This window comes from Rhinolophus sinicus, linkage group LG13, assembly GCF_036562045.2.
Source record: "Rhinolophus sinicus isolate RSC01 linkage group LG13, ASM3656204v1, whole genome shotgun sequence".
NCBI classification, from domain to species: Eukaryota; Metazoa; Chordata; class Mammalia; order Chiroptera; family Rhinolophidae; genus Rhinolophus; species Rhinolophus sinicus.
In genome coordinates this window covers 19756669-19899507 of record NC_133762.1, presented here as the reverse complement: position 1 = coordinate 19899507, position 142839 = coordinate 19756669, and the positions used below count along the sequence as shown (strand labels likewise).

At 48.6% G+C, this 142839-nt stretch overlaps 3 protein-coding genes and 1 pseudogene across 11 annotated transcripts; 3 read left to right on the top strand and 1 right to left on the bottom strand.

Moving 5' to 3' along the window:
- Positions 1–1791: 1791 nt before the first annotated feature.
- On the bottom strand, positions 1792–2255 carry LOC141568318 (large ribosomal subunit protein uL23 pseudogene; annotated as a pseudogene).
- Positions 2256–52975: 50720 nt separating this feature from the next.
- On the top strand, positions 52976–53692 carry LOC109456316 (neuroendocrine secretory protein 55). Its single transcript, XM_019748557.2, has one exon. The coding sequence runs from the start codon at positions 52976–52978 to the stop codon at positions 53690–53692; it is 717 nt and encodes a 238-aa protein (XP_019604116.1).
- Positions 53605–119074, top strand: GNAS (GNAS complex locus). 9 transcript variants are annotated; one of them, XM_074317867.1, is made up of 13 exons: positions 53605–53734; positions 104764–104836; positions 107877–107921; positions 112003–112057; positions 112144–112263; positions 113870–113967; positions 117025–117079; positions 117215–117288; positions 117405–117463; positions 117568–117688; positions 117842–117972; positions 118237–118304; positions 118584–119074. In XM_074317867.1, the coding sequence occupies exons 1-13, from the start codon at positions 53692–53694 to the stop codon at positions 118728–118730; spliced, it is 1089 nt and encodes a 362-aa protein (XP_074173968.1). In that variant the 5' UTR covers positions 53605–53691; the 3' UTR covers positions 118731–119074. The 9 variants fall into 9 exon arrangements, with proteins under 9 accessions (XP_074173968.1, XP_074173960.1, XP_074173961.1 ...); XM_074317859.1 differs by lacking the exon at positions 53605–53734 and adding an exon at positions 100631–101139 and having other exon boundaries at positions 112000–112057; XM_074317860.1 differs by lacking the exon at positions 53605–53734 and adding an exon at positions 100632–101139.
- On the top strand, positions 65781–99229 carry LOC109456320 (guanine nucleotide-binding protein G(s) subunit alpha isoforms XLas). The gene is given in 9 exon segments (XM_074318038.1): positions 65781–67774; positions 67994–68136; positions 68138–68190; positions 68192–68327; positions 68330–68514; positions 68516–68558; positions 68560–68730; positions 98229–98712; positions 99039–99229. Coding segments are annotated over 9 exon segments (3249 nt in total). The 5' UTR covers positions 65781–65931.
- Positions 119075–142839: the final 23765 nt, after the last annotated feature.

The following is a 142839-nucleotide window of genomic DNA, read 5'->3' as shown; positions in this document are numbered from 1 at the left end:
GCAGCCGTACGCCTTTCCTTTCCAGCCTCAGTTTCCTTGTTTGTACAGTGGGGATGCTGGGACAGACTGACGAAGCTACTAGGTTGTTGTGAGGAGAGCTGGGGAGTGATTGAGAAGCTCAGACTATACACAGCGGAAGGGGCCGCCATTCTTCCTGTTCCCTGCTCTTTTGTTACAACTGCTCTTCTCAAGGCAAGCCTGGGTTAGCCCTGGGGGGTCTGACTGTTCTCATCGGTGGTGGTTGGCTGTCCCCTAGAACCTGGTGCCCCAGGGTGAGGCCCTGCGGTCCTCAATGCAGAACTTCTCCACTAAAGGAGCGGAGGCATAGGGACCCCAGCTGCCCTTCCTGAGGACACCCAACACATCAGAGCAAAACTGGCATTTGCCAAAACTCCACAGAGTCCAGGGGTGTGCAGGTGGTTTGGCTCACCTTTGCAGAAAGCAGGAGGCAGCCCGAGACATAGAAAATATTGAAAGGCCATAATACTGACGAGAAAACCACAGTATCTGGGCCAGACCTCAGCAATTGCTTTTCGCCGCTGAAGATGCAGCAAATAAATCAGCCAGATGACATGGACGAAGGAATAGAAATCCAGGTGCCTCCCTGTGACATTGACAGTGGCCACAAAATACCACTGAAAAGCAGGGCAAAAGATGCAAGATGGGTTATCCATGAACATCCACAAGTGGAAGTCTCGGGGGGGCAGGATTGACCACCCCCATCCCTGGGACCAGAAGGCTCCTGGGGTTCGCAGAAAGTGGGGAGTTGGGTTCATTAATTTGTTTTTGCTTTAGTGCTCTTACAGAGCACCCCATAGCCCAGAAACTCATTACAACCATTTGATGTGTTAGCAAATTGGATAAATCACATGATCCAATTCGTTAGAGACTGTCCAGAGAGAAAACGAAGCAGAATCCGTCAACTTTGTTACAAAGAAGGGAAGGCAAAGGGCAGAGGCTATTGAGATATCAGGCAGTAAAAGCAAGGGGTCCCCACTGCCAGATGAAGCAGTCTGAGCACCGATAGGACTGCATTGAAACACTGAAAACTCACCGGGCACCTTGGGAGGGTCCTACAAATCAACTCCCCATTTTGAAAACTCAAGCATTTTTCTTGCTTTTTTTTTTTTCTTTTCTTTTTAATAAGGGCTACATCTCAGGGAAATTGAAAAGTTTTGAGAGGATGTTTCTCTTCATAGAAATCTTTCAGTTACTAAATAAAGAACTAGGATATCACCATTTGAAATAAAACTGGGGGGGGATGTAATCTGTGAAGTCTAGACTATGAAAAATTCCACAGCTTTTGGTCAGGTTCTTCAACCCAGAAATTGCAGGGACAGAACAAGAACCTATAGATTAAGAGCTTGGAAGATACATCAACCAAGTGGCCACTTATAATGTGTGGACTTATATGGACCCCAAATTAAACAGATTTTCTTTTAAAGTTATGAGCCAGTCAGGAACATTTAGACACAGATTGGATATTGGATTTTGAGGAATTGTGCCCTTTTTTAAGGTGTGAAAATGGTGCTGTTTTTGTGGTTTCTGAAGAGTCTGTATCTTTCAGAGAATATTTTGGAAACATTCATGATGTTGGGCATTTCCTTCAAAATAATCGCTGGGCAGGGGAGTCAGTGAGGGGACAGATGAAAACAAGATGGGCCGTGAGTTGATAATGCTGAAAGCGGTGAAGGATCCCTGGGGCTTTGTGATACTATTCTCTCTACGTTCTTTATGTATTTTTTACAGTGAAAAAATGTTTATATTTAGAATTAGGCAGCTGGACTCAGTTCAGATGATCCCAGTTTTGTTGGCAACTTCCAAAGCATCATCGTCAGGAGCCAGTGGAACCTGTGCCTTCTCCCCATCAGGCCGACCAGGGTGCTGACCTTGGCCCGTCAATGTCAGGGAGCTTCTTCACAGCCTGTTGGATCTGGCGCTTGTTGGCCTTGACACCCACAGTGAACACACGTGTATTGTTGGCGTCTGTCTTCCTCATGCTGACTCGGTAGTTAGGGGAACTTGCTGATGGCATAGTGGTCAAACTTGTTTCTCCTGGGGCGCCCTTCCTGGGATACCTGGGCTGCTTTCAGAGCCGTAGTGTCTCAGGCCTTCGGAAGGTGGGTGATGTGCAGATCTTCTTTTCCTGTGTGGCTGGGCGCACCTTTCAGCTCTGCTTTCTTTGCTTTTAGAGTCTTTGCTTTGGCTTCGCCTTTGGGAAAGACAGGGTCTCCCTTCTTCGCTTTCAGTGCCATCTTTGTGAAAAGAGCTATTCTCTCTACTTTTGTATATGTTCGATATTTTCCTTGTTTTTTTAAAAAAAAAAGAGGAACAGTCTAGGAGGTGGGAGCATATGCAGGGACGTCAGCTCAAGCCCAAACTTGTAAAATCCATAGTTGATGAAATCCTGCAGAGCACCCGTAGCCCGTTGTCAAGATGTGCTCGGCTGATGGTGTCGGCAGTAGTGCAGGGGAGGGCTCTGGCAGTGGGGTCCCTGATGCTGGCTCACTGTCACCTCCAAAGTCACGAGGGCCAAGATGGCCCACCGGCTCTGCCAAGCAAAGTGAACCTCAAGTCAGTGCCGCCTGGGACAGAAGCCTTGTTTCTCAGGCCTGCCTATTAACAGCAACCGAAATTTTCACCCGTACTCTCCATCCTCAATTCTCCAATAAAATTGTGGTTTGGATGATCAAAAACATTTACCACCCCAGCCACCTGTGCACTCCCAAGAGAAAGTGCTTGTTTTGGCACCTGCTCCTACAAAGGAGAGTGACTGCTTCTAGAGCTGGACTGAACGATATCCCCTGTGTGTTCCAAACATTTTGTTTGATTTCTTCCTGCCAGAGATGCCGTCCACAAACGTCAAGGCAGTTGATCAAGGTGGAGAACGCTTCCCACAGTTAAGACCCTTGACAAGCGGGGAAATGACGAGCCAATCGGAATGAGTTCATTTACTTTGCCTGGTTATGTCACTGTAGCACAACATCTATACCCATATACCCTTTCAAGGACGTCTCCCCTTCTAGGCTGCCAGCTCGCAATAAGGCTGACGATGATCGCTAAAATCCATCTTGCTGCGTGATGCGTGAATTTTAAACTCATTGTTAGTGGGCTGCTGCTTTTTTTTTTTTTTTTTTTAATACTATGGGATCTTTCCTGCAACCAGGAAGACTTGATGGATGGAGTGAGAACCACTCAGATTCGGAAATGGGGATTATAGACGGTGCTTGGTGATAAGCGATGGGGGAAAAATGCAGTGAAAGCCTAATTGTTGGTTATGAATATGCTTTATTGTCCCTATTGATTATCTGACACTGAAATGAAAAGGATTACCTTATTAGCTCATATTTAGCCATAAGTATACCCCGTGTGCTTCCATGTGGGCCACTTGCAAGAGACTGACTAATTCTGTGAGAAGAGCGAGGTCTGTTCGGAGCCCCTCTCCCTATGCAAATGCTGTTGGACTGGTCCCCACCTTTCAGGGACCTCAGAGAGATTCTCTGTTCTGACCAGCCTTCCTCCTGTGGCTGTGCAGACACCTCCTGCGCGCCCCTCCACAAATTAGGAGGTGGAGACTAATAGGACTTCTGTTTGAGGATTTGGATGGCTGGCTCGTCCTTTTCCATAAGCTTCTGGGGGCAGGGTCTGCCGTTGAGTGGTAATCCACCGAAGTTGACACCTGTTAAAATCCAGTGTCTTATAGTGAAACCCCAGCTCTCCAGAACCCCCAGGAAATGAATCCCGGGGTGGGGCTGCCCATGCTGACACAGTAGAGAGCAGAGCGTTAGCCCTGTGGAGCACCACTGAGCCTTGTGGTTAATCTTCTTAGGTAACTTGTTTTTAAAAAGAAAAAAAAGGGGGATTCCGCCCTTCCCTGCTTTCTTAACAGTGTGTATAGATCACCATTGGTTCTTCCGTGGTGAGTGAGGTCACCCTTCCCTCGCCTTCCAGGGCGCAGCCTAACCAGCCACGGGGCACATTATCCACAGGTCCGCTTGTGTACCACTATGACAGCAAGCTCTAGAGCTAGGTGGGCCGACCTGGTCTGTCTCTTTCTGTGTGACTGGATGTGCGGCCCAAGCCCTGGATCTCACAGTCCCGGGAGAAGTGCCTTTCTTCTGGGGCCAGAGTGAGAACTCTAAGCAGATGCAGTGGTCGTCTTGGGGGGGATGCTAAGGAATAGGGTTCCAGGCACCCAGGTATTGGCAGCTCTGTGTTATCACCATCCCATTGTCCTGCACCAGACATGTTGGGCTGGCCACTTTGCTTTGTACGTGCTTAGATAATGGTGGCCAGGACCACTTTTCATTTGCTACATAATTTCTCTTTGTTCTAGACTGAGGCCAGGGAGCACTTAACCAACTGGAGTGAGGGCAGCGTGTGTGCCACACTCTCCCCTGCCGCTGGGGGTGGGACCTTCTCTACTTGCTTCGTGCTCCGCAGGTGTGACCTGGCAAGATGAGATGTCCCAGGAGCCCAGTGTGACCCTGCGACGGGACCTCATTCCAGCCTTGCCATTTCTTCTCTGAGTGACCTGGGACGAGTACTTCCACCTCTCTGAGCCTCAGTACGCTCCTCTGGAAAGTGGGGCTACAGCCCTTATGACACAAGGTTGAGCCAAAAGAGTTAGGATCACGAGACAATGGCTTGCAAACTCCCAGCACTTGGAAGAGGCTCCGGGAGGGGAGCCATTAATCTCCCCATTCGTGCAGGCGCCACCAGCCTTCGATTTTGGCTGAGTTGTTTAATTTTCACTTCTGCTAACAGCCACCTTTAATGTCACCTCTGTCCTTATTCATTCCTGGCTTTCTGAGCTGCCATGGAAACATCTCTAGGCAAAACAGTAAAAGTGAATGATAAGTCGGAGGCAGGTTCCTTCTCAGTAACACCTAACTTGGCCACTAAAGCAATTACTTAATGGAATGTTCCCTGGGAAGGGAAGAGGATGCCAGGCTATTGCGTGGGTGCCTCCTGTGTGCCAGGCTTCCTTGGCACGTGGGTCCTCGAGGTTGGCACCTCCCTGGCATCTCCGTCTGTCTGTGCCTACTCATCAGGGACCATGATTTCTCCCCTACCTTCAGACAGGCCACACTCTGCCATCACATTCCCTAACGTTCCGTGTACTCCGCCTGCAGGGCCCATGGTCTGCAGGGAGAGGATCGAGTTTTCAGCGAGCTTGGCTACTGGGCACATTTCCTTGCCACACCTGGGGGAGATAGAAATGACACCGGGGTACCTGGCGGTGTGTCTGCCCCCATCAGTGGACCCCAGAAGTGACTCAAGCTACAGGGTTGTCTAGGAAGGGTCTCTGGCTGAAAAACCCACGGCAGGCCCCTGTGCCTCAGTTTCCCCATCTGTAAAAGACCAGGATGGACCAGAATGCTTTGCTACTACTTTGTAAGTCCTTGAGGTCTGCTGCCTGTCTTCCTCCCCCAGCTGGAACTGGAGGGCCCAGGGGTAGCGGGAGGTCCCTGTTAAGAACAGGGTCAACTTTTCACCCCTGTGGGGCTCAGCTGGCCTCAGACCAGCCTGGGCAGCTGGGGCCGCAGAGGCGTGACAGGGCAGAGGCATGACAGGGTAGAGGTGTGACAGGGCACCATCTCTCTTGGGTCTTCGTAGTCCTGGCCTCCAGGAAGCTGCACTTCTCACGATCCCCCCACTTCTGTGCCTTCTTGGGCCCCAGCACAGGTCCTTCCAGAGCCCCGGTGATGCGAGCCAGCAGCCATCCATTTCTCCATCCCATCCCCAACCCACACCCGAAGAGAGTGGGCGAGCCTCCGTTCCTTCCCTGGCCTCTTGCGTGAACTGTCAATAGGCCGGTGGACAGGGGGGCACAGGAGGAAGGCTGGATGGGGGCCCGAGGTCCTGGGCTTTCCTCCCTGCCCTGTCCCCTCCCTATGCCGACCCTGCCTGGCTCTTCCCATTCTCTCACTCAGCAGCCTTCTTCACAGCTTTTCTCACCACCTCCAAGTACAGGGTGTCTGTTTACTTGCACCTGTCTGCTTGTCCCTTTGGAATCTCCTTTGTGGGGTCTCCCCATGTGCCTGCACCCGGCACAGTGCCCGGTACATGCTGTTCCTCCATCAGTATTTGTTGCTGATGGAACAAATCAATGGATGAATCAATGGATGAAGTGGATCTTGGACGAGTCCTTCACGCCCCTTCCTCCCAGGTTTCCATTTTCTCGTCTTTGAAATGGCACATTGCGCTACATGGCTTTTTCCTCATCGCTGTGTTTTAATGGTTCCTTCAACGACTCTCCTTAGAGAAGACGCCATGAAGGCAGATGCTGGGAAGTCAAGAAACAGCCCCTGCCTTTGCCCCGGTTGCTCCCGTCCGGCCGGGAGGCCCTCTCGCTCGGAAAGGAGAGTGTTGAGATCGTGGGTGTCTTGGCCTGGTTTTGTTCCCTGCCTGTGATCGGAACATTTCAAATTAGGGCGTAATGGGGGGTTAAAAATACACCAACTGGACATTTGATAAGGGTTCAGCTCTGCAGAAGAAAGAGAAAAAGGTCTCAAAACCTGACTCTGAGTCTCCAAACATGGCAGCACACGGGCCCCCTGAGGGGCCACCGGCCTCCTGCAGCCAGAACCAAATGGCCAGGGGAGATGCAAGCGGAATGATGGGTATTTCCAGACTGCGCCACAGAAACACTTGAGTTCCATTAACCGTTTCTAGAAGCTTCAGAAAACCAGCGGTCAGCTTGTCAACTGCCAAGCCCCAATCACTCGTTTCCTTCTCTGAGGAGAAGAGAAAGGCTTTAACTGGCTGCCCCTGGTGATTCCATGGGGTCTAGTTTCTTGTTGAAAACAACATGAAGACCTGTGCATTTTAGAGGAAGCCAGAACAAAGCAGAGAAAACGAGGAAGTGGTTGATTTTTTGTTTTAAAGAATGCTGTTTTCCAATAATACTAAAAACTTTCAGCAAGGCCTCTCCATACTGACCTTCCCCTCCTACCTCTGCCCCAAGCGTTGCCTGTCTCGTCCATCGTAACAGAGTTCTCCCGTATCCCAAATATCTGTTAACATTCCCGTTTCCCCCCAGACCAGGGGTTGGCAGACTGCTCTGTAGAGGACCATATCGTAAATATTTTAGACTTTGCAGGCCATAAGGTCTCTGGTCACACAGTTCAACTCTAGTGTCACAAAAGCCCCCACATGGCTTGGGCTGGGCGCAGGGGCCGTGGTTTGCTGACCTGGCTGTAGACTGAGTTCCTCGAGGTGGGGACACCAGCTGTCTCTCTCTCTCTCTTTCTCTTCAATGCTTAGCACAGCGCCTGGCACATAAAAGTTACTCATTAACTGTTCAGTGATGGGTGCGTGAATGGATAAAAACTAATGGCCCAGAAGTCTTTCTACATGGGGGTCTGACTATTTGAGAAAGACTCTAATTTGGTAAAATAAAAAATGAAAGAAACTAGCATGTACTGAGCCCTCAGAATGTGAGGCACTGTACCAAGTGCCCGGCATTTCTTATTTCCATCCCAACAACCTGAATCGAGTCACCTGTAAGCAGCTGCCCCCTACCCCACAAGTAAGCAAAACAGACCCCAGGAAACTCTGGTACTTTAATTTGCAAGCTATGCTTTAATTGCAAGTGCGATGACAACCGTCAGCCCAGCCATTACCAGAATTGTGGAATTCTGAATGTGAGGGTCCAGCTAATGCAGACTGGCTCCCCATCTGGTGAGGGGACGAAGACATGGCTGTGAAGGCCACAGCAAGCAGGCAGGTGGCCGGGGAATGACATCCTGGCCACACTACTCCTGGGGCAATCTGCGTGTCCCCCCAAACACAATGTGAGGAGAGCATTCTGAGTTGTGTTGAATCAGGAAATCAAGTCAACAACCTTGGTGGATTTTTTTTTTTCAATGGATGTCCTGGATTCTTGGCAACAGCAGAGAGCAAAACTGCACAGCATCACACAGGCCTTGGGGACACATGGCGTCTCTAACCTGCTGCTGCTTCCCACCCCGGCTTTGCATCCCCCTCCGATCTCCATTCATCCTGCACAACACCGCTCACTAGCTTTGTCCACCACGTTCTGAGTTGCCCCCTTTCCCACGCTGGGTCCTAGGCTAAAAACCAAAGGTAAAATATGCTTAGGCATTTAAACATAGGGAACTGAGTACCAGCTTCCTAGCCTGTTTTATCACAGCCCGTAAGAAATGGGCCCAAGCCATAGGGAAGTATGCGTAAGGGACGGCCAAGGACGTGGTCATTAGGAAAACATCTGTCTGACCTGCTTTGTTTTACACCTTTGGGAATCACCTTTATGCTTTTCACACATTCTCAGGGCCCAATTGACCCCAGAAATCAAGCTGGAAGAATGCGTTTTCCTTCACTATTTCGTTCTTAGCTCTTCTGAAGTTTCCGAACTGTAACTTCACGCCGCGGGGTTGGGGGAGCATGCGAGCGACAACCAGCCTCCTTTGTCTATAAAAATACTCCTTTCCATTGGATTTACTTAAACAGCAAGCTCTCTGATAGACTTTTAATAGTGTATTCATTTATTGTATTGACTGGACAGTCCATGAGCAGAATTAAAAAAATTATTCAGAAGATATGCACTGAAAAGTGACTCTCCTTCCCCACTCTGTGCCCCCACCCGCAAGGCAAGCAGCGTTACAGGGCTGCTCCGTAGCATTCCAAAGCTACGCTTTGTGTGTCTAAGCGTGTGTGTATCTTCTCCTTAACAGATGGTGGTAGCACGTTCCACACTCAGGGCCTTGTACCCTGCTGTCTCCACTTGGCAGTCAGTCGTGCAGCTTATTGCGTATCAGACCCTACCCAGAGCTGCCTCAGTGTCTGTAAGGGCCGTAGGGCATTAAGCCTCTGAGAACCTTCGTCATCCAGCGTCATTTGTTTAGCCAGTCCCCTAGTGATGGGCATTCATTCTCTGCTGGAATGTTTTAAAGAATGCGGTGAACACACAGGAATGGGGTGATTGAGCAAGGTGTGACGGCCCTGGTGTTCCAAATGCAGGGCTAAGGCCCTCGGGGGACACTCCCCACCCCCCCGGCAGGCGGAATTTCAAAGAGAAGAGACAGGTCTGACAGAAGATGTGCGTTGGCTTCCTTCGTGTTGCTGGGGGTACAGATCACAGGGTGCTTACGTGGGAAATACAGTGGGGGCTGGTGCTCCTGCTGTTGCCATGGCAACCCAGTCCCCAAACCTGGTCAGCGCCTCTGCAAACCTTCACCCTTCACACAATTCCATGAGTTGACTCTGTGGGGCCCAGGAGGCCTCGAAAGAGAACATTTCTCCCTAGTTTTGTCCTCACTCTACAGCGGGCATCCATTCGGTATCAGACAAAATTTCTGTGCATCTCTGAGGACATAATTTTGGGGAGAAGCACGCCCTGCTCACGGGTGTGGCTTCCCAACACCCCTGGGACCCGGGTGAGCTCACCAGCACCCTTCCCCCTGCCTTCAGAGCTTCCAAATCCCAGCAGGGAGAGGAACAAAGCTGAGTAGAAACCAAAGTCAAAACGTATGGTGTTGACAAAAAAGAGTATTTTGCAACCCCTTGGGAAAAAAAGAATCAAGCTGTGGTATTTTGTGTAATTTTTCCTGAAACGTGTTCGGAGTGTTGCAGAGTGTGATCTGGAAAACAGATTCGGGCCTTCAGAAGATGGCAGCCTCCTGCTTCATTTTTCTTAGTAAGAAAAATGAATTGCTTTGGCCGCATACCACCTCTTAAAATAAGAATTCTGCGAAATAGTCTAACATATTAGTGACTCAGTCTGAAAATTAGGAAACTTTTAAAAGCCAAGTTTCACAGCCAGCGTCTTAATGTAGTGAGAGTACAGAATGGTAAAAACTAAAACCAAGCAAACCCTAAGGCACATGGAACATCGAATAATCAGCTCTGCACGTGGACAGCTCTTGACTCTCGTTAAAGGAGAGTCCCAACAGCCACAGAGTGCCAGCTCGACCGAGAGATGGCATGTTTCTGCAGCCGGAGGCGCCTGTTCTGCCCGCTGACCCTGCCAAGACACGGGGTCTAACTCTCTCCACCAGCTTCAAAAGAACACCTACGATGGATGACTCAGCAAATGGAAAGGAAATGTAATTCCCATCCCCTGAACTGGGCTGTGTCGGAGTCTGTTAGCAGGACCGCCGCGTGCTCCCCCTGGGGACAACAATACCTGTCAGACGTGCCCTTCCCCTGAAGGCGAATATTGTGCAGGCTGGTGGTCTTCAGAAAGTCTTCATTAGTGTAATGAAGTTCAAGGATCCATGCAGCAGGATCTTAGCGAACAGCTGCCACGTGTCACCTGGATCAGGGCAGAGAGCCGTGAAGGTCACACTGCAGGCTCCAACCTGGGTCCCATGTGACAAAGGTCCCGGCCTCGAGAGGCCGTGCAGTCCCGCATGGAGGACAAGTGGTGTTTGAGTGTGAGGGACCCAGGCTTAGGCCTCAGGTGGGGTGGCTTTGCGCCCACACAGGTTCTTTGGCAGGTGGGCTCCTGTGACCTGAGGGAGCCCAGCATTTTCAGGGAACCCTCTGGGACACGTGTGCTCTTGGTATAAACTCAGGCTCACAGCTGAAATCGAGGGTTCGAGCTGTGGACAGGGTTCGTGAGAGTCTGGTGAAATCCCGAGGGGTGGGTGCGAACGCCCTGGGGTTTCACATCCATGGACTTGGAGTCCCAGCAGAGCAGGAGTGTCTGGCACAACATCTTGATGGGTTCCCCCTCCCTGGACTCGGGGCTCTGAGCTTGACGACTTGGAGCTGCCAGAGGCATCTCTGCAGACCTGGAGGAGCTGGGAGCTTTGCAGAGGTGCCCACATAGCACAGAACCAACTAGAAGAGCCCCCCACCCACCCCATTCACCGAGGCCCAGGACATCACTCTTCTCAGGCGCCCGAAGGGTCCTCATGAGTCACTGCTCTATCTCATCTGCAGGTTTCCACGAAGGCAGCTTTGGGTCTGCTCCCTTCTAATAGCGCACGTGCTCCTGGTACCGGAAGCATGACTTCTGGCAGAGCTGGGGCCTTTTAGCAAGTCGACTGCAGGAGCTATTACCCACCAGCTTCAGAAACTAAATTCTTACCCCTCTTGACAACAGCCCCAGACTTTGGTTGAAAAATCCAGCAATGATTTGAAACTGCTAAGTGTAGATAGCGATAAGGACCACCATTGAATAAGAGACTATGGCTGTCCAAAATCACTTCATGGTCCTTCTCTGTGAATGATAGTGTATCTGCAATTCAGACACATTCCCTGATGAATTGCACTGTGGGTGATTAGAGAAATGGGACAGGCATTAGAGCCAGCCAGGGCGGGACCGGCTGCAACCAGAAGGGCCAAGGGGGAGCTTGGAAGTAAGAGCTCCTCGTGCAGAATCATTTTTTCCAACAGAAATATTTGGTGGCTGGAGCCCAAGCCAATCTTATATGAGAGTCTAAACAAGTTTTTATGAGACACTAAAGTGAAGTTGGATATGTACCATTAGCTAAGTTGCCTGCAGAGAAGCAAAGCTCAGAGCTTGGGACGTGCACCCAGAGGGACTAGAAGCCGTTGGATTGGGGGTCCTTTCTGTCTGGTGGTGTTGGAAATCCAGCTCTCCCTCTCTCTGTGTCTTGTACACGCTCCATCTCTCCCCACCTGTGTGTCAGAACTGCTGGCTGATCAGGAGCAATGCGTTGATGTGTCTCGCGTGGATCCGGCTGTGTGACCTTCTCGCTAAGTGCCAGTGGGCCCTGGCGGTGGCTGTCCAAGCCTCCACCATCCTGTCTCGCTGTGAGAGCCCCTGGGCTTGCCACTGAACGGCACAGACAGGGTGGAGGAGGCGTGGGGTCAGCTCCGCAAGTTGGGTCCCCTGGGCCTGCTGAGTCCCGTGTTTTTCCAGGCCCTGCCCACTGGGAACCCTGGAATGCAGATGCAGATGCAGAGAGAGTGCTCGGGCAGCCAGAATGTCAGGGTGGGGAGGACTTGAAGTCACTGGGCCTTGCCTCTGTCTGGTCCCCAGGGCTGCTGTGTGAAACTGAACCAAGACCCTGGGCTCGGCTCCGTATTACCTAACGCTCCCACCGCGGGGCTTGGCCCCACCCTCTGCAGACTTCATTCTCTCCCCGTCCCGGCCTCTGCGAAGCTGCTGTCAGGAAACATCAGCCACGCCTGCCTGACGTGTGCTGTGACTCGCTTGATTTGGGGTCAGACACATAGCTGGGTGACTTTGGGTGTGAAGTGTGTGGGCAGCATGACCTCCCCCTCCATGGGCAAAGCACCAGCAACCCCACATCGCATAGCCGCTGCGGGGGGCAGAAGTCAGAATGCGGGTGGCGGGGCCCAGGGCCTCGAAAGCAGGGCTTGGACCTGGTCCAGGGCCACATGGGACAGGAAGAGAGAGGTGAGGTGATCTGGTACTCCGCCACCTTGCCTTCAGAGCTGACAACGGCACACATGCCCCTGTGCCAGAGGGAGGGACGCGCAGTCAGGGCAGGGCCCCCAGTTCCGGCCGTCTGGCCCTCTCCCTAACTCCTCCCCAGCACCTACAGACGGTGCTGACCAGCCATAGTGTATGCTTCTTTGGGGTTTCTACCATGTTCCCTTCCGATGGAGCTGGCCCGGCCTACAGGTCAAACTTCTCTTGCAGGCAGGAACAAGAGGGCTACGGGGGGAGGGGGTTCAGACACTGAGAGAATGGGGCCCCCGCACCTGAGGCCAGCTGGGCACCTCCATGCCGCCTTCCGGCCCTGCCCAACAGCGGGGGAAGTAATGCTCCCAGGGGTGGGACACTGGACTCTTAGAACCACGAGGGGGTCAGAGGGCCTCCTCCAAAGACGCCTGCTCATCCCCATCCCCAGGGAATGGCACTTTCCAGGAGGCGGGCTGTGGCTCGGGTCCCACCCATGCCCAGAAAGTTCTACATCCAAAGCCTAGTCCAGGAGAGGCCTTTCCCGACCCAGACACCTCCCAGATGATGGGCCCTGCACTTCTGGGAGGGACCTAGGCCACCTGGGACCACTACCTGTGTGTCCACCGAGAGCTATCGGCCAGCTGGAGGGAGGCCAGCAGCGTGGCTCCAGGGGTTCCCTTCCCCCGCAGACCCTGGGCTGCTCTGCCCGGGAGGAACGGGTAACCAGAACGTGCACAGAAATGTCCTTGGAAACTCCTGGGGCAGGATGCAGGCTGTCCAGCGTCCTCACCACGTGTGTCCCCACGTTCCTCCCTCCGAGGCTCTTCCTTCGCCTCTGCCAGCATTGGCCTCTCCAGGGCCTGCTGCAGCAGCCAAGATAAAAATGCATAGAGTCTCTGCAGTGGGAAACAAATGGTAACTTGATTGCTTACCCGCAGCCTCCCCAGGACGTGAATCATGAGTTTCCATCCTGGCACTGGGGCCAGCGGCAGAAACAGCTTCTGTTTCTTTCCGAGGCCCTGTCGTCTCAGGTGCGTGAGCCGCAGTGCACAGCCAGACGTGTCCATCAGTGTCCTCGGGTTCTCATGCCCTGTGCCATGCCCCTTGGAGCGCACGCGTGTCAGAATGGAGCGGTCTGACCACCCACCCCATCTTGCAGAGGATTTGAAGCCCAAAGGAAAGATGAAAGCACACACGGTCCCCCCAGAGCCTGAGCTCCACTGAGGCTGAGTTCCTGGCCACGCTCCCCAGCCACCAGGCCTCCCCCACCGCCCACACCCTGCCGTACCTGGCTGCAGCCGTGGCCTTTTCTGAAGTGGGAAATCCCCAGGCCTCACCCCCGACACAGGAAGAGACACAGCCCCACCTTGGCACCCAGGTGGAGACATGGCTGTGTCAGGCCCAAGGTCCAGGTTGGTGAGGAGCCAGTCGGGGACACCTGGGACATGCAGAGCCCCACAGGGAAGTCGATGGGGACCAGGAGGTGAGCAAAGCTCACCCAGCAGGGCAGGGTGACGGGGCAGGCAGTGGCGGTCCCCAGGCAGCCAGGTGACACAGGCCCAGAGCAACAGGACGAAGCCCCACCAGCTGCATGGGGGATGCTCCACCCTGGGTCCAAGGCAGCCGGAGGCCCATGTTCCTCTCACAGGTGTGTCTCAGGGACCAGGGCTTCCAGAACCTTCCAGGGACTCCATTTCCAAACCAGCCTTCCCCGCCAGGAGCCATCCCCTGTAATCAGGGCAGCCAAGCTGGCTTTCCCGCACGCGACACACACTCACTTGATTCTCTCTCTAATCCACTTTGGAATTAAAGGCTGGATAAACTGCATTTTGTCACCAGCCAAAGCTCCATTTGAGCAGGGCAGCTGGGGACTTGAGGTTCGGCCCCTCCCCCAATCCCAAAGCTGCCATTGGGAGTCACATCCCAGCACAAGATGATGAGCAACCCCTCCTCTGAGACCCTCACAGCCAGCAAGATGTTTCCCCGCAGGAGGGCTTTCCTCCTGCTTGAGATGGACACTTGGCCTTCCCCGCTAAGGGCACAGGCAGTAAGACGCATTTTACCCCAAAAGGCCTCTGTGAAGATGGCACGTGGGCCTCCAGCCCAACCCCTCCTGCCCCTGGGCCTCACTAAGGGCTCCCTGAGCTTAACAGTTTTCGTGCTTTGAGTCTAGGGGTTCAGACAGTTTGGGGTTTAGAGGCCCTCACTGCGGTGTGTGGATCTCGTGCCTGAGACCGTCTTACTCTTTTCCAGAAGAAAGCAAGCTGGCAGTCTCAGGCCTGAGTGTTGTCCCAGGTGTTCCTTGCCAAGGGGAAGGGGGGTTCTGCCAGCACCCCCCCCCCCCGGGAGGGGCATCACCTGGCAAAGGAGGGAGGGCTACCTGGATGGGAGTCTTACGTCTGGGCCCTCATGGTATTCCCGGGATGTCTGAGGAAGGCGGCCGGGGGCGGGGGCGGCGGGGGAGTTGCTGTTTGGAGCTAACTTTCTGGTGACAACTTGTACAAAAGCCATGTGAAACTCCAAGGGACATGAGTGTCTTTCTCCGGTCAAAGCTGTGGTTTCTAGAAAGACTGTTTCAGATCCTGAATGTTTTCTACGTGTCTTTTCCTTTCCTTCCTCCCAGCCCCCTGGACTTGATCTTTCCAGAAGTTTGGCCTCTTTGCTGCGCTTACTGGCTCCAGCCTGGTCTCCTGTCTCACCTGTTTTCCTCTGTGCTTCTGAAGAATCACCCTAGGGTGTCTGCATCCTATTACCGGTCCCCACCACCAACAGCCCCCACATCACCACTGCAGCACAGGGGTCCTCCGTGGTCTGCACACAGGTGTTTAGATTCCCCAGCCACTTCAAGGTCTCATGCGTCCATCCATACAAGAGCCTGTCACGTGCCGCGCAGACAGTGATGAACAAAAACAGCCCCTGTTCTTGCAGCCACACTGCATCCGGTTTGGTAGCAGAGACCTTGGAGAACCCCCTACACACAAATGTAAAACTTACAGCTGTGATCAGAAGTTTGACAAGAGGTGCACAGCGGTCAGAGAGGCAGGAGCGGCTTCCGGGAGAAGGTGAGGACTAAGCTGAAGGAAGGAAGAATAGTGAGGGCTAACTGAGTCAGGGAGGAGCCCTCTGTGAGGGACGTTTGAGGAAGGAAGCCGGGGGGCTGGAGCCCAGAACGCCAGGAGAGGCGTGGTGTGCTGTGACAGGTCTGTGGGGTCCTGGAGGCCAAGTGCAGCTTATTGGTCTTTATACTAAGAGCCACTGAAGGCTTTGCGCGAGGGGGAGGGGGCCAGGTTAGGGTCATTGAGAAGAAGGCCTGTAGCTGCTGGGCAGAGAATAGCCTAGACGGGACAAGACCGGCAGACCAGTGGGGCGGCACAGAGGTGCAGGGAGAGCTGGGGAAAGTGTGCCCTGGAGTGAGCAGCTGAGATGATTGCAAAGAAATTTAGGACAATGAAAAGCAGTGTCATGGTGCATTATATGCCCACATCTAATGGGTGAGGGACAGAGCTTGCGTGCAAAATTTAGCTGGATAGAGATGCCGTCCACTGAAGCAAGACATTCAGGAAGGAGACCTGATGGGAGGGGACATTCTGAGTCCGGTGTGGAGCCCATGAGGTCGGAGCGCCTTAAGGACATCCAGCTTCCTTCCCCACTTTAAACAGGGCTCCTTCTAAGCTGAGAGCTACTGATCTCACACCAAAACATGCATACTTCGCCTGTGAGATTTCCGCACCAGCTCCACTCTGTAGAGACCCCAACCCATCCTTCAAGCCAAGCATCCTGCAAGAGGTCTTGCCAGATGAACCAGCTTTCACCCAGCACCCCTCCTTGAAGCGGTGACATGGGACCCACAGGCACCCAGCTACCATCTTCCAAGACCAAAGCCGGCACGAAGCACCTCCCCTCACCAGAAGGGGTCCAGCTCTGCTTCTCCTCACCCTACATTCACACACACGCCTTAGAGAGGACAGAAACCCAGGCTGGAAGCTTGGTTGCCTCCACAACCCCCTGTCACTCAGCCCAAGTGTTAAGGACAGTGTCCCTTCGCAACCCTGGCGGCAAAGAGCCACAGATGCATCTCAGTATATGCATCTAAGTAGGCCATGGGAGGTGCTCTCTAAAACACCATTCCACCTCATGCTCAAGAGCCGAGGCCGGGCAATGGATCTGTGCAGAAATGCTCTTTAAAACGCATTATGTGCATGAGTTTAGACACGCCCGCTGCTTGGTGAATTTCAAAAAGGAGCAAGCGGGTGATGAACGACCCGGTTGTTACCAGGCTGAGAACAAGGGGCTGTGTGTGTCTGTCTGCCGGTAACTGTGTGGCCATGTGTCACCTGCAGGGCTCTGCGGGGCAGAGTTCCGTGAATTCCCTGCAATTGTTTGCAAAGTAGCCTGGGTACTTTATCAGAAGACTGCCCAGTTTTCATCAAACTCACAAAGGCCCCAGGTCCCCAAAACACAGGGCTGCCAGAGTTAGAGAATGCAAACATAGGACTCCCAGTTATGTTAAACTTCAGATAAACGAAAAGTACTTTTTTAGTATAAGTCTGTCTCAAATATTTCACGGGACAGACTTGTACTAAAAAATCCTGCATTGTTTATCTGAAACCCCAGTTCCATTGGGGGTGCTGTATAATATTTTATCTGTGACCCGACCAGGAGGGTAAGACGGACCAGCTCCTAAGTAGCCCCTCTCATGGCCCCACCCTCACTCCTGAGCTGACCCCCTGGGGTGCTGATGGGCACTCCCCTGCCCCAGACCCCACTCAGGCCCTCTCTCCAACGATTCCTGAGCGAGGTGGTCTAGTAAACACGTAGTTACATTTAGCTCCTCCAAATTGATTTTTATGTATTTTTATGGCATAAGCCTTTTTTCTGGTCACAATAGAAATCCATGCTTATTATAAAAAATTAAATTCTGGATGAAATGCATACTAAATGAAGGGAAGTATCCATGATCTGGCTGCCGGATACCTCCCACCTGCCTCCCATAAGCCGTTTGGGGCGGGGTCGCCTGTGTTTCCTCCATGCCTGTACCAACTCATGAGATTGTGTAAGTACATCTGCAGTTACCTCGTCTGTGCAGTGACATATGGTGGACATCTTTCCATGTCAGCACATTAGACTGGCCTCATTCTCCTTAGATGCTGCATACTACTCAACTGATGGCTGCATCGTCACTGAAGTCATGACCTACAGATGAACCTGACGTCATCCACTCCCACATTACTGCATCTCGGAACCTTTTACTCTGATTATATGAATTAAGGAATCTGGTATTGCTCTAACTTTTTCTTTTTAAAGAAGTAATGCATGCACATTATCTACAAGCCAAAGTCCATCCCTGGGTTTAGACCAGGGCGCACCAAACTCCTGCTGCAAAGTGCCAGATAGCAAATATCTTCAGCAAAAACAGCCATAGACGATGACATACACAAATGGGCGTGGCTGTGTGCCAATAAAATATTACGGGAAATTCAAATTCAGTTCCCATGAATAACTTCCGTGTGTCAAGAAGAATCTTTTTCTTTTGATGTTTTTATCCAACCATTTCAACATGTGCAAACTGTTCTTAGCTGGGAGGCTGGACCTGGTCGTACTTTGCCAACCCTGGTCTAGAGCTGCCGCCAGCAGGACCCCTGCTGGTCCCCCTTCTAAGCTGCAGGCACTGCCCCTCCTGCTGTGGCCACAGCTCAGGTGCCTCCTTTAGAATGGGGAGGCCAAGGTGTGCTGTCCAAATGAAGTGTGAACTCTTCAGAAGGTGCTGGTGGGTGTTTTTGAGAAGACGGTTGTCATGGAAGGAATAAACCAGCACCAGCCTGGTGCTTCTCTAATGATTAAACTACAGTGGGCCCTCACTTTCGGGGCTCCCTGCATCAAAGCTGCCAGAGATAGCTGGCAGATGATGTTAAAGTGGTGATTAACCGTTGGGTGGCCCGGAGAGAAACACATCTGCAGGGCCCCTTGCAGCAGGAAGAAGACACTGGTGCCCGCACAGCTCGCAGGAAGTACTTGGTGCTTCCTGGAAGAGGGGCAGGGGACATGGACCGTCAGGGGCCCATGAAGCGTGGGAGGGCACAGGCAACTCTTTTTCTGATGCTAGGCCCTGCCCTCGGCACTAGTGGGTGACTAGGGGTGCATCCCCAAGTGGGGGCTGGCTTTCGTGAGCTTGTTTTGGAGGAGAAACGACGTCTGTGCGGTCTTTTGCCTGTTTCCTGTCACTCGCCTCTCCTTGAACCGGCTGCCATTTGCTGCCGCCTGCTTTCTGGTGGAACTCACCAGCCATTCTCTGTTGAGCCTGGCCATGTCAGGCCCAGGCGGGACCACGTTGGGCCTGTGGCACGCGGGCCTCACAATCTGGAGGACACATGTGACTTCCCAGGAGAGGGAGCCACGCGTGGCTAGCAGAGTGCCAGCAGGCCCAGCACGGCCTCTCTGGAGGCTGGTCCCGCTCCACGCGGAAACAGGGAAGTGGGCCGGCGGCGGGGAGCGAGCTTTGCACAGGCTGGAGGGAGGGGGTCAGTTCAGAGGGCCTCCTTGCAGGCAGCCGAGCTGCACGGCCTTTGCCCTATGGCCCCCGCGCCTAGAACGCCACCCGCCCCGCAGCGGCAGCGGCCAAGGGTGGTGGACCGACCCATTATTAGTCACGCCTGAGACTCGCTCCGTCTGGCTCTTAATGCCCTTCGGACGCCTTTTATGAAAAGTGGCCTTAGAAGGTGGTTGCTTTTTAATGCCCTTTCTTAATTAAATGAAAAATGCCAATCTTCCCTCTAATCATTTATTTACTTTTTTTAATGGTCTGTAAAATCCCCAGTCTGGGGTCGGGTCCTTGAATGAGTAGTAAGAACAACCTTCCGGTGTATTAACCGACTGGAGAGAAGTGCCCCTCTGCATCTGAAAATAGTGCCTATGAGCCACCTCCCCTGCTCACACACAGGATGTTTGTGGTCCCCCATAGCTTTGCCAAACAAGGTGGTACGAAGTATTTCCTATCGATCCCTAGCAAGATACTGAGGACGCCAACGGACATAAAAAGGCTGTTTTTCAAAAGGCTGGACAGTGGAGTCCACAGGTTCCGCATGTGATGTTGTCCACTTCCCACTCCACCTGTCAGAGGCTTTCGGTTTGGGGCCGCCTACCTCTCGTGGAGCCTGGAGGAAGGTGTGGGGCAGAGTGGAACCCGGAGCAGACGCCCACATAGTCCAGGGAGAATCCATTGTACCTGAATAAAACAGCTGAAGGAGAAAAAAAAGCGAGCTGGATCCAAAGTACCGTAGGTCACCCCGAGATCGAATGGAAGACAGGAGAATGAGGGAACAGACGTGCCGAAATTTCATTACAAAGGGTCTGGGAAAATCAACTCGTCAGAATTAGATGGTTGTTGTTTCCAAGTGGTTTTTGAATTTTCAGGGTTTTTTTTTTCCCCCAAGGAAATAAATAATTCTATAGATTCTTCTCCCCAGTCAGTGGCCTGCCTTTGGAATTAACCATTTCTCTGGCTTTCCCTCTGATTGGGATCATGTCCCAATTTGTGCCGGTTGTTACTCACTTAGCCACACACAATGTAACTCTGAAATGTGATGGAAAAAAATTAGCATTTCCAGTGAACTGGAAAGAATGCATCTGATTTCAAAATGTGTACTTAAAAAAGAAAACGCACGCCCAAATTGATTCTACCAAGCCAAATCTGAAACGCATTTTTTGCAAAGGGACAACTTTACGATTTTTTTAGGAGAAGGAAATATGAAGATCCAGGCACAGGGAAAGAAAAAGCCTCTTGAGGATTTCCTAGAGCTTGGATTAATCAAAGCGCCTGCTTTTAAGCCATGTGCCCCCACAGAGGAGTGAATTAATGAGCAATTTATGCAATGAATATATTTTTTTCTTTAATTATCTAGGTATTTCAGACGAACGTGCTTCTTCTGACTTGAATTCTCCAGATAGTTCTCTGAAATTTTAGCTTCACTTTGCATGTATAATTACAGCCTCAAGTTGTTTGGAGAGCAAGTCTCAAGGTGGAGGAAAACTTCTCTCGCCCTCCCACCCTCATGCCAATCAGGTCGTGGCTCTCCACGCAACCTCAGGTCCCGCCTGAATCCTTTTGAATGGAGAATCCATTTTGGCATTATCCTTAGGCCAGCATCTCCAAGACTGGTTTCAGGGAGGGAAACCCAGACCCTGGAGCCCACTCCTGGAGACTCAGAATCCGTAGGTCTGGGCAGAACCTGGGAGCCGGTATTTGTTAAGGTCCATGTAGCAGAGTGGCCAGGCCCTCCCCATCCCCCACTCACACACAGTGAGAAGAAAATGCTCCATTAAGCAGTGTGGCTTATGTGCTGCTTGACATGGGCAGTGTGTGGCCCAGAGGTGAGCCTGCCAGGTGGCTGGTGCAAGCAGTGAGTGAGAAGGTGGACTTTCCTCTCACAGCACAAATTCATTGCAACTTAGATCCCCAAGAATGTGCAGAGGTTGTAAACAGCCTGAGTTTGCAGTCTGTGTGGCTCTGTGGGTCCCTAACCACACTGGGCCTAGTGCTCAGGCTCGGTAATTGTCCTGGCCTCCAGGAAATGGGGAGGGGCTGGGGCACTCATGGTGGAATTCCCAGGCTAGGGCTAGAGTATGTCAAGGTCAGTCTTATCTCCCCCTGCAGCTTTATCAGAATAGACAGCCAGGTTGCAAGAAACAATAAGTGGAGACCGCCAAGAAGGCCAGAGCTATTGAAAGCTCTGGGCAGCAGGTGTCGGTGGTGGAATGTCCCTTCCTCTCTCAAAAACAAGCAGGCCATCTTACCTGACATCAGGGAGCACTCAGCAGGAATCGGAAGAGGAGCCTGGACATCACCTCTGTGGCCATGGCCACCAGGCCACCCAACCAGGACATCGGGCTGGTTCAGGGATGGCTCTGGAGCCTTTGCAACCTTCTCCTGCCTGTCTTCTCCTGGGCACATGCTGCCCCCACCGCTGACCAAGTCTTTTGAAAAGCCAGAGGGGAGCAGCTGGGGGGTGCTCTTCAACCTGATCCGAAAGTACTTGATCAATGGGAAAAATCAATCCCTTCCAGGCCCCTCAAATCCAGCCCCTCCTGATCTGCAGAGTCAGGAGGCTCCAGCATCGATCCCCACGTTCACTTCTTTCCACTCTGCCCCCACTTAGGAGTAGAGGACGGGGGCCTGGCTCTGAGACAGGCTATGATGGACTTTCCTGTTTGGCCCCTCAACTCCCCCACCTGAGAACTTTCGGGAACCCGAAACTTCAAGTTCAGGAAAGTGTAAGAGTGGCCGCGTCTTCCAGCCAACCCTCCCCTTGGCCACATTTCCATCAGCACCAAAATCACTGCCTCCAGAGCCTTGGCACTTCCCGGCTAAGATAATTATTTTCTCATTAGTTCCTTTCACATTTACCTGCAACCTTCATTAGACACTGGTGTATAAAATGGTCATCTGTCGGTACCCACAGCCAACTGGGTCCACAGCCCTGGCAGAGCCAGCCTCCCAGCCCTCCACCCGCGTCTACTCCCTCCAACGTGGAGGGTGAGCAGCCGGCTCCGGTCTCTCGTGTGTGCTATCAGGGTAAAGCTGTCCCCGTGGGCCCTGGGGAGGGTGGCCTTACACCGTCCTTGAACTCCTCAGCTGCCTGAAAAGCTCCCATTAGCGGGCATGGATCTGGGTTAGGAATTGCCTCTTCCTATGCCTGGGGACATGCGTGGGAGGGACCACGCAGGAACTGGGGGGAGCGGGGGGAGGTGCAGAGTGCCTGTTGAGTTTGCACGGTTCTGCCCAGAATATGCCTGTCCCCCGGCCAGGGGGTCAGCATTCCAAGCCCCAAGATGGCCCCTTGTGTTCACTCATTCCTGATGCCTGTTTTGTGCCAGGCTTGGTCTCCTTACTGGACTTCGCTCAACAGGGAGCCAAGGAAAACCCCATCCCCACAGGACTTATTAGATGACAGTGTGAACTGGCCAACAACATTTGGCTGTCTGACCTACAGGACCAGCACCGAGCCCCATGGCTGCCTGGCCAGGCCCATCGTGGGTGCCCGTTCAGGAAGAACCCACTACAGTCTGGCCCCTCTCCCTCAGCATGCCTCAAAGTCAGACCTGGATTTGAGTCCGTCTCCAACTTTCTCCATCTGTGTCACCGTGGGCAAGTGGCCCAGCTTCTCCAAGCCCCTGTTTGCCCATCTGTGAATGGGGATGGCCCTAGCACTCTCCCGATGAGATCAAGTGGGGTGGTGTTTATACAGTCAGCACCCGCCCATGCAGATGAGTTTGCGTTGTTTGCTCTCCCTGGTACAGCTGCGGGCAGTTCCTTGACAGGGTCCGCTTATGTCTGTTTCGTGGCTAGTAGCATCCAGTGCCATTTTCAGGATTGTCTTAAAACCTCAAAGAGGCCTTCCAGAAACATCTCTGCAGCCCAGCCAGAAACTGTGGTTCCCCAGGAACTTGTCTTTCCCACGCCCTAGGCTAAGTCAAAGTTGGACGGAAGGATTAACTAGGCTTTCTAGAAGGAAATAACTGAGAAATGGGAGGGGTGCACGAGCTCATGCATGTAACCAGCTCCAGCATTTGGGTGCTTGGAAGGCAAACGGGAGAGCTGGGCCTGGGAGGCGCTGCGTGTGCGTGGCTGTGACCGCATAGCCTGCTTGGCCGGAATTCTCTTTGCCCCTTGTCCGCTGGAACCGCTCCCATGTGTTTCCACAGCATAATTTGCATTTAAGTGACCCATAAAGCAATACTGCCATCTCATCTGTTACCCAGTTTTTATTTATTTTATTTTATTTTATTATTTTTTAACAGGATTTTATTGGGGAACAGTGTGTACTGCAGGGTGCAGTTCAGCTTCAAGTTGTTGTCCTTTCAGCCTTAGTTGTGGAGGGCGCAGCTCAGCTCCAGGTCCAGTTGCCATTTTCTAGTTGCAGGGGGCACAGCCCACCATCCCTTGTGGGAGTCGAACCGGCAACCTTGTTGTTACCCACTTTTTAGACCGTAGATCTTCTGTGGGGTGCGTTACCCCAGGACGTGTCTCTGGGGCTGTCTGCAGTGTCTCTGAGAATGGGCCGCAGGCGAGCGTTGATCCAGCCAAATCCTGAAGCTCAGGAGGCCTCCCTTATCAGCGTAGGATCTGTGGCACTTAGGGCATGACTGACATCAGAGAATGGACAATACCTTGTAAAACAGCACGGAAAATACATTCTAAAATAGAATGGAAAGTGAAGGTCGTCATCTCCGCACAGAGGTGGGCAGACCCAGCAAAGCTGCACAGTGCTTTGGGGCGCCCCCCCCACCCACTGAATTACAGGATCCCTGGTCTGCTGCTCAGCACAGATGCCTATTTGTTTCTCTTTCCTTGGTTGTGTCGAGTCAGGGAGCCCAAGAGGCTAGGTGACTGAGAGTAAAGTAGATTTGCTAGTGTGAGGGGGTGACGTTGTGCAGAGCTATGTGCCCCAGATTTCAGCCACCAGGTCCCAGCTCTGCTTCTGCCATGTCTGCAGGCTTAGCTGAGCTGTTATTTACTTAACATTGTTTTGCTTTTGCATTACTTACATAAATGACTTGAAAAGGAACTTGTGCACTACCATAGCAAGTGGGAAAATCTGTATCACTTGCCACAAATAGGAAATATCCCGGAAAACAAGTCCATGCTTATCAGCATAATAACCACCTGCGTGCCGACCCAAACCTTCACCCCCTCATTTAGGGCCGTGGGCGTGGGGGGACACACACTGTGGAGTAAGTTGCGCCCCACAACTAGCGGGTGTTGGGGCCACGCCGTAATTTGGCAGACACCGAATTATCACAGAATATCAGCAAAGGTGCCTTGGAAAGCAAGCGCAAAACCGAAAATTTCTGGATCCAGAGAGGGGCCTGGGTCTCCGGACCCAAGGCGACATGCTTGGGTTTGTGTCTCAGGAATTCATAGGACATCCCTTCCCCATGGAGTGTTCTTTGTAACAAATCAGCACTGTGTCGTGCTTTGTTTTGGGTTTTTTGTAAGGAAATTTAATTTTATATGTTTATTTCTGAGCACTTATTTCTGGTTCAAAAATCAAAACATATGAAAGGAGATGCAGGGAGGTGTGCTGTGGCCCCCCTCCCTCTCTCTGGCCCCCCTGCCCCTCCTGGGAGGCAGCCAGCCTGGGGATACAGTAGGTATATACAAACCAGTGCAGACGTGTATATTTTTTCCTTTTCTGATAAACACAGATGGCAGCATACTATAAACATTGTCCCCCACCGTGTTCCAACAATGTGATGACGCGTCTCCTGTCACAATGAGCCTCCTGGTTCTGTTTTTAGCGCCGCATGGTAATTCCGTTGCAGGGGAGGAATGGGGTTTATTGAGCCACTTCTCCATGACGGGTGTGTACGTACGTGGTCACCAGTCTGCTGCCCCTGCCACCCTCTGCGCAGTGAATACCCTGTGTGCCCATCGTGGCGGGCAGACAGCAAATGGGTGAACTCCTAGCAGTGCACTCACCCTGTGTGTGGGGACGTCTCAGACATGTTTGTGCTGTTCCCATCCCTGTGGGATGGAGGTCTGGGCCAAGGAGGTCAGTTTCAGGGGACGTGAGCTCCAGAGAGTTGCTGTTTTATTTTCTGCATTTCAAGAACATGCGTCTCCCAGCCTCCGTCTTTAGAAAACAGGATAATCCAGTTTGAGCTGCACACCCCCTGACTGGGTTATCCATGAATTATGGATTGTTTTATCAAGACGGGAAACCACGGGAGATACTGAATTTCCAAACTGGTTTTACATTTCTCAGTGTAAAGTGCATCTTCTGCTGGTGATTTAGGGCTGGGGTGCAGTGGCTGCAGGAGCCCCTCTCCGGGTCATCCCGAATCAGAGGGTTCACGTACTCCCAGGGACTCCCACTGCTGTGGTTCCTGCTGGCTGGGCTGCTGGGCCACACAGCCTGCCCTCACATCGTCATTTGTGGGAAAAGCTAGTGGGATGTGTCTAAAGGACACAGGGTGAAAGGACCCGTCGAGGGGCTGTCTCGAGTGGGGTGGCCACAAAGGGAAGACTTTTGAAGATGGAAAACATGGGCAGTGGCTCAGAAATGTAGCGTGCTGATCTCTGAGGCCCTCTTGTTGAAACACTGAGCTTGCCTGTCCAGTGGTTCTGCACCGGCCGTGACCTTGGCACTCCCCCACTGGTGCATTAGGCGTTAACTAGAGACATTTTGGGTTGTCACAACTTGGGGGAAGAGGGTGTTATTAGCATCTTGTGGGTAGAGCCCAGAGATGCTGCTACACATACTGCAGTGCTCGGGACGCCCTCCCCCACAGAGAACTATCCCACCCAAAATGTCAGTAGTGCCCTGGTTGAGAAAACCAGCCCTAGCCTGGCCTTGAGATAAAATAAAAATGGCCTAGGGACTAAATGCCACCTTTGAAAGGTGGGAGCACCCAGTCCACCCACCCTAAGGTCAGAGGGCATGCCAGACCTACCTGGCACGTAGAAGAACCTCACTGAGTGCCATCTCCTAAATTTCTATGCTGCAAAAATGTATGCATTACTTCAGAGGGAAAATATATGACAGAAGCAATATCTCACCATTCTCAACCATTTTTCTCCTCTGAGCTCTGAGCTTTTCCAGGACAATGTGACTTTATATTCCTATAATATAATGCAAGAAGGATTGCTCTTCTCACTTTACAGACAGACACATTTTCCAGAGAGCTGATCCTGACAGCTAGTTAGAGGGAATTGGATCAGAATCGTTAAATCCTGAATCCCTTTTTTATTTTTACAAAATGAAAATGGCTTTTTTTCGATTATAAAAACGATACATGCACATTGTTCCTTAAAAAATTCAAACAATACAAAAAAACATAAGGAAGAAAAAATGTTAAATTCCCCAAATCCTTTCATCAAGAGATAAACAGACGTAGACATTCTGGCGCATCTCTTCCCAGTGCCGTGCCCACGGGCACACGCAGTTTACTCCCGCCCCTTCCGAGGTCGGCGTTTCTCAGCCCCGCACTGTTGCCTCTGTGGTCCAGACCCTTATCTGCTGTGGGGTGTCCTGGGCATTGCAGGATGTTTAGCGGCATCCGTGGCCTCTACCCACTAGATGCCAGTAGCATCTCCCTACCCCTAAGCTGTGACAACCAAAGATGTCCCCAGATATTGCCGAATGTCCCCAGAGGTGCAGAACTGCCCCTATTGGGAACCACTGAGATAAATGGAATCGTGTACCTGCTGTCCTATGTATTCCCAATGTTTGCAGAGACAGACAAAAGAGTGACTTGTATGTCCTTTGGTTTTTAGTGTCAGAGTTGGGAGTCAAGGCCCAGCTCTGATATTTACAAGATAAGAGCTTTAGGAAAATTACTTGACATCTCTGAGCCTGAGTTTCCCTGTCTGCCGACTGAAACAGTGATGAAACGTGTGTATCAGAAATGACCCCACGGGGCCCATGCAAAGGCTGTGCCTGGTTGGTCTTGCTGTGCGCCTAGCCCCATGCTTCCTGCCATGGGGACCTGGGACGGGAAGAAGGCTGGCCCCTGCCCACGGAGGGGAGGCGGGCTGCAGGGTGACTTACTCCTGGTACTGAGGCCAGAGGAGCAGAAAAGGGGGCTGGCGCAGACAGCATGGGGGGGCTCTGTTTGAGGGCTTTGTTTTTTTATTCAGTTCTGTTGGCAAACAGATAAGCAAATGTCTGCTTCAATCTAGTGTGCTAGGTTTTTTCTTTTAGTGTAAATTTTGGTTTCTTTTGAGCTTCATATATATATGTTTTTTGTGTGTTTTTTGTTTGTTTGTTTGATGTTTTTTTAAGGCAAATGTATGAGATCTGCTGAAGGTTTAAGCAAATTGGTTTATTCCATTGCTGGGCGAATTGGGGTGGATGAGTCAATCCCGGCTTTGTCAGATTTCTACCAAGTAGCGTGAGGTTTCAGTGCTGGTGATGAAGGAGAGGGCCAGCTGACGCCTGTTCTCTGCTGTCCCCATCCTGACTCAAGCCCTGCCTCCATTTCTGCATTGACTCCCTCGCTGTCCCCTGGGCCTCCTGAGCCATGCAGGGCCAGGTCTGCATGTGGAAGGGACCCTCCCGTCACGGGTCCCCAGTGGTCTCGGCTGAGCCTCTCCCGACACACAGATCTGATTATTTCCTGTCTGCTCCTTAAGAAGTCAGCTCACCCAGCTCTCAGGATGACAAGCCCAGCTCCTCTGTCCTGTCTCCTGGGGGGCCTGGCCTGCCTTGGGTCCATGCTCCTTGGGCTGTCTCCCATAGGCCTTTGCCAGGCCGTCTGCCCCTTCGCCGGGTCATGCCTCCTTCAGATCTCCACCCCGTCACCTTCCCGGGGAGGGCCCCGGCACTTGGCCATTGGCAGCCATTGGACATGTGTTTCTGTGCTTATCCAGTTGACGTCTGTCTCTCATTTGGCCACAAGCAGCCTGAAGGCCGAGGCTGTGTCTACTTTTGTTCCCTTTTGTGTCACCAGTGTTTCCCACAATGCCAGGCATGGTCAGCCAATGTCTGAAGGGAGGTGGGAGGGAGGGAGGGCTTTCCATCTTTAAAAGTGTGAGTTCTTTCTACCTTCAACATCCCAACCTTCCATATTCAAGTGGTACACGAATATAAGCTCTCGCTGCCCGCTCCCCACTCCCATTTTCCTCTCCTGGGCTGAGGTGAGCATCTCCCATTAGTGGACTGGGAGACGCATCCATTAAGCCAGCTGCGGTGGCCCGTTTGCTGCCAGCCAGCACAGGTAGAAGTAGTGACCTGGAGCTTCTGTGGCATGAGTGACCATGTGGCCCACTCCAGCCTTCCTAAGGAGTCGTCCTCTGCCCCTAAGGAAGAAATTATGGGAGGCGTAACTTATAGTAAAAATCAAGTGAACATTAATTCTAGTGAGTCGCCCGTGCAGGAACGGCACCGGCGGCTGTGGACGTGGGCTGCGGTTGAGAACAGCTAAATGTTTATCGAAAGGGGAGAAGACTGCACTGAGTGCTGTGGCTCCTGAAGTTTGGGGTGCTGGGGTGGATGTTGGGGTGCAAGCCCTTCTCTGCGGCCGCAGTCACACATCCACGCCATCTGGGGGCTTCCAAGCTCGGAGGGGACTTGGCCAGTGGACCGTCAAGCTCCCTCCTTTTACAAATGGGACCTCGAACACCAGGGGAGACACTACTCTCCTTGCACGTCTCACCCCGACAGCCCTCCCGCCCACGCCTCGTCCCTCCCCCCCCGCCCCCCCCCTTGCACAGGCCTCGGCCCCGGGGTGCCCAGCTCCCCAGGCTGCCTGCCCTGGCACTCTTCTCTCCTCTCTCTGCCACCTGCTCCCTGGCCCAGTGCTGTCACCTCTCCAGGGATGACTCCACAGCCTCCTCACCCTCTGTCTCCTCACTTCCACTCTGGCCTCAAAGGGCATTCTAGAAGGGACTTTCCAAAATGCAAACTGGATTGTCACTTGTCCACGAAATGCTTCAATGTCTCGTCCCTGCCCCGTTGGTAAAAATCTAAGCTGGGGTAGGGGTGTGGGGTGTTCCGCAGAGTCAAGGCCTTTCCAGGCACTGCCTCTCCCCCATGGGCACAATTCCCTTCTGTTTAGTCACCTGGCTACCTCCTACTCATGCCACGTACATGCCACCTCCTCCAGGAAGGCCTCCCTGCTTCTCCCGGCCAAGCCCTTGCTAGTCATATGGCTGGGGTCTCTCTCAGGCATGAGCTGTAAGCTCCAGAGGACAGGTCCATGTCCATCTTGTCCTCCCGACTCCCTGGGGCCCACAAAGAGCCTGGCTCATGGTACGTGCACATGTGTCTTTTCAGACTGTCCACAAGGAGTGATGAGTGGTGACTGGCCCCCGAGAGCAGGTAATGGCGCTGGGGCAACCCTGCTATTCATCCTCTTCCCTGGCCTTTCCAGGACTCTTCCCAGAAGGGAGCTGGTCCTCAGGAAATCTGTCCACCTGCCCTCCGCCGACCCCTGATGGCCCCTCCAGCCCCTGGCAGTGGGCCGTGTCCTTCAGGCCCAGACATCACAGCTACATGTGAAGGAATAGGCCACAGATGGTTTCCGCTTGCGTCGTACATGGGTCCACTCTCTTGGAGAGGATGGCATCAGTCCCAGCTCACCTCGGATTACGAGAACATCCTCCTGCCTTGTGAGAAAGTGGAGAACGTCCAGGAAGTGTGGGGGAGTGATTTTAGGGCAGACAGGGCTTCCGCTGGATCTCCTTCTGCCAAGACCCAGGAGTGTGCTCTGTGTTTTCTCCACCTTGTGGAAACCACCACCAGCAGGCAGGAAAGCTGGGTTCCCAGGAGCCTCAAGGCACAGGAACAGGTTCTGCCAGGTGCAGGCTGGCCTGGGAGGCTCTGGAACCGGCGGTTCTGGCCTGAGGAGGACTGGGTCTTTCCCTTAAGATGTCCTGGTGCGCATGGCAGCTTCCAGGATGAAGCAAACCCACTGCCATTTCCCGTACCCACCTCACACCCACCGCCCACTCCTCTGCCCACCTGTGATCCCAGCCAAAGTCCCAGGCACCTCATGGGCACCTGCCCATGGTCACCCCCTGGTAAGGGACAGTCCTTTCTCACCTCTTCTACCTGGATGTTGGCTGGGCATCTGCTGGGTGGCAGCACTCCTGGAACTCGGGAGACCCTGCCGGGCAGAGCGGAGCAGAGCTTGGCTATGCAGCCTGCATCCCCGCAGAGGAGGAACCCCAAACACTGAAAACATGCTGACGTTCGGATGTTATGGACCCGTGGGATGGGGCACCCACGTGGGAGGGAGCAGAGCGCGGATTACGGTGCCTTTAGGATCTGGCAGCACTGATCTCCGCAGCAGGGCCTGGGCCTTTGTTTCTCGCAAGGCTGGGCCACCAACAGTTACACACGTACACCGACATGTTAAATAAACTTTATTTTACACTCGTTCTAGATTTACAGCAAAATTGCCAGGTGGCAGCTTCTGTGTGCCCAGCCCTGTTTGTCCCATCGCGCTGCGATGGTGATTAGGCACAAAGGCACCAATATCGATACGTTCTTCTTAACTAACCACGTGTTGTCCGGATTTCCCTAGTGTGTCCCTAATGCCCTTTTTCTGTCCCAACCAGGACACTATGTGACCTTTAGTTGTTCCGTCTCCTTCGTCTCCTCTTGGCCGAGAGCGAGACGTCTCAGATTCTCCTTGGTTTTGTAGACATTTTGAGGAATGTCCTGCTTATTCATCACGTCCCGTCAGGGTCATGGGCTCAGCCCGAGTCCTCACCAGCAGCCTGAACCTTGACCCTGGCTGGGCTGTGGCTCCGGGTTCCTGACGGAGATGTTTGCTTTCCCTCCTCCCTACTCGGCCCCCTGGAAGAGCTGTCCAGGCTGAAGGGGTAGGAGTTGTGTCCCCTCCTTGAGGGGACATCTACCGGACTTCTTTGGCATTCCCTGTATGAGACTTGTCTTTTGTCCCCATTTATCTACTTACACAATGACTTACAGCAATATGGTCTCGTGGATCTTTCTTGGACACGTTGGGTTATAACCCTGCACTGCTGTGTCACAGTTTCTATCTGGGCCCGTGACCTTTGCCATGCCCATTTGGTTTTCCTGAGCACTGCCTCTCTGTCTGCCTTACTCTGAAGTAAGCCTGGTCCCTTTGACTGGAGACGGGTGTGAGACAGCAGTGCGAGCGAGGGATGTTGTGGCTCCAGGCCGTCTCTGAGCCTCGGCTAGAGCTTGGAAGTACACGTATGAACCCCAGCTTGTGTGCGCACTGACCTAGCGTGACTTCTCCATCTATCCGTCAGCCTCTGTCCGACAATCACCAGAACGCTGGGGAGGGCAGACTCTCTACATCTCAGCTTCCCTGGGCCAGTGGAGGCTAGGTTAGGTTTAAAGAGGGCAACAGGTGATGTGCTAAATCTTTTCCCTGCTGAGCAGGTCAAGGTAAAATTGGCGGAAGCTAATGGTGAACCAGTAGTTCTCAACTGGGGGTGAATTTGCCCCCAGAGGACATCCGTCAGGCAATGTCTGGAGCCATTTTTCATGGTTGAAACCTGCGGGGCGGCGTCTTGTGGGTGTGGGCCAGGGATGAGGCTAAACATTGCACACTGCATGGGGTGGCCCCCCACAGAGTGATCCAGTCCCAAATGTCACTACCGCTAAAAGTGGAGAAGCCGGACACACAGACGTAATTGGCAGGGAACACTTGGGAGGAAGGGGCCCTATTTAAAATAACCCCCTTTTCCTGTTTCTCCTGCCCCACTTTACCTTCCCACAGAATTGACCACTTTCTATAATAATATGCCCCAGAATTCCTGTTTCTTACTCACGGCCTCCCCTACCAGCATCACCAAACAACATGCCACACAGAAGGGAACCCTGCCTCTCGCGGGGGGGCCCGTGTGCCGGGTGGCTAAACAGGTGGCCAGAAGGGGGAGGCGTGAGTGGGGCTGAAGCCACCAGAAGGTTGACTTGGCAAGGGTGGTCGCATTGTTTTTCCAAGACAGAAGCAATAGTGATGGGCAAGAGCAATGAGTGGCAGTCAGTGTTACAGAGGCTGTCTCCCCTTCCCCGTCTGTGCCGTGTCCTGGACTTTGGGGAGCACTCAGAGGGGAAAGGGCTGGGGGTGCCAGGCCAGGTACTTGGCTGCAGACCTGAGCAGGAGGCTCATTACCACTCCTATAGCTTCCACAGCCAGCTCCCAATTACTGAGCCCTTCCTGCTCCGAGTGTCACCTGGTAGTGAGGGCCTCCTCCTTTGTTCTGATGTCTGGCTTTTCAGTGCCCTTTGCCTCCTTGTCACATTCACCCAAGGCCTTTTCTGCCCAGTACCTCGTTGGGGGCGCTACCCAAGCCTGGCTGGTATAAGTAGTGTGGCAGAGCAGCCAGTGGCTTCCTACCCACATGTCTGAGCCCAGTTCCCAAGTAAGTCCCAATGACAAACCCCCCGCACAAGCCACTGTGGACCAGACACCTTTCCTACAGCACTGGCTCCCTTCCTGCAGAGCCAGGCCAGTCCCTGGGAGGGTGTGAATGGCTCCGGAGTCCTCCAGCCCAATTCTCCTTTGATTCTGTTGCTGTTATGATGGAGATGGACTTTAGTGATGGGACAGGTTTGTCAGCTCCTCAGAGAAGTCCCTTTGCTTCTCCTGCTCATGCCCAAGCATCCCACGAATGTCAGGAAGCCACTCTGCACTTGGGACACGTCCCCTGCATTTGCCTTTTTCATGTCCTCAAGTGTCTAAATCCTTTTGCTCTGTCCATCTACCCAGCAATTACCTAAATGCCTATTCTATACTAAGTGTGTGAGAAAGACAGGCCTTGCCCTTTGGGGTTTAGTCTGGTGGGGAAGACAGGCATTAAGAAAATAAGCATATAATTCTGTGCTAAGTGCCGTGAAGGAAAAGAGCAGACTGTGCTGAGAGAAGTGACAGTGAGAACCTGACTCGATCCGGAGTGAAGGTGGGAGTGTCAGGCTTTGCACAGGACCCCAGAGCAACCGTGCGTTAGAGCCATGGAAGGGCGAGGAAGCGACAATGCACAGACTCGCTCCTGGGACTTGAGCATGCGCGGAACTGGGCTCTGTTCAGAATGGACAGACACCACTACCATTTCTACACGAATTTATTAGGCACCTGCTGTGTGCCACGCAGGGAGACAGAAGCTTTAGAAGCCAGTCGGCAAGGCAGCTCCTGCCTGTGGTCTTGGAGCTCAGTGTAGAGGAGGGCGGCAAACAAGTCATCCACACAGGGACAGAGAGGACGGGGCTGTGACGCCCAGGGAGGGCTGGACCATGGGGGGGTCCGACCAGGCCAGGAGTGAGAAAGCCCCGGGATGGGAGAGCAAGTGCAGGTCCAGGGCGCAGGCCGCTGTAGGCTGCAGTGTCAGAGACTTCGTGGAGAAGACGGTGCTCAAGGCCAAGGTGCAGGCGGGTTGTATTGCAGGGCACAGGAGCCACTGCAGGCTTGGTGCAGAGGACCTCCTGGCCGCGCCGGGGCACGGCCAGGGCGGAGACAGACGACGGCGGCATGGCTGGGGCCGGCTGTGCTCTGGTCCAACGTCCCACGTCCTGCCTGGCTCCACAGCCCTCAGAGCCTTCAGGAAAGCCTCCAACCCACCCTGAATCGAGCACAAGGACTGGAGGGGACCCTCCGCAAGTGTCCTTCCCCGTCACGTCCCACACAGGCTGTGCTCACGCACTCCTCCCCAATTTCATGCTGTGGCTCAGGGTCCCCATGTTACTCCTCCCAGCCCTGCCCCACATGGGGGCCCAATGGTGGTCCCAGATGGACACGTGTCACAGGACACTGACAGTCCCCCTCGTGCCCCAAGGTCTTACATGATCATAAACCTGAGACCCATATGGCACCTTCCTCGAGGACGCCATTCAAACATCACGTTGAAACCTGCCTCCCAACTGCCCGCCTCTCATCCCAGTTCAAAGGCAGCACTGTTTACTCTGAAGAAATGGCCTTTGCACGCGGGTCTGTCAGGGCCTGGGTAGCAGGCTCAGGGCACCATGGGAAACAACTTCGTCCCAGCTCTGTTGCAGCCGCAGCACTGGTGGCCAGTCTCAACGTGCCACCTTCCAAAGGCTTCACTTCCTTGGCCTGAGTGGCGGGTGTGTGCTAATGATGTGTGAGGCTGGAAGACACGAGTGTTGCAACCATGGGAAACTCCCACCCGATTCAGAACAAAAGCTGCAAATCAAAAAGGGGCCGTTCAGCTCGCTCCTAAGCAAAGCAGAAGGCTAGTCCCTCCTGGTCACGGGAAAGCCCTGGGAGAGCCACCTCACTGTCACAGGCCTGTGCCCCCCACGCCCTCCAACCCTGACAGGCCTCGCCCTGCTTTGGGAGATGCCAAGCTGATGGAAGTCCCAGCACGAGCCCGACATTCTGCCAAGGAGCGTGTATGGTGGCAGACAGAAGACAGAAAAGTGTGAATGCGGCCAGAGCCGGGAGAGGAAGTCTGCGTGTGGCCAGGACAGGACGTGTGCAGGGCTCGCATGGTGGAGCCTCCAGTGCTCTCGTTGGGGGCAGAAGGCCACACATGTGATCAGCTAAGGTCCCAGACAAGCAGCCAGGGGCGGATGAGCCCAGGTCGCTGCCGTCAGTGGGCTCGTTTACTAGGCAGAAGCACAAAGTGTGTGCTCTGGGATGGCCTGGAGTTTCCTGCACGTCACCTGATACGGCCTGGCGGTACCGGGGTACAGTAAACCCGCCTTTCCGGTGGCTTCGGGGGTGCGCTGGCCACCACGAAGTAATCACACCATCTTCAAGAAGCCCCGTGGTGAAGCTCAGCCAAGGTGTTTCTAAGAGGCCACCTCGCTGGGCCTTACTCAAAGCCAGACCTAATTCAACTCTAACTGGCATTTACAGACAAGGCGCTGGGGAAACCCTTAAGAACAGGGGGTTCTGGTGGAGGGTGAAAATCAGTCCTTACCTCCCAAGACCTTTCTTGGCAGACCTTTCCTTCAGAGAGCAAACGTTAAGCTCCCAACGACAAGAGGCTGAAACATGAAGATTTCCAATCGAAGAGGCTGCGTTCATGGGCCTCAGAGTCGCACCAGAGCCTCAAAGGGGACACAGCTGCAGCAGCGCCGAGGACACTTGAAAGCAGAAAGGCCTGGGGTCAAACGAGAAAGGGGGAGAAAAGAGTTCACAGGATAACCACACACTCACTCACACTCACACCCCAAGGTCATACTCAGGGGCTTCTTCCAATGGCCCAAACAGCCATCAGCACAACTTCTATTTACAGGCCGTCTTTCGGCTGTTGTCTATTGCTGATTTAAGGGAGGAGCAGTCATGGTTTGAAAATGTGGCCCCTTTTCTGAGGAAGGGGAGCCGGCTGTTCATGAGATGGGTTGAGTCGCGACCTCCAGGCCTCCCTCCATGATCTTAGACAGATCACCTGCCCAAGTCCACTTCTTCAGGGCCCTCGCTGGTCAAGGGCAGAGTGCAAGAAGTCAGGCTTACAGAAGCCTCTCCTGAAACCCTCCAGTTGGCCAGACGGGGCTGTGGCGCTCCAGCAGAGCAGACAGGAAGTGGGGAACAAAAGAAGAAACGAGCCAGTTGAGTCTGTGGCCCTGTTCACGGTGAAACGATAGAGCTCCATACCCACTGGCACAACAGACAGGCGACACCACTTACCTGCGACCACAAGGCCAGGTCCATACCCACTGGCACAACAGACAGGCGACATCATTTACCTGTGACCACAAGGCCAGATCCAAGAGCAGGTATTTGGGGCCCAGGAGGCCTCGGAACCCCCACCCCAGGATTCTCCTGAGAAAGGGGCCCTTGGAGGCACCGTCAGTGTCGTTCCTGCCGCTGCGCCATCTAGTGGTCAGGGGCTGGGGTACTTAGTGCCACCGCTCGAGCCCCCAGGAATACCAGTCACCATGGGGCTGGCTCCAGTGAGGGCCTGGGGTGCTCCAGGAGACCCCTTCATGGTGTACCCACAGCGAGCACCGGTCACCCACTCAACTAGCTGGCTGACCCCCCTGACCTGCCATTTTCATCAGGGCACTGGAGAAGTGGCTTCAGACATTGACTTTTCTCAAGGTTCACTTTCCTAACCCGTCAGGAAATAAAAACCAAAAAACCCATAACACCTGTTTAGAGGATAAAGCTGAGCCTCTTCTCAGAAGTGCCGGATGGGCTGGAGGTTGGGTCACTGCATACGCACTGGTGTCGCCCCCACCCTGCCCAAAGCTCCTCTGTCTTCCCAACTGTGACCCCCACCCACCACCTGTCAGCTCTCCAAGGCGGCCTCGTCCCAAGGCCGTGAGTGCTCCAGGCTGAAAGGAACCAGCTCTGATGACAGGCTGAGACCCAAAGCGCTGAGGTCGAGTCCAGAAGTGCCAGGGACCCTCTTGTACACTGGCAAGAAAGAGCCTCAGAGGAAAGCCCCCCCAACGGGGCTGCCTCAGGAAACAGACCCCAGTCAAGGCCGGCACCGTCGGCCCTTCTAACACGGCCCTGGCAGGGGCTGGGGGCCTCCTGAATGCATCTCAGACATGCTCCTCGTCACCAGGCCTCGCCTGGACCCGCTGCTGTCCTGCTGCTCCTCTGGCCTGGAGTCGCTCCTCCACAGGGGAGCAGAAAGAACTTGGGAGAACGTGATTCGGGGCAGCTCTGGGCTTCCACTGCCCCCCTTGCCCAGCCCCGCTCCCCCCCGTCACTTCCTGCAGCCAGGCTGACCTCCAGCCGTCCCTAGAGCCCAGGCCGGTGCTTCCCGCCCAAGCCTTCCCACAGCTGGCTACCTGGCGGGTTCCTATTCAGGCCATGCCCACCTTGGAGCCCCCTGCAGCTCCTCGTCTCACAAGCAGCATCCGAGGGCAGGGGTTTGGAGGGTGGTTCTGCAGCCTGACTGACCACCTGCGTTCCCAATCAGACTCTACCACTCTCCACCTCTGTGGCCTTGGGCCAGTTACTTGAGCTCTCTGTGCCTCAGTTTCTGGGCAAGGTTGCTGTGAAGCTTAAATGAATCGACGTACCCCATGATGCTGAGGATGTGGCAGGTACCACAAGACACGTCAAACAAACAAGTCAGAACAAAGAACGCTGGAGTCCGGCTGCGTGGGAACGGCCAACCCTAGTGCTGCTCCACAGGCTCTTTAAAAGAGGAGGGCTCTCCTCAGCCTTCGTGCAGACGGCCCTGAGGCCCAGCCATAGTCACTGCTGCCATGGTTTCTTCCCAGGGGCCTGGACAAGCAAGACCGCAATGTGGACCGCAGAGGACAAGAACACTGCATAGGAACAGGAAGGGGGTCAAGGGCTGCCTGCCGCCAGCCAAGGGCCCCAAGGGCCCCAAGAGAACCTCCCCCCGCACCCCAGCCGTGTCCTCCATTCCTTCGCGTGCTGAGAAGCCATGCCCAGGTTTCAGACCACCCTGGCCTGCTCGCAGCCTTCCTAAGCCCCCCTCCAGCAATGGCTGAGAGGCCCAGAGATACAGAGACATTGGCGTTGCCACGGTAACTGCCAGAACCCTGTTGTGTTTCTGTTCCGGTTACTGAGGGGCCACAGGAAGGGAAAAGGGCAACTGCACTAGCAACATGGGCCTGGCCAAGGCCCTCAGGAGGGCGCGTTGCCCCCCATCCTTCGCCACCTCCTCCCCAGGCCAGGACACCCAGTGCTCGTCCGTCCGTGAGCCCAAGTCTCCTAGACCCAAGTCCCAGCAAAGTCAAGGAGGCCCCGCCAGAACTCCGTGGCTGCCCGTGACGGCCCGTTCCTGCTGAGATAATAATAGCTCCACCTGACTGCAGGGAGGGCAAGTGCAAACGCCTCAAGAGGCAGGCCAGCTCAGAGAGGAGTGACGAGGCCAGGTGGCCACCGGCGCGGTGGCAGGGTTGTAGCTCTCCGACAGGGGGCGGCCGCCCCTCGGCTACGGCTGCCTGTGGACAGGCTGACAGCAGGCCCCAGACAGCTGCAGGCTCCCAAGGGCCAGAGACGTCAAATGCCCAAAGCTTTTGGTAAAATCTTCTAATATTGAAACGTCAGCGGCACAACTCAGACTTTTAAAAAACTCCTATGCCGTTGAAACACTCCATGTCTCTGGGTTGGATCAGGCTTGGAGGGCAGTTTCCAACTCCATACCATGAGGGCGGCTTGTCCACAAGTTAATGTTTGCTATTAAGAGCAGCCATCATCTCGGGACTCCTTTCTGAGCGCCAGGCTGCTTGTCTGTCTGAGCCCTCCGCGTGCCTGCCTTGGGCCCCTCCTTGTAACTGGGCAAACCAGTGAGCTGCCCCGAGGGCATGGGGTGAACAGTGGGGAGCTGAGGTCGGTCATCACTTCTGTCTGACACCAAAACCAGGGGCCTTAACCACAGACTTTAGACCCTGGCCTGTTCCTCTGAGCCTGGGGCTGGGCCCCGCTGACCTCTCAACTCTAGGCCTGTCCTTGGCGTGCCCACACAGGTTCATTAGCGCCTGCCCCAGCACGTGCTCAGATCCTCCCCGCCCTGCTGCTCGTTACTCAGATGACCCTCTCTCCCTCTTCCCGGGACTCCACGTGCTGGGCTTCTCCCGGGCACTAATCCTGCCCAAGCCCCGGACAGACCTAGCCACAGCAAGGCCGTGTGCTCCAACGCCTGTGCCCCTCTATCCTGCTGCCACCTGCGCTTCCATTTGGCCCGTGACATTTAAAATTATCTGTCCAGACTTGGTATATAGAACCCAATACCCCCAGCTGTTGACATACCACTGCCTCATCCGGCCCGCACATGCTTGGTTTCCAGTAAAAATGTAAGCTGACCCAGGACGCGGAGCCATCCGACCCTCTATTCCAATCACGCCAACCTTAATTTGGCTCCTTCACCAAGTGTGTGTCAGCTCAAGCCCATTCCTGACCCTACAAGGAGAAGGCAGGCGCGGGCCTGCGGGGCTTTGAGCAGCAGGGCAAGATGTGGGCCATCTGTGTGGCCGTGCCACAGAGCACATGCCGGGAGCATGGTGTGGTGTCCACCACAGCTGTCCCTCCTGCTCCCTGGCTTCCAAGCCCGTTGGGCCCCATGGCCCTGCTATTAATACAGCGCAAAGGGGCCAGCAGCTGGCCACGACAGGGTCTTTCCACACGGATGGTGACAACTGACATCACTCTCACTTGGGCTCTGTCTGTTCCCAAAGTGCGTTCTTTAGAGAGTGCACAGCTGACATTTGCTGGTCGCTGAGAATGTGTCTGTTTTGCTTTGGGAACTGGGGAAATCTGCACTGCGCAATTTGGGGGCCTTTAAAAGGGGGCCCAAAAGATGGGTGGTGGCCTTAGGACACTCCTGGGTTCCCAGGAGCGAGGGTCTACTCCCGGCCCAAGGCCCCCGGGACCTGTGCCGTGACTCAGGCCGCGCGGGAAGACAAGGGGAAAGCAGGCAACTTCAGCAGACTCCACGGGAACTCAGAGTGGGGGTGAAACTATGATTTCTGGCACTTGTCTTGAAAGACACACAAAGAAAAGGTGGGAACAGGAGTGGCAGGGCTGCTGGCTCCGCAGCTGTGCCGGGGGCCCCGGGGCCTCACGTCCGCGTCAGTGAGCTTGGGAACATCCACAACAAGTTTAAAAATACACATGTGAAAAAAATCCTCAACAAATGTTTGACGAGGGCCTAGAATGTGCTGGGAACCGTCTGTGCACCACTCAATTTGCACGAAAGGAAGGGCCTCAAACAGTCTCCTTTGACCGCGTGCAACAGGTCCACTCCCCAAATGCTGGGTTTCCTTCAAATGCCCATTCCACTGACCCATGGAGACAGTCTCAACACTTACTTTTTAAATGTAGTATTTAAAAATACTACAAGCCCCATAACCCTCCCGCCAACCCAAGAAAGAGCACAGCCGCTTACCTTCATCTCTAGAACGCCTTTCTCCCCTCCCCCCCTCGTTCACCTTTTCTGCCAGAGCTAACACAGAATCTCGGGTTTATCACGTGCAGCTGTGAACGCTTTAGCATCGTCACGTGTACCTGGGCTTCATTTTACTTGCTTTGGAACTTTATGGAAAGTGCATCCTACCACACATCTAAATATGTATTTTTAGAAACAGGCTCTTTTCTAGCTTCCAAGCAAGAGAGAGCACGATGGAGGAAAAGACTGACACCCCCAAATCCCCAAGTAGGAGGGAAGGTGTCGGCCTGGGCTGGGGGTGGCAACAGGAAGTAAAGGTGCCTGAGCCCTAGCCCTCTGGTTGGGGACACAGCTCTACCGAGGCCAGGGGCGTGCGCGGGTTAAAGTCCCACGGATGAGCCCGTTTCTTGGCTGTGCCTACAAACAAAAACATGTGAAGTGACAGCAAATGTCATGGTAAAGGCAGATCGAGATGACTACATCTGTCGATTTATTATTAGAAGGCAAATGTCATGGAAAGAAAATATGCCCCGAGTAATTTCGTCCTGTTGAGACTCCACAGGCTCCAGCTGGGTGGGACCAGAGTCCTCAGCTAAGCGCTGCCGTGCTGGATACTGGGGTCAAAATCGAATCTGTCCCCTTTGATGGTAGGTAACTGTTGGCACCTGCTGCACGGCACAGGGAGAGCCCGTCAGCGTCCCTCCTGGGGTCCAGACAAGTGTGTCCTAGGTGTGGGCACAGACCAGGCCCCTCACCGTAAGCCGGGGAGGAGAGTGCTGGGCTAGATCAACGCTGCCCAAGGCAAATCTGGGGGGACACAGGCCAACCTGTCCATTTGAAGAGCTACGACTGACCTTCATGTGTATTTAAAAAGACTTAGCTAGAAGCTAAGTGATATTGGTATGATTTTTCTTGAACACTAAATTCATTTACATAGAGAAAGCATACTGATCTAAAAGGAACTGTTAGGTGTAGTTATAGTATGAGAATATGGCAAAACTTTCTGATGGTAGGATGGGGTCATTGAAGTTGGAGCAAAATTGATCTCGATATTTCTAAGGGACTGTAAATGTTTTTTCTAATTTCTAACGTTCTATGTACGTTCGCTGCCTAACGATGGCCATTCCACACCCAAACTGGACTGAGCCCTCTCTGTTCAAGGCCGTGCTGTGGGGCATTTTGATGGCTGTGCCAGAAGGGGCTGCACTGGGCATGGGCAACAGAGGGAGGGGGAGCCCAGAGACCCCCAACAACCAACCGTGGTCACTGACCTCGAGCTCTGGTCAGGAACCCCCAAGAAAGATCTCTGAGAAAGTTCCCGTCCACTTCTCCTGAGTTTGCTCCTGTCCTTAAGTTTCCACAAGGACTTCCAAAGCAGCACAAATGAGCCCATGTCACTTTCCGTGCAGACGTGCAGCCAGGCTGACAAGGGCTCGCCATGGGAGCGTCTCCTCTCACGCAAGTCTGTTTTAATGCTAGTTGGAGATGGGAAGCACTCCCTCCTAAATGTGCTGATGACAATAGTTAATTACATGATTTCATTTACTTCATTTACATATTTCATTATAGTGTCACAACTACATTATTACAAATATCAGTATCATGATTAAGGAAAGAAAAGTTGGCGAGCCCATACATCCCAGCTTGCCAGGAAGGTCCTGGTCTATCCCGGTCGTCCCAGCATCCCCTCCCATTATTAGCACTGCCTTTCATGCTCAAAAGTGTCCCGGTAAGATGACAAGTCCTGCTGTAACCCTAGTTCTGCACCATGAACTAGGTGACCCATCTGTGCCTGCAATGAGAAAGCAGGGAGCAGGCTGGGAGGACGGGAACCTCGATTGCAAAGGCTGGGAGCACTCTTTAAATTGTGGCCATTCCCAATTTAAACTATGTAGATCTGGGACCAGAAAACGTCCCCATTCAGGTTCAAAATGACCACATGAGGAGGACGCTGCCCCGGAGTGCTGCCAAGAGCCCTCACATGGGCACCAGGGAGTGACGTGTGAGTGACGCCGGTTCTAAGGCTCAGCCACCCTCGTGAAGGATTCAAGACGCTGGACCCCCAGACCTCAGTACACTCGGCTTCTCTAACACCTTTCAGCAGGCTTTACCCTCCACCTCTCTGGCAAATCTCTGAACCGCATCTGAGGGAAGCTGCACTTTTTTGGTTAGAGACGAGCATGAGGAGGCCAAGGTCACGGCCCACAGACCCAGCCACACAGGAAAACAGCTCTGAGCCCGCGCTCTCCCCTGACGGGGGGCTGGGCATGCTCGCAGTGCTACTGCTGGCTTGCCTGAGGACGCGTGGTGCTGCAGGGGGGCACAGACTGATGGCCTTCTGTTGAAGGGCAGCGGAGCGGAAGCTCCATGTCTACGTGTGACCTAGCAGTCCCACTGCCTGAAATCAGCCCTAGAGAAACCCCTGTACACAGAAGTGTGCGCCAGGACACAGCCCACGGGCCGTTTCCAGCACACACCAAGCGCAGATAGGGAAGGGACTATCGTCAGTCTTCTATTCGGACGATGGGTGATGGGGTGACAGCTCAAAAGAACAAGGGACATCTCATGTGAACCAGTGCAGAAGGGACTCCCAGACATGCCTGCTGAGTGCAAAGGCCTCAAAGTGACATAGCCATTACCTGTGTTTTTGTAAAAAGACATTTCCTATGGAAACAGGTGGCTCTGTGTGAAGGTGGCAACCTCGCGAGCATTTCAGAGGTTGAGTCTGGAGACCGTGGCTGCTGGAGGGTCATTCCAGTAGACGTTCGTCTTAGCTCTGGTTAGCATTTTTAACTTCTTCTGTAACTAATTCATATATCCCACACATAATTCAACGTTACATCTTTAGTGGTAGTGGCTGGGAGAAGCTGCTGTGGTGTCGTATGTTTCAGAGGAGACAACTTGAAAAAGGATCTTGAGAAATACGTTCTTCCCTTTCTTATACCTAACCCTCATACTTGGGGGGCCAGCGTTAAGTGATGACGTGCTTCTGAAGTTGACTGGATTCTTGAATAACTAGCAGAAAAAGAGAGTGTCACCAAATTATCTGAGCGTTAACCTTGCCCCAGTCCTTGCCAGCTGCCATGCGGACTCTGCCAGGCTTGACTATTAAGGGCATGGTATAGTTAGTTCTATTTCTAGCTCCCAAGCCACTTCTAGCTCTCGCTCTCTAATAAGGAGGCGGCAGAATGTCAGTTCCAAAAGAATCAAGAGGAGAATGTGAAGCTGTGAACTGTCCGTTTGCATGCTGACAACAAACAGCTCTGATATCAAGGGGTTGGCATCTGAGCCCTTGGCTCATGTTCCCTCTACACGAGCAGTCTCTACTTGGTGTCGTGACAAGGGACTGAGCTAGGACAACGAAAAATTCCACACGAGACGGTTTCGCCACTAATAAGCAGGTCCTAATGCCCGTCTCTGAGCCTCAGTTTCCTCACTTGTACAATAAAGGGGCTAAGACTTGATCTCCCAAGACCCTTCCAGCTCTGGGACAATTCTGGTTGGAAACTCAGTTTGGGGTGTCCATCTCTTGTAGCCCCCTTACCACTAGATTTTCTTCTGCTTCCACTGCAGCCCGTCCATTCAGCTCTAGATCCACATTCTTCCTCACATGAGGTCCAAAGGCACTCCTAACTCGAGGCAAAGACAAATTTCATGGTGGCCTCTCACCCCGTTCAAGGTCAAACTCAAGGTCACCCCAGACCTGGGCCTCTTTCCACCCTTCTGCAGCTCAGTGAAAGGTACTGACTTCCATCTAGTTCCAGCTGGGTGTCATCCTTCACACAGACTCTTCCCCATCTCCATGTTGTCACCAAGCCTTGTGAGTCGACCTCCCAAACAACTCTCAGAGCCACTCTCCCCACCACCACTTTTATGTTTCTAGAACCAACCACCTCCCTAGACCCAGCTATCACCATCTCTAGCTTCCTCTCAAATTCTCTCCCCTATTCTGAGGCCAGAGATTTGTGAAGCACACAACTTGATGATGGCACCTCTGGCCCCCAGGACAGGGCTTCCCATTGTTCCGAGGAAGTCCGGGACTCCAGACTGCCGTTTGTCCCCACAGGGCAGCCCCCCACCAGCCCCGCAGACTCGTCTGACACCAGGCCAGTGCTGCTGAACTTCTGCCGGGCCCCCTACTACGTCCGCTCCTTTCCACCAGAGGGCCTGCGGACACACTGTTCGCGCCGACCTTGGAACAGCGCCACCACATGCTCAGCCTTCAGCTCACAGCGACAGTGTGCACACGTCATTTTCTCAGGAAAGTATTCCCCGACATGCCCAAGTCTGGGGCAGCTTCCTCTGCTGTACACTCTGAAAAAACATGTTTCTTTTCCAGTGCCCGGAGGTTGGGTTGTAACGAGACCCCACTTGCTGTGATGATTCATGATTTCAGACACCCCTCTAAATGCACGCGATGGAAAGACGAGTCTGATTTAGCTCACCAAGCACACTCCTAGGGCCTAGCAGTGCAGGGCCCATAGTGGGTACTCAGTGAATTTTTGTACATCAAACTGTGGCTTCTAAGACCTTCCAATTAGAACTGGAAATTCACATGGACAAAACCCAACCTGTGGCCTCCCCAACTTTCCAGTAGACTCTTTTTGCCTAGCCGGTCTCCTCCCAGTCCTCACCGGCATTCTCCTGCCTCCTGACCTTGACCTTGAGTGTGTGCTTGTGGTTGACCATTGCTAGGCACTTTCTATTTCTTTGTGTCTTTGATCATCTCCACACTCCCAGAGGCAGGGTTTTTCTGTATCCTAGAAGGACCTTATTTTGCAACTGAGGAGACTGAAGGCCAGACAGGTAACGCCAGGGAGTCAGCTGTGAAGCAGAGGGAGGCAAGATGTATATCCAGGCCCATCTGGTCCCAAGTCTGGCTTTTCACCTCTTACCCCCAAGTCTTTCTGTTGAGTCCCTCTCACAGGATACCGTCTTGTTTTTTCTTTTTTAACCCACCTAAATATTGTCAGAGAGAAGATATTTAAAGAAACCCCTTCAAAAAAAGAAACACAATGAGGGTGCGCCCATTCCGTTCCCTGCATTTAGTAAAGGAATAAAGTCTTCTCTCTTACGTACGTACAGAGAACATGCTGAGGCACGAAGGAAAGGTGCAGAAACTAGACAAAGATGAGACAAGAAACAAAAACATCAACCTAAGTGATGTGACTAACTAGAATACAAAAGAATAAACCAAAAATTATTTTAAAACGAAAAAGTCCAGAATTACCAAATATTACAAAACTGAAGTCCAAGAGGAAATGAATTGAAAGTTCCTGATTTTGAGATTTCAACACAGGGCTAAAATTTCAAGAGAAATGTGGGATGCTGACCTGGGTTTGCCAACTGTTGTTTTTTGTTTTTTCATGCTAAGCAAAGTCATTTATGGGCCAGCCCAGTGGCTCAGGTGGTTGGAGTGCTGGGCTCCTAATGCTGAGGTCGCTGGTTCAATTCCCACATGGGCCAGTGGGCTGCACCCTTTACAGCTAAGATTGTGAACAATGGCTCTTCCTGGAGTTGGTGAGTAGCTGGGAGTAGCCTACTGTGAGTAGCCGGAGGTCGGCGTGAGCTGCCATGAGCTGCCGTGGGCTGCCACGGGCTGCCAGGAGCGGCCGGTGACCAGCGTGAGTGGCTGGCAGCCATTGTGAGCGGCTGGCAGCCAGTGATAGCTGCCCTGAGCGGCTGACCGACGACTGGCGACCGGCTGCCTCAGCTGGGGGGAGCGCAAGGCTCATAATACCAGCATGGGCCAGGAAGCTGTGTCCTACACAACTAGACTGAGAAACAACGGCTTGAATGGGGGCGGGGCGCTGAAAAAGGGGGGGGGGGGGTAAATCATTTACAAAACTAAATAGAAACAAAAATTTTAAAGACTCTTTTAAAAACCCTCTAAAACAAAACAAAAAATCCAAATTACTACCTATTGTCATTCAAAAATAGATGACACTGAAATATGACAAGGTAGGAGGAAGCTTATGTAGCCTGCGTATCCAGGACAGTCCCTTCCCTGAACAGATGTCGCCTGATGGAACAACCCAAGGAACAACCCACGACATCACCTTTGTCTTTCTCATTTCACTGTGGATTGGCCTTTGGCAACCAATGACTTAGCCCAACTCTCTCCCTCGTGCAGGAATCTTCTACAAAATCCTCTGGCAAGTGTCTGCCTGAGAAGGCCTCTGGTTGCCTCATAAACCAACCAATTCTAAAGGTAGCAGAATATGAGAAAAATGCACAAAAATCAATACAATCCCTATAAACACACAATAAATAGTCTGAAAATATGCAAACAGAGAGCCCATTCACAATACCAACAGAAGTACCAAATATTTGGGAAATATGACACATAGTCACACGTCGAACTCCACGTGCTATATTAGAATTATATGACGAAAGCACAAGTCCTTATGGGAGAAACAGAACCCCAAGTAAATGAAGAGAGAGATCACACTGCTGGCTTAAGGCTAAACACAGAAAAGACGACAATATTTCCCTACTTAATTTATATAGACTGAATGCAGTTCCAGTCAAAATCACCAAGGTCATTACGGAACTTGATAAAAATGGTTCTTTAATCCTATAGAAAAATAAATGGGCAAAACTATCAGGATTTGGAGATAATATGCAGTAGAAGGTACTTGCCCTAGCAGATCTTAAAATATAGTATAAAACAATGCTCATCAAGGCTGTCAATCCCCCCAGTAACGCTGGGTAGATGTCATCGTGTAACAAAGAGCAGAATAAACGAGCTATCAGTAAAAACATACTCAACCCACATTATGCCACGATATTCTGAGGACAAATGTTTTTCAAAACCCTATTATCTCAATTGTGGACAGGAAGTTTTTTGTTTCTTCTTATAAAAATGAATCAAGCAACATCAGAAAATTTCAAAATGACAGAGGTAAGTTTCCTGACAGTCTTTAAAAAAAAAAAAAAATCTAATTCCTGTATATTTTTCTATGGTAATCGCAAGGCCCACCCTTATCATTCATTCTTAGGATGCACGTAGTCAAAAGCACAATTTAGAATTAATTCGGTTCTTCTTCGTCTCTCGTTGTGAGTGTGTGTGGGGTGAGGAGGGCGGGCGGAAATCTCCCGCCTGGGCTCCTTCATCATCAGCCTGCCTGGCACCTGGATGGCCCCACGCAGACCTCTGGCCAGTCCTTGGCTCCCTAACGACCCGATTGTCCTCAAGGGCAATTAGGATTTGGAAAACAAAAAGGTTCTCTTCCTTCTTCCCTCATAAATGAAGATCTGAGCGGGAATGGCTGTTTTACGAGGGAATTTATAGACCAGCATACGGAAAACTCCCAATTTACAATGATTTTTAGCCCAAACAACGGATGGAGGAGGGAGGGTCCAGAAGTCATCACCGGCCTATAATGGGTTTTCATTTCTGATTTTGAGAAGACCTATTCTTTATTCTTTTAGTCCCATGACGTTTTTCCCTAACACGTGCGGTATGTGTCTAGCCGTGGGACCTATTGGGATCTGTATTATTTTGGCACTGAAGGTGACCTTGTCAGTCATCTGTCCGACATCTCAGGATCCTCATTGGTGAGGGAAGGAGGAGTGGGAAGAAAAGACCTTGGTGAAACCAAGTGAAGGCCCCCACCGGAAGCACAGGTCTGTCAGTTGGCACGCACTCTGCTATGGAACTGCCGATTCTAAACCAGTCCAGTTCAATTCCCACACACCTGACTGGCTGACAGTGTCCTGCAACCTGGCGGAGCCACACATCCTAACACCTGCGCACGCAGAACAGATCTTCACCCTACTGCCTTTTGGAAAAACAAAGCCAACCACAAAAAACAAACAAATACCTTCGAATCCTCTTTAACTGAAAGCAACGCTATGGTAAATGAAGCTGATTTCTCCCCCATTATCAGGATGGACTGATTACAGAGCCCAGAGTCATTTGCCTGAAGATAATTGCCTCAATTCTCCACTTCACTTTGCACATATAGAAATAGTCCCAATCTACCGGAGCCTCAGTGACTAGACATGTAAAATTGGTCTAATCATATCCTGAAGAGCTTGAGCTGAAAGGATTTCTATGAGCGTGTGCCTGAACCATGACACCCGAAGGATTCTCTCTCGCCTGGCTCGCTGCTCACTCCCCCCTAAGTCTGAAGGGGAGGGTGAGTCAGAGCCTCTGCAGATGAGAGAAAAACAACTTTGAGGCTGTCAGTGCTGGTAGCGGGAGGAAAAAGTGGGGTGACCAGGAGAGTAGGCCAAAGCTCAGCCAGGAGCCGGAGGACGCTCCTGAGAAAGTTGAGTCATCCTCTGCAATCGGCAGTGTTTTCACCCACCGCCCACCAGTGACAGGAGGAAGCTGGTGCACAGGGCAGAGGGGGACATCTGGGACTAGAGTCACCTGGCCTGTGGGCATCTTTGGACACTGATGTCTCAGCTGGCCACGGGCATGAACCAGACAAGCTGAAGTGTAAGTTGGGGCTAGGCAGATGGACAGAAAGAACCCAGTCCCGACTTCCGGACAGGACAACGCCAAGCAAATAGCCAGAGCCCAGAGGGTGAACCAGGCAGGGGTCACACGAAAGCTGAGTGCTGTGGCCAAAGCAGAAAACAGGAGGCACCATGCCCAAGGAGGACTTGTATGCCCAAGCTTCCGCTCTGCCTCAGTGAGGGAGGTGTGGGATCGATGGGAGAGGCTCCATAGAGCAGTAAAGGGAAGGGAAGGCCACTCCCGGGAAGACACATGCGAACAGCTCTGTGCACAGGAATCACCGCATTTATGATCCTATCTCCCTTTCAAAACGAAGGGCACAGATGGAGTATTGTAATCCCAACAATGGCCTAGCCAGAATCCAGTCATGTTAAAAAGATGATTATTTCCCCCTATTGTTTGCTTTTAGCTCTAGATGGCATTCCCGAAAAATCACAAAACCAGAAGGAGCTCGGGGTTGTCACCATTTCTACCAGCGAGAGCCAGTCGATGTCAACGCAGGCTGAATCATATGGCAAAGCAGCGCCCCAGAGAAATGAGCAGCATGTTTCTGCACTGTACCCAGACCTCTTGGGGGGCGGGGGGGGCGGCAGGAGGGGCAGTGCCAAATGCTCAGTGGGGTGGAGCCTTGCTGGCTAATAGCCACAGTCAGGAGTGGGGAGCACTTCACAAACTCCCAGAATGCCTTGCTACCCAACAGAAAGTTTGAAAAGCGCACAGGAGCAGGTGGACTGAAAGCATTCCCTCACAGACTTTTCAAAGGAAAGAAAATCTCAGTCAGACCAGATCGGAACCCGCCTCTTTCGGAAAACCACCAGATGAACTCTCCCTGACTGTAACCACCGTCCCTCAACTTCCCTCCCAGGTTTACATACTCGGTGCACAATTTATTACTTGACACCTGTCACAATCCACATATGGGGCATTTCACACTGATATGAACGTTACGGTGTTGGGTGGTTTGAGTGGTTCCCTCTCCATTATCTCCTCCTCCCCACAATGCCCGGAACAGTGTCTTGGGCACAGAAGTGACTCAACTCACAATTGCTAAATGGCCAACATCATTTTCAATTTCCGAGAGCGCTCCGGGCGGGGAGGCAGAGGAACGTTGTGACGAACACATGGACTTAAGTAATTCCTCTGCTGCAGCAAGTGAGTCGTAGTGCAAAGAGCCTCCGAGCTCGCCCCCGTCAGGAAAGTTCCACAGCAGGCTGCTGCTTCCATCCGCATACACCTGTTTGCCCATGTCCTGAAACTGCCACCCAAACATTCCTTCCTGTCACCGAGCCACCTGCACTTTCAAATGCTTCGAAAATAGAAGCAGAAGCAGAAGAACACGTCCACGAGTGGCGCCCCCGGCCCCTCTCCCAGGGCCTCCGCACGCCTGCCCTGGATTCGGAATCCGAGCTGCCATGAGCTCTGGCAGGCATCAGGTTCCCAGCCCCCGCCCTCCCAGCTCATGAGTCCCGTGGAAAACATCTCCAATATGCGGTCATCTGTCCTTTGATTTAACGCCGCTTCTGACGAGGAGCCAACCACCTCCTGACAGCCGTCCGCTTCCGAGCTGATTGTTACAATCGTCTTGCTTGGGCTGAGCTGCATTCTGCCTGTTGTACCTACCACCGCAGGTCCCACACGAAGTACATCTCAGTGTGTCTCCCATGGGACAGTCCTTGAGGGGATGAAGACACACAGTGTCCTTCAGATTCATCCAAACGAGAACCTTACTGTCTGCCGCTGGAATGAACTGGAATCTGCGCTTTCCTGACCAACAGGTTGCCCCCCTGCCCCACAGAGCCCTGCAGGTGACACATGGCCACACAATTACCAGCAGACAGACACACACAGCCCCTTGTTCTCAGCCTGGTAACAACCGGGTCGTTCATCACCCACTTGCTCCTTTTTGAAATTCACTCTGCAGCAAGCACTTTTTAAACTTGAGCACGTAATGCGTTTTAAAGAGCATTTCTGCACAGATCCATTGCCCGGCCTCGGCTCTGAGCGCGCGATGGAACAGTATGTGAGTGCTGTCCCCCTGCTCCTCCTGGAGCCTGAGCCACATGGACACCAGGATGTAAGTGTGCACGGCTGGGAGCTGAAATGCATTGTCTTATTAACTGTCCGTTTGCTGATTAGAATGCATCTTGCAAAGAACGTGCATTACTAATGCAAAATCAAGTCCAGAAGTGTGCATTGTGTCATGCACATTTTTTAACGATGCGGGCAGTCTCAGTGTGTCTGTATTAGTGGGTCAGCTTTGGGCTCCTTCTGGAAACAGAGTGCTTCCTCCTGTGCCCTGAATGATCACAGCCCCCCTCAGTGCTGACAGCCGGCACTTGTCTCATTCAAAGGGCACTCACCAGCACGCACAGGTTCCAGGTGTTTTCCCAGTGTGCCCTGCAAAAACCACCTGAATGATATCTTTATGCTCCATACACTGCCAATGGGGCTGTGCTCATTGAACGAAATGAAGCAGGTAGGTCAATGTGAGCAGAACCGTTAGAAATGATGCCCCCTCCCCCTCCGGGCAGAGTGACCAGGATTTGAGATACACAGCTCCAAACGCCCCTGTCCAGTGTCCCATAATAATCTCCACACGATGACTGGAGCCATCCGGCACTTGTGAACATAAAACCCTTTCAGTTTCTCTGGGAGTGTCAGAGCGGGCCACAACCCCAATACTGACACTGTTCTTTTGAGGGGTTTGCCAAATCAATCCCATTGAGTATTAGACCAATCAGTATTTTAATGCCACAAACTAGAAGAATGCAAGATATAAGGTAGACACAACCAAGATGCAAAAACAAAACCTCTACCCCTCCAAAGCAGTTGCTAGAATCTTTCTGAGGTCTTAACTCTGAGTTTGGCAGCCTCCATGTGGGCACGGTGTTGAAGGTGTGAGGACGAGTCCCACCACACGGGGTAACAGCTGTGCAGGTGTGACTCTTCAGCCACCAGGAAGGAGTACCGGGAGGGATGGCCAGGTGGCCATGTCAAAGGGCCAGCAGAATTATAGGGGGTATGCCTCTCCAAGTTTCCCCCATGTTGACTCAAAGACAAAAAAACCATGGTCCCAAGTGAAGTGGCCTCCTTGACACTTGCATGGATTCTAGGAAGATGGTTTTGCTTTGAGCTATACCACCTTTGGGCTTGTCATTGTGGCTAAAGGGTACTCCATGCTTTTAACAGGGAGGGCAGGTACAGCCCAGAGGCAGCAGGCTGGGTACAGATAGAACTCCAGAGCACCCAAAGGCCCATGCTTCCCTGAGCAAGGGTCACCTCCAGGAAGACATGGAGCCCTCATGATTTTCCAGGGCTGAAAAGGAACTGTACTGACTCCCTCCAACCTTTTAGCCTCTGGGGTTCAACAACATGATCTAGGGGTGCCTAGCTGTCCCCTGGCCCCAATGCTCTGGTTGAGTCAATAGTTTTCTCATGTAGAATTCAAGCTGGAATAAACAACGGCAGTGGGTAAAGACGGATTCTGAGTGGTTTGACGCTTTGATTTACAGATGAACCCTAAGCATCCTGCCCTCGCTGGAAGATTGTTTTTCTTTTTTTCACTCTACCTTCAGCACCTAGAACAGAGCTTGGCATGTGCTCCGCACTCTATAAATATTTGTTGAATGAATGAATGAATGTCGTTGAAAACCTATCTATGAAGGAGCTTTAAGGGGTACCCATGAGGTGCCCTTGCTAGCTGACCTCCCTGAGCACCCCACAGGGGCAGAGAACTGGTTGTCCTTACTGCATATCAGCGCGGGGAAATGCTGCCCTTAGGTGGTGGTTCCAGCTAATTAAAGTCTGTCATCCAGCACGTGTTCTCAATGAGAGCCCCTGGCAGTCCACCCAGGGGCCTGCAGACGTGTGAACCATCACCCAGTCTCCCCACACACAGTCTGCAGGAAGCCGCTTATTTGTCCGTGAGGTAATGAGCCGATTGAGACTGGGGGCTGGGTTTTGTTTTTTTTCTTGAAACTTCTCAAATTATAGTCATTGTAACAGATCTGCCAAAGGTGGTTCCCTGATTAACGACTGCCTGAGTTTACCATCCTCAAACTATTAAGCCTTTGGAAAATGCCCAGGGCTGGACCATTAATACGTGTACAGACCCCCATTACCCCGAATGTCCACAGGACATTCCTCGTTCTGATTCGAGCTGCTTCCGACTTTGTTCATTTTATCGATAACACTGCAGAAGTTGGGGAGGGGTACGGACCCGTGGAGGACCCATGCCCAGCTGCCCGAGTCCTCTAACCTGTAGCTCGTTCGTTCGCTCGCTCGCTCGTTGGCATCCGCCAGGCCCCCCGCCTCTCGCTTCGCTCAAAATCTTTCAAACAAGGTTCCCTCCTGCCACCTGCCGGCCCACTACGGTCTGCGCCACGGCCTCGGCGCCGCCGCGGAGCTCGCCGGGAGGTGCCCCCGCCTCCTTACTGCACATGCCCGGCAGAAGTCCGGGCGCGCAACTTTGCAGAACCTCTCCACCCCGTCTCTCCTCGCCTCAGTCTCCTCTTTCCTCTCCCAGGCGAGAGGACCAGCGGAGGCACCTCTCCCGAGTCTTAGACTGCAGAGTCTGAGACTTGGAGAGAGGAGCCCGGGAGGAGATACTTTTCCTCCCGTTTCCCCATCCCTTCTTTTTTGCTCAGAGAGGCAAGCAGAAGCGCGGAGCTTTAGAAAGTTGAGTGGTCAGGAAGGTAGGTTCTTCCTTTTTTGCCCTTACGCCGAGGTGGGACTGGGACCTCCGGACCCAGCTTCTCACCTCGTAAGGTGCACCTTTTTCGGCTCTAGTAGCCAATGCGCATCGGAGCCGCTCTCTGCAGAGCCAGAGGGCGGGTCAGCTTCTCGGTGTGTGCCTAAGAGAATGGATCGTAGGTCCCGGGCTCAGCAGTGGCGCCGAGCTCGCCACAATTACAACGATCTGTGCCCACCCATTGGCCGCCGGGCAGCCACCGCGCTCCTCTGGCTCTCCTGCTCCATCGCGCTCCTCCGCGCCCTTGCCACCTCCAACGCCCGCGCCCAGCAGCGCGCGGCTGCCCAGCAGCGCCGGAGCTTCCTTAACGCCCACCACCGCTCCGCCGCCCAGGTGTTCCCCGAGCCCCCCGAGTCTGACCAGGAGCAGGAGGAAGCAGACCTGGACCTGGCCCTCCCCGAGTGCCTCGAGTACGAGGAAGAGTTCGACTACGAATCCGAGACCGAGTCTGAAATCGAGTCCGAGACCGACTTCGAGACCGAGCCTGAGACCGCCCCCACCACTGAGCCCGAGACCGAGCCCGAGGACGAGCGCGGCCCCGTGGTGCCCAAGCACAGCACCGTGGGCCAGTCTCTCACCGACCGCCTCCAAGCCCTGAGGCTGCGGAGCCCCGACGCCTCTCCTAGTCGCGCGCAGTCCAGCACTCGGGAGCCCCAGAGCCCCAGAGAGGGGGAGCAGACCGAGGACAAGGATCCGAGGGACCCCGAAGAGTCCGAGAAGCCAAAAGAGAAGCAGAAGCGCCGCTGCAAGCCCAAGAAGCCCACTCGCCGCGACCCATCCCCGGAGTCCCCTTCCAAAAGGGGCCCCATCCCCATCCGGCGTCACTAATGGAGGACGCCGTCCAGATTCTCCTTGTTTTCTTTGATTCAGGTTGGTTGCCCACCGCAAAACTGGGGAGCCTGGGGTCATTCTGGGAGCAGTGGGAGGAAGGGAGGGAGAAGGAAAGGCAGGTTAGGAAGAAGGCGGGAAGAGAGCAGGCTCAGCCACCGAGAAACGGGGGGCCAAGGCGAGTTGGGAAGGGCTCCCCAAGCCTACCCAGGGCGCCGGAGGCACCCCGGTGGCCAAAGGCTTGTTGGACGGCGGGGCGCTCCTCGTGCCCCGCTGGAGACAGCCTGAGGTCTCCGAGCTGGTGTCCAGGACGCACGACTGAATCCGGGGCGCGCCCCAGCCTTCGAGCTGCACACCCAAAAGGCACGGGTAAGTCACTCGTTTTCTGCGTTTTTTTCCTCTTAGAGGGGCTAGTCTCAAACCAGAGGGCTTTGGCGGGCGCCCGAAACGTGGTTGCGAGGTGCGCGCGCCAACTTTCACAAAGCGAGAGCCGCCGCGCCGCAGCGACACTGTTGCAATGTGCGGAAAGTAATCCGGCTGGGATTGGGCTAGAACTCCGGAGACCGCTGGCTCCGGGGAAAGGCGCGCGCGGCGCTTAAGGCACTCAGAGCCTGGAGCCCAAGTCCCGGCGCTGCCAATTTGGAGCCTCGGGATCCTTGGTGCCAGTGTCCCCCGCGATTGTGTGCCAGCCCTGGCCGCCACGGCCCGTTCCGGGCGATTGCCCGGTCGGAGACCGCTGCAAAGTGTGCGCACCTGCTCGCGCGCCCTAGGGCCGACCTCTCAGAGTGGCGGCAGGCTGTTCCCCAGGAGTACCTGTACTTAGAGGGCAGGCAGAGGAGATAAAGGAGTCTTCTCAGGGTCGCCTCTACGGGCCACCACGGTTGGTGGCGCGGACTTGGTCACGTCGGGGTATCGCCAACCTCTTGGCGCAGCTGGTCTGGTGACGGAGCTGGGTGCAGCGTGGCTGGAGAGGCCCCGGCTGTTTGCGCAAGGCCCTGGGGGTGCAAGAGACAGGGTGAGAGGCCGGTGAGGTGCCTGAGCGGAAAGGTAAAGCGGAACAAGGCACGGGCTAGAGCTGGGGCCGCACTGGGCATCAGGACATCCTACAGTGCGTCCCCAAAGAGCGCGGGACCCTCGGTACTGGGGAAAGGGTCTGGATCCGATGCAAGTGGTTGGGCTGTCGGTCGGTCGAGAGGGGGCAGGGGCCCGCGGCTTCTGCAGCCTCGGGGATGGGAGGGGAGGTGGCGCGCACCGGCCATTTTCAGCTGGGATGGAGCTAAGTTTGGAATCTAACCTGGAGGTGAAACTGCCTGGTGTCCCGACACAAAACCGGCCGCAGTCCGGTAGCGCATGTTCGGTGAGGAAAGTGTGCAGTTCTCGCCAATCCTGGGGGAAAAGATTGATGAGTGAAATGTATTTACAAAACCTCTCCCGATTTGGAAATTGATCTTGGTGCGCGCGTGTCTCGTTTTTGCGCCAGTTTGAACTATTCTGATGAGAATGATTTGGGGGGAAATGTCAAGTGTTTCGAGGCTTGAAAAGACAGTCGGGCTCTTAGACTCCTAAGAAAAGAACGCGGCCAGAAGGAAGACACTTTAAATGGTCTTCCTTCCCGGTCTCATCCCTACTAGGGAAGGCGTCACAGCACCGCGGAACTTAGTTATGCGCCGCTGGCTATGGACTGCTGCATGCTTGCTTGCCTGCCGTTGTGGTCTTCACGAGGAAATCCCGGCGGGCAGGTTGTTAGCAAGGGTCTGCCCCGGGCAGCGTGGAAGTGACAGAAGTCTGGAGGCCTGAGGACTCGCAGGAGGGTCAGAGGTGCCCTGGTGCCCTGCTGTTGGCTTGCAAGTGTGAAATGGTCTTTGTGAAATGAAGCCCCCAAGCTGAAATTCCTACTTAAACAGCCACGTTGTGTCCCTGGGCTTGGCACTGTGTTGTTTTTCCTCTGGCAACGTTGTAACAGCCTGAGTTCACCAAGTAAAAGGTCTCCCGGGAACCGGTGAAGCAGCCACGGTTGGGGGTTTTTGGGGGCGTGCTTTTCAGTATGGGGTTCGGGGCTTTTGGGGGTGTGCTTTTCAGTGTGGGGGCTACTTTCCTCCGGTTTTCCTGCAGAGCTAGGGTCTTCATTAGAGAAATTAGCTTGTTGCCTTGTTGCAGGATGAATAACCAAGTTTAATAAAAGTCCTCGGTGCCTGGCCCACCCCTCTCACTCCAGTCTTGGCCTGCTTTTTAAACAGAAGCTGCATATGGGGAGGCTGGCTTTCTTAACTGTAAGCAATATACAGGTTCATGATGGGGGGAGGGGGGCAGTCGCCATCTAGGAGCACACAAATAGCCATCTTTCAGACCCTCTCTTCCATAAACTGATTGTGAAAACCTGTTACCCACCCACACACCCTCCCCCACTCAGCTCCCCTCCCCCAACTTCTCTCCTTCCATCCTGGCTATAAGGTGGAAAAGCCTTTAAGACCATACAGAACAACAGGAATACATCAAACCCCTGGGAAAGTGCCCAGAACCCACCTGAGGGGGGTGGGGATTTTGCTACAGAGACGCTTCAAATCCTCTTTCTACTTGTGGCACTGGTGGTGTTCAGTGGCCTTTCTTTCCCAGAGCCGGTTCTGGCAAGTTCTCCAGGCATTCCCAACTCTCTAGTCTAGCAGCCGGCCCTTTGTCTCCCCTGCTAAACTGTAGTTAGCATTTGAAAGCCCTCACTAGCCCTTTCAACTTAGGTGGGGTCTGTCTGAGGGGGGGCGGGGGGATTCTCAAAAAAAGCAAACCTTTTAGAGTTGATCACAGAGGTGAATTACCTGCCAGTCATAAAATTTCAAATGGAGAGAGAAGAGGAAGAGGAGAAAGCTAGTTGAATGTGATGGTATGCTCCAATATTTAGGATTTTTTCCTTTACTACATTAATCACGTGCTTAATGGAAATTGCTTTTTCTTGGACAAAGGTGCTCTTACTGAACTTTTTGAGTTGGAAAATCACGTAGCAATGTTCAGATATTGTGTGCTGCCAACAGTCTGTCGTAGGTTTAGTTCTAAAGGTTAGCAAACACACTTTTAATCTATGTTTATCACAACTCAAGAATTGGGAATTTTAAAGTTTGGAATTGTTTTAAGATGCTTCTTTAATGCACTAGAAACTTCCCGCCCCCAAATTGCTTGCAGCCCTTTACTCTTTAGCCCTCAATTTTAGCAGTTGTGATAGAGGTTTAATGAGGAAGAAAGCTGAAATTTAAGTGTTGGTAAGAATTAGGCCTTTTTAAAATAATCTGCATGGATTTTACTTAAATTATCTGTATTATGACTGTTCTCCACGCAGAGGGACACTATTGAGAAGAAACTGAGCAGAAACCATGGTGTTGGGACAAGTATGTCTCCACAGAAAGGTAATCTATAACAAAACAAATCACTGATATCAAATGCAGCTTCCAGAGGCCCGTGACGTCACATGCCAGCGCAAGTGCTGTGCTTCTCTTAGGCAAAGGGGATGGGATTCTCCAATTACATTCTTAATCCCATGTTCCAGAATGAGATTCCTTGTCCTACTGTGCAAGATTTGGGCATTAATGACTGTTTCCTAAATCTTCATGCCCCAGAGATGGGCCACTGGCAGCCTTGGGTCAGACCCAGCACCTCTCTGCCTCAGTTTCTTTACATGGAAAATGAAGTAGCTGTAGCTGAATGAGATGTTCCCAGCATCCCTTTCAGCTCCAAATGCAAGCAGGTTGATTCATTTAAGAAGCCCAAAGTGACCCAGTTTGACTCTATCAATAATTGTAATGCTAATGGAACCAAAAGAATTTCCAAAGGTTGATCAAATCAAAAGCACCAGTTGTGAGGAAATCTTACTTTGTGTTGGATCTAATTTGATTGTGTCAAGTCTGTTTTTGAATTGGTGGCAACAAATGGTTTAAAGAGGCAAGTTAAATACACAATTCCACAGTGTCCAGTTATAGCCCACAGTGTCTGCTCTAGGGCTGCCCCTAAGAGCAGATGTTTGCTGTTGGGCTTACGTGCGCTGTCTTCCCCCACCTGCTGTCCCTGAGCTGAGTGTCTGGGACCAAGCTTTTCAGAGTGGGGGCAGGTGGCATGCAGCCAGCATTGCAATCATTGAGTCTGCAGCCTGCAGAGGCTGCGGCTCTGGGAGGGAGGGAGGGAGGCAGCTGAGGGACAGCCACTGACCACCCGCTGACCGCCAAGTGTTAGCTCCCACAAGTGTTGAATATGTTATTGGGTAATACTTTTAAGTGTCCCGATTTGGCTAGGCCTGAGAAAACTGGCTCCGTAGCTGCAGCTAGTTAGGATAAACCAATTTCCTCCACCTTTTTTTTTCATTATCATTCCCTCCCAGGAGCTTTTTCAGACTTTTTTTTTTTTCTTAATTGCTCCTCTCCCCTGAAATGTGAATACCACAGATACATGCCTACACTGCATCATCCGTTTCTGTTCTGCAGGACCTGCTAATAACTAAGATTGTCTTGCATTCCCCCAAACCAGTAGTGTCTCTGTTGTAAATGCATGGATGAGCACAGCAAGTGTTTAAAAAAAAAACACAAAAAACTGATTTATGTCAAATTAAGTGATTTAACATCTCATTTTTGTTATATTTAACCTTGTTTTTTTGGCCACGTGTTACGAGGCTATGGAGAAGGTGAATCGTATTGATGCTTGTTTCCCCTTTTCCAAATCTCAGTTGTTGTTTGTTTGCTTTCCCCACAGCCCCTAGTACGGATGCTGGGGCTGGTGACTAGTTGATTCACAAGGCAGAAAAGCCAGAGCAAACAGCCCAGTGACTTAGTTCCCCCACGACCAACAGTCCACAATGCTGGGCCACTGTCACCTGTTGACAGCACTCAGCCAATAGAAGCAGGGCACGGGCGAGGAGCCATGGCGCCCTGCACCCCTCCCCCGGCTCCCTATTCCAGGGTATACTGCGGAGGCTCCTTCCTGGTTGTGTCGGTGGACACAGCCTGTTTTTATTCTATGGGCTTATTTAAGGGTGAACACTTACAGATTAATGGTGGGCATGGCTACAGAGAGGCCAGAGAAGACGACCGCGTGGACAGTGGGCTGGCGGCGGCTGTAACGTGGGGACGATTTGAGGATGATAAAAGGAAAAGAAGGTTCTGGGGGAATCACAGGTGAAAACTAGAGAATACAGGGAGAACACCGAGGAAGGAAAAGAAGGAGGGATTTGGAGATGGGGGTCACAAAACCCCTCAACATTAGGGCTGTAAAGAGTAGTTTGAAGAAATACAGACTCTGGGAGAGAAAGGTTTAGGGGAGACTGTGGCAGTCTTCAAATAATCTGGAGGCAGCAGGGGCGACGTCAGCTCAGTATTAGAGCATTTTTAACCGCCAAGGACGGCAGTGGAGGGCCACTAATGGGGAGACCGTTTTCCCCGAGACTCCCTTACAGCCTGGCCCGGAAATTTGTTTCACAGGTGCAGTGGAGTTTTCATACAGGTACCTCAATTGCTTCAACCAAACAGAAAGATTTAAAACCTAGATCTTGTTTTCTAGTTCAAATATTGAGTCTTGGATTTGGGTTCAGGCAGAAGCCCTGACTCTCAAACTTCAGGGTGAGAGGCAGAGAGGCTACAGGCTGCCAGCCAGCTGAAGAAAACAGGTCCCCCATCCCACCCTCAGGCAAGAGCTAGTTTCTGAGTGCCCTGGCTTATGTAGCTGTCTCAATTAGATTTCATTAGGAAAATTCGCCCTGGGTAATTGAGGTTGTGCGAGAAGGTGAAATATACCATTCCCCTTAAATGCAAATTACGTTGCCCAGAAGCCCCCAGGGTGCCTGCATTTCCACGTGAATTACCAAAATTGTAAACAGAGCTTCCACTAAAGCCAAATGTATCTTCCCGGATTCCCTCCCCCTGCATCCCAGCCCCCACTTTTATCCCTTCCTCCCCCTTCCTGTGGCATTGTTCATCTTTTCTGGAATGGCCCCTTCTCCCCTCGAAATTCTCTGCTGCATCACCAGCGAGCCTGGAGCAAGACTCCACAGCCCAGTTCTGGCAATGTGGAGACTGTCTGGACCCACCATACAAGCACAGGTGGTCAGGGGACAGTCTCCTGCCTGCCTGGCTGCAGCAGAACTGGGCAGCCCTTCCAGGATGAGGGCTGAGTCCAGCTAGTGAGCCCAGTGAAGGGTCTGGTTCATGGTGGGGGGGCCCTGGCCTCCGGGCTCCCACATGGGGCTTTTTAATCTACGCAGAACACCTATTTTCCTAAGACTGGATTCCACTGCTTGAATGGCCACACTGCATCTGCCCCTAACGCTCATCCATTCGAGGCATTTTCCCTTCAGGGGCATTCGTCTGAAACAGCCTGGTCACGCAGACCCTTCTGCAGGCAGCAGTATGCTGCTGCTGCCTCCACCGGCCGAGGCTGGCAGAGGAGATGCTGGAAGGCAAACGGATGGGCGCAGCAAGTCTGAGCTGAACAGTAATTAATTGCACAGCTTCAAAGTCTTATTGCTACTCAGTCAGCACTCAGAAAACATTTGTCTCCGGGAGGCTGGGAAACGTAATAGTTGTCTGAAGTCTCCTATGTTCTCTCCTTTTGCCTTTTTCTCATAACTGGTGAAAAGATTCTCCTTTTCCTCAGTTCACTCACTGATAACTAATGGCACGAGTGGGCTGCAGAAAAGGCTTTTCTGCAAACCCCACCCCCCTCAACGCCACAGCTAGGAGGTAATGCCACCACCCCAAAAAACTCATTTTTCCTGGTTTCTGCTCCTTCCCCTCTTACCCGCCTCCTCTCCCTCTCAAAGGACCCTCCTCTACTTTGTCTTTCTTGGATACAGGGCTGAACTATAATAAGAAAGAAGTTTGACAGGCAGCTCCTTAAAATCTAGATGTGCCTTGTGCATCTGGCAGTCAGAATTCCCAAATGTAAGTATCCTAATAATTGTTTGCTGATTAGTGTGCTGGCGTGGAGGTGTCCATTACTGGGAAGCCCAGGGCGCCACGTGGGGCCACCAAGGAAGGAGGCCACATCTCTGCAGGTGGCAGTGGTGCTGCTGTTCAGTCAGCAGTGAAGGAATCCCTTCTTTCCATTTGGGGTTCCCTATTTACAGAAAGCCAGCTGATCTGCTGCCTGTGGCAGCTGGGCCATTTGGTCTAACAGGCTGCCTTTCAGACATGCAGAGTTGAACTGAAACATGGTAGCATTTCCCATTGCATTCTTAATTCATCAAGTGTAGCAAACTGCTTCTTTTTCAGTAGCTGGAAATGAGCAAACCCTCACCTGGATGTTGACAGCCAATCCTTTCCTCCTCTCATGCCCACAGCATCTCACGGTAGCCCTTCACTCTCACACTCCCTGTAGGGACAGGGTCCAGATGCTGGCACGTAGCCTCTGACCTTCACCCTAGCTCAGCCTTCTTGCAGGCACCTGACTAGCCTCTCTTGCCATCCTCTTCCTGAACTGCGTGAACCTGTTAACTGACTTTCCTTCCTTGTTCCTTCTCGTTCCTATCAAATATTTACCTCTTTTACTGATAGAAAACCACCCAGAATTGGAAATCTGTGCTTAACATACTTTGCTACTATAAAATTACAATGGTACAATGGTAGATCCTAAAAACTATGTCCCTAGCAGGGTTAGACCCGGACTAGGCTGCCCACAGCCACTCATCCCCAGCCATCTCCATCCAGGGCAAGGCTGCATTCTGTCTTAGGCCAACAAGATCACCAGCCCTGAGCGGGCTCACCAGATAGGCCCACCAATCAGAGTGGCCCCGTCAGCCCACCAGCTGATCAACCCCAGCTCTTACCATCCCAGATTCCTCGAGTCCTGTGGCCAGGCCACCCAGCTGCCTTTCTGGTTAATCAGCTCCTCAAACATCTGGCCATGCTCGGGGGGGTCTCTAAAGTCTCACTGCTGATCTGCGGTGGAGTTTCACTCACCCAAGTGATTTGGGGTTTTCAAATTCTGGGGGCCAGTCACTGCAGAAAAAATAAGCAGAAGGGACAAAAGGACCATCAGAGTTAAGTACTGGAATTTTTTCTTCCTGGTCCTAATCTACCTTTAAATTAAGGTGATTCCTACTCAAGTCTACAGGGTCCTTTCTCAGTCTATAGCAGTGGTTTCAACTGGGGGGCGATTTTGCCCCCCAGAGGACATATGGCAAAGTCTAGCGACATTTTTGGTTGCTACAACAAAGGGGATGCTACTGGCATCTAGTGGGTAGAAGCTAGGGATGCTGCTAAGCCTCCTACAATGCACAGGGCAGTCACACTAAAGCATTACCTGTCCCCAAGGTCAGCAGTGCAGAGGCTAAGGAAACTCCATCAAGATTACATCTGCTGACCAATTCTTAAATTCTTCCCTCTGGTCTGAGCCTACGGGTCTCTTCCTAGCCCCACTGCTCTCTTCTGTGATGTCCTCTCTAGTACTCCCAAGTGTTCAAGATTCTGTCACCAAATCGGTTTCTCCCCTTGAGGGTGTTTCTCATCCAACGATTTCATCTTAATGAGGATGACTATCACTTTGAACTTGGGGTTGTCACCTTTCTTCTAAACTTCAGACCCATCCTAAGTAATAGGCTGTAAAGCTCTCCTTCCAGACTGCCCATCCTTCCTTCACCTCCGCCATGTCTAAAACCAACTGGCTCCGCCACCATGCCAACGCCTCCCCAGATCCTCCCACACGTGTCCCATCATCCAGGTGCCAAATTTTGTCTCTTCCACTTTTTGTGCCATTTTAGCACAGAAGTTGCTAGAAGGTCCTTTAGGATCCCTCGAGTCCCTCTCTTCGGCCTTCCTGCTTCCTTTACCACGTGTGGTTCTCCCTCCCTTAAAGGTTATGACCAGCCACAGCCCCTTTTATTCTCATCAGGACCATCCTCCATACTGCCTTAACCTCTCCTAAAACTAGCCTCAAATCCTCACTTGCAGGAAAAACCATCAACACCTCCATTTGCAACTTGAATAGCCTCAAAACTTGTTGTCCTGATATGTCATAGTATCCTTGGAGAGATCCTATCCAATTTTTCATGACTTCTCTCCCACTGGTCCTCCAAGACCTGGCACAGTGTCCTATTCTCTTTACCCAGCCCTGTCTCCTAGCATCTTTGTTCATGGTCAGCCAACATCTCCTATCCCCCCACGTTCTATTCATAGCCAAACCTTCTGTCCCTCCATGGAGGCCCATTTGAAATGCCACTTTCTCCATCAAGACTTTCAAGATCCCCCCAACTGGAGGGCTTTCATTTCTATGTTGCTTACCCTTTAGAATGGAGGGTTGGTATCTAGCTGCCCAGTCTTAACCCCCCTCAATGCATGTGCTCTCCTGGCAAAGAACCAAGATACCAGGAGTGTGTGTTGGACAAAGGGGTCCCACCGGCCCACGAGGATGTCAGAGACCCGGCACCCGTTCACTGATGAATAGTGCTTTGGGAAAGAGCCCCAGTGAAGTGGGCCAAGTGCGAGGCCTGGCGAGAGCAAGCCGTCCCTTTGGGGCCCCCATCACGGCCTCCCTGGGGCTCCAACCCCAACGTCTACTGACCTTCCGCTTCGGCAGAGCTCAGCATCCCTGGGGCCTCAACTCCTTATCCATCTGGGGCTGCTCGTCTGCCTCGGAGCAGTAGGCCCCCTCTATCTCCAGGCCCTGGAAATCCTCCTCGCCCCAGCGGCGGTCCCGGGTATTGGGTGTGTTTGCCCACCGCCATCAGTGAGACCCAGGGTTGGCCCCTAAGAACCCTCAATTATCTTTCCAGCCTTTGTGAGTTTTGGAGTCAGGAAGAGTGACCGCATGGCGCCAGCCAGCCTCGTGGCGTCCCAGGCTTGGCCGCCATACGCCGGCCCGCCAACCGCTTCCAACTACCCCAGCAGCACACTCTCTTAGGGCGTTCCAACGCGGCGCCCCCTATTGGACCTCCCACTCATATCCGGTTTCCGGTCCGACGCCCCCTGCTCATTCGCCAGGCAGCCTTGATTGGCGTGACCCCAGCCCAATGGCTGACCCAGTGCTGGGGTCGGAGGGGAGTGAATTGACTGAGGAGACCCAGTTGGCCCATTCATTGGGTGCCCAAATGGTTGAGCCGTTACGCGTGGGTATGGTTGGCCAAAGTTTGAACCAAAGTTCAGTGTTGGCATTTGGAAGTGTGTAGGTCCAAAGAGCTGAGGTGATACACCTTTGAGGGACCTCAAACGTTACCCAGGGTCCAACTTTGTCAGATTTTCTCTGTGCAGCGCGGCAACACGGTTGGCAGACGCGGGGGCAGTGCTGCGCTGTGGATGTGGTCTCGTTCTAAAAGAGACGTGTTAGACTTAATGAGGTTGGATCATGCGTGGTTCACCCGCCTGCGGCTCGTGGATACAGCGATCCAGGCGGTGTGCCTCGCTTGCCGCAGCCCATCCACTGGTACACGCATCCGCCGTAACTCCCCGCCCGTAAGCCAGGTGTCCATGCCCCTGCCCAGTTGCCTTGCGCCTAAAGGTGGCTCTCAGGTCTGTGTCACCTGCTGGCGAGACAGACCTGATACCCATGTCCCGGGTTTTACGTGATCTGCAAGCAGCAAAATTTTCCTGGGCTCAAATCCTACTGCAGACCCCCGAGCCAGAGCAGTGCGCGCACCCGCGTCAAGCCCACCCAGGTGGTGTGGGTATTTACCCCCACTAGTTCTGAGCCCACCACGCGCTACGGAGACGGGAGCGCAGCAGGGCGGCCGCTGGGTTTTTAGCAGAGCTTAGTGCCATCTCGGCGGGCTACAGCAGTTGGAAAGTAAAGCGGCTGCCTCGGGAGACTCATAGCGAGAGAAGAGGGGCTGGGAGGGGGCTAGAGAGGAGCTAAAGGAAGGAACAAACTGATCGACCCTGCAGCGGGCGCCCGAGGCAGGAAACAGCGCACCGCGGCCGCGGTTGCTGGCACGGCACGGCACAGCAGGGCACGATGTGTCTTTGGGTTCAGTGCGCAAATGGTTGACCAGTCTCTGAGACCACTCTAAATCAGCCATTAACCCCAACTGAAATCTCCTTTAACCCTGCCCCAGAGCAGTAGGAGCCCCGGAACTCTGAGGCCTGCACTCTGTGGGGTCCCCATGCGCATCCCGCGCCCCCCGTTACGTGCCGCGTTAATTGGCTACCAATTAGAGGGTCTCCGTGGTATGCCCCCGAGACCCTTTATTTCCCTGAATCATCGTCCACGTAAATGGGGAGAATCCAGCCTGCGCCACTCAAAGCTCCTGCGAAGACCCCCCCAGAGTGTGGTGGGTACGGGGGCCATTGAAGTGCTTTACAGGAGCCAACCTCGGCAAGCCGGAAAACAAAAGCTGCAGAAGCGGTGGAAAGTACACTAAGGCATTTAAAACACCAATTGTGTGCGCACACTCGGCATCACCTCGCCCCTCGCCTCCTGTCCTCTCTGCCATTGGGCTCACGACCACCTGTCGCATCCTCGTGCGTGCTGACACCCCTTTCCCATGCGCCCAAAGCTTTGCGCTCTGGACTTGGAGCTCAGGATCGAAGTCTGCCCAGGGCTGGGGGCTGCGGCTCAGGTGTTCAGAGGTAACTTGGGGTGAGGAAAACATCATGCAATTCCCCCTCCCCCAAGGAGAGTCAGTTGGGTCTGGGAGGGAGGGTTTCAGCTCCTGCGCTCAAGCAGCCCGGGGCCCACGTCTTGCGTCACGTGTCCCGCAACGCAGGAGAGGGCTCTCTCTGGCCAGGGGAGAAGAGAGGAGAAAGACTCCAAATCAGTCAGGGAGAGCAGTGGAAAGAGCCAAAACGTCCCAGCGAGGCCTGAGCTCATCAGCCCCCTTACCCAAAGTCCGGGGCTCCCGGCGCCGGGAACAGGCTCCCAGAGCCGCCTGGCCACCAGCCGGCGTCCCCTGGTGGCAGAGAGAGAGCACTACGAGCGATTTTCGGACCGAATCGACACGCTCCTCAGATCCAAGCAGGCGGGGCTGGCCTGGAACACAGAGAGAGAAAAAGAGAGAGAGGAGGGGACAAGGGCAGGCCAAGGGGGGGGCCAGGGGCTGCCTGAGGGGATAAAAAGTGGCCAAGAAGAAGCCAACACTCCACCAGCAACAATAGATTTGCTTCTGCCACAGTCTAAGGTTTGAGGCCCTGAACCCCCAGACCTCAGGAGGGTTGGAAAGTGAGGTTGGAGAACTTTCTAGCTAGTACTTTGATTTTTTTTAAAGATATTTTTTTCACCCTAGTTTGGTTGGGTGCTCCGTCTTACGGGGCCCCAAGTTTATTTTAAGAGTTCGCCACCGTGTTATGGGCGTGTGCAACTGCCTCGACGGCAATAATATGTCAGGACAACGCGATATCCCCCTTGAACTCGGGGAACAGTCCGAGCAACCATCTTTGGAGGCCCCAGGGGCAGCTGCCCCCAGTGCTGGGCCTAGCGCAGCCGAAGAGATGGAGACCCAACCGCCTAACAGCGAGCCCGTCCCCATCGAGATTGAAGGCGAGGCATGTGGACCCCCAGAGGTCTCCAGGCCCAACGGCCAAGGCCTTGGCCAGGCCATCGAGGAAGCCGGAGCCCATGGAGGCTACAGCCCACCTCCTGAGGAAGCCATGCCCTTCGAGGTCAAGCAGCCCAGCTTGGGAAGCTTCTGGCCTACCCTGGAGCAGCCTGGAGACACCAGTGGGGCCCATGCAAGCCTCGAGGCTTTCAGCTCAGAGCTGGTGGAGCCCAGAGCCTTCTGTGAGGCCAGGCCAGGCCTGGGAAGCTACAGCCCTCCACCTGAAGAAGCCATGCCCTTTGAGTTTGAGCAACCTGCCCAGGGAGATTGCTGCCAACCTCTCCTGCAGGTCTCAGACCTCGCTCCAGGAGGCCCAGGTGTGGGGGTCCACAGCACCCCTTCTGAGGAGCCCCAAGCCCTCAGGCCTGCGAATGCAGGCTTCAGAGGAGGCTGCAGCCCTCCCCCTGAGGAGGCTATGCCATTTGAGTTTGATGGAGCAGCCTTTGGGGACGACAGCCCACCCCCTGGGCTCCCCCGAGCTATCCTACAAATCGACGGCGGTAGCAGCAGCCAGTTCACGGGAGTTGCGGTGCCGAGTGCGGTCCTCCTCGCTCCCGCCACGAGCGAGCCCCCCCTCTGGGTCCCAGGCGCCATCGCCATCGGCAGCCCATCCCGAGAAGCTGTCAGACCTCCTCCGCACTTCGCCGGCGACAGCCCCCCAATGGAGATCCCCGGACCCCCGCTCGAGATTGGTAGCGCCCCCGTTGGGGTCGACGACGCTCCCGTCAACATGGACAGCCCCCCAATCGCGCTTGATGGCCCGCCCATCGAGGTCTCCCGAGCCCCAGTTAAGAGAGAGCGAGCAGAGGGAGAGAGACCCCCAGTTGAGGGAGAAGCAGCCGAGATGGAAGGAAGCTCAACCGCTGCTGCTGCGGACGGAGGCCAAGTCCCCTCTCCGGGCGACGGAGCTCCTGCCACCGGGGCCGCTCCAGCCGCCCCTGCCTCTCCTGCCACCGGGGCCGCTCCAGCCGCCCCTGACGCGCCAGACGCCGGGACAGCCCCAGCCGCTCCAGCCGCCGGGACTGCCCCAGCCGCTCCAGCCGCCTCTGACGCTCCAGCCACCGGGGCAGCCCCTGCCGCCCCAGCCTCCGGAGCCCGCCCCAAGCTCCGTTTCCTCAGACCCCCCAGCCCCGAGATCCAGGCTGCCGATCCGCCTACTCCGCAGCCTACTCGCGCGTATGCCTGGCGGGGCAGGTCTGAGCGCAGCCGCGGCCGCGACGACGACGAGGGGTCGGTCAGCAGCGACGACCGCAGCAGCGATGAATCCGACGATGGGACCTTCGGATGCCATCGCTGCGTGCAGCCCCGGAGAAATCGCCGCCGCCGAAAGCCCCGGCGCAACTTGCTCCGCAACTTCCTCATGCAAGCCTTCGGGGGCTGCTTCGGCCGATCTGAGAGCGCCGAGCCCAAAGCCCCACGCAGCCCCAAGGTCAAGAAGATTCCTCTGGCGGAGAAGCGCAGACAGATGCGCAAGGAAGCCCTGGAGCAGCGCGCTCAGAAGCGCGCAGAGAAGAAACGCAGCAAGCTCATCGACAAGCAGCTACAGGACGAAAAGATGGGTTACATGTGTACGCACCGCCTGCTGCTTCTAGGTAATGCGGCGGACTCTGCCCGCGGGCAGCAGGGCCGCCCGGGAACCCGGGAGGGGGTGGCAGGGCTGCCCGGTGGGGCAAGGGCCTGGCGGCGGGAGGAGGGGGTCTGGGCAAAGGCGGGAGTAGCCTGCTAGAAAGTTCCAGTGAGGGGCCCTAACTCTGCCCCGGGAGGGGGGTGGGCTCGGGTGGGCTCGGGTGGCCGAAGTATGTGCCCTCCAGGGAGAAAGGTGGTGCCGCACAACACTGAGGGTCGTTTCCAGCTGGACAAGCCAGCGCCAGCGACCGTAAGACGACCCCGAGTCCTGGGGTGGGGGCCGGCAAGGAAGGCGGGGGCTTCAGGTGAGCCAGGAACTACCGGGGAGGGGCCTCGGGGCTCCCCAGGCTAGGCTTGTTGGGGCCGTGGTGGGCTGGGGTCGTGGGGAAGGTGCGCCCCGCCTCGCCTGGCACGGCTGCTTGGACTCAGACAGCTTGTTGGTGTGTGTTGGTGTCCATATTGTGTCCGCCTGTGCATGATATGCTCAAGTGTCCCCCAGTTCCCATCCCTGGCACCCCCAAATTACCCGCCGACTGTGTACTCGTACTGGGGAATGGGCTGGCTTGTGTTGTGCGCCATGGCGCGGGCAAAAACTTTCCGTGTTCGCATACTCTGGTGGTTCCTGTGAGCTGGCGCTCTGCAGCGGGCGGCGCGAAAAATGCGGAGAAAAGGTGGTGGGACATCAGGGTAATATGTTGGGCGACTGGCTGGGGAGAGAGGGGGCCACCTCCCGCTGGCCTCCATAACCTGTTTTTCTGTATGTCTTTCTCTCTTTTTTCCCTTTGCGCTAAGCGTTTCCTCACTTCTCATTCGTTCGCCAAACTCTCCCGCCTTTACGGTTGAAAAACCAGACACTCAGGTATCTGGGGCGTCCCGGGCTGCACACATGAGTTCGGTATTCTGCACACATTCGGCTCACCTGGTGAGGGGGATGGAGGGATGAGGGGAAAAAAACGCATAACCTGCAGTAAGGCAAGCCTGGATCCAAAAACCACACCAGGCTTGTTCCGAGGGGGTGGGCGTGGCTATGTTTTTAAAACATGAAATAATTTTTTTCCTAGGGAAGAGCCCGAGGTAAGCCAATCATTTACACTTTTACCCTAGTACAGTAGGAGGGGCTTGGTTTACAAAGAGGGGTTGTGCTTTGGGAGTGGATGGATTGCCGTCTTCTGTTTGAAATGCAATTAAAATAAAACTTTTTCAAAAATGCTTCGCGTGTATTTTAAGTGTGTGGACAACATGTGGTAAAACTGTTGACTGAGTTGTGAAATATGGAAATGTTTGCATGTGAATCTTTTCAAGCAGCTTGAGCTGGGGGAACAGAGGCTCAAAGGTAAGATCCTCTGCAAATGGGCTTGGGGGAAAAAACGTAAAGGTGTGTTCATAATCATGTTAGAAGGGTACATTTGGCGGCCCTCTGCCTGCCCCTCCCTTCTCCAGGACCCCCTTTCCCCCCCCCCACCCCTCCCAGAGCCCCTCCCCCTGCTCAAGACTCCTTAGCTCAAGTCTGGGGTGTTGACTCCTGTGCCACAGTTAATCGAAGCAGCAGCTAGCAGTGGTCTGCATGTGTGGCTTCAATGAAAATGTCCAAAGTGGAGCTCCAGAATCTTAATTTCTTTGTTATTCTCTAAGACCTTTCAAGGGATTTGAAGATCACAATTTCTGAGGCTTTGTTCCATTTGTTTGTTCAATACTTTATCATGTGTGATGGCTTTAATTAATGGCATCGTGGACGTCACTGTGCGCTGTTGTGATGTGCTCCTCTCACAAATCAGTTTTAAATGTGATGGTCATTTATGCCCACCCAGGGAGAGCATGACATCATCATTTTCCCAAAAACATACAGGAGGAAGGTAGTTTTAAATTTCAGATGTCTCAAGTACACTAAAGCCACAGAGCCTCAAAAGACAATGTGCTGTTTCCCTGCAGACAACGGATTTTGCCGTAATGGTCCCATTGCAGTATTCCAAGCATAGCTCTGGGAAGCAAGCCTGTGACACAACTGGGTAAAGACAGGAGAGCCCAGAAACAGTGCACTTGGCCCCCAATTGGCAGTGTCCCTTGCATGCTGGGGCCTCAGTTGCCTCTTCTGTGACATGAAGCTTTCCCAGCAGATCTCTTTGCTGTGTGTCTTGAGTCCTATTCTGGGGATTTCAAGCGGGGTGCGGAGGAGAGCATGGTCCACTTAAATCAGTACTGGAGGTTTATACCACAGATGAAGCAAACGTCAGCCCTGCAGCAAACTGTCTGAGGCCGAGTCTTAAGAATATTACAAATTTCCCTTGTTTTGTATGGGGGGTGGGGGAAGTTAAGCTTAATAAAAGGAAACTTGCTGGGGTCACCCTGCCATTGTCCTGGCTCCGCTCCTGGGGTGGCAGGGTGGGGGTCAAGCATGGTCCAGACCAAACCTCGGCCATGTCTAGCGTGGACCTGAATGCAGATAGCCAGTGTCACCTGCTGTGGCAGTGCAGTGAGGACAGCCAGGCTACAACTGACCAGGTTTCATTTTGCCAGAGTGACAAGAGAGGAGCCCCATCTGGGGCTGAGTTCCTAATTGGGGAAGGGGAGAGGAGGAAGGGCTTAGACTTAGATTTAGGACAGAACTCTTGACTACCGTTCTAATCCTGACATATAAAACAACCTCCACCAAATGGCCATCCTGTGATGTCGCTTCCTAATTTGTGACATGTAGATTCATCTGTTGCTTTAAAAATGTGTGTGTGTGTATGTGTGTGTGTGTGTGTGTACGTGTGTACTCATGCCCTCTCTGTTTTTATTGCCCAAACAGCTTAACTACATTACAGGGATTTTCTTTTTCTTTTTTTTAATTCTAGTTGGCATACAGTATATTAATTTCAGGTGTACAACAGAGTGGTTAGACATTTATATAACTTATGAAGTGATACCCCTGATAAGTCTAGGACCCGTCTGGCACCGTACATAATTACGGTATTATGGACTATATTTCCTATGCTGTATGCAGAGAATCTTATAAGGGAAAAAGATATAATCAGTAATGTGACCAAAAATTCTAGAATATCTAAAGAGTGGAAGCCTTTTTCTTATTCAACACTATCCAATAATAGACTATTTCCATGCTTTTCTTGCCCTTTGGAATAATTGTGGTGGCTTAAACCTACTTTTGGAAACCTCATTTGGGTGTGATCCCCTCATTTTTAAGAATTGAGGCTTCTAGGTTAGAATTCCTTAGCAGTTGCATTTATTGAAGTTGTGCAGGCAAATGCCATATATATAATAATGGCCATTCTGCCATGACACTTTATTTATACAGTGAATCTCAATTAATTGTATGATAATTTATTTATGCCACCAGGTGTAACAGTGATACATTGCCTCCTATCTTGCAAGAGCGCCTTTTTTTTCCCCCCCTCGATACAGCCATTTTTTCCAGATTCAAAATGCCTCCACTGAGCTTGGTGCAGTGGAAAGAGTATGGCTTATCAGGCCACAAAATTTTTAGAACTAAGGGAGACTTTTATTATTGTCCCTTCTCTGTCTCCCAGTAGTATTTCATGCTTCTCCAAGGCCAGAATTCTTCCCTGCTCTTTTTAAACTCCAATTTCCCATCGATTTTTTTTAAAAACTACAAAACAAAACACGCTTATTTTCTATCCAGGCAGGCTAAATTGTATAATTTTCCCAAATCACATATACCATGAAATACTGGTGTTAAGCAAAGAGAAGGGTTCATCACCATGGTGTGTGTCCCCTCCTGGCCTGGAAGAAGGGGGTATGCAAACTGCCCTCAGAGTTATTAGTGACCAGTGATTGTAATGATGGCACATTCTTATTGTATTTTTAAAAGCCTTTCATGGAGTCCCATTTGTCCTTTGAAACGGCAGCCTTGGGCAATAAAAACGTGATAGGACCCTATTTCATAGGCAAATAAACCAAAAGCTCAGAGATTAGATGTCAGGGACTTTTGCTCAAAGACTGCAAGGTAAGTGAAGGAATCCATGCTTATCCCAAAATGTGGCAGTAAGCTATAACACATTGTTTAAATGCAAAGCATGATTGTTGTAAGTGTCCTGTGTCCTCTTAAAATCCCTTGTCAGATGACAGGTGTCCAAGCAGGCTTCTGCTTTCTGAATTATAGCCCAACCCTGACAGTTCCCTGGTTATAAATGTCCATTGAGTGGACGTGAAACGTGAGCCCCTCATTTCTGAGATACCTGCCATTCTGTGCAGATATTTAGTTTCCACCATTTGCTTAGCTCATCTGCCAACACTGCAGTCTTAGCTTGTTTGTTGGGTGTTTTTTCTTTTTTCTTTTAAATGCAGGTTTCCTTTAAAGTCTTTTTTAAATCCTGCCTTGGTTTTCTTCAGCACGTCTCAAGCTTTCCTCCTGACTTGAGTTTCCATTAAAAATAATAGTAATCATTTAACAATGCAGTTGCTTTTATGCATAGCTTCCTTACATTTTTAGTGTTTCCGTGGAGTCGACTGTTTAGCAGCCTCCCCTGGGTCTAATGACCGTATTAAAATAACTTGCTCAGTATTCTTCATAGTGACCTTTTTTTAAAGTATTTCTTACTTTTACTCAGGGCTAATTCCTACTTAGTGAGAGTCAGTGCATAATCTTAGAACTCACCTTTGACTTATATGCGGGAGGGTTGGAATTAAGCAAAAGCAAAAATAAATTTCTTTTTCAGAGATGATAGCCTAAGTGACTAGATTTGACATTCCTCGTACCAGCCACGTCTCTTCTTCTTTTTAGAGTCAATTTCCCCACCAAATAAAGCATATTTTTCTCCCCCAGCAAACTTGTGGCTCTTCAAATGCCTCTACATAAGGTTACTTTTAGGAGACATGTGAACAGGGAATGAAAATTGGTCTCTAGGCTTCTTGGTTTCTTTCACCTATGGCAAAGGTGGGTTTCTTCCTAAACCCACCGGGGGTTCCTACTGGAATGTGAAATTAACATGCCAGTTGTCCATTTTAAAATCAGATTTCTCAGGAAGAGTAGCAATCTTCAAAACAGAAAGGGCAGGGCCAATTGATATGACAGGGTCCCCACCACCAATGAAAATTGGTAGCTGAGGAGGGAACTGAAAGCATTGGTCTGTCTAATTAACCCTCTCCAGCCCCGGTGGCCCCCCCAGTAACAGGCAATCTGAGACTCTGGCCCTGCTAACATCCACCTTAACAGATTTTGTTGGATTGGCTTGAAAGGCTCTTTGTCCCTTCAAGTCCAGTTCTGGCCTGTGGTCACCTGGGCATAAGATACTGATCTCTTCATGGAGTGAGAGAGAAATGGGCCTGAGTTTGTCCATCTGGGGGAATCCTGCAGAAGCCGCAACGAGTCCTAAGTGGTCTTTATGAATGTGAGGAAGGCAAGTGAGAGGCTCTAGCTACAAACTGGCCAACAAGCCTCTGAACGAGGGAGGGGCGGGGCATTGCCAGAAGAATCCAGAAGAGATGTCATTTTCCTTAATTCCTCTAAAAAGAAGGCCAGATACTAAAAGGAAAGTCACCCTCTGGAAACTGAGAGGAACCTCTGAAGGGTGTTGTCAGCCCAGTGCCTGGCACATATAAGTGCCTGGTAAACGGTAACCATGATTTTTTGGAAGTTGACTTTTCTGTCCTTGCTCCAAATGAAGTTTTTGTTTCTGTTTTCTGTCTCCTGTATCCCCCAAGAGGCTGTTCACTTGCTAACTCTAAAAGTACTAGGCACCCACTATTTCTGTGTCTCCGTTTCAGAATACACTCTTTTGCATACTCTGTAAACAAAGGTCAACTGAAGCAGTAGACAAATGACACCTTGCAAATTGATGATTGCGTGAAGTCACTCTCAGGTGAGTGACGTGGCCAAGAGAAGATGAAGAGAGAACTTTTGTTCTTGCCCTGAAAAAGTGTCACCTGCCCCTTGTCCCCCACACCCCCACCCTTTTATTAGCCCCTCTCTATAAATCATCTCAATACTGTGGTTGAGCCTGGGGGACCTGGGCACAGATTATTCTATGGTTATTACACATGCAAAAAAAAAAAAAAAAGATTGTCTTTAGTTTCCTTCCCAACAGCCAGATGGTGAAGCAGGCCAGCCCGCGGGAATGAAGACGAAGCCTCCCAGAAAGAGGTAGGGAACAACACGAAAAAGCGAGGGGGGACTTTGAAGTGTTATTATTGTTGGTCATCACATGCTCAGTTGAGACGGGGGTGCCCTGGTGTCTGACAGACAGACAGACAGACAGCACCCAACGTGCGTGCCTTTCAGTTATCGACACAGCTGTACTAGCTGCTGGGGGCTGTAATAAGGGAGGAATGTTAGGTAACTGATCGGTGACAGAGCAATGAAAATGAAGGGCGTGTGGCTCTGTCGTACTCACTTCGAGGGAACATCCCAAATTGCACTGCCGAGTAATTTGTGAAACCTCAGGAGAATTCATGAGCATTTTGACTCGCGGAGCTCTGCCCACAGCTTGAACATTAGATCTTATTAAATGTTTCTTAATGATTCAATTTGAGGCGAGGAGAGAGGTAAAAAGGTACCGAGTGTTATCTGATCCCGAATTTATGATGAGTCAGTGTTTCCGACGTTGTCACACACATTTCGTGTGTGGGACAGAATCAGTACCTTAAACTTCCTTTAATGAGTTGATAATGGGAAGGAAATCTCTTGTACCCACTTTCTAAGGAGTGCCACAGTCAAGCTTTCACAAGCTCAGTGTCACCCGAGTGTCAGTTCTTATAAGGGAATAATGAACTTGGGCAACAAGAGCGTCTCTGTTGGTTCTCCCCCTCGGTCCAAAGACCATGGTACCTCTCTCCTCTTTCCTCTTTGGACAATTTTGTCTTTCATCAAGTTGATTGCTAATGTGCAATTGACAGAGAAGATATTTTTTTACAGGGACCCTACATTCAGGTAAGTTTGCAGCTGTGGGATTTTTGAAAAGAAGGAATAAGGCTTGCAATGATGTTCAAAAACTAAGTCAGGCATTGAGGCATAGCCCAGGATCAAGAAGGTCTGCTTGCCAGGCCTCTGCCCAAGGAAACTGAAACAGGGGTCCTGCATATTAGCTCATGTGCATCCCAGCTCCCCCGACCTCTGGGGCCACATGCCCGGGCCTCAGTTTCTTTCGCTGTAAAAGCTGCTGATTTGGTCCAATTGAAAAAGAAAGGGGAAAAATCCAACCTGACAGGAATAGACAGAATTACTTAGGAAGCATGGAGGTGCTTAAATTGCCAGGACCTCTTGAACACCCTTTTTTAAGTAGGTGCCATTTTCTTTGTGGCTGTAGCTAGCAACTCCCAAGGACTTCGGCAGAATCCCTGTGGGGTCCACATGAATAAAAGCGCAAATTTATTTGTCATCAGCACCTTGAGTTTTTCTGTCTTCCTGGGCTTCTGAAATCTTAGAAAAGTGTCCATCTTAATTCCTTATAGCCACTCTCCATCTTGCAGGGCCTAGGCCTGCAAGATGCTTAATTAACAGTCATAAAGCGTACGTGTCATTCAGGGGTCCTTCAGCCCACTGCCCCTCCAAATGTGAATTTGGTGAAGGTGAATTGGTAATTCAGGTGGCCACTAGATGGTGAGACGACGTAAGGCAGAAAAAAGGTGTCACATCAGTGGTAGCAATGAGAGGGGAAGGCAAGAGCCAGCAAAGGTAGGGAAGGATCCCACTTCACTTTCACCCCCCACCACCCCCAGGACAAAACCCGGATTGAATAGGCCACAAAGTTTTGGTCAAACCCAGCCTTTTATTTTGAAGCTGTGACTTGTCCCTACTGGTTCTGTGCTGGGATTTTTAGGAGCATTTTGGGGGGCTCTGTTCCTCTACAGTGGCTCCATTGATATTTGGTCATGGGGGCACTGTCGGAGACTTAGCAGCATCCCTGACCTCTACCCACTAGATGCCAGTAACACACACACACACACACACACACACACACACACACGCAGCCCACCCCACCACCACATACAAACACAGTGTGACAACCAAATCTGTCCCTAGTCATTGCCAAATGTCTCCAAGGGAGCAACAGCCTCTCCAGCTGAGAACCACTGCCCTAACTTTATCAACACCAAATTCTGGGGAAGGTAGAGATCATATATGGCATACCATGAACATCTTAAAAGGAAAAGCTCTCTTCAGAGAACAGATTAACTTCAGTTAAAATAACAGTAAGAAATCTGTATTCCAATGTTGGTGATCCTGCTTTCCTGGGTAGAAGTAATTTCCAGAAATCCCAGAAAAGAAGATGACCCAGATGACCCCAAGTAGAATAGAAAAGGAAATTATTCTGGGGAAGCAAATAATGAATTGGTCTAAGACTCTGATCAACCAAGTCGGCCCGTAGCCAATCAATGGGCCAGGATAAGTCGGGGCTTAAATAGATTTTAACCCTTAGATGATCACATCTCCCACTTAGGGCTTCTTTAGAGGCCTTTGTCTGGAGCAGGCGGGAAACCCTCACCGAGGCTGGTGTGCACGACATTAATTCACTCTGCGCTGTAGAGAAGGCTGCCCAGAGCAGGACTAGGACTCAGATGGCTGCTAATCCCTCAGTTCTGGGATGTCTGGGCTCCCACGGAACACTAGTGGAGCCTTTAATTGGCAGTGCGTGCACACCAGGGACCTGGGCGTGTGAGCCCTGTTAGCTGGGTCACCTTAGTCCCAGGCCCGTCGGGAGCCAGCCCACTGCATGCATGTGACCCTTAACCTTTAGCCACTGATATGGTGAGGCAGGGAGTTCCATTGCAGGGGTGGGGTGGGGAGGGGCAGTGGCAGGAATGCCTGTGAAGGACTGTATTGACAAGGGTAAAATAAGATGTTTTAGAAATAAAACAGAGTCATGCCACTAGAATGAATAACCCAAGGACATTTCCCGATGGAGATTCATTCACTTGGTCTTTCATAAGGTGGTTGATTCCCGGCCCCCATCCTAGGGCAGACCCTATAACCAATACCTTGGAATCCTAATAAGACTAAGTCAGGATTTCATGTTTAAACAGTGTCCTAACCCCCCAGCTTGCATCTAACTAGTCTCTGTCCCAAGTAACTATTATGGAGAAGATTTTTTGCTTCTTTATTATATTTTGAGCCTAGAACATTATATTGTTGCCTCCATCTGGTCTTTCAGTAGAGCTTTCAGATGTTAGAGATTCGTCAGCTTTATTTTTTTTTAATAAAGATTTTTTTTTCTTGGAGAATTTAGAATTTGTGGCCTTTTGGTTAATTACAAAGTGTAGGGGGGGGAAAAAGAACTAAACTCCAGACATGTATATGAATTTAAACACTTTCGCTTTTATTATTAGGATTACTTTAAGGTGACAGGTGGAAACGGATCTGTTGTTTGACAAATTATATATTGGATATGTAAAATTGAAAATGCTATTCTTTGTAAGTTCCAAGTCAGCTAAGCAAAGTTCCCCCTAACTTATACCTCCTTGTTTCAGAATCCTCCAAATTACCCAAGGCATGTTTTCTGAATGTTGATTTTGACATTTTGCCTGAGACCAAGTATAACATCTTTCCAAGGAAATGCTTAGAAGGCTCCGGGCTGAACCCCAAAACAAACGCCAGACATTAGGGGAAACTCTTTGAAAGTTGTATTGTCAGAAGACGAAGAGCTATTTATAATTAAACATTTGTGATTAGCTGCTAAAAGGGAAGCACGTTAGATAATTTTTGCTTTGCACACAAATATTCAGGGTTGGTTTTAAGATGGACACTTGAAAGAAGAGTTCCCCTTTCTGAGGAGTCTGGAAATTTTCCTGATAGGATCCAGTCATTCTGGAGTCCTCTTAGGAAATGATTTATCCCAAGGTTGCTTGGCATGGGCTGCACTTATAGTGATGATTTGTTGCTATTTGCCCAAGCGGCCTGATGGGGTGGGCAGAGGAGTCCCAGCTTTTCTGGAGGGTTCTAGGATAGTGGGAAGAGAGCACTGGCTTATGCATTAGACGGTTGTCACTCCTGGGACCATGGCTGATTCTAGCACTCGATTCAAGGATTCCATGAACTTGCCAAGTGATATCAGAAATTCTTAAACATGTTGACAAGGCCCCATTCTGTGATGATTCTGCCAAGGTCAGCCGAAGGACTTAAATTTGTTGGGTTGTAGGAGAAAGCCAGGGGTATCTCTGTGTTCAGCTGTATGCATAACAAGGTGAGAGGATAGGCGGGGCTTGAGATAAGGGGTTCTAGACAGAGACTTGGACTCAACTGGCATAAATCCCAAACCCTTGCAGCCCATCTTATCCTAAGATTTAAGTTGGCAGGTGGCAGACGCCTCTCTCTCTCTCTCTCTCTCTCTCTCTCTCTCTCTCTCCCCCCTTTTCCTCCTTCTCCTCCTCCCCCTCCCCCCAAAAAACCTTGATTCCCCAGAGGTAGGGTCTGACTTCAGGTATTAAGCAGGCTCAAAATTGGAAACCTATCTGTCATTCTGCCAGGAAGAAGGAGTCAGGAGGCAGACCCTCAGGGCTGCCTTCCATGGAGAAAAGGGGCTGGTCCCATCCTCCCCAGAGGTCTGCACAGCTGAGAAATGGGGGAGCAGAAGTCAGCCCCCTGCGGAGTTCCCTCATTTGTTTTTCCCTTTCCCTCTAGTCCTCTTTCTCTCTCTTTTGAGATTTAAATAATAATAATAATGAGATTCTTGGGGGAGCCAGTTTCTAAGCAGGAAATACCTTTTTTTGGGGAAAGAGTGAGAACACGAACTATTTAGGGCTGGGAAGTAGAAACAATAAAATAAAGCCAGGCTGCTCAGAGCTGGCTGGCAGATGGCGCTCGGCTTTTACTGTTGAGAGCCTGGCTGTTCAAATTCACTTCAGTGTGTGGCTCCTAACAACCCCACATCCCCTCCCCTAATCCTCATTCTCAGGGTCACAGCCCCACCCCCAAGGCCCAGGGATAGTTTTAAAGGTTTTTCAGTGGACCAATTGATCTCTGAGGACAAATCCTGTCGCTTTTAACCGGTGGCTCCATAGACCTCAGCAGGCGCACGACGGCACGCACTAGTGACCTCTAAATTCCAGCCTTCACACTGGTTCTGCGGGAACCAGTTCAGAGACCTTGGGGAAATGGCTTTATCTTCTGGGTCCCAGCTTTCCTCGTCTGAAAAATAAGAGTGACATCCTTCTCACTTTAAAACTTCTTTAATTTGCTTATAAAAAGTTTCACTGGAACAGGTATGCTCGCCCCACCCCCCCACCCCCGCCACAGACACACACACAACACACTGTGTTTAAAGCATCCTTTCCAAAACAACAGATTGTACAGGAAATTTTAGGTCGCTCTTCTCTCCTTTGGCAAATAATAATTTGGGAGTACCTGTCACTGTGAGAGCCTTTGCAGGAAGCAGGGGTGAATGGTGCATTCTTTCCTATCCCGATCAAGAGCTAGAAAAGAGAGTCAGAGATGGGCAGGGAAACCCAGGGAGCCTTCCTACAGGGAGTATCCGTGCTTTTTTACAGAAAAGGTACTGGCTGAGAATGAATCCTTAGTGTTTTCTCATTCCCGAGACCATCAATGGATTTTTTTTCAGGGTGCCTGAGATTCAGGGCTAGTGTTCATTTCTCAACACCTCTCCTGGGTGCTGTAAACCCACACTGCACGAGGAACATTCTTATTAATCAAGGGTCACCCCTGTTCTAAGGATGGGACCCCCACACACGCCCTTCATCTCAGACCCAGCGTGTACTTGGGACAGGTCACTTCTGCCTTTCAAGGCCACGTTTTCAGTGGAGAGGAAGTTGGATCTGATGGCTGAGGCCAAGTTCGTTGGTTCCAGGAAGAACAGGTACCCTCGCCATTCCTTGCCATCCCCCTTCCTCCCCTCCCTGGAGCAGGTGTGAAATCCTGAGTTCCCCTATTTGAGAGGGGCCTACAAATTCCTGTACTGTGAATATATTCCTTTCCTACAAAACGTACCCTCCATACACCATGCTTAGACACTTTCTCTCCCTTCTTGTATAGTTGAAAAGTCAAAGGAACTGAATAAGCCATTAACTTCAGGCAAAAGCTCCCCCTTCCCTGCTACTAAAACCCTTTTCTTTAAGTTAACAACCTTTATTCCAACATTCTTCTCTGAGGCCCATAATTTTCTGGGGCTCCTTTAAAGCCTTTCTAGCTCTTTTACCTCCCCACCCCTCCCAATTTATAACCATGAACCAGTGAACACAGCACGCCCCAGTGGCTGTCCCCCTGGATGTGGGGGTAGCTGGGGGAGCAGGGCAGGTAGACCACCCGCTTCCAACACCTTTTCTGGGCCGCTAGAGCTCCTCCCCCACCAGAGGTCAGCAGAGAGCTCAGAATGGCTGAGTGTGGTCACAGGAAGTGGGATCAATTAGAATTCTCTAGACGAAATGCAGGAAACTCAAAAGGAAAAAGCCCTACGTTTGGTGGGGAGAAGCGTATCTTTGATCTTAGGTTGGGGTTTCATACTGTCCTGAGCATTTGAGGGGTTAGCTTTAACACCAACTGGGGGGACACGGGGCTTTGACTGGCTTTAATTTTTTCGTTTGGTGGGTGTCTAATCCAGTCCCTACTCCTCCAATACACGCACCTTTTCTTTGTAGGGGACCACGCCCCCTTAGGACTTAGGGTCTCCCACCTGGGGCCAAACTGCCCACTTTTGCTTCCCATAGCACTGGGTATCTGCCTCATTCTCTCCCTGGCCCCCTTTTTCTCCCAGAAGTTGTATTTATTGCCTAAATGATATTATAATATTACAGGAAATCCCCCTACGCCACCCTTATCCTGCCATGATTTTATTTCTCTTTATCTCCTCCTCTCCTTTACCGAGATGTAGGGATATTTCTAAAGAGGGTATTAACCACCGTGTGCAAACAGTTTTGTATTTAGTACACACACACACACACACACACACACACACACACCCCTCAGTGGTTTTCCCATGTTCTCCGTTGTATCTTTTCACAGTTCTTTCTTTATCTTGCTTAGTCCTTACACTGGGGTGGGAAAAGGGGTAAAGCATTTGAATTCCTTTATTTTGTTTTTCTTTCTCTGAACTGTTGAAATCCCAGCATCCTTGTGAACTTCTCAGAAGTTAAAAACTAACTCCCCTTAGCAGTTTGTCATTGTTGGAAGAGAGAAGGCGGTGCAAAGAAGATGCACTTATCTCCTAAGAGATAAATACAGAGATTAAATTGAATTTTTTGAAAGGGAGAGAAAGGAAGGAAGGAAGGAAGGAAAAGGAAGAATGAACAAAAGAAAGCAAGAGAGGGGGAGATGGGAGGGAGGGAGGGAAGAGAAAGAAAGAAGGGAGGGGGGAGAGAGAGAGAAAGAGAGAGAGAGAGGAAGGAAGAGAGAGAGAGAGAAAGAAAGAAAGAAGAGTGTCTTCGCTAAATTTATCTCTACGCACCAGATGGGGTTCCTGCCCTCTAGGAACTTACAGTCTGGAAGGGAGGACAAGCGAGGATCAGGTTGCAAGTCATGGAAGTCGCACCAGGCAGAGGCTGGAGGGCTGCCAGTGGTAGGTGGACCAGCCAGCACAGCTGAGGGACCAGGCTGGGCGTGACCCAGAGGAGGAGTTGGGAGGCAGGCCCAGCAACACAGGCCAGGGGTCGTCATCCCCTCTCCACCCCCCACCCCAGGCCCACCCCCCAGGGTCCCTTGTTTGTTTCAGGAGCCCAGTGAGTAGAACAAGGACTGGGAGACACTCTTTTGTGCCCGGAACCAAGGCCCCCGCCTCCATTCTCATTTGCAGAGCTCTGACCCGTCCCCTGTCTCACTGTGGGCCCTTTTCCCTTCCCAGCACGGTCCTCTCCTGATTCTAAAATGATTATTCAATTTGGGGTTGTTTTCTTTAATTAGTAATAAGTCCCCTTCTAGCACCCCCTGATTTCCCAAGTGTTTTCAGATTCCTTACCCCACTCAGTGGTTTTGTTTTGTTTGAAGAAATTTGGCACACAGTAGACCTTTTTGTCCTTAAAGAAAAGAAAGAAAAAATCTTCATGAATTCTTTAATTCAATAATAAAACAAAACCCAGCAAATCCTAAAGTTAAAAGCAAACACCCTGTGTGTTACATATATATCTGAGATGTTGAGGAAATCCTTAGAAGTTTACAGGTTGATGGCCTCAGGAACTCGGCCCCAGCCAGACCCAGTATAGGCATTGTTTTCTTTTTTTTTCTTCCTTCCTCCCTTCCTTCCTTTCTTCCTTCCCCCCACTTTTGAAAAACAAGTTTTATTCTCCTGGGTATGTTCATTAGAGAGGGGAGACAATTCTATTTAGTAATAAAGGCAGGGGAAGGGGGGAGAGATTTTGCAGGCGGAGACTGGGACAACTTGGATTCCTGGGGGGCAGGGGGGGGGGCGAGAATGAGCGCTGTCACACCCAGATGCAAATCTCTCAGGCTAGAGAAATGGGAACAACACACTGCCGACCTTCAGTTTCCTGGCCTTCATGGGGAAAATGTGCCGTCAGCTGCCTCTGTGTCCTGTGCTTTATTCATTAGCTCCAGTGAAAAAAAATAAAATCAAAAGCTTGCCCTAATTTGTTGTGGTAGGAACCCCTTCTCCAAAGTTTTTTCCTTGAAAACAAGCAAAACACGGCCCACAAAGGCAGGAGCGATTGGCTAGGTTGCCCATTCTTCCACACATTCTCAAGGTTTAGCGTCTCTTCTCCAGGAAAAGTTCACTTTCCCAAGCGCCCAGAGTTAGATATGTGTTACTAATTGATTTGAGCTAAATTTGTATTGCTTTGAGATTTAGCAAAATGGCTGATAGGGGGCCAGTGTGTGTGTGTGTGTGTGGGGGGGGAGACAATTGTTCTAACAGCCAAGAAAAGGGACTTGCCACAAATATGTTCATAAAATGGGCCTTCTGTGACATTTAGTAATTGTTGGGGGGAGGGAGGTCATGGTTATCCAGAAAAAAAGAAAAGTTGTTGGGAAGTGTTTAATGGGAATTTAGCAAAAATGATACGCCTAATTGAGGAAAATCATGGTTCCAAACGAAAACAGTTGTCACGAATTAGTTTTTCAAATTTTTTACTATTGGCAGATCTGAGGTTTACCTCATATGTAGTTGTGTCCAACTTGGCAGAAAGCATGGAATACTGCCTGGTTCTTGGTGCATATGCACCCATTTTTTTCTCACTGATAAGTTAGTTCCTGATTTTGGGGTTAAATTAGGCGTCAAAATAGCCTTGTTTCCTTTTTGCCTTTCTAGTAGCATCTCTTAGCTTGCAGTAGCCGCCCATGTGTCTGCCAAACCTCTCAGAAGGATGAAATCCTTGCAGGGCCGGTGAGTCTGCCTTCTTTTGGGCATTTTCATTTATTCATTTATTCATTCAATATATGTGTATTGAGTGCCTGATATGTGCCCTTCCCCCAGGGGGAATGCAAAGGTATAAGACATAGCTGCTCCCTTTGATGGTCTTACAATCAGAACAAACCCAGGAAGTTAACAACACTGGGCAGTCTCTGCTGAGTGATTAGATAGGGCATAAATATACAGCGAAGAGAAGGTGGGTGAAAAGCCTGTCAAAAAACGGACTTCAGCAACCTCCCAACTCTTCTCCAACCTGGTTGAACAAGGCAGATCAGTGCTTACATAAAATTATTGTCAGACCTGATAGTTAAACTATGAAAAACCCAGAAAGATCTGCTTGGATGAAAACAAACAACTGTGTCTAGATATTCGACAGGCACAACCATTCAGGTTGCCATGCCAGTCTGAGGCTGAAAATTTATACATGGAGAGCAGTGATGGAGCCTTCTGTAGACACAGTGTGGGCCACGGTGATGATAACGTGTCAGTACTGAACAAGGCCTTTCTCCAGAAAGTATCGAGTCTGGGGGTTACGGAACTTGCTGAAGGGCAGGCTTGTTTTCAGAAGGGACTCCAGAGGCCTGGCTCAGGAGTGGTGCCGAGAACTGCCTCCAGCCAGCTCCCTCTCTTTTTTCTGCTCTGTCTGGAGCCAATCTATGCCTTCCAGGAGCTTCTAGGACTGAAAATTCTCTTAGGGGGTGGGCCCAAATTCTTCCATGTAACCTTAGAATCTGCTGTGTGTAGGATTTGTGTTCTCAGGGTGAAACGAGAAAGTGTTTATAGTTTGCAGCCAGAGGTAGTGGTGTACTGTGGAGTGCTTTCATCTTAGCTTCCGTACTCCATTTTAGAACCTGAACTGTCCTCCATCTTAGATTCTGAGCTGCCCTCCATCTTAGCTTCCGTCCTCCATCTTAGATCCTGGCCTGCCCTCCATCTTAGACCCTGAGCTTTGGACCTCTTTTTCCTGATCCATAATGCAAATAGAGATGTTCTATGTTCAAGTAATGTAATTAATTCCCAGTCCTTGTGGGAAAAAAAAAAAGACCACACTTTTAATTCCAGAATTGAATCTCCAACTTTTCTTTCACAAATACTCGTAAGTTATCTATGCATTGTTATCTATTCATTGTCTTATCTATAGGCCTCCTGTAATCCTCAGCACGTGATATGTGACCTTCAGATACTTTTTGAAAATATGTGTGTGTATACAGTTAGGTAGGTAGAGATTTTTTTGTTTTAGCTGTAAGACAGGGAAGTGCTGAACTGAAGGAACTCCCAGATGACAGGGAATGATTTTGTTCCATGAGTAAAATTCAGATTTACAGGATTATTAAGTCTTGGCTTCTCCTTGTTTGTGACATGTTAACACCCTCCCCACTGAGAAATCAACGTGAGTGAAAACCCATTTTCAGGACATAAACTAAAGCTTGTTTGCCAGCTCAGAAAATCAGCTACCCAAGTTACTTTGAAAACGTTCTTTCTTACAAGTCGCTGCCTCTGTAAATGCATTACTTATGTGCAATTACTTTCGCACCACCTGCCTGATGCTTCTGTCTTGAATCCAGACCATTCTATTAGGATACCTTGAAAGTGCTGTCCATCCTAAGAGAAATGATTTAAAAGAGATGAAGACACCACGGCTCAGAGAATTTCAGAAAGCAGATGATCCCCCCACAGGCTTCAGATTCCCCTTTCAAAGAGATCTGAAACAGGGATGCTTGAATTTCGCCTTCTGGGTGTTCAGGGTATTCAAATGAGCCTGTGGCAAATTTGAGAAGTGGGGATTTGGCCCCAGGCCTCCTTACCTCCCTGCAGGTGGCTGTGTTCCGTTCAGTTAATCCCATTAGCTAGCAAAGGCTTAAGGGCTGTCCTTTAGGGACATTTGCATTTTAATAAAGAGCTCTAGAAGGCCCAAAGGCTGAGAGAGTCACATTTTTATTATAATAGTGGAGTCCTTAAAAATAGAATTCTAACTGGAGGCCTTGGAAAAGGACAGGGGAGGGGGCATTTGAGCTGTTGACTTCCCCACCCCTTGTGCCAGCCCACACCCCCATTTTCCCTCGTCCACCTCTGTGATGACCTAGCACCTTCAATGCAGTGAATTGAGCAGATTGGCTTTCTTCCCCCGGTGCCCCCAGGACTTAGTGAGGGTCCCATCCCCCCAGCTCTCCAGGTACCAGCATGGTGCCTTTTTGGGTCCTCTTGGCAGTTCTGGGGGTGGGGGTGGGGCCTGTGAGTGGCAGATCAGGTCCAGATGGATGAGGCCTTCCGGCGCCTGAGTCATCCCAGCTCAGGTCGATAAGGACAAGCCCCATGTTTTTCTCCAGCGTCCACGGCTATGACACACAGAACAGTCAGGAAATAAAAGGTTTGAGTACTGTACCGTTGCGTTGCTTGCTTTCAAAAGGAAAAAAAAAATGTTGGGGGTGGTCGGAAGAAGGAGCAAGGAGGCAGGAGGTGAGGCCAGCAGATAATCAAGCAGCAGAAACAACCAGGTTGCTGGTTTGTTACATAAACAGTGCCCCAGCTGTCCTGCCTTGCAGCCTTTGGAGAAACGGAGCTTAGTGACACTCTGGCTGATTTCACACCTTAGCTTCGAGTTACTCAGAGGGACATTAGCAGTGAACGATTCAGTGGAGGGAGGACTCGGTTGCCATTTTGACTTGCCGGTTATTAACATACCCTTCTAGAAACCCGGAAGCCTGCCAATTAAGTTCCCTGGTGTAACTCAAAGGGAGCCTTTCCAAGATGCATGATCTTTAGGAAAGGGAAATTAAGCTAATTTTGAAAGCTCCTGACATGTGAGTTTCCTTTAAGTAGTTGAAGCCTGGGAGGAAGGTTATGAATTTCTCACAGAATATGGATTTGAATGTATGTCAGGATCCCAATGACAGGGCTGCAAACTACTTGGCCATGGCTGCCTTTTTCTTGTAAGATTCTTTTTTCCCCCCTTAAACATGAACATGTTCCCTACCTGAAATGTTCTTTTCAGAAAGTTCTGTGATGGCCAACAGGCTTAGGGTGACATTTTCAGAAAATGAGCTGAGATGCCATTGCCAGGCCTTTACGTAGAAAGGGCCTCGAAACACTGCAGCGTCGGTGACAGGCGCGGAAACCCTCGGCTGGGAGGAGGGGGCCCTTAATTATGCTTGTAAGTTACAGCCTTCTTTCCAACACACAAACACGCAGGCCAGCGAGGATATTAAATACGCAGTCACGCTTTCCCTCTGAGCGTGAAAGGCGCTCGGATTTTTATCTTCCCAGATCCAGAACCTGTTTACTTCCTTCTAAACAGCTTCCTCCTGCCCCTGAGATAAGTCAGCGGGGAGAATCAGCCTCTGAATTCTGCTAAACTGTGCCCCCCGACAATGACTGTTAATTAGGAAACCTTCGCACAAAGCAGAGGTGGCGGCACAGCCAGACCTCACCGCAGAGACAGGCCTGCTCAGAGCATCGATTGCCTCCCACCCTCCAAGGTTAGGCTTCTGCTTAGAACTCTCTGCTTCCAGCTAAAATTTCCATCACCAAAGGGCCTGATTTCAGGCTGAGGAAGGACCACTTTAGCAAATGAGAGGAGAGGAATGGAGAGGGTCATTTCAACTCTGCAAAAATGAGCCGTGCCATTTTCCCTGACAGCACGTTAATTAGGATGAAAGAACAAGATGTTTTTTTGGTTTTTTACAGAGGAGGCTTGTGGTGGGGGGAAGGGAAGGGACCTCTGAAAGAGATGTTAGCTGCTGAGCTACAGAGTGCAAAGCGGGCTGTCACTGTGCAGTGATGGATACACTCGGAGAGGGCGCGCCAGGCCCCCTCACACAGTCCTGGGGCCCCTGCCCAGTTGCGTCCCTCACACCTTGCTATTCTTCGCCAGGGGTGAGTTGTGAATAGGAAGGACCCGGAGGGCAGAACTTAGCAGCCTGCTGGGTGCTGGCCTGTCCCTTCCCTTCTGTGGGGTGAGCTGTGTCTTGAACCCCAAGGGGGGAGTCCAGCTTGTGTTCTGCTCTACCGGCTTTGAGTGCAGTGGAGGGGTTTCAAGTGGTCACACACCCCATTGTTGAAAGTGGTGTTTTTCTTTGAAGTCAGGTGTGTGGTTCAAATGGACACTCAAGGGCCCGGGGCTGCAGACAGAGCTCTGCAGGCCTAGAGACTGATGAACAGAGGCCACGTTTTAGAGGTGGGAAGAGAGTTGGAAAACCGGATGTCCATAGTTTTCATGCAGCTCAGGCAGGAATCAGGGAAAGGGCCCCGTTCCCCCTTTCTACCCTCCTGCGTTCGTCTGTAACCTATGCCCTGACCTTAGGCATTGATCCCTTAACGGCCCGCCCCTAGTGGGTTGCTATAGCCCCCAAAGGTGGCCCTGGGTTTCCGGCTGGCAGTGTTTAGAGAGAAGAAAAAGTGAATCCACAGACTGTCTCAGCTGAAATGAATCTTAGCTCTTGGGAACCAGAACGTAAGAGAGACTAACAAACTATATCCAGGTTAGCTGTGGGGTCCCCAGGGACGAAGGGAGCAGAGGGAAGAAACAGACATTGAAGGGGCATCAGGGATATCGTTTCCTGCTACCTGTGCCCTCCCTCCCACATCAGGACACTGAGGCCAGCAGGGTGAAGCAGAGAATGACACAGCAGGAGGCAGGATTCAGACCTGCTCCTCAGCTGCTTGTGTGTAACTGAATTACGCAACGTCTGTTAAAAGTGATGTCGCCGGGAGCATCCCAGGCCTGGAATCACACACCGATGGGTGCTCTCCCCCAAAGAGGCCCCTAGTCAGCAACTTTCCCCAAAGAGTTGGTGATTTTCTGGGGTTCCTTATTTCCCTCCACGTTGGCACTGCTAGAGGCACTTCTCATTTTGATGGTCATTAACAGGCAACAGATAGTGAACCAGCGGGGGCTTGGGGGGAAGGTGAATTAGGGGGGTTTACCAGGACAGCTACTTTATTTCTTGCACTTAACAAGAAGGTTAACAAGCACATCTGCAGAACCTTCTGGGGGCGGTGGGGGGACTGCAGGGAGGTCGAGATGCCTCCTCTCCCCGGAACAGCTGCTGGCTCCCCATCAGAGCCGAGCCGAGATGCAAATTCTGTCTCCATGTAGACGCACGGCGATTATGCCTGCTACAGAGATGGAGGAGCCGTGATGGAGCTGCTTTCAACGCACCAGTTGAGGGGGAAACACTAGAAAGAATGTGTTCAAACGCCCCTTTTCCCTTTTCCACTTGGAAAACAGTATTAGGAAATGCAGCTCGGTCTGCAGGAAAACGATTTGAAGGCAGTGTCCCCACTGGCAGCCCTCGGGGTGCTGACATATTTTTTTTCCAGAGTGATTTTAGTGTGGAAGGGGGGAAAAACAGACAAATAGGATCCAGAAGCTCAGCAGAGTCTGGGGAGCATCAAAGCCAGCCCACTTTAGGAGACGGTGCCATTTCAATGTCAGAATAAGGTGTGTGAGGATTCTGTTCCCTCTTAGAAACAGATAGACACTTTGGAAAAGGGAAATATCCTACCCTTTGAGAAACAGAGTGAGGTGATCGGTTATTGTCAGGCATTGGGGCTCATAATCCTGCCTGAAGAATTGGTCTCATTTTTCATGTCAGAATTAATATTGGTTGAGATTACACGGCTTCTTAATTTAGACCATTTACATTTTATAGAGTGCTGGAAAGGCAGACTGCAAGCCACTTTCTGGCAGCAACAAAGCCAAGTGAGTAGGAACAATATAGCCTTAAAAAGAATCCATTCTTTCTCTTTTGGCTTCGCGATGGCAAATTTTGTATCATGTAGCACAACCTGAAAACTGGGGTTTTCATTGCTAGAAAGATGTAATGCTTCCTTCTATCTGTGGCTTTTTGTCACCCCAACATTTCCTATTCCAGTGACCTTTCTGACTTGAGTTTTTGTCTTCTTGACACCAAAGCATCTCATGGATTTGGTCAAAAGTTCAGTCGTGAAAAAGCATCTGGTTGTTTTGTCTCCAGATGGACGATTTGCCAGGCTATTTGAGAGGGTCAGCTCCCCGAACAGCTACCCCAACATCACCCCAACACTAGCCCAGATGCCTCAGATAAGCTTATTTTCAGGGACGGAGGGAACAGACGGAGAAAGCAGCCTGGGCTCTGAGGCATGAGGAAGATGTTAGGTCTGGCTTTTTCTGCAGTGGCCATGGGAAGTCTGCTGCAGAGTGAGAGTGGGATGAAGTAGCAAGCCGGCCCTGACAGGCAGGCACAGGGAGGAGACCTTGCCGAGGGAGAGCGGTAACTGGGCTTCCTCAGCAGCAGCGTTGTCAGGGTCAAGTTTGCCTAGTGCCTGCAGCCATCTTAGAATTTACAGGAAGCTGAAGCCATCTGCACTCATTTTTGTCTTAGATTACAACCAACTCAATCCAGCCAGTGCAAAATAAGGATGAGAAGTGCCATTTGATAGGAAAAGTAATGTCCATAATTCAGTTTCTCTAAAAGGCGGACACCCTACCCCCCCACTCCCATCCTTTTATCTCAAAGTCACCAAAACTAGGATAGACCATCGATCTTTTCTCTTCTCATGTGGATGGCCAATTTAGACTCTGGGCTACAGTGTTTCCTGGTTTTTCAACGCAGTAAACAGCCAGGCAGGTGAATGGGAGGGAGGCAGGAGAAGGGGTGATGGCTTGGTGGCATACCTCCCTCCGTAGTTCAGTCTTGTGCCATCCATTTCTATTTGCCGACAGCTCAGCTCAAAGCATTGATGTTGCCCCCAGATGCTGTTTCTACTCCATCTACTTATTTTCCCTTTGGGGTGCAGGCAGAGTAGAGCCCAGATGTGCTCAGATGTCCAAAGCCACCCAGCCTTGATCCTTTATTTTTATGTTACAGTCACAGAACCTTGAAAATATATTTTCAGCACTTTACCACATACTGAGAATTTCAGGGCGGGTGTCAACTATTGATGACTTAAATTTATTAGTAGCCCCGTTAAGCAGACCTCAGAATTCTAATAATGGGTCTTTGCTAGACAAATCAATGTCACCTTTCTAAAAGGAAAAGAGTGGCAGCTGGGTGATTTCACAGAATTATCAGGTTTGGGAAGGAAGGTTAAGCAAGGGTTCCATTACTATAAGAGTGATTTTTTTGTTTGTTTCCCTGGGTTTTGCGTGCTGCTAGTCGTTTTGTGGATTTTTTTTCATTTGTAGATTTGCTGTTTTGCTTTACATCTCTCAGAAATTATGCACATATTTTCCTCTCAAAATCCTTCTACCTTCAGTATTCATTTTAGAATTCATTGGGTAGAATTCAATGGTAGAATTCATTCTACCATTCAGTATTCATTTTAAATATTTGTTGCAGAGTTTTATTCTTTAGACCTCTTTCTCCCTTTTTTATTTTTTTTTTTTACAAAGTTCCCCTCTTCTGTCTTCTGTACCCTCAGTAAATCTAACGGATGTGTGGCTATATGCCAGCTTGAGGAAAACACATTTATTTAACACATTTTAAAATGTTCAAGGTAAATGAAATATAAAGGTATTTTCTATGTAAGATTAAAACATTAAGTACCCTTGGGTACTTACTAGTCACAATCACACTAGTCAACAATTTGTTGTTGTTTTTCACATTTTGCATTCAACTAACTCATGGCAGTTCATTGAAATGATGTATTTGGAATAATTACTGATTTCATGAGTAGAAAACCATTTGAGAAACTCACTTTTAAGGCTGAGAATGACTTTAAATTACCCTGCTCTGGGGTGCCCCCCAGAGGCATGGGTTAATAATATCATCATATTAATGTTGGGTCAGTTAGGTTATCCTATTCTAGACTTTGGGATGCTTTTAATAGTTGTGGAGTAAATGGAGTGTTCATTTAACGTGTGTCTTTTTGTCCCAACTAAGTTTTACGTCAACTTCCTTTGAAAGGTTTTGACACAGCTAGACTTTTTGAAGCAGCCCCAGGGTGTCCAATTATTTGAAAATCCTGGTACTCAGAAAGTAGAGATTATTTTTTCAGAAGAAGGAAGAAAAAAACCTTAGAGTGCTTTAAGTTAGTTGATACCTTCAACCATCATCTTACTGAGAAGCATCCTTAGTGAGACCAGTCTCCAAAGTGGGAGTGTAGGCAGCATCTGGGACTGGTGTTCTACCAGCCACTTGTCACCATCTTACCAGAAGACAGGGACCCACCCTGGGCCTTTGCGGTCGGTGGGATGGACCAAGGAGGGTTTCGTCTACAATCCATCTTGGCAAAACACAGCCCGGCCTCCATCCTTTCCTCTGCAGACCAGGATACCCTACGGGTATCGTGTGGTTTGCTCAGCCCAGCCTTTGACCATTCTGCATACTGCCATCATACCAGAACCCCCACGGCTTCTTCTAGAGCCCCACTTGCCTTCCTCCACTGTTGCCACGTTCCCTTAGATATCAGCTCCTTCATGGCTGACTGCTGATTTCTCAGCCCAGTTCGGACCAAGGGACGCCGTGCTACCTTTGCCCTGTGGCCCCATCCCCCAGGTGTCCCGTCTTGTTTTCGTGAAGGGCTAGTTTTCTATTTCTTGGTGTTAGGTCACTGTAACCCCGGGATAAAAATAGGTATAATTAGTATGTTACGGATTAGACTTTGCATTTTTGTGCCACTTCCTCTAATAATACCAATTTTAGTGCCACATTTCCTAGAATCCCGGACTTGCTGAAATCCTCCCAAAGCCGATTACAGGATAGACCTGTTTGCTTTAAAACCTAGAAGAAGAAGGGTTTGGTCCTGATCAGATCTCAGCTCCCACTTTCTCTTTTCCCTGCCTCCCAAAGTCTGTCTTGATTTTCTTGTTTTCTGTTCAGGGAGCAGTGCCTCCATCCTCCCTGAGGCTGGCATTTTTGTTGACTGCTGAACACATGGTCTTCTGTGTCTGTGGCAAAAGGCCCTTTTCTGGCTGGCTCTAGAGGCCCCACCAATTAATCGGGTGGGAAAACTTGAGTGAGGCATCACAATTTCAGCCAAACTGGGCGAACACCTGTCACTTGAGCCGGTGTCCAACATTCATCCCTGAGGGTCACAGCTGTAGCATAATTTCAGCATGAGCAATTCAGAATTTAATGTTCCTTAGGAAAAAGAAGGCATTCCAAGCTGCTGCCCTTCACCTATTAACCCTGAGAGGATGTCATAGAAGGAGGGAGGGCGGGGGTCATCCCTAACTGGCTGGGCCAGCAGGAATGGCTCATTCTTCCCAGCTCTGTCCTTTGAAAGACCTTTTCTTACCTGGAGGACAGAGCTACAGAACAGTATCTGCTCAAGCCACAGCCTTCCAGGGAGAGAAGTCAGACTTCTTTCCACTTATATTTTTACCTGCTTGGTACAGGTACTGCTTTCTAGTGGTGAACCCTTTCCATTTCTTTCCTCTTTCCATGCAGCTTAAATCACCCATCACTGGCAAGTTGTTGTGTGTTTTTTTCTTTTTTTCCTTTTTGGCAAGTCTTAATTTACAATTGAGTGCTGGGGGAAAGAAGTTGATCATTAATCATATCTTCTCTTTCTATGTAAATGGCCCCCCAAAAAGCTACACACATTTTCAATTTGTCCTCCCAATAGCTGAGCCCTTCTGTCCCCTGGGTCTTACTAAGTGAAGGGGCCATCTACCATTAATTCACTTGGTAGGAATCATTTGAAAGCTGTTTTCTGCTTTCTGAAAAAAAGTGGATTCTATTTAGTTGTTGAAGCAAGCCTGCTTTGTGTTCTTTGTAAAGACAGCGACATTCTTTTAATTTTTTCAGTGTAATTAGCTCAAAAGAAGCCGTAATCTGAGAAGGTAGCAGAGACTAAAGCGACCCAGGGACAGGAATGTTCAAGAAAGGGGGCAGAGGAACTGGGGCTGTATGCAGCAGCCCCACATGCAGCCCCCGGACGCAGCTGTGGGTAAAGCTGAAATCTGTAGCTCCTGGAAATTCCTCCTTTTCATCTGATCCCCAGAATGGTTGCAAATGCTCGATGATTTGGCTGAATAATTTTCTCCACCTCACTTCCAGAGGTGGGCAAAGACCTCAGAAAGCCACAGTACCACTGGGGCTCTGCTAATCTCCAGTGGGCTCCCAACAGGCCCACTGCTGAGAAACAGCCGAGTGAGGGAGTGGGGGGCACAGCTTCTTGGCTCCCCAGCAAACACTGCATTTTGACCAGACAGAGGCCAAATAGAAATCCAGCTGGGAGGAGACTTGGGGCTTGTGTGTAGCCATGCGCTGAGGAGGCCACCTTCTTTATCTGGGAGCCCTGCCTTGCTGTCCCCTCTTGGTTCTTTCCCCCTCAAAGTAAGACCCAGGGAAATAGGTGGAGCTAAACTGTAATTATACATTTTTCTATTTCAATTTAAACGTGTGTGGGCAAACACAAAAAGATGAAAAGTTACCTACGTTTCTAGATGTATCAAACGTGTGACTAATTGTCACACTAATGGCTTGATTCAGGGTTTACCAACAGATGGGGGAGGGACTAGACAGGTGGTTTCAGTTATGAGGGCAAATGACACCCATAGCCCCCTGCCAATGTCTGTTGTCCCAAACTGAGGCTAGTATCTAACTGCAAGGCTGTTTGACAATGAGCGCTCGCATTGGTTTGTAGGTAAATAAAGCAAAAACCCAAGATATAAAATTCGTATTTAGCCGTTGTTTCGTTTGTATATATGTACACACAAAGCAGTACTAAGGAAACTTATTACTTGATTAATCCAGAGTGTTTAACTCTTTAAACTCTTAATTATATGGGGCTAAATTTGAAGAATTGAATGCAATGAAAATCTTTAAAGTGAGAGCAATTAAAAAGTTTCATTTATCTAAGGAGATCTTGTTAGGACTTCAGCCCTCGCTGGATTGCGCCGACTTGCTTTTTTTGTTTTTTTCCTGTTGTTACTTGTTTAGTAAGATGTCGAGTCAAAATGTGATATAAATAAGGCACCTAATACATAAAATCAAGCTAGCCAGTCCGTACCTATTTCTAACTAGTTCCCACTGCCTGTTCTCACCCCCATTCTCAAGGCCAAGCCAAACATTCTAAGAAACAAGTTCCCTGTAACCTTCATGAAAAATTTCCCCCCCAAGAGAACTTAAAGATATTTTAGTTTAGGAAAACTTTCCTGCTCTAGAGTCATGACACTTTTTCATCTTTTTGTTTGTTGTATCCAATTAAATGGGTCCATTGGTCACAGTTGGTGTCATTATGCCCCTAATCCAAATTGTCCGTCTAGAGTCTTCAACCAAGGCTAACATTAGGATCCTATTATTTAGGTTTCCGTTTTCAAAGGAACAGTCATGCGCTTAGTTTCTTCTTTATTGTGGCCCCCTTTTAAGGTAGATGGTGACTTTGTTAGTTGACTCCCACACTGGGCTCCTGGGGACTTGGTGAGAAAGGCAAGAATAGCCTTGGGAACTGGGCATTCCTGGGGACCGAGAAGCCTCTCTCATAGATGGGGCCTACCTACCACGGTCGAGAAAGGTCAGCAAAGGTGCCCAAATCCTGTTGCTCTCATGTGGCGAATCATGGCTTTAAGTAAGTAGATGCTTCAACAGCGTCTCAAAGCCAATGGCTCAAGAAATCAGGTCCAAACACATTGGGCAATGTGCCCCCACATTCTGTTTGGATTAGAGCATGTTCTGAATTTTTTTAAAAAAAATTGTTTTAGTCGATAGAAATTAAATAGGGCGATTTTGTATGGCCGTGTAGTTAATTTCTTGATTTCAAGTCCTCTGAAATGAAGGGTTGCTAACTTATGCATTGTGTTTCGTGTAGAATGCAAGTTTAGGAGCACTCGTGGTCGAAGTGACTAGCTAGTAACCATGACAAGGGAGAAAAAGCCCTAGGCAATCATATGTTAAGTTTTTAAGAACTTTATGGGAATAGAACCTTCTTACCAAGGATTAACTCGGCCTAGGAAAAGGGTTTTTACAGTGCCTGCTTTCGTCATCTATACAGCGCACGTTTCAAGTCACACGTGCAACCACACTTTCTAATTAAATAAAAGTGCAGAATGTGCTTCAAAGACAGAAAGCACTGTGAAAGTGCTAAGTACTATTATTAAAACGTTACAGCTAAGGTTTCTGCTTCGGTGGAAACCTACTTATTGTTTCCTAGGCTATTAAAATAATATTATAAGTCTATTTCCTCTGGACTCTTACAATGACCCAGACTAAGGAAAAGCCGAGAAGAACACTCTTGTCCAAAAACTGAATTACATCATTAAGTGAAACAATATTTTCAAGATTCCAAGCTGCAGCGAGCCTATTGCTTCTAAAAGCAGACAAGTCATTTTCACTTGAATAGGAACACATCCACCCATAAATAGGAGGCTTACAAGACCACAAAATTCAAACCCTGACGTGTGAATTCATCCATTGTTGTAAAACATGCAGTATTGGAAAGGACTGTTGCTAGGCCGTCCCTCTGTGCAGCATGTGACACCATCTGTTTGACCAGGTTGTATCATTTGGTGACCGAGTGTTTTAGGTTGGGGTGTGTTATTATCCCAACTTGCTGGCTTTGGCATGAAGCAAGTCACCTGAACCAGGAACCTGTGCCCTCCCTGGGCATTTCAAACCTAGGATATTTTGGCCTTTTGCCCTTCTCTGTAGCCTGAAGTTTCTACCACTTCCATCTCTCCCTGAGCCAAAAGAGAGGCCCCTTTCATTGGAAAAGTCTCAAGCCTGGACTGTTCTAAGAATTATGCTAATGCATTGTTTTACTCTTAAAGGATAAACCAGGTACTTAAAATGGTAATGACATAATAAAATAAATTACTAATTCATATGAAAAGGTCACACATGGTGGCCTCCAAATCAGACTTTTTTTTTTGTAAATTAAAACTTTTAAGGCCCAGGTTGGTCAAATGCACGATCATAAACTATAGACAGTGTGAGCTCACCATGCCAATTAAGTAAAATCTCAGCTTTCCTTTTGTGTCAGGTGAAAACAGAAAGCTGAACACACCACAGATGGGCTTGTGTTCCCCAGCTCTTAGTGCCATTGCTTACCTGTAAACCCTTGAGTCCACCTGCTGTCATTTATTTACAAAGTAAGTGCTTTATTTGTCCATCAGTAGTTGGTCATAATAAAATATAGGTGAAACCTAGTTAAAAAAAAAATTTTTTTTTTCAAAGATGGCTTGCTAGGTTAGAAGTTGAAAGGACTAAAACCTGACCTTGCTTTATACATTTCTAGGACAATAGTCCCAATTGTGCTTTGCCTGGAATATGTGTCAGTATATGACATGGGACAGTTTCCCTCCTTTCAAAGTTTAGGTATGATATTTCTCTAAAAGCAGAGCTGGTAACCCAACTCAGGGATTTCCAAAGGACTCTCAGTTTCATTCCTTGTAGCAACGTGTAGCTACTGGCATAAGTATCAAGGTTGTATTGGTTACTATTTACCTTGTCCCTTTTAAATACCATGTATTTGTGCTTTTGACACATTAGAAGCAGGAAGGAAGATGCTTTTTGAACAAATGGAGCATAACAAAAATTTCTGATCTGTTCTTCCTTCTTATAAGTCTTCACCATTTTTTTTAAAAAAGACAATTGATTAATGAAATTCAACCAAGAAGTTTTTATTTAATATAGGATATAAAACTTGGGCCCTGTCTTCAAGTAGTTTTTAAGCTAAGTGGGTGAAGGATTGTGAATCATGATGTCCTCAAACAGCCACGTCATTGTTGATTGTAAAGCCCTACTGCCGCATGGCTAACCAGCCCATTCAGGTCTATCGGTTCAATATTTTTATCTGCTTTTGTTTATGTGAAAAGCATCAGCCTAACAAAGTTGTGCCTTTGAGTTTTTTTGCAAAAGAAAGTGTATTTTTGTGTGGGAGAGGCCAAAATCCAAAGTGTGACAAAGTCCCGGCTTAGTTTGGTTTGAATGTGGGGGGAGAGCAGGCACAGTCACTTTGAAGCAGAGAAAAGTCAGAGGCCCAAGTTAAGCAGAGTCGCTGCTGCATGTTACGGGGTCTGGCCTGCAGCTTTTGTTTCCTGCTCTGAATTCCAAGTGTTCTGTGGTGACTTTGAATTGTTCTCGTTGTCCATTCAGATCCAGAAGAAAAGAGGCCTTGTGGAATGGCGGTGGTAGTGTACCTGGAGGAGCCAAAAAAAATAATATGTGACATATTCATCTGTCACACCTTTTCTTACTTTGAGTTGAGCAAACCGGCTAAAGAGGGAATTTCAGTAGTGCTGTTGAATGGTTAATAGTGTCTTTCTATTTTCAAAGAAAACTTCAAACTATTCTTGACAATTTGTTCCAAGGCCTCTGGAAGTATCAAACAATCACCCCAGACTCCCAGGTGTGTGAGGTGTGTTTCCATTTACAGGTGAACTTTCTGGTTTCTCCTCTAGACACCCCAAGTTTCACTGACTGTTTAAACGTCAAAGGTTGAAGGTGGGAGAGAGTTCATGATTACTCTGTGCATCTGGGTTTATTGGCAGGTAGGCCTGCCACACACCAAAGGCAGTTGCCATGTCTTAGCCTGATCACCTGGCTACTCTGGCTCACCTGGGCACAAGATAGGCCTTCTGGACTAAACATTTATTGAATGAATGAATGAATGAATTGTACCTAAGCAGACACCAGCGTGGCAGCAAGTGACTCAACCAAGGTCCCAGGCAAAGTGAACAGGCCCAGTGGTCGAGAACTTCTTGGTGTCACTGCTCTTAACCCAATGCTCTCTGCCACGTCCTAGTGTGGGGACAAGAGTGGGGTGGGGACACTTGAGAGTTTTTAAACAATTGCAAATTCTTGTGCAATAAACTACTTTTCCTTCTGTTCCAGGCCCTCCCACACCCACCCTACGGCGCCCAGGCTGGGCCACGGGTGAAACAGGACACCCGGGTCTACCACTTCTCCCGCCTGGGAAGACGCCAGGCGCACCTACTCTGCAGCCACAGCCACCACTGCTTGGCTCTAGTGTCGCCAGCACGAGCACGCTCGCTGTCTGCCGCTTGTTTCTTCTAACAGTGATAGTTTTGCGCTCACATAGCACCTCTCGTCAGATTTGAAACCCTTTCCAGGCTTCGCATTAGTTGGGCTTGCCGACACCTACCTCCACGGGCGTGCGCGGCCGGGAGGGAGGGGTGGGTGGCGGTCCCCGCGTGCGCTAACCGGGAAGCTGGAGGTAAGGAGGCGCACAGCAGGGGTAAGCGCCGCCGTCGCACACTTTGCACGCCGCCCAGGGCTACACCACTCACCGAAAATTGGGAGGCAGGTCTGGGAGGCGGGGTCCGGCGCCCACCACCTTGGGCGCCCCCGCGCCTCCCACTACTGCGCCCCCCGCGTCCCTCACCCACTCCCGCGTCGTCCCCACACCGGCTCACACCCCCAGGGTGCGTGGCGGCCCATTTGGGTGCGTCCTCGGCGGGCTGATTTTTCGGCTTCCCCTTCGGTTTATAGGGGCCGCCGCTGTGGGTCGGTCCTCTGAAGAGGCTGGGGCGTCATCGGGCTGGTTAGGAGCGCTGGTCTTCGGCGGGGACACTCAGTCGCGTCGGCACCGCGGAGCGGGCTGCGTCAGGTGGCTGGCCCTGCGCGGCGCTCGCTGGCTCGCCGGCTCTCTGGCTCCGGGCTGCGGCGCCGCGGCTGGAGCGGACCCCTGTCCCGGCGCGGGGCGGCGGCGGGCGGCCGGCAGGCACTACCTTGCGTGTGAGTGCGCCTCACTCACATGTAAGTCCGGGTGCCCCGTGGCTTCCCGCAAAGTGCGAGTCGCCCGGTGCGGGCAAGCTCCACCGGGACTGGGACGGGACAGGGGCACCCCGGCACAGCCGCCCTGCCCTGCGCCTCCCGGGCACCCCCAAATTCTCTCTTTTCTCTTTTCTCCTCTCCATTGGCGTGCCCAAGAGCCAAGCCAAGGAGCGCCGGAGGGTAACGGCGAACTCGTGCCATCGCGCCTCTGCACTTTTCTTTTTTGAGTTGTTTGACATTTCTCGGTGCTTTTTGGTTTGTTCTCGCCCCTTTTTCGTTTGCTCATCCTTTTTGGCGCTAACTCTTAGGCTGCCAGCCCAGCAGCCCGAAGTCGGGCAGCCGCGCTTCGCGGCCCCAGGGCAGCGCGGCGGCACCGCACCGCAGCGGAGTCCCCCGACACGGGGCGCACGGGGGCCCGTCAGGCCGAGGCCGGGGGCAAGCAGGGCGCCCGGGCGAGGCGGGAGCCGGGCGCCCCGAGGTGGCCGAGCCACTATGCTGAAGATGGCCATGAAGATCAAAGCGCGTGCGGTGGAGAGCGAGAAGAAGACAGCGGCGGCTGCAGCCGAGGTGGCTGCCGAAGCTGCCGCGGCAGCTGCAGCGCTGGCCGGTCCACGGAGGAACGGGGGCTCCGGGGACACCCCCAAGAGCCCCAAGAATCCGGCGCGCGAAGCGCCCCCCGAGAAGTTCCTCACCGAAAAGGAGCAGAGAAAGATGGAGAAGAAGCTGCTGGAGCAGAAGAGAAAGGAGGAGAAGAAGAAGGAGAAGGAGAGGAAGAAGTTGGAGAAGATGCAGAAGAAGAAGAAAAAGAAACGGTCGGGTGCCGGGGAGGAGGCCCACGGCCCCGAGGCCGCCGCCGCTGCCGCTGCCGCCGGCGCCGCCGACGACGAGGGCGCCGCGGGGGGCGCCGACGGGGGCGGCGAGGGCGCCGGCGTCGGGGGCGCGAATAGGGCCTGGGCTGAGTGGGACACGGACTCGGGCGACGAGGACGACGCCTACTACACGGCGCCCCGCGTGGGGGGCGTCGTGTGGCGGCCGGGGCCGCTGAAGGCTGGCGCGCTGAGCGCCCACCTGCCCCTCGTGGTGTTCCTGGTGTTCTCGGTGCGCAGCCCCTCGTGGGTGCTCAACTTCCTGCTGCAGAAGCGCACGGAGCACGGCCGCGGCTGCGGCTTCGTATTCGGGGCGACCTGCTGCTTCCGAGTGTTCCTGGGCTGCGCCTTTTTCTCCTACTTGGGCGGCCGCGCCAAGCGCAGGAGCCGCGGGCGCTCTGGGGCCTCAGGGGCCTTCGGCTCGGGCCACGGCGCCCGGCGCCGGGGGCGCGACGAGAGGCTCATCTAGTCGGCCCCCCGTCCCCGCCCCCGTCCCCGGACGCCACCATCGCTGTGCAGTGTGGACTTTTATTATGTCTTTGTGTGTGTGTGTGGACACATTTTCCTTTTCGGTTGCTCTGTCCTTTGGTTCGTGCTCGCCTCGCTTTTTCCACACTCTCTGTTCTCTGGCTCTCTCTATGTCTCTCTCTTCGAAAATTTTCCGAAGTCCGGGCTCGGGCGAGCGCTCCCTCCCCTTCCGCCCACCCCGGCCCCTCGGCGGCGCCCGCGGGGGGTGGAGCGTTGGCGTCGTGCGAGGGGTCGTCACCGGCTCGGGGCCGCCCCCTCTCCCCCCGCGGCTGGCCGGCTGGGGCCCGAGCCAGGGGGGAGAGGGGGCGGCTCCCCGGCCCGTCCCCGTCCCATCCCCGGCCGGGTGCTGGCGCAGGGACCCCCCCTTCCCGGGCACCCGGGGGGGTGCCTCCCTCCGCCCGCTCCCGCCCTCCTAGCCGCCGCGGCGGCCGCGGCTCCTCATCCCTCCGCCTCCTCCTCCTCCTTCCACCCCCCCCGCCGCCGCCTCCTCCCCCCGCCTCCCCCCGCCCGTCGCGGCGCTTTTGGGTCGGGGCGGCGGGCCCGGGCCGAGGCAATAAGAGCGGCGGCGGCGGCAGCGGCGGCAGCAGCTCCCGCAGCTCCTGCTCTGGTCCGCCTCGGCCCGGAGCGGCCATCAGCCCCCTCGGCTTCGGCTCGAGGGGCGGGGAGCTGCGCGCTCCCCTCGGTCCGACCGACACCACCCTCCCCGCGCGGCCCGCGGCCCGCAGTCCGCCCCGCGCGCTCCTCCCCGAGGAGCCGAGTCCGCGCCCGGCCCGCCCGCCCGGCGCTGCCCCGGCCCTCCCGGCCCGCGTGAGGCCGCCCGCGTCCGGCCCGCCGCCGCCGCAGCCCGGCCGCGCCCCGCGCTCCGCCGCCGCCGCCATGGGCTGCCTCGGAAACAGTAAGACCGAGGACCAGCGAAACGAGGAGAAGGCGCAACGCGAGGCCAACAAAAAGATCGAGAAGCAGCTGCAGAAGGACAAGCAGGTCTACCGGGCCACGCACCGCCTGCTGCTGCTGGGTAAGGGCGGGGCGGGGGGCGCCGGCCCCGGCCCGGCCGCCCTTCGGGGCGCCCCGCAGGCCGCGCGCGCCGAGCCCGCCCCCCGCCCCGGGCGCGCGCTCCCGAGCCCGCAGCCCGCTCGCGGGCTCTTTTTCTGGGGGGCGAGGCCGGAAGGGGGACCCCAGGGCGCAGATTCGGCCGGGCAGGGGCTCCAAATGGGGCGGGGGGCCGTGGCGACGCGGGCACGGGTCCCCTTCCCTGGCCGGCTCTCCCTCCCTCTCTCTCTTTCGCTCTCTCGTCTTCCCCCTCGCTCTTTTTTCTCTCTCTTTCCGCGAGGCCTACACGACGCCAGGGGCTTGGGTGCGTGTTGGGGAGGGGGAGGGGGAGCCCTACAAGGCTCGGAGACTGCGACAAAAAGAGGGTTTCGGGGACAGGAAATGGGGTGGCGGGCAGCGGGAGGGGAACCCGCCTCCGTGGGGTGTGTGATTTGTTGGGAGAGGGAAGGGGAGAAAGAAAGGAGCCAGAAGAGAAGGGGGTGACGCGGGGGGAGCCGCGGTGGCGGAGGGGGCCTCGCCAAGGGGAGGCTTTGGCGGGGGAAGTGGCCGAGGGGGGCGGGTGACATCAGCCCCTCGGAAGGGATCCGAGTGGTAAAGGTGGTGCAGTGAGGGGGAGGGGGCGCGGGCGAGTCGTGGCGCCGGAGTGGGGGGTGGGGGGAGGAGTGAGCGCGGCGGCCGCTGGGCGCGACTTGGTGCGTTTCGGGCTGGACATACTGTGTGTGCACGAAGCAGACGTGTCCCGGCCGGGCCGGGCGGTGGAAGGAAGGGGAGAATCAAATAAAATAAGACCAAAAAAAAAAAAATGGAGTTAGTGCGCTAAGTGCCCAGTGAAGCCAAATGACACGTCATTTTTACAGTATGACCTTTTTTTCCCCTTCCAGACATGCAGGCTTTTTGAAAAGCAAAGAAGAGAATTAATTGTAGCAGCTGCTCTCACCCCCCACCCCCCAATAAACCATTAACACACACATTTTCCTGTTACTCGGCCACATTGAGAGTGCTTTGTGAAAAAAGGAAAAAAAAAGACATTCACAAATCAGAACTGGAAAATGACATTTGTCTGTAAATGGCTTCTTGGTCTGGAAATGGCGTGGTTTTTTTTTTTTTTTTTTTTGTGTGTGTGTGTGTGTGTCCTTTTCAGCGGGAGGGGGGGATTGAGAGCGATTTAAGGAGAAGACTTTTTTTCCAGGTGGAAGGAGATGAAAAGACGTTAATTAGTTGTTTGTCAAGTGACATTTGGTTGTTTGGTTCTGGGTTTTCTCTTTTGATTGCGGTTTTTCCTCTGGCCAAAACGGGGAGGGGGGGGCGATTGTAAACTATAAGGAGATGACCTTTCCTCCTTTTTCTTAAAGGTGCTGCTTTGGGAAAAAAATAAAAATAAAACAAAAGAAGCATAAAAGAAATTGTTGAAATGACCAGAAGAATTACAAAAACGTTAATATGGAAGTTTTCCACTTCCTTAGTAATTTGGCTATGTGAGTTAATTTGTGAATTGGCTAATTAAGACCTAGTTTATGGTCACGTTTCAACAAACTGGTTGATTATAAAGAATAAAATGTAAAAGACTGGCTTTTCTTTGTGGTGGTGTTTGGTTTGCTTTTTTTGGACGGGGTCATGTCTTTGTTCTCTTGGGTCCAGATTTATATAAAGCAGAAAATTAAGTGAAAATAAGTCGCTGGTGTTTATGCATTTGCAATTTCAGTAATTAAATAATACATACGTTGGAGTCTTGTGTAAAACTTCTAAAGGTAACATGATGCTATGTGAATAATATGCATATAATTTGATTTCAAAGTGTAAGCCTGGAAAAGTCTAGAATCTCCTAGGAATATTGTCTTGCTTGCTGAATGCTAATTTAAAACCAGTGTGATGCTAATGGTACCTAACACCTTTGTGCGGTGATCACAGTCTCCTCTTAATTTGAGACTGTTACTCTGAACACACCTTGCATCAATCACTATAGGCTAGTCTTCCCCAGGTGTCCTCGGCTATATGGCTACTTTTTATTGCAATTCATTGAGAGCCTCTGGCACAGGTGTCTGCAGCCCAAGCCACTGCAACACATTTTACATGTTTAAATGATCTCACCAAATAATGCGCCCCCCCCCAAGTAATGGTACCCCAAATCCTTTCTTAATCCATCATAATTTAATGACAAATACTGAGTTACAGTACCACAGAAGATCTTGCAGTAATTTTTCAGCCTAATTCCCTAATTTCATAAATGTGGAAACTGAGGCACAGATCTGTTTGTGCCTGTGAAAGATATAACACATCCTAACACTTCTGAAATAAGGAGGTTGGAGATTCTGATTAATATTATGTTTTCATGGAATCTCTTAATAGTGCCTTTAATATTTTAATTTCTGAGAGTTGGGTTCATTAAGATAGTGTTTGCTTTGAAATCAGTGTTTCTGTGGAAACTAATTTTAACTTACAGGTATTGATTACAGCCTTGTGAAAAAGCAAGAGGAGGAGGAATGCTTTGCTCTCTGGGCAGTAAAACAAAACAATAAAATTAAAAGTGAAAAAGAAGGGTAAAAAAACCAAACAGGTTTGTGTGGGAGGAGGGCAAACAGTGGTTCACACAAGGATTATTTGTTGGCGAGAACGTTCATTTGCAAATAAATAGCAATCCTCCTCCTAGCTTGGTGGGAATATGTGTGTGTTTATATTTTTACAAATGAAAGGTGATTTAAAATGGAGGCATGTGCGCCTTCTTACTCTTTTAGTTGGGAAGGGCTTGAAATCTTTGAAAACAGTGGTTTCCAGGAATATTTTTCCTTATGATTAAAGTCTTATCCTTTTAACACCTCAATTGTTGCTGCATGTTAATATGATTGTTCTCAAACACTATATTTGATATTAAAATGTGTTTTTTGAGAAGGTGACAGATAATGGGTGGTCTGCCATCTCCCCTCACTCTGCATAACATGGTTGTTGAATCCAGAGAGAATTTATCTTTGGAAAGACACGGTTTGCGGGAAAGGAGGATGGCTAATTGGATAACATGTAATATTGCGGTTGGAGGGGCTGATTTTCCAGTAGCCCAAAGGGAAAGAGACCTGCCCCGAAAGCGGCTGCCTTGTGACAATGTTTAGGAGGGAGGTGCTGCGTCAGTGCTGACCAGGAGGGGACTGCAGTATATTGTTTGTGAATCCTGGGTATTTTAACCATGAAAAATCTGACAAACAATGAATTACGTGTCTCTGTACATTTATGCGGACAATTTACCAGTGAATTCTCAGGTTTTAAGAAGTTCAATTCCCCCCATGACAAAATTGCGTCATTCCTTCTCTTTGCCTCTTCTCCCCCCTCCCCGAATTTTAAAACAACCAAAAGGGGGGGAAACACCTGAAAAACAGCAAAAGCTTTAATTCTTGTTTGTTATTCTGATGGTGAAATACTGCAGGTAGACACAGAGTTGGATATTTCCTTTTCTATGCGTCGAAATGTCAAAGAAAATTGCAAGTCTGTTATTTGGTTTGTTTGTGTGTGTTGCTTCTGTGGCAAACACAGCAGTCCCTCTCGCAGCCCCAAGTGTGTGAGATGCCTCCTTCATAACCTGAGACTTACTTTCATTTTCTAGGTGCTGGAGAATCTGGTAAAAGCACCATTGTGAAGCAGATGAGGATCCTGCATGTAAATGGTTTTAATGGAGAGTAAGTGTCAAAGCTGGGCCAGGGCACAGGGACAGGAGCGCTTTTCATACCAACCTTTAGGAAGTCCAGGTCGCTTTGGGGGGCTGGGCAGCCAGTTTTCACTTAATTTTTTCAGCCTACATACTAGAAAATCCTGGGAAGAGCTCTTTAGGGACTGTCTCCCCACACCCCTCCCTTTAATCTTTGGTGCAGGAACAAATAATAATAGTAATAATAGTAAAGCGCACCAGTCTGGTTAAAAAAAAATAAATAAACTCCCTTCCCCGGGAAAATAGCGCCTGGTGGCCCTGTGACAGGTCTGCTGCAGTGGGTCTCCCACAGGGCTGACGCCAGTGGTGGCCAACCCTTAGTCAAGCGATACTGACCACTGTAGAGAGGCGCCCCCCCCAACCCCCCAGCAGATTTCCATGCAATAAACTAGTGAAGGATGTTTTAAATTATTAGGGAAACATTGTTTCAATAATCTCATACATAAAGCTGGAAGAGACAGCCCTTGTTAATAATTACTCCTCACCCCCCCCTTTGGAATTCATATTATGAGCAAATCATTGTTTCCCTTTTTAAAAATCAATAGTCTTGCCTAAAGAAACCAAAAAGGAGACATTTAAGTGATGGAAAGGCTGGGAGTTAGGTACTTCGGACGGGATCAAGGGACATTTTTGCCTTTGAAACGTCCTTCCAGGCATCTTGGTATAGGACATTGTGACGATACCGCAGTGAGAATAAGATTTAAAAAGAGCGTGCATGTGTTAGGGATCTAAAAGAAAAACATGGGTCATGATTGCCATGCAGGACCCAAACGGAGGGGAGCGCTCGTGTAACCCGGGAGTTTACTTTTCTCCCCAGACCCTAGCTATAAGTTTACCAGCCTTTGTTTTCACTGGGGTGAGAGCAGGTAACCTTGCCAGGTTACAGACAGCTGAAGGCACTAGTTCGCAATTACTACTAGCTGCTTAGAATTGCATTCCTTTTCCTAAACCTGGATTCAGTTGAAAATGTATTCCTTAGTTGCATTCCCTGTAGTTTCAAAAGGGGAGACTGAGTCAAGGTGGCATAGTTTAATTCAGTTATGCACCAAAAAAAGTAGTTTAAAACCCCTGTCGCCTACTATGCACTGAGCACTGGGAAAACAATGAATTTTACTACCTTTCAAAGGTAAAAGAACTGCGCTGAAGGCAGCTCTTGATGGAAAATTCTAGAATCTTTTAGATCAAATAATGGGGAAGGTAAGAGAAAAATGACATCATACAAAGGGACGTTTTAGTTTCGACTGCTTTAACCATGAATTCAGAAGGATAGGCTGTTATACCAATTTTATGATTGACTCGATGAGTTATCAGTAAGCACATATGTGCTATTAAACAAGTCACCTTCATTTTTCAGAAACCAATTCTGAAATTCTTAATTGCTTACAGACCTTTCAGTAAAGTTCCGCCACCAGCGATGGCCATCGGTCAATAAACAAAAAGTCTGAAACAGACTTTTAGCTATATGAAATTATCATTTAAAGAAAAATCTTGCATAATTTTTCCCCCTGCAACTTGCCGGGGAGTGCTTCTTCATGAGGCTAGTTAAGCAAAACTAATTTGAACATGTCCCCTCTAGATAAATATTTTGATTGAAACTGGACGTGGCTAGCATTTTTAAAAGGATGCAGCAGCCACTGTTTACCTTAGCTCGAGTCTGATGGAAGATAGGACATCCCTGAAATAATCCACTTCAAGTTTTATTGCTCTACAGGTCACCCTAAGTTTTTTTAATTTTTAGAGAGAGGATTCTCCACCCTCAGTGAGCCCGTCTAATGCAGACGAGGCATTTAAACCAGAGCTTCTCTTTTCTGTTTTCTTTTTAAAAAGAGGAAGGGACATTCCCAGTTTGCCTGCTTTGTAGAGGAAGCCACAGGTAATCTCCAAGGACGTTAAATTTAGCCTGTGAAAGTAACAGGCGGGAATTCTTCATGTGAGTCTAGAAACCTTATTTTTGTCTTGTCCGACGAGCCTCCCTCTTTCTTTTTCCTCACTGCGGTATTGCAACAAAAGCGGTTTCCTTCACCAGGAATTCCCTGTGAAATGGTGACATCTGTCCACAAATGGGTGTGGGGTCTTTTCCTCCTCCCGTAAATGTGTGCTTTCCTTAGTGCCAGGCTGAGCTATTCAACTTGCCTTCACTATCCGCAGACTGCCGTGCCGATGACGTTTGTAGAGAAACTTGGAATTCTAATCTGACTTTCAGAAATAGAGGTCAAATTCGGGTTTTCCTAACGCAAAGCTAACTCTCTTCCTTACATTGAGTGCCAGAAAAAAACCAAAAAAGTGCCATTAACACTGGTTGAGCTAATAAGCTAATTAATTCCAAAACCATAGAAAGCCTAGGCATGCTGCCCCCTCCCTTCCCACCTCCAAGGAGGAATTCTTACCATTTGTGAAGATGGGGTTTTGAGAGGGTTTTTTTTTTTTTTTTTTTTTGCCAGGGTGGGGGGGTTGTTGGTTTGTTTTTCACAATCCAAGCACAGTTTTAATTGATAACAATTGATGGGGAATCGTTATTTATAAATACAAACATTTTACAGTTTCCCAGCTGCAGGAAGGGAGGTCATTATTACACCAGGAAAGACATGGGCAAAAGCCGCCCGTGTCCATGTGTTCAGATAAACACTGAGGACTGGGACCTGGGAGCATGGGGAGCCTGAGGTGGTGCCTCAGAAGAGACAGGTGATATCCTCAGGAGAACTGTGAGCTACAGCAGGTCTTAAGCTCCCCTAATGCATGTACATTTAGTGAAAGCACAAGAAAATAATTATCGGTCCCTCCTGTCCCCGACCAGAGTCTCCTGAGGGCTCAGCTAACGCTGTAGCCAAGGTGTGGAATTCTTCCCTCCAAGGCCCGCAGTCCCAGGAGACACAGTCCAAGTTAGCCAGAAAGGCGACCTAAGAATTGAGGGATGGCGGCTGATTGTTAAGGAATGGAGAAAGGCTGGGTGGGGATTTGGTGAAATCGCGGTGCCTTGCAGATTAGGTGAGCTGTCAATCTCTCTTTAAAAGGGGCGGCGAAGAGGACCCGCAAGCTGCCAGGAGCAACAGCGATGGGTAGGCACATTCAAACCAGAAAAACTTCTTAACAAACAAACATGAAGATCATATTGGGAAACCGAGGGCAGAAAAGAGTCATTTAAGGGCCATCATCCATCTTGGCATACGTTTGCAAGTGACACATAAACAATTTCATAACATTTCACAGCAAGTAAAGTGCAAAACAATTTTTGGGGGGCCATCTTAAAGTCTAATTAGATCCAGCTGGGGGAAAGTTACAGATTTCAGCGTTAGATGGTCAGTTTAGGATTTTAAGAATTGATGTTTTTCCATATGGTTTCTCTCCCATCCAGTCCCCAGCCCAGCTCCCCCCCCCCCCATTTGAATCTGCTACTTGTTTTTAAAATTACTAAATTCCATCCACCCAGTGGTTGGTCTGATTTTTAAATTTCAGACCTCCTTGGGGAAAAAAGTTTCTATTCCTCTCTTAAAATATGTGGTGCACACCTTCCTTAATTTGGGGGAGAAAACATGCTCGGCACCCTGCCGGAAGTCATTAAGAATGATCTCAAAAAGCCTCTTGGTCTTTTAAAAGTTCTCAAATTAATTTTAATCCAAGGCACTTTGTGTTAGCTAGTGGGTAGGAAATTAACGATGGCATCCATCTTTTTTTCCCATTCATTACCAATTTTTTTTCCACTTCCTGCATCCCCACTCCCCACCGCGCACGCATGCATGCCAGGTAACCCACTCCAGCGCTGCTTGCATATCCATGCAGTCATTGGGCGGCTGTTTCTCATGAGACCATGCAGGGCCATCGATCTAGCCTAGGGCATCTCGAAGAAATGGCTTCTGTGGCCGGGGAGGGGAGGGGCAAAGGATTTTGGGGTCGGGGACAAAGTAACTGACACATGTTTGTTCGTCTGTTTTTTTTAGAATATGTTATCCCTAGATGATGGCTACAGTTTCTCCTCTTCCCGGCTCTGTCCTATCATACTTTGCATGCTGGAATTGCCCTATCTTAGGAACTTCTAATAAGAATACTATTCTGTTGTGGGGGAGGGGAAATGGGGCCCTACCACCAAACCTAAAGATTAAAAAAAAAAAAAAAACAAAAAAAAAACAGAAAACCACCAAAAATAACACCCCCCCAAAAAAAGTGAAATCCTTAACTGGTAAAAATGTAGTGTAACAACAATAAAAAATAGGCATCTATGTAGTAAGTGACTAATTGTCAGTTTACTGTACCAAAAGTTGGCATTTGAGAAGTAATGACAAGTCCTTATTGAACAACCTACTGTGTGCTAGATGCTGTGCTAGACCCTTGAACCCTACTAACACCTGCCTGCACTTATATCTGTGACTGTCTGCAAGTAAATATAAGTATTAACATGCGTGATAAATAAAACTTCTCTGCATGTCCCCAGCAGTCCCTGTATCTTGCGTCTGTCTTCTGTCTTTCTTCTTTTGTCTGTCTTTCCCCACAAAAGCAAAGATAAGGTACAGAACTGGATGAAACTTAGTACAACACAGCCTCCCCTTCCACTTAGCTGAAGGGGGGGAGGCTTATGATTTGAACCCAGCGCCTCCGCTTTACACATAGAGGGGTGGGGGAGGAGGGGAGCTACAATACCCTGAAAGTACTTCCAGCCCCTGCCCCAGTTCTTCACAGTCCATCAGGATTCTAGAATTTGATACATATTTTGGCTTTAGAGATATCTGAGGAACTGCCTCTGAATTTCACAGTCAACGTTCAATTCATTAAGCGATAGTAAAAATGATGATAAACCTGCCAGTCCCCAGTATAATATCTCCATCTACATAGTAATTGCTTCAATGGCAGAATTTTATGTCTTAGTATTACACACCCGAATTAGATTTTAGATTTCTTTTTTAGTTGGTTTTATACTTGATATACTCCCACACCCATTCACATAACATAGATGAACACTGAACACATTCTCAGAATATCCGTATTTAAGACTGGAACTTTTCCAATTACCATACTACTACTTAGACCGAAAAATCAAGCTGAATGAAAAAAACCTCGTTTCTGGAAATAGTTTTCTCTGGCGGTACGTACTTTTAGGTATTTGATACCCAGAAATAGCTAATCTTAACTATTGTGGGACCTTAAAACCAGAGGTTACTGGCTCCCTTTACCATGGAAATGGAGCCTGTTTGTAATGACTAGGAATGGATTTGTCCTATGGGGTCTTAGGTGAATTTGAATCCTTATGTGATATTAGGGGCACTCGTACCCGTCCTTTTAAACTCCTAACATATGAATAATTAATCTGAGACTATAGCTTCAAGTCTGGCTGGTCCTGATTTCAGAAAGGGCCCCTTGTACACACAAAGGGGTCAGGTAGTTGCCATGAGAGTCCGGGGGCCAGAGTCAGACCGCGGAGCGGGGCATGGGTTCCACACCCCTGGTTTGCACCAGGCCTCTGACCAATCATGTCTGCTCAAGTTCCCCTCACCCAGGCAGCACTTGGATTTAAATAGCCAGGAGGGGGGTTCCTGGTATCATCTGTCATCCCCCACCCCGAAACCTACACACCCCACGCTGATGAGAAAGAACAGCACCACCAAACTAGCTGCTTATTCTGATAGCATAGTCTCCAGGGCCAATTTAACCAGAAGAGGGTTGATCCTGGAAAAAGGATGAAGTGAGATCATTCAGCAAATGAGGGCCCACCCCTCAAATAAATGTGCAAATATCTTGAAAGAAGAAAATGCTCAGGGAATATTAGCTATTATAATTTGAAACAGGAAAGGCCAGGTTCTTGGGGGGGGGGAGGAGCCCTGTTGGCAGGGAGCACACCCCCCCCCCGCCCCCCCATCCCTGCTAACCACTCTGGCAGGCTGTAACTGCTGTTAACCCCTTTCGCATTTCTGCTACATTCATGTTCTGTCGTTCTACTCCTGGGGGATTATGGCCTCCATCCCATGACTCTTGGTAAATCAACCAAGTGAATGCTTCCAAAACTGGGAATCTCAAGAGATTCTTTTAGAAATTACACACAGTAAGAGAAAGATAAACTGTCCCTTCTCCTGCCTCTGTGATTCAGACTTTCTTCTCTCAGCCTCAGTTTCCTCCTCTTGAGGTTGATAGCCATGTCCCAGAGCCTAATACACAGGTGTGTGTGGGTTGGTACCTTACCCCCCACTCAAACACCAAGATGCAAGGTGGGGCAATAGACGTGGTAAGATTTATACCCAAGCTAGGGGGTCCTTTCTTACCCCCTGTGAACATATGCTCAAGGATGCTCCGTGGCTGAGTTCTAACGAACACAGTTCGTGAAAGACACAGCGTGTCACGTGATGTAATGGGGTACAAACATTCCATCGGGGACCCTAGAAGCCAAAGGGTGTGGCCTTTACCAGTGGCTGAGTGTGGATCATTGCACAGAGACCATACTGGAATGTGTGCAAGTTAAAAGGAAAATTTTAAAGTTGACACAACCTCTAACCTCTAGTTAAAGAGGTGGGGACACCCCTTTCACCCCTCAACACAAAAGCCCCAGACCATAAAAACTTCCGCGGCCAGAATCTTATTCCTATTCACGCGGAAGGATCAATGTGTACTAACGACATTAACTTGAACCTTCCATCACTGCTGTTGGGTGCAGTGAGAGACACATTGACTCGGTAAACAAGTCAATACTCAGGGCCACAAAGCCCTGAATCTAATTGCCACCAGCACCTGCATTCAGTCCACTAATCCAGTGACCTAGGAACCCCCTAGGGGAACCAGGGGGCTTCCTGCCAAGCCACAGCGACATCACACCAAACAGATGCTGACACTCAGGAAACCTTGGTGTGTGGTGGGGGCTTCAAGCAAGGGGGCCCCATCTGAAATAGTGACAGGGTCCAACTTCTGGTACAGTAACCGTGATCACTATTGGATGCCGGTTTGCCAATTGGCCCCAATCTGGTGTGGCCCCGGGGGGCAGAATTGGGGAGTAGTCATTTGAAACCACCTTTATTCGGGAACCTCCAATCTCTGCACCGATCTGAGCCCACTACTTCAAGAACAGAATACTATGCTTTTAGTTGGGATCTCTTGACTAAAGCGACACTGTTGGCCAACGTGATGCAATATGATGTTGTTTTCTTTTTAATCCCACTGTAGTGAGAAGGCCACCAAAGTGCAGGACATCAAAAACAACCTGAAAGAGGCCATTGAAGTACGTGCCTGCTTCTTTCTCTCACCCCCTAGTAGCTGCCCTTTCAAACCACGCTGCCCTCTGACCGCTCGCTCGCTCCTTTGCAGACAATCGTGGCTGCCATGAGTAACCTGGTGCCCCCGGTGGAGCTGGCCAACCCCGAGAACCAGTTCAGAGTGGATTACATCCTGAGCGTGATGAACGTGCCCGACTTTGACTTCCCTCCCGTAAGCCCCGCCCTGGCATTGTGTTCTCGCCCTAGCCCCTCCCCGGTGCCACAGACAGCTGTCTGTCACACAGGAACCCCAGGGACACCTGTGTCCAAGCCACACTTCCGGCAAAACACATTTCAGTGATCGTGATTCTGAGGAAAAAGCTAATTCCATAAGGATCCTTGATGTTAGAAAAACAACTACAGCTCATTAGGGCATGGCTCAAGTCGGGTGAGCCCCAATTCTGTCTCTCTCTCCCCCATGCCCCACCCCACCCCCGTAAATCTGGGCTGACCCGTCCCCACAAGTAAATGTCACACTTTAATGCTACACATCTCACTTGATTAGATTGTCAGTGTTTATGAGGGTCATGAGTTGTGGCACCCATAGTTTTTCCTTCATACACATATGACAGCGGTGTGTTCGGTGTGGTGCAAATGTTAATTGGTGACTGAAAGTCCCCTAAGATCCCGAGGGATGCAGGAGTGAAGGGCCAGCTCTCAGGTTTTCTAAATGGAAGCCGTTCTCATGTTAAACATTTTACCACTTAACCTGTACTGAGGTTTTTCTAGAATCAGTCCTTGCCTGGGGGCAAGTGAAAAGAATTCTTTTCTCATTATTTAAAACAAGAAAAGACTTTCACCTAAATCATAACTCAGGAAGTTTCTTCTGTGCGTCCTGGTTGGCGTGCATGACACTGTTTACAAAGATTTGTCCGCTCCATAAAAACTGTTTTTAGGGAACGCAAAAAAGCTCGTAATCAAGCATATACGTTTTGACCCCTTTGTGGGGAAAGAATAGTTTATGAGAGGAACGGGAAACAGGTTGGGAAGATGTGCGAGTTTATACAGCCCAGAAGGAAAAGACTTGTCTACAGTTAAAACAATGAGTTATTGTTGCCTTTTTTCAGGCTTCCATGGGAATTTGTGTATTTTAAATGGGTTTGGCTGCCGGCTTACACTAGCGGAAAGGCAGTATTAATAAGTATGGTTAGGTACATTTTTTAAAATAGCCTTTGGAAAAAATTCAAGCAGTAAACATGATGTACGTAATGCAATGCACAGGCTTTTTCATGAACTAGGATTCTATATTTCTGATAGAAAAATAGCAGCCTGTTAAAAATGAATCAAGACCACACCTTTTATTATTTCTACTGACATCTGAACTTGATGTTCTACCTAATTTGAATCCTTTTCCTGCTGAATTCACATTGTGGGGAAACCTTTCCTTGTAAGGGCAGGTTGCCCCCACTTAACTAAAATGTTTTCATGTCCCAGTGAAATGTGAACTGTAACCGACTGTAATTTACAACAGCTCGGAGCTTATTGGCTCCTTCCTTTCTTCCTATTCCATCCCTTCCCGAAAGGACAGGTGCTGACCAGGCCAGCAATTCCCAATCATACTATTCTTTTGGTAAAATTCATTTTCCTTGAAGGAAAATTGAACCCCAGCACATCTTACGAAGGTTCTTCCTGTGCTTTAATCCCCTAATTTGGCGCGCCCCTGGGAAGCAGCTGTTGGTCACACGCATGGAGACCTGTGGTCTCACAGTCCTCAGGACTGACCCTGACTGGGGTGCAGGCTCCTATCTTTCAACAGTCTTCCCTGTGTCCATCTTCAGGAATTCTACGAGCACGCCAAGGCTCTGTGGGAGGATGAAGGCGTCCGCGCCTGCTATGAGCGCTCCAACGAGTACCAGCTGATTGACTGCGCCCAGTAGTAAGTAACCTTTCCACAGGCACACGACCCTCAAGACTGGAGGGCGGTAGGACTGGAGGGGGGTTGGCGCCACTTCCAACCCTGCTTTTAAAGTCACTTGCAAATGAGTTCTTTTCATAGCAGCCAGCCAGTTTATTCCCACCTGCAGTTAGAAAGTTCTCATCCGATTCATTTGTTTTTCAAAGCCCTTAATTGCACTTTTTAGTGCAGTGACGTTATTTTATATAAACAATTAATGCCTGTTAGAGCAAAATGATGATTACTTGCAGTAGAGTGACGTTCGTCATGCATTAGCATGAATTAATTAATTGAATTGACCCCTAAGCATTTAGGGAGATAGGTCAGCTCTCATACTTTGGATAATGTAAAAATATTTTATTTTATTGCTGTAATTTAAAACATCACAAAAATGTGCCTCCTCCCTCCTTGGTAGCTGATGATTGCTTTGCCATTTCTGCTGTCAGGTAAGTGACTGCAGTAGCCACCAGGGGCCCACATTACTAGACTCTGTTTATCTAGAGCTGGGTTTTGGGTTGAATTCTTTTTTAGCTTAATTTATTCATTTACATTGGGCCTTAATTCAAGGGTGTTTCCCGCCACGGTGTCCTCCCATTTCTAGTGGAAGTGAGAACATCTGGGGAGTTGCCTTTTCAGTAGTTCACGACCTCCCTCACTCTGTACATGACAGCAAATACATGTACGATGGCAAGGGCCAGAACAGTGCGATGGTGCTGACATCACAGAAATGTACTGTGTGATCTCAGCTTGGCTGCTCCGAAGTCAGTCTCTTCTGTGACTTGGGGATGAGGGGGCAACAGTTCTTTGTGATGTAAGCAGTCGAAACGCAAATGATTTTGCTCTAGAAAATATTAGGTAACTGGGACCAAGGTACCAGGCTGGCTCGCAAAAAGTTAAAATTGCCTTACTCAGGAGCCCCGAGCCTCAGGGACAAATTGTGAAAAGCAATGGAGAAAATCGGAAGGAGGAAGAGGTTAACAGCAAGTTCCCTGGGATCCTAGGGACCCCGCCCCCCCGCCCAAATCACACAGGCTGGCATTAGGGTCTGTGGAGCCCAGCAGTCAGTTTATTCTTCCTGGCCCTTCCTGTCTTCCCATAGGAAGTGCATTTGGTTGTTATTGATTGTCATGTATGTGGCTACTTCATAGTGTTTAGTAGACAAGCTTGTGTATTTTCAGCAGGGACAGAAAAACAGTCTCATCTTGCCCAGTCCCTGCGACCCCCACCCCCACCCCTTCAACAAAGTCCCTGATTTTCTCAAAAGTTTAAACTAAAAGCTGGAAGTGCTAATTATAGTAATGCAAAACAAATGGAAATCCTGGAATTGTTTGCGTTTTGTGTTTTGGATCCAAGTCAGAAGTCGAGGTACAAGATCAGGAGGGTTCTGAGTGCTCCCCGAGGGGGGAGGGCGAAAGTTTCATTAAGAGTAGTTAGGCCAGGTTGTTGGGTTTGTTTTTTTTTGTTTTTTTAAATCTGCCACTGTATATAAAAGCTTTTTTTTTCTTAAATGCAACATTAAATCACTCCTACAACTTTATCTGCAAATGGCAACATTTGCACAGTTTATGCAAAGTTTTAAGGAAACTCAGAAAAAGCGAGCAGTGTAGCTTAGAACTTAACTTGTAAAGCGCCTTCCCTGGCCCGAGCATTCCAACCGCCCTGCATTGGCACGCACCAGTGTGTTTCTGGTCTGAGTGCCTTTATGTTAAAGTTGAGATACTGGTACCTTGCCCATTTCTCAAGCTGCCTATTTTTATTTGTTGAGCTGGGGTTTGGCTGGCCCTTTTCCAGATGTCTCTCTCACAAGATTTGGTGCTGATCTATTTATAGAACTGTGGTTCTGTTACCATGGCAACATGCTGGAGGCCAGGGCGGCTGGGGAGCTATTTCTGGACTGGTGCTGTAATGTAAGACTGATTGGGCAAGTTAGTATATCCTCTAAGCCAGACTAACTCTAAACTGGTAAAAAGGAAGGAGGGAAAAAACTTACAGAATTTCTTTAAATAGACTTTTCTCCCTTTGGGATTTTCTGATTAGCCCACTTTAAGACAATTCCAACCCCCCCCCAAAAAAAAAAAAAAAAAAAAAAGCTGGCTTTAACGTTACTTTTCCATATTAATTAAATTAATCCAATCTTTCAAAAGTCATTTTCCTAACGGTGTGTCTAGTCGAGCAACACAAGCAAAATACTTTTTGCATCAGGAAAAGGCATGGCTGTGGAGAGGGAGATGGAAAACAGTGCTTTCTTGAGAGGCGTTTCTGTTACTAGTGAGAGTCTGAGACCCCAGCTTCCCCCCTGTTTGTGCCCCCTGCCACGTAAGGACCAACAACCTGGATGGCCCTGAGGTTCTTTCAAAACTACAGGGTTCATATCTGGAGTGTTTCACTTCATGGACCAAATGGAACGGAAGGGAACTTTGTGCTTGTTTCCTGTGCAGTGTGGTTAGGGCAGAAAGGGCCCCTTTGTGTCACCCTCTTTTGTTCTCTTTAATGAGTGACATTCTTAAAAGGTAGAAGGAAGGAATACCCATTCTGAGTAACTCAAACAATGCCATTTTCATTAGTCCCTTGGGGGAAAACATCCTTCCTTGGAAGCGTGCCGTTTTACTTTAAAACAACACTGACTGACATGAAGTGTACACTTTTCAAACTGCCTTCCATTTTAGTCATAACCAAACACTTGAAAATTTCTGTAGTCAATCGTTACCAAGTGGCACAGAACCGAATGGGCATGATTGCATACCCTCTGCTGGCTGATTTGCCCAGAACCAACCTTTTCAAATTAAAGCAAGACCAGAGCCCCTCCCATGCCCTGTGATATACCTGCAGGCCTCAGGCCCAGGTTCCGAAATTCTGTTTGCTCTAACCTTTCTAAGGCATAAGCTTTGAGTCCGAAATGTAACTGACACAAGCAAAACTCGCATTGACTGAACCGTGGGACGGTCATTTCCATTTTGCTTGACTTGGTAGAGAGGCGGGAATGGCGGCTAAGTTGGCGTAAGCTCTCCTCACCCCCGTGTGTCTTTCTTTCCCTCCCAGCTTCCTGGACAAGATCGATGTCATCAAGCAGGCTGACTATGTGCCCAGCGACCAGGTACGTGGAGGTTCTCGCAGTCGGGGTGCCCTCCGAGCCCTCTCTCCCACCTCGTCAAGCTGTGTGCTGCAGATTGGTGGCTCTTCCTATTTCAGTTGGTTTGGCTGAGACCCGCTGACTTAGATTTTGTTACAGGACCTGCTTCGCTGCCGCGTCCTGACCTCTGGAATCTTTGAGACCAAGTTCCAGGTGGACAAAGTCAACTTCCAGTAAGTGAAGGGGCCTCTGTGAATGCACCGAGGTGATCGTGGTTTCTTGCCGCTGGCAGGTAGAGGGTAGGCCAGTGTTCACCCTGGGCAGTGACCATGTGTCCTTTCTCCCGCAGCATGTTTGACGTGGGTGGCCAGCGTGATGAGCGCCGCAAATGGATCCAATGCTTCAATGGTACGGAAGCCACAGCTTCTCCCCCTTTAAGGTCGTTTTGCCTTTTTAATTGTGAAGGGTTGCTTTTGTCCTAACCCGCATTGCCTTTGCTTTCTGTGCTGAAGATGTGACTGCCATCATCTTCGTGGTGGCCAGCAGCAGCTACAACATGGTCATCCGGGAGGACAACCAGACCAACCGCCTGCAGGAGGCTCTGAACCTCTTCAAGAGCATCTGGAACAACAGGTGGGTGTGGGGACCCTGGGGTCCCGCCAGCCTGATGAGCTCTCCCGCCCCAAGTTTGCCCCATTAGGAAGTGGAGTCGGGTCAGCATGGGCCCCTACAGAAAAAAGGCTTTCTTCTCCCGAGCCTTACCCCTGCATCCCTCTGTGTCGTTAGATGGCTACGCACCATCTCTGTGATTCTGTTCCTCAACAAGCAAGACCTGCTCGCTGAGAAAGTCCTTGCTGGGAAATCGAAAATTGAGGACTACTTTCCAGAATTTGCTCGCTACACTACTCCCGAGGATGGTATGTGGACCTTCTGCCACGGGTGGGCGCACATTCAGCTCATCCGTTTTATAGTGGTGTCTGTGTTGAAAATACCCGTTCTTGAAGGTTCATTTAGGGAAAACTCGCCAAGTAGAAAGATCTGTGGGGAAAGCAAGCAAATCTTATTAACACCTTTGCATATGGAGAAACCCACCAGGTTCAGGGCCTCCAGTGCCATAGCACTCTAGCTCTGCCCTGTCCTTTTAATTTCCTGGCCTAACGAAAAACTTACCTTCTTCCTAGCTACTCCTGAGCCCGGAGAGGACCCACGCGTGACCCGGGCCAAGTACTTCATCCGCGATGAGTTTCTGGTGAGTATAGACTGTCTTTAGGTCTCTCTTTGATTGTTCTCTGTCTCTTGGGGATGTAACTCTTAATTCTACACGTGGGGATAAAACGATCCAGTTCTTCAGTTTTGTTTCACTGGTAGCCAGTACGAATTTTAGCTTTTGGGCCCCTTGGTTTTGTTTCAACATAACACCAGTAGCTGGTCAAGGGTCCTTGGTAGCTGTCCCCATCAACCGTGGGGAGGTGGGGGAGGGATCCTTGGAAAGGTGGCACTGACGTGTTTCTGTCTGCCTGCACCACAGAGAATCAGCACTGCCAGTGGAGATGGGCGCCACTACTGCTACCCCCACTTCACCTGCGCTGTGGACACCGAGAACATTCGCCGTGTGTTCAACGACTGCCGTGACATCATCCAGCGCATGCATCTCCGCCAGTACGAGCTGCTGTAAGAAGGGAACGCCCAAATTTAACTGAAGCCTTAAGCACGATTCATTAAGAGTGAGCCGTAATTGTGCACGCCGTTGATCACCCACCATAGGGCATGGTTAACAAAGCAACCTTTCCTTCCCCCTTGAGTGATTTTGCGAAACCCCCCGTTCCCTTCAGCTTGCTTAAGTATTCCAAATTTAGAAAGCTTAAGGCGGCCTACAGAAAAGAAAAAGAAAAAAAGGCCACAAAAGTTCCCTCTCTCTTTAAGTCAGTAAAATAACAGCAGCAAACAGAAATAAATGAAATAAATATTGTGTTGTGCAGCATTAAAAAAAATCAAAATAAAAATTAAATGTGAGCAAAAGATGCGACTCCTGTGTGTTACTTGCGGTTCCGGCAAGCACCTGCTCTACCCACTTGCGGCCTGGTGGTGTCGGCCTCCATCGAGGGAGGCCCCAGGGGACAAGGCCCCAAGGCTAGAAGTGGGTGAAACTCGCACCATTTTCTTGACCTAATCTCTGGGTTTCTGAAAAGCATTTGCAGACAATACAGAAAGGCCACACGTTCTTTCTCCCCCATGGACAACCACTGGGCCCTTCGAACAACTCGACACTCGACCTTCACTGCTCTGCAAAACTGCCAGCTGACACCCTGGGGTGTTTGTTTACCCCAACTCCCCAAAATAGGTGGTAGGTGTGTGGTTCTGTGTCCAGCTGTAAGGTGTGGACTCAGTTATGTGGGGGACGTTTAAGAATGTAGGGTTTAAAATCAGAACGCAGTAACGTTACTCGAGAAATAGGGTACAATATACATGTATCAAATCACTACACTTTATCTTAGTTTTGTCAATTACACCTCATTAAAGCTTGGGGGAGGGGATGGAACAAAAGCTATGAAATGGAAATGTTGAAACAACTGGGTAGCCATTTGGGGGACAATTGAAGCTGGATCCCTACCTCATTCCATACACAAATGAAAGTATGGATCAATCACATGTTTAACTACAACACGGTCCTTTAAAAGTGAGTTTTTACAGTTAAAACCTTGGTTTATAGAAGGCCTCTTTAAGCATGATGTAAGATCCAAAAGCCACAAGGGAAGGGGAGCGGAAGTACTAGACAAAGATTTAATCATAAAAATACAGATGGACGTGGGGACTGGATAAAGATGTGTAACGGTTAATTTCCATAATCAAAGAACTCTTAAGAATAAGCAAACCCATCACAAACATGGACAAAGCACAAGAACAAAGCAACTTACCTTTAAAAAGATACAAATAATATTGGAGGAAATGTGGGAACTCGGTCACAATGGAGTGAAATGCAAACAACACACCATTGCTGGGGGAGCAGGTGGCCGTGAGCACTCCAGAAGCCATGATGGATTGTTGCTCGGACCTGAGGTCCACTTGAGTTCCCTAGTCCTTCATCCCCAGGGTTAAACCTTAAGCTTGTGGCCACCCATGGTGTGGCTTCTTCGATGGGTGGGAGAAAGAGAGCAGCCTGTCCCCAGCATCGACCATTGCACCCTCAGCAATTGGCCTAATGGGAGCAATGAACCAAGTTGATTCTGTAATTCACGCCAAAAATCTACTTCCATTTTCCAGATCAATCTCAGCCAAATTAAACGTCGCGCATAATTAATCAGGAACAAAATGAACCCCAATGAGGGCAGAAAAATACCAAATTCACCATCTCCGCAAAGCTTCCTATGTAATACTCAGGCACACAAAAAATCAGTGCTTGCTCTGTAGATTTTGTTATAAAACAACCCTCAAAAACTCTCACAAATTAACATAATCTACATAAGTGCTTGCTATGCAAATATAGCCAGAAGACCAGCCCATAAGTTCCCATAATACCCCAAGTACTCCAAATAGACATAACAAACCTGGGACCAGTTATCAAGTGTAACCACAAGATCAGCCCACCCTACAAACACCTATCCAAGGAAAGTGTGCTAACAGAAAACGGGTTCAACAACAGTCACATAGCCCCTCTTTCAAGATGGCCATCTGTATGTCCCTACTATGTAGAAATTCTGGAACCTTCTCTGAAGAATCCACATAAGATTGCCACAGCAGTAGCCACATAGCCATCAGAACTAGAAAACAAGTTACCAGGCCACAGAGCAGTTACACCAAGAAAAGGATACCCCAGCACCTACCCCCCCACCCTTGCTAGTCAAAACGGGCAGAGACTTTGTGAGAACTTCTACAAGGAGGGTAATAAAACTCATAATTATCCAGCACCTACTATGTGGCAGTCACTGCCCAATGAGATATGTTCAGCTGTTTCTGCCATTTTACCAATGAATAAACGGGCCTAGAGAGGCCAAAGTAACCTGCCCCAAGAGACATGACTAGTAAGCAGGGGAAATGCCCTTCAAACTCAGGTAGCTAAAGTCCACTGCCTGATTACTACACTATACTCTGGAAGGTGCAGAAAAAAAGAGGAAATGGTCTCCTGTTCTTTCCAGGATGCTGTTTGTCTGGAGTCCATGACCTGTGAGCCCCGAGGGGAAATCCTGCAGAGCTCCACTGGATTCCATATTCAGTGGTGATGATGGGGTGGGCAGGTGGGTGGCAGAGTGGGGTGGGGGGTCCTCTTCCCTCAGAGAGCAGCGCTGGACATACTCCTGCCTGCCCACCAGTTCAGGGCTTTGCCATGGGGCCACCTCCAGTCATTCAGACATGTCCAAGGGTTTCTTCCATTCCTTAGCAGGCATCCCTTTTCTCTAAAACCTTTTCACTTCCATTTTCCCTTTCACCTGGTACCAAACCTAACTTTTATAGGGATACTTTAAAATCTCAATTCTAGGATCTTCAGAAAGTCAAAAAATTATGAAAAATTTCATCTAAATCTATGATTACAAGAAGCCATTAGTTTTAAAATTTTTAGCTAAATTTTATGTCTATTCAAATGCAAAACGAGTATTTTCCTAAAGGTAACACTTTGTGCAATACTTTATAAAGGTACATAGGCCATTTAGTATAAATAACTATTCATTGAACTTTTAGAGATTAAATAATAATAATAAACCACTAAGCCCTCCCCCATGAGGCCTGATATGAAGACGTAGAACTGGGCAGAATTTTTACTCACCTTCACTTTTATTTAAATGTGGGTGAAATTATATTTTTAAAAATGGCCACCTCTGCCCAACCCTCCTATGCCAAATGGCATTGTCATCTTAATCTATTCCTAGACATTTTTGGTCATCTTTTTATTCAAAAAATGTAAAGAATATGGAATCTATGCCAGTTATTGGGAGCTCTGCTTTCATGGGAGGTATATTTTATTGGGGGAGACATGCATTTATCAAATAAATAATCAAAAGACTTACAGATGGTGACAAGGTCTCTGAGCTCATTAACAAGATGGGGCAATAGGAAACAGGAGATACCTGGGGAGAGATTCTACTTTAGATAGAATAGCCAGGAGGGCCTCTCAGAGGAGGTGACTTATGGGAATGCAGGATGAGAAGACGCTAGCCATTCAAGTACAAGTAGCTCACACTGGTTTCGATTCATGTTAATGATTAAAGCATTATCATTAACACTTATGGGCATATTACCATGTGCCAAGCATTGTCCTAGGCCCTGTGATATAGATTATCTTATTTAAGCATTTTGAACCCTATGAGGATGTACCATTATCATCTGTACAAGATGTAACCAATCTGTACCCCACTGTACAAAAATGAAAAAAGGCAAATTATATCTAAAATGCTGTGACTCATCCATGCAGGTTATTGTTTTAACAATGGTTATTCTAAAGGCCATTGCCACAGTGTGAGCGATATAAATGATAAACGTCTAAGTTTTGCTTTGTCTTGTGCACCTGAAACCAATAAAAAAAAAATAAAAAGAATAAATAAATAAAATAAATAAAGGCCATTGCAGTAAGCACTTGATTTGAGTAATTGCCATCCAGATTTCTGTTCTGGAGGTGGGCAGTTGGTGTCTCTTTGATAATTTTCCTATGTTTAAACAGTCATATACTATTAACAAGTAAAGTTTTCTGGTTTTGCCTTTCTTATTCTCTGTATCAGTTAGGAATGTGTTCAGCGGCAAATAACAGAATCTTGACTTGGAGTGACACAGAAAAACAGAGGCTTCTATCTCACCGGGAATTCTGGGGGTAGGTGGCTCCTGGTGTTCTTTCAGCAGCTCCTCAGTGGCAGGACCAACGCCTCCACAGTTTTCTTGGCTTCTCTGTCATGGTTGTAAGATGGCATGGGACAGGAAAATGACAGCCCGGTCATGGCTTTTGTCAGGATTGCAAATGCTTTGTTGATGCTCTTTCTTCTCTCCACCATTCCAAATACATGTAGATGCCTAGATAACAAGATAAGTAGTTAGATGGCTAGGTACATAGCTAGCTGGCTAGACAGACAGAAAAGTGTTCAGTAACACTATTGCACACACACACACACACACACACACACACAGGGAGATTTATAATTTCCGGTAGCATGATGGATCTTGGTGGAACATCTAGAAAGATCTACCCAGTGCCTATAATTTCTAAGGATTAGGGAAGATAACAGGTTAAAAAAAAAAAAAAAAAAAAGAACAAACTTTCAAATCACAAGAGACTGGTTTGTATAGTTCTATGTAAATCAGTTTGAAAGCCTAGATGAAACAGATAATTATCCAGAAAAATACTGTTTATCAAATTGACCCCAGTGGAGACAAAAAAAGTATCTAAGCAGACCAGTTTCCACTGAGAAAAATACAGAGCCTAGTTGGAAAGCATTGTGATAAAATGGCTCCAGGCTCTTTTTGGGTGGGAAGTGGGAAGAAACCAAGAGGAAGGTTTCTGGGGTGCTAGTGTCTGTTTCATAATCTAAATGCTGATTGAACAAATACATTCTATTTGAGAAAACTCATTGAAATATATACCTATGATTTGTGCAATTTTCAATATGTACATTATACTTAATTTTTTTTTTTTTAATGAGGAAAAGGAAAAAGGCACCAGATCCAGATAGTTTTACAGGGAATTCTACTAATCTTTAAAGGTCAAATAATTCCAATAACTACTTAAGTTATTTCAGAGTATAACCAAAGGAAAACTTCAAAATTATTTTTATGAAGCAAATATAACATTGATTCTAAAACGTGTCAAAGATTGCATCCAAAAATAAAATTACCCACCAACCTCACTTATGAATATCAATATAAAAACCTTAAAATATAAGTAAGCAGCATCCAATGTTAGATTTAAAAAATAATACATCATGCCTAGATGGATTTATTCTATGAATTCAAGGTCGGTTCAACATTGCAAAACAGTAATATTTGCCAAAAATTAACACCCACTGATATTTTTAGAAATCCAATAAAATAATAATTAATGGAGCTTTAATATAATGACTATGTAACATATATGTATATTATATATAACATACATCTATGTATAATTTATATAATACAGTGCATATACTATATAATATATGTATATATAATATATTTTCTCCATAAAATATGGGGATATTTTATGAGGAACCTCTAAAAACTTCCACTAATGTAAGAAATAAGAAACAAAAAAGACAAAGATGTTTCATATCACCATACTATTCATCATTATATTGTATCAATTCAGTTAGAACAAAAAAAGTAATTAGAGGCCTGAGAACTGGAAAGGAAGAAGTAGAACTATCTTTACTGCAAATTATGTAATTAAATATCACAACTCCCCCCAAAATGTTCATGGAAAAATAATTTCTAAAAAATCAGAATTTAGTACATAACAGGTTTATAAGATCAACATGCAAAAATCCATAGCCTTTCAATAATGGATAGAACATCCAGAAAGAAAATCAGTAAACAGCTGGCTTGAACAACACTACAGACCAAGTGGACCTAACAGATGTACAGAACTTTCTACTCAACAAAAAAATACACATCCTTCTCAACACACATGAAACAGTCTCCAAGAGGAATCACCTGTGAGGTCACAAAACAAGTCTTAACAAATTTAAGAAGATCAAAATCATTCCAAGTATCTTTCCCATCCTAAATGGAAAGAAAGTAGCAATCAATAACAGTAAGAAAAGGAGAAAATTCACAAATATGTAGAAACTAAATAACACATTCTTGAATAACTATTTGATCAAAGAGGAAATTAAAAGGGAATTTTAAAAATATCTTAAACAAAAATGAAAAAAAAATACAGCATATCAAAACTTACAGGATGCAACTAAGGCCGTACTAACGGGGAAGCTTATAGTGATAAACACCTACATTAAAAAACAGGAAAAATCTCAAATAAACAACCTAACTTGACACCTCAAGGATCTAGAAAAAGTAGAACAAACCAAGCCTAATGTTAACAAAATGCACAAAATACTAAAGATTCAAGTACAAGTAAATCACATAGAGAACAGAAAAATAGGGAGAAAAACAACAACAATAACAACTAGGAGTTGGTTTTTGAAAAGATAATATCAACAAACTCTTAGCTAGACTAAGAAAAAAGAGAGAAGACTTGAATTTTAAAAATAAAAAATGAAAGAGGAAACATTTACAACAGATGCCTCAGGGGGAAAAAAGATCATAAGGGATTATTATGAACAGTTATATACAAACAAATTGGATAACCTAGAACAAACAAATACATTCTTATAAACATACAACCTACCAAAACTGAATCAAGAAGAAATAGAAAGCCTGAACAGACCAACAACAAATGAGGAGATTAAATTAGTAATCAAAACCCTCTCAACAAAGGAAAGCCCAGGACCAGATGGCTTCATGGGTGAATTCTACCAAACATTCAAAGATAAATTAACAGCAATCCTTGTTAAACTCTTCCAAAATAATGGAAGAAGAGGAAACACTTCCAAACTCACTTTATGAGGCCAGCATCACCCTGATACCAAAGCCAGATAAAGATAGCACAAGAAAAGAAAACCATAGGCCAATATTCCAGATGAACATAGATGCAAAACTCCTCAATAAATACCAACAAACCAAAGTTAATAGCACATTAAAAGGATCACGCACCATGACCCTGGGATACAAGGATGGTTCAACACGTGCAAATCAATCAATGTGGTATATCCCATTAACAGAATGAAGTATAAAAATCACATGATCATCGTAATTGATGCACAAAAACATTTGACAAAGTTCAATATCCATCCTTGATAAAAAACTCTCGATGAAGTAGGTATAAAAGGAACTTTCCTCAACACAATAAAGGCCATGCACGAAAAGCTCACAGTTAACACCATAATCAGTGGGGTAAAACTGAAAGCTTTCCTGTAAGATCCAATACAAGGCAAGGGTGCTCACTCTTGCCACTTCTGTTTAACAAGTACTGCAAGTTTAGCCAGAGCAATTAGATAAGAAAAAGAAATAAAAGACATCTGAATTGGAAAGGAAGAAGTAAAATTATCTCTGTTTGCAGATGACATTATCATATATGTAGAAAACTCTGAAGACTCAAAAACAGCAAGACGCTGTTAGAATAAATGAATTCAGAAAGGTTGCAGGATAAAAATCAACGTACGAAAATCCGTCATATTTCTATACACAAACAACAAACGATCAAAGAAGAAGGAGGAGGAGGAGGAGGACGAGGAGGAGAAGGAGAAGAAGAAGGAGAGAGAGAGAGAGAGAGAGAGAGAGAGAGAGAGAGAGAGGAAGGAAGGAAGGAAGGAAGGAAGGAAGGAAGGAAGGAAGGAAGGAAGGAAGGAAGGAAGGAAAGACAAGCAAAGAAAAGGAAAGAAAAGAAAAGTAAAAGAAAAGAATCCTATTCACAAAGGAATAAAATACTTAGGAATAAACTAAACCAAAGAGGTGAAAGACTTGTACACTGAAAAGTGTAAAACTTTGATGAGGGAAATGAAAAATGACACAGGTAAATGGAAAGACATTCCATGTTTATGAACTGGAATAATTAATATTGTTAAAGAGTCAATACTACCAAAAATGATCTATAGACTCAATGAAATCTCTATCAAAATCCCAAACACATTCTTTACAGAAATAGAAAAAATCCTAAAATTAATATGAAACAACAAAAGACCCCAAATAGCCAAAGCAATCTTGAACAAGAACAAAGCTGGAGGCATTGCACTTTCTGATTTCAAAATACATTACAAAGTTATAGTAATCAATACTATGTTTCTGGCATAACAATGGACATATAGACCAATGAAAGAGAGAGCACAGAAATAAATCCACACATTATAGTCAACTGACTGTTGACAAGACTATCAATGAGGAAAGGACAGTCTCTTCATTAAATGGCGTTGGGAAAACTGGAACTCCACATGTAGAAAAATGAAATTGCACTCATCTCACACCGCATACAAAAATCAACTGAAAATGGATTAAAGACTTAAATGTAAGACCTGAAATCATAAAAGTAATAGAAGAAAACATAGGGAAAAAGCTTCTTGACATTAGTATGGGTGATGATTGTTTGAATATGCCACTGAAAGCACAGGCAACAAAAACAAAAACAGACAAGTGGGATTTTATCAAACCGAAAAGCACAATAGAAACCATCAACAGAATGAAAAGGCTAACTATGGAATGGGAGAGCATATGTGCAAACCATATATCTGATAAGAGATTAATATCCAAAATAGACAGTCATACCTTGAAGATATTGAGGGTTTGGGTCCAGGCCATTGCAATAAGTGATTTTGCAATAAAGCAAGTCACACTGACTTTCTGGTTTCCCAGTGTGTATAAAAGTTGTGTTAAGCTATACTATAGTCTATTATGTGTGCAATAGCATTGTCTAAAATATGTAGATGCCTTAATTTAAAAATACTTGATTGCTAAAAAATGCTAACCATTGGGGCGGCCAGTTGGCTCAGTTGGTTAGAGTGCAGTGCTCATAACACCAACGTCACTGGTTCGATTCCCTCATGGGCCAGTGAGCTGCGCCCTCCACAACTAGATTGAAAACAATGACTTGACTTGGAGTTGATGGGTCTTGGAAAAACACACTGTTCCCCAATATTCCCCAATAAAAATTAAAAAAAAATGCTAACCATCATCTGAGCCTTTAGCAAGTCATAGTCTTTTTGCAGTTGGAAGGTCTCGCCTCGAGGTTGATGGCTGCTGACTGGTGGGGGTGGTTGCTGCAGGTTGGGGTGGCCGTGGTATTTACTTAAAATAAGACAACAATGGAATTTGCCTCATCGATTGACTCTAACTTTCACAAATGATTCTCAAAGGTCACTGATCACAGATCACATAACAACTATAATAATAATAAAAAGTTTGAAATATTGCAAGAATATCCAAAATGTGACAGAAAGTCATGAAGTGAGTGAATACCATTAGAAAGATTGTGCCAATAGACTTGCATGATGCAGGGTTGCTACAAACTTTTAATTTGTAAACAACATATTTGCAAAGCACAAGAAAGCAAAACATGATAAAATGAGGTATGCGTGTAGAAGGAACCCACAACTCAATAGCAAAAAAATAAAAATGGAAACCTGGTTATAAAATGGGCAAAGGACCTGAATAGATATTTCTCAAAAGAAGACAGACAGATGGTCAACACAATTTTCAAATATACAATACAGTACTGTTAACTACTGTCACCATGGTATTCATTACAGCTCCATCTAATTTGTATATGCTTGCTATGTTAACCAAAAATTTAAAAACAAGGAAAAAGAAAGAAGAAATTTCAAATTTCAAGATTAATTTTTTTTAAAAAAACTTCCAACGTTATGGGTGGCCATTGCAGATAATTATGAAGTGGACTTACATGGAATCACATCAGTCAGTGGCCCATGACAGACCTGCCAAACTAAAATAATAATGACGACAGTAAGAGCTATGTTATTGAGTGCCTATGACCTGCTTGACTCTGGTTGAAGCGCTTCATAAGGAATAATTCAAGGGGTTATTATAATTTTTGTTTTACAGATGAGCAAACCGAAGAGTAGAAAGCCAAACAACTTCCTTGGTTTACAATCACACAGCCAATAAGTGGCAGAGTCGGGATTCAAACCCAGACAGTGAGGCTCCAGAGCCTGTGATTTTAATCTCTGACCCAAGACACTTGATTAAAAAAATGCCCCCCCCCCAAAAAAAAAAGCCCAAACTTGTTAGATTGGAAATAAACTCAGTGATGTTACCCAGTGACAGATACTACGCTGTTTAGGGGACCCTTTCCCAATTGCAGAGTTGTTGATGCTAAACCGGATTATGGTGACAGGACAATTCGGCCCCTATATTGATGGAGAACTCCTGCCCTGGGAGGCAAAGCACATTTCTAAAACGAGATTTTGCTTACATGGAGCTCAGTGGGGTAGGGGTTGGGGGGATTATTGGAGTACGTGTCTGGGTTAGTCCTTTTATTGCCACGTGTCCTGGTACTTCTTTTGCATAAATCTGTTGAGAGTGATTTTTCCATATTTTAAAAACAAATACTTTCACTCTTTGTCATAGCACAGATTATTCTATCCGCTCCACAAATACTGATGGACGCTTACTGTCCCCAAGAGCCGTGCTAGACACTAGAAGGACAGCAGCCAACAGGGTAGGAACGTTCTCTCACATTAGAGGGAGAATTGAGACAGCAAAATGGTAATCTAATAAATAATCGAGGTGATTCTGAGGGTCACAAGTCTGGCTAAAGCAACGTGGCGTGGTGGTGGCGGTGTCACTGCAGAAGGTGTGACCAGGGAAGGCCTCTGTGAGGAGGTGACATTGAAACGAATAGACTCAATGAGTGAGAAGGGAGGGAGGGTGGGAGGAAGGAGCTGGGGGCACTGGCACGACCCCGAGGAAGGCCCTGGCTGTGCTCCACGTCTCTCAAGCACCCACTTTCAGACACAAACGTGGTTTTGTAATGAAGGATTTTCAGGACTTGCTGCGTCCGGCTGTCTGGCCTCAGGTCTCGGACTCTGCCCTTTCCAAAGTGAGGCTCTACAGACATACAAACTAAGAGTGGAGATTGTGGCTGGGAGGAGGTAGGACTTGGGGGTGGGGTCAGGAAAAGAATAAATGATGAAAGACTCACGCGTCAGCATCTGGAACAAAGGCATTGAACGTGGCGCCCAGAAAGGGCCCGGCACAAGGTCCTACGCGGAATGAACCAACTAGAGAAATAGGAGGGCGTTTCAACCAACTTCCTCTTGACATTAATGAGCTCGTCAATGTGGTTCTTTTGAGAATGGGTAGGTGAGTGTAGAACATCCCCGACTACTGCCACCTCCCAAGACCATTGTCTCTCTCTCTCTCTCTCTCTCTCTCTCACACACACACACACACACACTTTGCTGCTTCAAAGATGAAGTTGAAATTTGGGAATAATTGAGATCAGCCACTAGAAATAAGCATCCATGAACCAGAGACAAGAATTGGTGCCTCTCTTTTTCCAAGAGGAGAGAAATAATTAAAGAAGAAAAATACTGTGACCCTGTTCCCCAAGGTCCGGGTACCTCAAAGGAAACAGTCACCATTAAGTTGGGTTTTGGTGAACAAGGACTTTGAGAAATGGGAAGCTGTCCAAAGGGTTGGGGTTCCCCAAATGCCCCTGGAACAAAGGCTGAGAATGCCTTTGTGTCTTCTCGTCATGTCTTCCCTGGTGGTCTGGCACATGCTTTAGAATTTTATAGACCATTACAAACTGAGTATCCTTGGACACTGTAATAAGTGGCCAGGCAGGGCATTCAAAACTATGTTTTTAGGGTTTCATGATTTAATGGTGTTTGGCAAACATCTGAAGACCCATTAAAAACCATATTGCATTTGGTAACTCTGTGGTTATTCAATATTTCTCCCTCTGTTTTGTTTTTCTTTCTCAATTATCAAGTAGCCCCTGGTGACAGTATTCACAATGACAAAATCCTTCTGATAGTTCTCAAGATTAATGCCTTGGGCTCCTAAAGTTTGAGGAACCCTTCAATGTAGCCTCATTCAGGTAGTTTGGTGTTACAATTGTTTTTCCTTAACTTCAAACCCAAAGCTTTTTTAGATCATGAACAGATTGGCCATAAAAAACTATAGATCAAAGAAACAAAGGCTTCTAAAGAAAAATGGTAAAAGGTGAGGGAGAAACCAGACTGTTGGTACAGAAAGTTTTAAGGAAAACCTCAAGGTTTCTTGCCTTCCCGAAAAAGAGAATTACTGTTACTAGAATAACTAGAATAATTCTTATTTGTCTCCATGAGCAAGAATCCAACAGCGAATAGATACATTTTACAAAAGAGAAGAAGCCTTTCCTCAATTAGTAACTGGAAATCGAAAAATCAGCAGGTAACACAGGTTCAGTCCAAAACGACAGTATACGGTAACAAAGCATTGCACCTTTAACCCTAAAATTATAGCTCACTGTGCAACCAGTTGAGAAATTACCCCATATAGAATTCCATAATTACCTCCATCCACAACTATAAACATTTCCATTATCTTCATGCAGAGGTGTGAATATTTTTATACTAGTTTTAGCAAACACACAAAAAGAAGTTGTAACAGTAGCTTATTATTTGCCTCAATTAAGGCTTTTACTTTTATTAAGTGGTAATAATAATGGAGGAACCAGCAGAGTCCCTAGTGTGTCCCTGTGACAATACGAGTTCACTCGATCGAGGTTCAACTCTTGGTGAACTCCTTTTGTGTGTTGAAAGTAAAAGCTCAGTCTTGGGTGTCTTTCTCTATAAAAAAGAAAGGATTTGTTTTATACCCTCAAACCTCAAATAAAAATTTAACTTATAGGTCACTTACTTTTTTTTTTTTTTTTCAGTGAGGCATTTTCAATATGGACATAGAATTAGCTCATTTACACAAGGGCTTTCCAGGTGTAATTCAGAGCATCTTCTGAAACCCAAACCTTCATCGTCAGAGTTTAAATTCCAATGAGTTTTTGAGAGTCAGTTTCTGTTCAGGCCCTCAAAGCAAACTATTCTGGCAAATTTTCTTTTGCATTTCACTTCAGTTTGGGGGTTTCAAGGCTGGCTCAACAACTTGGTAACATTTAGAATGTTGTCAGGTTGGGCATTTTATATACATAAATATAAACATCTAAAATTTATATATACAAATATATAAATGATATATAAATTTACTTTTATAATCATTGTGTTATATTTTATATTACTATATATTGATAACATCTTTCATATAATTATACATATATAAGGTGATATATTATGTATTAAATTATATATAACTTACTATGCTATACTACATTATATAGTTTATGATAGGGTAATGTTATATTATTATATTACTACATATTTACATATTTCATATCATTTAGTTACATGTATAGAATGGGATATAATATTACACACTAAATCATATACAATTTCTTTCATACTATGCTATATTTTGTATCCCACCATTTATAGAGGCTGAAACTGAGGCCCAGGAAGCCATCACTTGCTTGAGGTCATGGGGGCAGTTAACTGGCAGAACTGGAACCCCAATCCCACTTTGTTTCTAGAATCCCTGCTCTTCACACCACCCTCTCCACCCTTCCTGGCAATGTCTGACATCTCCATTGGCTGTGAGAAGCTCTGTCTGCTCTGCACCCCCTCCACCTTGAAAGGAAACAGAAAAGGCTCTGCTGAGGGCCAAGAGTTATATGAGTGAGTGTGAGTGAGTGTGTGTGTGTGATTTTTTAAATTCCAAATGACCCTATTCTAGCTACAGTTGACTGGAGAAGGGAAGTACATGTGGCCAAAATGCAGAGAACCCACTGGCTGGCCACAAAAAGGGGCCGTGATGCCATCAGATTTCCCTCAGGGATGTGAGGAAAGAACCACAGGGAAGCAGAGGGGCCATGAGGAGAGAGCAGGGGACCCCCAGGAACAAGGGAGAGTGAGCCGTTTTCTTGGTTCCCACTGGCTTCCCATCTTAAGTCCTTTTGAGGGCTGCCATGTCTCCACACCTGGACCCCCGGCCACCACTCATTTTCCTGCACCCCTGATACACACACTCTTAGATCCGGGTACTTTGAGAGAGTCTCTATCTCTTGTGATCAATAGACCCAGCCTAAAACTCACCCAGTGACTAAGGGCAGAACAAACACACAGTCTATAGTACATCCACTAATAAAAACCACTTATAAAATATAACTGGAAAAAGACACCATCACAACAGCAACAAAAATTATACCGAAGCATAAATGTAACAAAAGCACAGAATTCCGTTAGATAAAAACTATAAATGTATTGAAATCGACAAAGGAAAATTTGAATAAATGAAAACTCACTCCTTGTTCTCGGCTAGGAGGACTCTATATTTAAAGATGTCAATTCTCTCTAAACTAACCTCTAAATGTAATGCAACCTCAGAGAACTCTGATCTTTTTTAATGGGATAAAATTATGTTATAGTTGCTGAGAAGAATAGATCACCATATAAAAGAGTAGCAAATGAAATTCTGAAAATGAAGGTTGTTGACAGGAAATATGTTTAGAACATGTTACAAACATGTAACATATGTTTGTAACATATTCTAAATGTTATGAACATATTCTAAATAGAGTATTGAAACAAAACAGGAAGTACAGAAACAAGTCCAAGTATATGGAAATGTAATATATGATCTAAGTGGCATTTGAATGGATTGGTTGGGATTCATTTGGTTATGTGTAACCAAAACGCAATATAAACTATCTTAGGAAAATGGGAAGATAATGGAAAGATGTCCCACGCCTCAGACTTCTCAACTTCACCATCAAAAATGGACTGGGAAACAAGAAACAAACAAAAGAGCGTAGCCTTTGCTGGGCTTCCATTCGTATAAGAGGGATGTGTGTGTGTGCATGGTGATGGTGAGAGGATATATGTTTGTTTGAGTTGCTTAAAGCCCCCAGCAGGATACACAACGAACAGGTATTATTGGATGCTTCCAAGGGAGAGATACAAGGGGACAATCTTTTTCCCCTTTTTGGATCTCAGGAGAAAAGAGTTGAGTTAATTACATTTTCCAGTTCCCAGCTAGACCATCACTGGTCTGTGCAAAGTGCCTCTTGTTTTATTGATTTGCTTATTCCCCTTTAGCTGCATTTCCATTTCCACTATTGGCAGAAATTCCAATATGCTTGATGTGCACCCTGTTGTGTGCACGTGTACTTGGAAAATGTGTAAATTGTATGGGGCACATTATTTTTAATCGACAGAAATGGTATTATGCTACAGATCTCATTCATTTTTTTCCCCGCCCAGCACTGTTTTTAATATCTATCCACGTTGCTATGTATAGGTCTTGTTCATTGCTTCCAGCGGGTACATGTGGCTGCTATAGCAGTCAGACAGAGTGGATTACACTGCAGTAACAAATACTCCCCAGATTATACTAGTTTAAAAGCTAAGGCTAATTTCTCATGCACGCTACACATCCACTGTAGAAGAGAGAATGTAGCAAAGCACGAGCTGACTCTTGATTTCTGTCTGGAAATGACACGCATCTCTCTTCTGCTCACATTTTGAAGTCACGTGGTCTCACCTGACTTGAAATAGGAGGGCAGTCCAGTCCTACCACGTGACTGTGGAAAGAGAAAGAGCTGGAATATTTGTGGAAGTCCTAATGACTGCCACAGACCCCTAGGTTGTCTTTACCTCCTTCCTACCCCAAACCATGGTGCGATGGACATCCCTTTATGTGTCCCCTACAGGCCCATGTGGCCACTGTTTTGGACACACACCCAGGAGTGGGACCTCTGGGCAGCAGAGCGTGGATTTAATGTCACTGAAGAGTGCCAGATCACGCTTCAGAATAGCCACAAGCAGGCAGGAAGGTGGATATATCTCCACATCTTGCCAACGCTTGGCAATAATGAGCTTTTTACATTTTGACCGTCAAGTAGGTGTAAAATGATACCTATTATTGTTCTAAATTGTAGTTCTCTGATTTCTAATAAGTTTAAGTATCTCTTCACAGGCTTATTGGCGTTTTAGATTTCCTCTTCTATAAAGTGCTTGCTCACATCTTTTTCTTATTTTTCTTTCTATTAGGATTCCTATAATTTTCTTGTTGATTTTCAAGAGTTCCTTGTAGAGATTTTTACTGTATGCCCTTGAGTATCTTTTAAACAATAGGAATATATTCCTGTTATCCCAGAAAGTAATACATTACTTTAACGGATTTTACCTCATCTTCCAGCTCTTTGGGGGGAAAAAAAGTCTCATGAAAGGAAGATAGGTCAGGCTTGAATCAGAAGCCATTCCTGGGCCAATGAAAGGTGATTGGGAAGGTGGGGCCTATAAAATGACAGCTTCTATTTAAACCACAAGTCTGGAACAGAAGAAAAAACGTTCCCAGAATAATTGGGGGTGTGGGGAATGGCAGGGGAAGGGTGCTGTTCTTCTGGGAAGACAAAGCAATAGATGATCCCTGGCTTAGCATTTGATGCAAAAAAATATGGTCACGTATCCATAAGGATTATTTGGTTGCAAGTGACAGAAACTCAATTGAGACTAATTTTTTTTTTTAAAGGAAATGCATTGGTTAAAGTAACTCAAAAGTCCAGTGGGTGAATCCAGGTTCTCAAATAACGTCATTATATCTCTATCTTCCTCTCCCATCTCTCCAATAAGCTCTCTCCAATGTGAGTTTGCTATACTCTAATAGCCAAACACACATATCATAGTACCTTAATAATAGTGGTTCTTTCTTAATCACATGGTAGGAAAAAATCCTGGGAAGGATTCTGATTGGCCCAACTTAGATCACATGCCCCTTTCTGAACCAATCACTGTGGCCAGAGGGATGGCGTAGTGTGACTGGCCAGACATGGGTCAAGTATGGGTGGTGGATGGGCTCAGACCACAATAAAAGGAGAACCCTTTTCTCCTCATAGGAAAAAAAGGTTCCTACCAGAAGACAAGAGAAGACATACTGATCAGGCAGAACCCAGGAATGCCAGGCATAGACCAAACCCTACTTACCAGAGCAGAGACTCACACAGGAAGGCAACTGAGGGAACCAGCCCCAGGCCAGGAAAACCTGAATTGTAATTACCAAATTGCTGGAGGCTCAGTGTGGACAACTCTGAGAGTTAAAAACCCAGTCATAAAGGACCTCCACAATATTGTGAGATTTACCTGCAGGAGCTCAACCAGGTTCCCAGAGTAAACATCTGAGAGAAATCCCCTCCTGCATCCAGCAAAGAAGAGGGGAAAGGAACCACTGTGAATACCCCAGAGCACTCTGTCCTTAACAAGGCCTGTCCACAGGGGAAACTGGTTACCAGAGCCTAATCTGCTGGGCTATCAGAGCCTAACTGACCTGGGGAAGGGAAATATCTAACTCCAGCCCCACCTAGCCATCCAGCTCTACCTGAGGAGGGATAAAAACACTGACAAGCACTGGTGATGTTCACAGCCTAGAGGCACACGTTCACTAAAGACTGAGACCCAATCACAGGACTGTAGAAGGCTTTCCCTCCTCCCACTCCTCACCACCATGTAACTAAAGGCCTATTTACAGCAGTTCCTTTTACCCAGGACATCATGTCCGGCTATCAAGAAGAAATTGCAAGGCATACCAAAAGGGAAAAATAACAATGGGAAGAGACGGAGCAAGCATCAGAGCCAGACATGGCAGTGGTGTTGGAAATATCAGACTGGGAATTTAAAACAACTATGAAAATGTACTAAGGGCTCTAATGGATAAAGTAGACAGCATGCAAGGACAGATGAGCAATGTGAGCAGAGATAGAAATTCTAAGGAAGAACCAAAAAGACATGCTAGAGATTAAAAATAAAAAAAACCCACTGTAACACAAATAAAGAATGCCTTTAATGGACTTATTAGTAGACTGTATGTGACTAAGGAAAGACTCTCTGAGTTGGAGGATAAATCAATAGAATCCTCAAAACATGAAAAGAAGGGCTAATTAGCTCCCTTGGTTAGAGTGCGATGCTCTTAACAAGGTTGCCAGGTTGATCCCCACATGGGCCGTTGTGAGCTGCGCCCTCCATAACTAGATTGAAACAACTACTTGACTTGGAGCTGATGGGTCCTGGAAAAACACACTTAAAATAAATTTTAAAAGTTTTTTAAAAAAGAAAGGAAGGAAGGAAGGAAGGAAGGAAGGAAGGAAGGAAGGAAGGAAGGAAGGAAGGAAGGAAGGAAAAAAGAAAGAAAGAAAGAAGAAAGAAAGAAAGAAAGAAAGAAAGAAAGAAAGAAAGAAAGAAAGGAAGGAAGAAAGAAAAGAAAGACTGAAAAAACAAAAAACCCAGAATGGCCAAGGACTGTGGGACAACTACACAAGGTGTAACATTTGTGTAATGGGAATACCAGAAGAAGGGAGAAAGGAAGAAATATTTGAAACAATGACAACTGAGAATTTCCCCAAAATAATGTCAGACACAAAATCACACACCCAGGAAGCTCGGAGTATGCCAAGCGGGATAAATGCCAAAAACAAAAGCAAACAAACAAAACTATACCTAGGTATATAGTTTTCAAACTATAGAAAACCAAAGATGAATACAAAATCCTGAAAAAAAGCCAAAGGGAAAAACACGTTACCTATAGAGGAAGAAAAGTAAGAATTACATTTGACTTCTTCTCCTCAGAAACCATGCAAGCACGAGAGTGAAATGAAATAGTGTTGAGAGCAAAACACCACCAACCTACAATTCTGTACCCTGTGAAGTTATTCTTCAAAAGTGAAAGAGAAATAAAGATCTTCTCAAACACAAACTGAGGGAATTTATTACCTGTAGACCTGCCTTACAAGAAATGTTAAAAGAAGCTCTTTTGAGAGAAGGAAAATAATGTCGGTCAGAAACTCAGATCTACATAACATAAGGAAAAGCACTGAAGTGGGACAGTGAAGATAAAAAGTTTTATTTTTCATATTCTTGATAGATCTAAGAGATACTACTTTTTAAAAAAATAGTCACAGCAACAATTTATTCAATTATGTATGCTAATGTATATACATGTGCTTATATATGATTATGTATAAATTAAATGAATGACAGCAGTATTACAAGGGATGGGAGAAAGAAATTAGGAATAGTTTCTTATTTTACTGTAAGTGAAGTGATATAATGTTATTTGAAAGTGGCTTTGGATGAGTTGTAACTGTATATTGCAAACTCTAGGATGTCTACTAAAAACAGTAAAAAAAAAAAACTACAACTGATGTGCTAAGAAAGAAGAGAAAACTGAATTATGTAAAATATTCAATTAAATCAACAAAAGGCAGAAAGAGTGAAAGACAAAAATAGGAACAAAGAACAAGGGGTACAGGTAGAAAACAGTAAGAAGTAAATATTAAACAAACTATATCAATAATCACTTTGAAGGTCAATGGTCAAAATGTACCAATTAAAAAACAGATATTGTCAGAGTAGATAGAAAAAAAGACCCAGATATATGTTGTCTACAACAAACGCACTTTAAATATAATTAAAAGTGAATGGATGGAGAAAAATATACCATGCTAACACTAATCGGAAAAAAAAAAAAGAGCAGGAGTATCTGTATTAATTTCAGACAGAGCAGATTTCAAAGTAAGGAAACTTACCAGGGACAAAGGGCATTACATAATGATAAAGGGGTCAATTCTCCAAGAAAACATAACAATCTTAAGGTACATGTGCCTAATAACAGAGTGTCAAACTATGTGAAGCAAACACTAATAGAAAAGCAAAGAGAAATGGATGAATCTACTATCCTAGTTGGAGACTTCAACACCCCTCTATCAGAAATGGACAAATTCAGCCAGCAGAATATCAGTAAGGACATAGCTGAACTTAACAACACCATCAATCATCTGGATATAATTGACATCTACACACGACATCATCCAAGAACAGAAGAATACACATTCTTCTCAATCTCGCATAGAACATTTACTAATACAGACTGCTCCTGGGCCATAAAACACACCTTCACAAATTTAAAAGAATAGATATCACACAATGTCTTATCTCAGAACCCAATTAAACTAGAAATCAAGAACAGAAAGATAATTGGAAAATCATAAAAATACATAGAGATTAAACAACATACTTCTAAGTAATACATGGATTTAAGAGGAAATCTCAAGAGAAACTTAAAAATATTTTGAAATACATGAAAATGAAAACGCACTTATCAAAATTTGTGGGGTGCAGCAAAAGCAGAGCTCAGTGGGAAATTTACAGCATTGAATGTATATATTAGAAAAGAGGAAAGATCTAAAATCTATCTTAGCTTCCACATTAGAAAAATAGAAAAAGAAAAGGAAATTAAAGTGAAAAAAGAAAACAAACAATAAAAATTTGAGCCGATATCAATGAAATTGAAAACAGGAAACCATTAAAGAAAATCATGAAACCAATACTAGTTCTTTGAAAAAATCAGTAAAATTGGGGGTAGCTGGATGGCTCCGTTGGTTAGAGCGCGAGCTTTTAACAACAGGGTTGCCGGTTCGATTCCCACGTGGGCCAGTGAGCTGCACCCTCCACAACCAGATTGAAGACAACAAGCTGCCACTGAGCTTCTGACGGGGAGGCCGGATGACTCAGTTGGTTAGAGCACGAGCTCTCAACAACAAGGTTGCCGATTCAATTCCCGGATGGGATGGTGGGCTATGCCCCCTGCAACTGAAGATTGAAAACAGCCACTGGACTTGGAGCTGGACTGTGCCCTCCACAGCTAGATTGAGGGACAACAACTTGGAGCTGATGGGACCTGGAGAAACACATTGTTCCCCAATAGTCCCCAATAAAATTTATTTTTTTAAAAATCAGTAAAAGTGATAAGCCTCTAGCTAGGCTAACCAAGAGAAAAAGGGAGGGGACACAAATTACTAATACAAGAAATGAAAGAGGGGATATCACTACAGATCTTATGGACATTAAAAGGATAATAAAGGAACAGTATGAGCTCTATGCCCCCAAATTTGATAACTTACATGAAATGGATCAATTCCCTGAAAGATGTAATCTACCAAACACATACACAGAAAGAAATAGACAATCTGAATGGGCCTATATCTTTTAAAGAAATTGAATCATAATTAACAACTTTCCAAATTAGAAAGCAACAGCCTGAGATGGGTTCACTGGTAAATTCTACTAAACCTTTAAGGAAGACATTGTACTGATTCTCTACAGTCTCTTTCAGAGAGTAGAAACAGAGGAAATATTTCCAAATTCATTCTATGATGCCAATATTACTGTAATAATACAATCAGACAAAAACATTCTGAGAAAACTACAGACTAATATCTCTCATGAACATAGAGGCAAAAATCCTCAGCAAAATATTAGCACATCAAACCCAATGATGTGTGAAAAAGATTATATGCCATGTCTCAGTGGGATTTACCCCAGGTATGCAAGGAAGGCTGGTTTATCATTTGAAAATGAATCAATGTGACCCATCACCTCAATAGGCTAACAATGAAAACAATCAGATGATCATTCATATCAATAGATGCAGAAAAAGCATTTGTCATTCATGGTAAAAACTCAATAAACTAGGAGAAAAAGGAACTTCCTCAACTTTATAAAGACGATCTAGAAAAAAACCATAGCTCACATCATACTTAACGATGAGAAACTCACAGCTTTCCCAGTAAGATCAGGTACAAGGAAGGATGTCCCCTCTCACCACTGCTTTTCAACATTTTACTGGAATTTCTAGTTAATGCAATAAGACAAGAAAAGGAAATAAAAAGGTATACAGATTGGGACAAAAGACATAAAATTGTCTTTGTTTGCGGATGACAGGATCATCTATGTAGGAAATCCAAAGAATTGACAAAAAACGTCTAGAGCTAATAAGTGATGATAGCAAGTTTACAGGATACAATTTTAAAATATAAAAGTAAATCACTTTTCTGTATACCAGCAGTGAAAAAGTAGAATCTCATTTAAAAACACACAATACTATTTACATTAGCACCCCAAAAACAAAATACCTAGGTATAAATCTGACAAAATATATAGAAGACCTATTTGAGGAAACAACAAAACTGATGATTGAAATAAAAAAAGAACTAAATAAGTGGAGAGGTATTTCGTGTTCACGAACAGGAAGACTCAATATTCTCAGGTTGTCAGTTCCTCCCAAATTGATCCATAGATTGACTGCAATCCTAATCAAAGCATCAGCAATGTTTTGTAGATATCAGCAAACCAATTCTAAAATTTATTTGGAGAGGCAAATGACCCGGAATAGCCAAAACAATATTGAAGAACAAAATTGGAGGACCAATGAAACCCTACTTACTATAAACCTACAGTAATCAAGGTAGGGTGGTTATTGGCAAAAAAAAGACTAATAGATCCAAGGGATAACCTAGAAAGCTCAGAAATAGACTCACATAAATATAACCAACTAATCTTTGACAAAGGAGCAAAGCCAATACAACGGAGAAAATATCACGTAGTCAACAAATAGTGCCAGAACAAGTGGACATCCATACGCAGACAAATGAATCTACACCCAGATCTTACACCCTTCACAAAAATTAATTCAAAATGGGTCATAGCCTTCAGTGTAAAACACAAAACTATAAAACTCCTACAAGATGACATGGGAGAAAACCAAGATGACCTTGGATATGGTGATATCTTTTTAGATAAAACACCAAAGACATGACCCATGAAATAAATAACTGATAGGCTGGATTTCATTAAAATTACATTTTCCTGCGCTGCAACAGATAGTGTCAGTAACATGAGAATACAAGGCAGAGATGGGAGAAAATATTTTCAAAAGACACATCTGATAATGGACTATTATCCAAGATATACAAAGAACTCTTAATACTTAACAATAAGAAAACAAAACGACCCAATTAAAAAATGAGCTGAAGACCATAACAGAAAAATCAGCAACGAAGATTTACAGATGGCAAATAAACATATGAAAAGACGTTCCGCATCTTATGTCATCAGGGAGATGCAAACTAAACAACAAGGAGATACCACTACACACCTGTCAGGACAGCCAAAATCCAGAGCAGTGACACCACAAATGCTGGCCACAGGAACTCGCAGTCTCTATGGGGGGAATGCAAATGGTGCAGCCACTTTGGAAGACAGTTCATCAGTTTCTTCCCAAATGAAACATGTTCTTACTATACAATCCATCACTCCTTGATAAATACTACTTGATGCTATTTACTCAAAGAAGTTGAGAACATATACCCACACAAAAACCTACATGCAGATGTTTATGGCAGCTTTACACGTAACTGGGACACGTTGAAAGCAACCAAGATGGTCTTCAGTCTGATGAATGTGTAAATACACTGGTCCATCCAGACAGTGGAATATTATTCCTGCTAAAAAGAAACCCCTGAAAAGACAGCAAATGGAGGCAGCAAATGAATATTACCACGTGAAAAGGCTCCATACTGTATGAGTCCAACTATATGGCATTCTGGAAAAGGCAAAATTATGGAGACAGTGAAAAGATCAGTGGTTGCCAGGAGTTGGGTGTGGGGGAATCAATAATGGAGCGCAGAGGCTTTTCAGGGCAGTGAAAGTACTCTGTGTGATGATGGCTACATGTCATACATTTGTCCAAACCTACAGAAAGTTCAACCCCAAGGGTGAACTGTGATGTAAACCACGGACTGTAGGTGATAATGATGGGACCTTGTAGGCTCATCAATTGTAACAAATGGACCACTCGGGTGGGGATGTTGATAATTAGGGACAGTGTGCATGTGTGGAGCCAGGCAGTGTAAGGGGACATCTTTGTACCTTCCACACATTTTTGCTCTTAACCTAAAACTGCTCTAAAAAAAAAATAACAATAAATAAAACAAATAAGGATCCAAAAATAAGATTCCTGGACATAAACGTCAAGTTCCTTTGAGTTTGTAGGTCCTCCATCCAACTCCCTTTTTCTTCCTTGAAACACTTTACTTCCCACAGTCTGGAGCCTGCTGAGTGAATTCCTGAGGTGTAATTGAACATGTTCCTCGCTCCTCTGTATTTCTTGTGAACTTGGAGTTGGTCCTAGAAGCTTCATCAAATTCAGGCTTGATTTTAATGGCAGGATGATTTCATAGGTGGTGCTGTCTTACTGTCATCAGAAAAGACATGATGTCGTGTTCTCTCTCTTTTTGTTGAGAGCCTGACTGATGTTCAATGTCTACCTTCATTCATTCATCAGGGGCAGAAATACAGTCAAAAACTAATAATAGCATTCCTCATCCATGCATTGGC

Coding starts and splice junctions, on each gene's coding strand:
- LOC109456316 (XM_019748557.2), top strand. CDS start 52,976: ATGGATCGTAGGTCCCGGGCTCAGCAGTGGCGCCGAGCTCGCCACAAT.
- GNAS (XM_074317863.1), top strand. CDS start 101,334: ATGGGGCGGGGGGCCGTGGCGACGCGGGCACGGGTCCCCTTCCCTGGC. Junction 101,479..104,763: donor ACACGACGCCAGGGGCTTGG/GTGCGTGTTGGG, acceptor TTCATTTTCTAG/GTGCTGGAGAATCTGGTAAA. Junction 107,922..111,999: donor GCCAGGAGCAACAGCGATGG/GTAGGCACATTC, acceptor TTAATCCCACTG/TAGTGAGAAGGCCACCAAAG.